Here is a 144,179-nt window from a genome sequence, read left to right as displayed (position 1 = left end):
GGTTGCAAATTCAAAATAATTTTTTGTCTGCATCTACCTCTGAAAAAATATTTGGGCTTCTAGCTGTGTGTGGGACTTGTTCTATTAGTCCATCTATACTGACCTCCATAAGGTTGCAAACTGAATATAATTTTTTTCTGCATCTACCTCTGAAAAAATATTTGGCCTTCTAGCTGTGTGTGGGACTTGTTCTATTAGTCCATCTATACTGACCTCCATAAGGTTGCAAACTGAATATAATTTTTTTCTGCATCTACCTCTGAAAAAATATTTGGGCTTCTAGCTGTGTGTGGGACTTGTTCTATTAGTCCATCTATACTGACCTCCATAAGGTTGCAAATTCAAAATAATTTTTTGTCTGCATCTACCTCTGAAAAAATATTTGGCCTTCTAGCTGTGTGTGGGACTTGTTCTATTAGTCCATCTATACTGACCTCCATAAGGTTGCAAACTGAATATAATTTTTTTCTGCATCTACCTCTGAAAAAATATTTGGACTTCTAGCTGTGTGTGGGACTTGTTCTATTAGTCCATCTATACTGACCTCCATAAGGTTGCAAACTGAATATAATTTTTGTCTGCATCTACCTCTGAAAAAATATTTGGCCTTCTAGCTGTGTGTGGGACTTGTTCTATTAGTCCATCTATACTGACCTCCATAAGGTTGCAAACTGAATATAATTTTTTTCTGCATCTACCTCTGAAAAAATATTTGGCCTTCTAGCTGTGTGTGGGACTTGTTCTATTAGTCCATCTATACTGACCTCCATAAGGTTGCAAACTGAATATAATTTTTTTCTGCATCTACCTCTGAAAAAATATTTGGGCTTCTAGCTGTGTGTGGGACTTGTTCTATTAGTCCATCTATACTGACCTCCATAAGGTTGCAAACTGAATATAATTTTTTTCTGCATCTACCTCTGAAAAAATATTTGGCCTTCTAGCTGTGTGTGGGACTTGTTCTATTAGTCCATCTATACTGACCTCCATAAGGTTGCAAACTGAATTTAATTTTTTTCTGCATCTACCTCTGAAAAAATATTTGGCCTTCTAGCTGTGTGTGGGACTTGTTCTATTAGTCCATCTATACTGACCTCCATAAGGTTGCAAACTGAATATAATTTTTTTCTGCATCTACCTCTGAAAACATATTTGGCCTTCTAGCAGTGTGTGGGTCTCATTGTATTAGGCCATCTATACCAAGCTCCACCAGCTTTTCAATTAATAATAATTTTTCGCTGCATCTAGCCCTGAAAATAATTTTTCTTCCCAATAGTGGTAGCAATAGAAATATGGGGCGCGCTCCTGGCTTACAAAAATATACGCTTCATAACAAAAAACACCAGCTTAGCGCACTGCATTAATAAGATGGCATCATCGTCTCTCCCAGTGCTAGGCCTACTACCCAGGCTAGCATTCCTGTGCCTAAAACACAATGTATGGGTCCGCGCTAGCCACTATGCTGAGGGGTCTAAAGCTGCTGCTAACGCTTTATAACAATTCAATTGGCAGATTTTCACAGAGCTCTTCCACAATGCCCACCCATCGGGACAACAGTTGCCCACCTTCCCTATGGGATCTAGTGGCGAATAGTTGATGCCATTAATCAGAGCGTCAGTTGCCCCGTCGACGTGGCAAGCATACGGTAAGGCATGGGAAGAGTGGACACGACTAGTAGCAGGCAGACGGGTTGACCAATGTGAACAAGCCAGATCACAAGTCACCATAGAATTTCTCCACCAGCTAATGATGAGGGGCATATCAGAGGCGTCAGCGCAGCGGTGTCTGACCGGAGTAGCATTTCACTTCCAACTACTGAATTGGGGAGATGTGACAAAGATTCATCATCAGACAATCCATAAAAGGGTGGAAAAGGGGTCAGCCAAGTCAGGAGTGTAGACGTCCCGTCCCGTGTCACTAAAACTGATTTCTCACATCATATCCCTAACACCATTAACATGACACTCACAATTTGAAGCAACACTACTGTCTACTGCATTTGTGATCGCCTTCTTCGGGGCGCTATGCATAAGCGAATTAGTCCCTCAATCCAAAATTAGCACCAGTGGAGGCTTATTACACCAGGACGTAGTCATAGCCAATAATGCAATACGTCTACGCATACACAAATCGAAAATGGTTCCAGCGGGCAGGGGCACTTGGGTACTTCTACAACCCACAAACGGTACACTGAGTCGGGTAACAATAGTAAAACCATATCTAACCATCAGATCACAAAGTAATTTGTTCCTATCACACATTGATGGGACGCCATTAGCAAGATACCAGTTCCAAGCTATATTTAATAAATGCATAACATCGGCAGGGAACCACCCCAAAGATTACGGGACACACTCATTCCGCATAGGCGCGGCCACAGAAGCAGCAAGAGCAGGACTGTCAGAAACGGAAGTTCAGAGGATAGAGAGATGGTGATCCACGTGTTTGGCAAGATACATAAGACCGGACTTGTTATCCTAACGTGGTTTGTTTCTTTTACAGGTGACGCTAAGCCAACAGTGTGGGTGATAGGCCACTCGTATATATATTGGGCAGATTAAAGGGCGAAAGTCCGCCCAGGCGGGAGGAAATTAGAGTTTCATAACACATATTTCAACTGGAGAGGTATTAGAGGCCTGCTATGGCCACAGGTACTAATGGAGGTAATCAAAGTAGGGAGAGAGGCAAGATGTCTGGTCATCTTAGTTATACAGGCCGGGGGAAACAACCTAGGTCATCACAAGAGCGCATAAGTAATGGCAATAATGAAACTAGACACTGAGCGCTTCAGAGAATTTTTCACAAAACTAGCTATAGTATGGTCAGAGATTGTGCCGATAGCGGTATGGCAAGGTGCGCGAGACATCACGGCCATCGAACGGACAAGGCGGGTAATAAATATTCGGATGGCAAAATTTAGAAGAGACAGAGGCGGTGTAGTGGTACGACACCGACAACTGGAAGGAGATAAAGCAGGCCTCATACGGCCCGACGGTGTTCACTTAATGAATATTGGACTGGACATATTCCTGTCAGGACTCCAGGACGGAGTGGAACAAGCGTTAAGAGTGATGGGTGGGGGTCAGAGTCCTGCATACGAGTACGCAGGATCCTCCGTGGCCTGGAAATAGAAAGGACATGTTGGAGAGTTACACTTGTTGGCCAAGTTGCCGGAGTGGAGACCCAGGGCATGCTGCAACAAGCTGAATTATTTTAGAAATAAAATGTCTTTCTAATGGAATGAGTATAAAGAGTTAATAAAGCTGTGACCGATCCTCACCCATCCAGTTGTAAGAGTTACATTATTGTATTGTCAAGGAAAGGGGGGCGGAAGGGGGGCTGAGCGTCTGGGTTTGGTTGGGGGTCCCCACAGTCTGCCTAGGCTAGATGCATTTAAAAATTCTTATTAGATACACAGGCGGTGCAGCTTGCTTCGCAGCTGGGCTACTACGCCCAAAGTATTGCCTAGGCTAGATGCAGTTAAAAATTCTACGCTGACTAGCAGACACTGAAGATTTGGAGCAGACCTCTGAGTAAACAGCTCTTCAGACTCAATCATCTGTGTTACCCCAAGCCATAGTGTATGTAGTTTCTTACAGTTAAAAGGGGGGGGGGGAGCGACCCAACCCACCTGGAATTGACGATGCCAACGTCACGTAAGACACAGCAAGGGGACTCCAAAAAGAGTTTCCATTTTTTCCCAAAATTGTGGCACAGACACCACTTAACCCTAGAACGCATACCTAGGGCCTCGCAGTCCCGCCCTGTTAATTGTTTTCTATTTTCTGCAAGATTACTTTAGTTAGAATTTTGAAACTCTAGGTATTCTTCATGTATATACTTGTTTGTCATTTGAGTTTGAGTTATTCAATGTTATTTGCACAGGCCCCAGGTATATGAAAGTGTAGATTTTTATGGTCATGCGTTCTAGGGTTAAGTGGCATCAATTGCCCCACAGTTGCTTAAAACGGTTGGTGAGGTGATATTACCAAATCCTCAAGCTTTTAGCCTCCCAAGGATAACACAGGATTAGAAAAGTCCTTGCGAATCCATGATTTGTTCATCTTTATGAACGTGAGTCTGTCTACATTCTCAGTGGACAGCCGCGTGCGCTTATCTGTCAGCACACCATCAGCAGCGCTGAACACACGTTCAGAGAGAACACTGGCTGCAGGGCATGACAAGATCTCCAAGGCGTGAGTGGCGAGCTCCGGCCATTTTTCAGATTGGAATACCAAAATGAGCAAGGGTCCAGTGACACAGTCATGGCTTCGATGTTCACTTGGAGATACTCCTGCACCATCCTCTCTAGGCATTGACTATGTGTCAGACTTCTTGTCTCCTGTGGCCTTGCAAAGAATGGTCTAATAAAGTGGTGAAACGATTTCACAAAATTGCTGTTACCAGCAGATACTGTGTTACTGTTACGGTTTGAGTGATGAAGACTCGACAGTCCCGCGGTTGGCAAGTTAGAACTGTGAGATTCACTTCGTGCACCACTGGTGTTTTGTGGAAAAGCACATGTAAGATTCTGCAACAGCGTCTGCAGATACTCCTGCATGCGTCAATCCCTTTTTATGGCAGGAATTATTTCGGCAAATTTACTTTTGTACCGGGGATCTAAGAGTGTGGCAACCCAGTAGTCGAGATTACTTCGAATTCTGCAATCTGAGGGTCATGTTGCAGGTAGTGCAGCAAGAAGGCACTCATGTGTCTTGCGCATCCAGGAGGACCAAGTCCTTGTTGTGTTGGTAGCGAGGTAAGAATCATGCTTCTTTCCTCTGCCCTCTCCCCCCAACCTCGCACAACAGAAATGTGATCAAGGTCTCCCTCATCTGATGAGTCTTCCATGCCCATTGCCAGTTCATCCTCCACTTCTTCCTCGGCTCCTGCACCTTCCTCAACAGTTTGGCTGCTACCATGCGCCCTGTTTAATCCCTCTCCCCCACCCTCCCATGCCTGCCTCCTTGGTGCTGCCAACCGTCTGGACCTTGGAGATGTTATCCCTTCCGCATACGACTCCTCCTCTACTTCCTCCACCTCCTCTTGTCCGACCACCTGACTCTGAATTCTGTTTAATGTGTGCTCCAGCATGTAAATCACCGGAATAGTTATGCTGATAATGGCATCGTCGTCAGCACTAAACATCTTCGTCGCCATTTCAAACTGTGCAGAAAGGTGTGTGGCGCCCCTGAGGGTGCAGTCACCACAGAGTTACTGCATCTCACCCAGAGGTGTGGTATCTCACCCTCAGGTAAGGAAGGCGTATGGCTCGGGACCCTAACACCTGCATCCAACACATACCCGCAGTGGGGTTAGGGCGAGATTGCTCCTAAGGGAGAGCACAGTCCCAGGTCCCTAGCTGGTGGGAGGATCCTATGTAGTGGGTGCTTAGGGGAGCAGCTTAGGGGAGCACATGACAGGGAGAGTATAAATAGGAAGCCATCTTAGAAAGAGCAAGCCAGTCAGAGGAGGAAAAGTGACAGGAGCAGAGGCTCGGCATGAGCTCTGCTCCGGAGGCGGGCCTAGCCTGGGAGGCCCAGGACTGAAGGAGAGAAGAGAGGAGTGGGAGCAGGAAGGCTCCAGGAACCGAAGGGACCCTAGGGCTACGGGCTGTGCAGAAGGCCACCTGTACTCCCGCTGCTACCAGGAGGTAGAGGGGTCAGGCCAGATAAGGGGAACCGGTCCCTCAACTAGAGGAGAAACAGCAAGGCTCAACTAGAAACCAGAGGCTGCAGCATTTCATGTACTGCAGGCAAAAGTCCACACCAGTCTCACTAAGAAGGTAGCCACATAGGACCCAGGGGACGGAACACAAGTCGCCCGCCAAGGCCCGAGGATACCGGATAGAAGTGTCACTGGGTGTGAGGTGCAGGGAGAAGGCCAGAGAAAGGACACACAGAAGGGGGTCCTGCTAAGTACTCCGGAGCTATCTGGGGGTGGACTGAGCCCCTCACTGAGTACGCACAGCACGACGGGTGAGATAGCTCTGGTACCTGTAATCTGGACTGCAACAACTGTGAGTAAAGATCTTGGGACTGCATTACACGGACTCTGTGTTCATTACTGACTCCCTGCACTACAACCACCATCATCCACCCACACTGCCCTGAAGCTACACTCTTCCTGTGGTGAGTAATAATACCATTGCAGCAAAACCACCAGCTTCAGAGGACTGTTCCGCAGCGGCGGCCCCTTTGGCCGCACTCCACAGGTGGCGTAGTCGGACATTATAAAATCCATATATACAAATTACCGTTGGATTGACCGCCCTGGGTCACGGACCGGGTCACCGCCACAGTGACTACAACCCCCAGCGTCTACCGGCCCGGCTCCGGGTACCCCACGGCCCAGGGGGCGCGTCAACTTCATAGGTCCCTGATCTGAGACCACTCCTGCTGTGTGATTTGCCCCACCTCTGGATCTCGTTGGCCCAGGCTATACGTCAGAAACTATTGCACCGGGGCTTGTCGGTGCTGCCACAGTCGCTGCAGCATGTGCAGAGTTGAATTCCACCGTGTCGGCACATCGCATTTCAGCCGGTGAACTGGCAGGCCCAACTACTTCTGTAGAGATGTAAGTCGTTGAGCTGCGGGATGCGAACGGCGGAAGTGAGCACACAGCGACCGTGCCCTCTGCAGAAGGCCATCTAGTCCGGGATAGTGGGCTAAAAATTTATGGACAACCAGGTTCAACACGTGAGCCATACAAGGCACGTGTGTAACATTGCCCCGGCGAAGGGCCGCACCCAGGTTTGCAGCATTGTCGCACACGGCCTTCCCTGGTTGCAGGTCCAGTGGAGACAACAATTCATGAAACTGGGTCTCCAGAGCTGACCACAAGTCCTCAGCTGTGTGACTCACATTTCCCAGACATTTCAAAGTAAACACTGATGCCGTTGAGCCCTGCTGCCAGCATAGTAAGGAGGTGCGCAGTTAGAAAGCAGGTGGCATTACCAGACAGGCTTTGGGTGCAGGTGGAGGACCGAGAGGAGGTTGAGGAGGCAGAAGCAGTGGAGGAACTTCTAGATAAAGAGGATTGACGTACAACTCGCGGGGACGGCAAGACTTGGACAGCAGTCCCTTGTCCTGCTGTGACCATAGTTACCCAGTGCCCTGTCAGCGACATGTAACGCCCCTGTCCATGCCTACTCGTCCAAGTGTCTGTGGTGAAATGCACCCTGTCACACACAGAGTTTCTCAAAGAAGCGGTGATGTTGTGTGCGACATGCTGGTGGAGCGCAGGCACACCTTTCTTTGAGAAGTAGTGCCGACTGGGCACCTGGTACTGGGGCACTGCGACGGACATAAGGTCTCAAAAATCCACTGTGTCCTCCAGGCGGAAAGGCAGCATTTCTGTAGCCAACAGCTTGCAGATGGTGAAATTCAACCTCTTAGCTTTCTCATGGCTAGGAGGAAATGGTCTTTTACTTGTCCACATCTGAGGGACCGAGGGCTGGCTGTTGTGCTTTGACGGGGTTGAGTAGGGTGTCCCTGGAAAACTGCCGGTCTGTGAGGAAGATGCAGGCGGACATGTTAGGTTGCCTTGATCCAAAGGTGGTGCTCTCGATGTCAGAGAGCTCTCAACACCAGCAGGTGTTTCCACTTCCCAATGAACTGACGACCTGCCAATCACACTGGCTGTTGCAGGTAAAGAGGTGGCAGGTCTGCGTCCAAAAACATGTGTGACTGCTGTCCCCCCAGTCACAGAGGATGAAGAGGCCGCGGATGCACAAGATGTGGCAGACGGTGGTTGGCCCAGCCTGCTAGGCCGCATTGTAGCACAGTGAGCTTCCCACTGCAACTTATGCTTCATATCCATGTGACGGTACATGCATGAAGTACTCAAACTATGGATTTTTTGGCCTCTACTTAGATTTTGGTGACAAATATTACAGATAACACGAGTTGGGTCATCCTTATCGATCTGAATAAATGCCCAGGCTATGCAAGGCTTAGAGCCCATGCGACCTGAAGAGCCACTACGACTTGTGGTCAGAGGCGGAGTTGTGGTTGAGGATGCAGTTGTTGACGTGCTTCCAGTACTCCGTCTCTGTCCAGGAAGGCGCAACCTAACCTCGTCGTCAATAGCATCTGTGACGCCCCGCTGCGCTTGGTATCACAGATCCTAGAAGAGTGTATTGATGGAATCCTCCACAAGAGGCCCCCATAAACATTCACACATCTCCACCTTCCACCTCAGACCAGCAGAGGGAGCCCGTTAGGGATATAAATAGGGAAGGTGGAGCTAGGCAGTTCAGTTCCTCTGAAGAGTTCCTGCAGTAGAGAAGCCTAAGAGAGGTCAGTCTGCAGTGGAGCTCAGTCTAGTCTAGAGAACTCAGTTAATAGTTCAGCAGTGGAGCACGAGGCTCCTGCTAGCTAGATTCAGGGAGCCCAGATAGAGCTTAAGGTGTGCCAGCGTCATAAGATCGGTGAAGCGCGGCAAGCTGCCGTTAGTGTGTATAGCCTATTGAGGGCCCGAGTAGGCCGAAGGCGAGTGGCGAGTTAGTACATAAGGGGCAGAGGAGCTTAACCAGCTCACCCCGAAGCATCTACCGGACACCGGATCCGAGCTTACCGGGATCTCTATGACCCAGTAAGGCATAACCGGAATCCCTGGAGAACTACAAGTCCCAGGATCGCTAAGGTGCTGATACGTAACAGAGCCAGGAGACGCTTAGGCCCCGCATACTGGGAGCGTGAACTTCAAGAGAAGGCCCTACCACAAGGTCAGCCAGCGCAGGACAGAGAGAAAGTTAGGCCTAGCTCCAGGCAGGTCAGAAACTTACTGCGCAGAGGCAAGAAACAGGAGGCCCTACACCCGCTCATTGGGGAGGATCCTGATATGCACCCTTCACCCTACAGTGCTCCAGGATGTGCCTGAATTTCCTCCAGTAAAAGGTACTGAAGTGACTACCGTGTCCGTTTCCGTTCTTGCTCTGACCCAGCTGGGTCTCGCCTGTCCTGCATTCCCCCTGCATACGCTGCCCTGAGACCTAGCTCCACCTGTGGGGAGCTATACCATCGAGCTGCCTTATCACGGGCCTCAGTGGACTGCTGCAGCGCTGGTGCTTCTCACCAGATACCACAGGTGGTGTCACAAACTCTTATAAAATTAACAATTATCCACCCTTTTAAAGAGTGACCCCAGGGTACGGGCCAGGGAGCCGACCACCGCGACATCCCAAAGGCCAGGCAAAGGCCCGGGTGACCTCATCGACTGGCTGACTGTGGGTTGACAGTAAGTGGGATCTCCAACCTTGTCATCATCACCCTGTGTGTTATCACACCCGTCGTCCTCAAAGCCAACCTCTTCCTGCCCTGACCGAAAAGTCAAGTTGTCGCTCCAATCAGGTATTTGAGTCTCATCATCGTCTTAATCATTGTCTCCACCAACAGGAGTTACAGTTTGGGAACGAGGGTCTACATTATGCTCAGAACCTTCTTCATCTGGTCCTGGACCCGACTTATAAAGATTCTGGGCATCAGTGCAGATCATTTCCTCGTCTGGATTAACAGAAGCTCTGGAGCAGACCTCCGTTTCCCAGGCTATAGTATGAGTAAACAGCTGTGCAGACTCAACCATCTGTGTTACCCCATACTCAGACGGGCAGCTGGAGACTTGGGAGCTGTGAGGAAGCAAGTGCGATTGGGGTGACACCTCTGAGGACTGGAGTATTTGTGATGTTGAAGTTGAGGTGGAGGAGAGCCCACTTGAAGGAGCACTTGATATCCGCTGAAGCACCTGCTGTTTTTGTGCCTCATCTGGAATTTGTAGCGATGGGCGTGTCCGTAACAAAGGGATCGTATCACATTGTCCACGAAAAGAAGTCGACATGTTAGTTTGGCTGGAAGATGGTCTTTCTTCTGCAGATGTTACTCCCCCCCCACCGCGGGGGGCTCGACCCACCAGCGGACAGGCACCAGTATTAGGAGAGGGGGGCTGGCCGTCAGGGTCCACCGCGGCTCTGGCACAAACCCGGCGACACGGAGGTGGCACGGGCAGGAACGGACTGGCCGTGTCGGCTTCTCACTTTTTGGATTTTAGAAGGGCATGACATGCCTATATCTGTGTCTCCCCCTCCTTTTACTCCTCCACCTCTTTTCTTTTCACATGACTATATGTACTTGTCACTTTTCCATGTGTTAGTTATGTCTTCTGAGCAGTTTGTCAGCTTTTGGACACCTTTGAAGGTGTTTTCTATGTGTTTCTATGTGTTTTTTTTTGCCTGCCATTGGTTTTAACGGTGTTCGAAGGTGTTCGACGAACAGTTCGACGAACAGTTCGGCGAACACACGGGTGTTCGACGAACTGAACCGAACTCGAACACTACGGGGGTGGCTCAACACTAATAGTGACCAAATAATTCCACATACAAGGAAGAACTACCATCACACCGAGACCAGACCACATAGTGACTGAATAATACCACATACAGGAGAGAACTACCGCCACACTGTGACCAGACCACAAAGTGACTGAATAATACCACATACAGGGATAAATATTGACAAACCATGACCGGACCACATACAGGTGCATCTCACTAAATTAGAATATCATAAAAAAGTTAATTTATTTCAGTTCTTCAATTCAAAAAGTGAAACTCATATATTATATAGAGTCATTACAAACAGAGTGATCTATTTCAAGTGTTTATTTCTGTTTTGTGTTTTCATTGGCTGTAAGCCAATACATAAAGTCATTATCTCAGAAAATTTAAATAATTAACAAAAACACCTGCAAAGGCTTCCTATGAGTTTAAAAATGTCCCTTAGTCTGTTTCAGTAGGCTCCCCAATCATGGGGAAGACTGCACCTTGATAGATGTCCAGAAGGCAGTCATTGACACACTCCACAAGTTACCAGAGTTCCAATTTTCATTTGGAAATCAAGGTTCCAGAGTCTGAAGGAAGAGTGGACAGGCACACAATCCAAGCTGCTTGAGGTCCAGTGTGAAGTTTCCACAATCAGTGATGGTTTGGGGAGCCATGTCATCTGCTGGTGTAGGTCCACTGTGTTTTATCAAGACCAAAGTCAGCGCCGTCTCCCATGAAATTTTAGAGCACTTCATGCTTCCCTCTGCCGACAAGCTCTTTGGAGATGGAAATTTCATTCTCCAGCAGGACTTGGCTCCTGTCCACACTGCCAAGAGTGCCAATACCTGGTTTAAAAACAACAGTATCACTGTGCTTGATTGGCCAGCAAACTCGCCTAACCTTAACCCCATAGAGGATCTATGGGGTATTGTCAAGAGGAAGATGAGAGACATCAGACCCAACAATGCAGACGAGCTGAAGGCTGCTATTAAAGCAACCTGGGCTTCCATAACACCTCAGCAGTGCCACAGGCTGATCGCCTCCATGCCACGCCGCATTGATGCAGTAATTGATGCAAAAGGAGCCCCGACCAAGTATTGAGTGCATTTACTGAACATACATTTCAGTAGTAAGTCCAAAAAATCGACTAGCAGAAGGGCTTGTGTAATAGTAGGGAAGGACGCAGCCTTCCCTAGGCACTGAAGTAGTTAAGGAAAATGTTCCCTTAATTAATCCTCTCTGAACTGTGGTAGGCCAAGCTAAGGGGTTAGCTTCAGTGGTCCAGTCAGTAGAGTAGAGGGGGAACTTAGTGCCCGGATCAAGCCTTGAGTGATATAGAGCTTGTTCCTGGCATAATTCATTGTGGGCTGCAGTACCTGTAAACAGCCACAAGATGCCACTGTCCTGGGTGCAGATGTCAGGTTGAGTCTGCTAGCAGTGTTACAGACAGGGATGAGTTAATGATGTGTGATGGCAGCTCACAGAGGGTGGGCACATTAGGAAAATCTCTGTTTAGTTTCCAGAATCAGGAAGTGATTCTTCAGTAAGAGATAGGACAGTGACCTGTACGGGCAGCTTGAATATATTTGGCTGCTAGGGTAGACGGGAGCTCCATACCCTCAGACAGTGGGATCACCAGTGTGCAAGTCTCCCTACGCGAGAGCACGAGTCCTGTTAGCCGGCCGGAGAAACTCATCAAAGGTAGTGAGGACCCGGGGCACTTCTAGTCTGCAGGAAGCAGAGGAAAAGAAATAGGACTCCAGGCTAAGACGTGGGGAGAGAGATTGGATCCAGATCACTGTCAGTATTACAGAAGAGTCTCTTGGGCTGGAGATAGAGTCACAGAGATGCTTCATTTAAAGAGGGAACCAGGGCTGAAGATGTTGCCAGCGCCTGTGAGAGAGATGATAGCCTGTCGGGCCTTATCCATTATATCTGCCTGTAAATACTGTATATATTCCTCTTCCCCAAGTAAAGTTCAAGTTCTGGTTAAGAACCTCATGTTCTCTGAATTTATTGCTGCCCTGGTCCCAGAAGAGAAATGCCTGAAGACAGCCACGATCGGATGGCTTGAAGTAAGTGAAGAGCACCACATACACAGCCACACTGCGGAGGGAGGACACGTATTGTCTGTAGGGTGCCATAGCGAGTGGGGGCTACAGCTCGCCCACGACTACCTCGCTGGGGCACCTTACATTTGCAATTTTATTGCAAGCCCTTCTGCTGGTCTATTTTTTGAACTTACTTATGTTGGCTTATGGACCGTGCAGTAAAACAGGTGAGCTGAAATATTAACTTTTTCTTGCATACATTTCAGTAGGCCAACATTTCGGATTTTAAAAACATTTTTCAAGCTGGTGTTATAAAGTATTCTAATTTACTGAGATAATAACTTTTGTGTTTTCATTGGCTGTAAGCCATAACCATCAACATTAACAGAAATAAACACTTGAAATAGATCACTCTGTTTGTAATGACTCTATATAATATACGAGTTTCACTTTTTGTTGGAATTGTGTAAATTTATTTTTGCATTTTCATTGCACTTAGATTTTTCCCCCCCGTTTTCCAATACATTGTATGGTCAAATGATTGATGTAATTCACATAAAAAATTCATGTAAAAAAACAAGCCCTCATACGGCTATGTGGATGGAAAAAAATGATGGCTCTTGGATGAAAGGGACGAAAAAAACACACAAAAAATAAATGGTTGTATTGGGAAAGGGATTAAAAGGGATATCTAGCGAGATAAAAAAGCCTGCAGTCACTTTGTGTGTGAACACGGACTGAGGAGTGGTGACAATGTACAATGCGCACATGGCTACCATTCTCCGGCATTCCCAGCACCAGAGGGTGGACACGTGGCCACAATTTGTATACTTGTGTCATGTCCCCACTATGCAAATTGCCTCTTCAGAGAAAAAGAGGACTTGTACTCTATAGCGCCACCTATTGGAAGTAGCAATCCTACATGTCACAATCAACCCTTTAACGAATCGTGCAAAGTATGAGTTCTGATTTGGCTAGGTGAGAGGCTCTGGACTGAGGTCTAAGGGGTAGCGTTTCTCCTTATGGAGAGTGACACACCAGCTCTGGCACGTCAAGGTAAGATGTCCCCACTAGATTCTCTGTGGCTTTTCTCAATGCTCTTTTTATTGTTCTGCTCAGAAACCCCCCTTATTAAGAAGCTAGTTGCAAAGTTGTTCTTTTACAAACACTTTGTAATTTATCCATTAAAGAATTAAAGAATAACATTTTAACGGCTGACTAGAATCATCAGTGAGTCAGGTCTAAGGGGGCTGTGTCTATTCCTCTCCACTGTCTGCCAATATTATATTAGCATACAGGTGCAGGAAGCCATTATGGCAGCACTTAGGCTTTGTGCCCACGATGCAGAAATGCTGCATATTTTTTCCGCATCTCCCTGGCAGGAAAAACACATGCGTTTGTCAAGCGTTTTTGCATGCATTTCTGCATGTGGGTTATCAAGCGCTTTTCCAAGCGATTTTAGCATCACTTGGAAACTGCTTGACAACTTGGTCACACTATATAAATCCATGAAACCGGCATGGATTTATATAGTGTGACCAAGTTAATAGTTAAAAAAAAGAATAAGAATGGTAAAAAATAAAGATTATACTTACCTTCCGATGTCCCCCGGTATTTTCTCCGCTCCGTCTGGTCTCTTTTATGGATCGCGGTGGTATGAAGGACCTGCAGTGACATCATTGAGTCATGTGACAGGTCACGTGACGACGTCAGCGGTCGTGTGACCTGTCACATGACTAAATGACGTCATGGCAGGTCCTCACACCACCGCGACCCATACAATAGACCGGACGCATCGCTGAGGAGCCGGGGGCCATCGGAAGGTAAATATAATCTTTATTTTTTTATTTTAAATTCTATTTTTTACAGGTTCTATGGTACCTGGGTCTGGAGGAGAGTCTCCTCTTCTCCAGACCCGGGTACCGTCCGCACATTGAATCGCTTAATATCCGTGTGTGCAAATGTGCTGACACAGATATTAAGCCGTTTCAATGAAAGTCAATGGCGACAATTACTCTGTGTGTCCGTAAAATTAATGAACATGCTGCGTATTTTTCCGCAATGATAATGCGCAACAGAAATTTCCGCAGCATGTGCACAGCACAGGTGGATTATCATTGGGGACCATGGGGCACATATTACCAAGCGTTTTTTAAGCGTTTTCGGTGCGGAAATTCTGCGGCAAAAGCACTTGAAAAACGCATAGTGGGCACGCAGCCTTAGAGATGAGAGGACAGCCCCCCTCACACGTGTCCCTGTACAGTATCCGCCCCCCTGTAATACAGCCTGGAGCTGTGAGGGGGTCACCAGTACAGCGCAGATGAGCACCGTGGAGGACAAACAGAAGGGTTTCTCCTCACCATATCTGGACGCCGTCAGCAAGGAGCCGACAAACTGGTGAGGAGCGGAAAATGTGCGGGGATACGACTATTAGCTGGTTACACTGCAGCGCGGAGTAAAGACTTTTACTATAGTTGGTTCTGCTCTCCTACCAGTTGTGGGTGTATTAGAAAGGGTTTGTTATGGCGGTACTGAGACCTGCTCAGAAGTCTGTTATGTCGGTGATCAGAACTATGCGGGAGAAGGCCATTATGTTTGTGAATAGACCTGCTCAGGAGAAATCCGTTATGTCTGTATTAGACCTGCGCGGGAGAAAACCATTATGTCTGGATTAGACCTGCGCGGGAGAAAACCGTTATGTCTGTGATTAGAACAGCAGAGTGCCACTGCCGGGACTACATACACTGTGGTACTTTCGGCGGGAAAGCACAAGGCTCCGCCCACGCACAGAAAATGGCGCGAAGAGCAGACGCTGAGGCACCACTGCACCTCATAATTTATTATAGAAAGAAATGAGCTGCAAATCCGATATATTATGGAAATAGCTACAGTAAGTAGTAGCACAGAGCTAATGTTCAGTACTTTTATGCTTACTGGCTTAATTTATTGCAATTATACATATAAGGTGGAAATTAATGTGCAATTTACTAATAGTGCATGCTAAACTTAGTAAGATGATGTATTTGTTTAGCCCATTTGATGCTGTGTTATTAATAATCTAAGGAGTTATTGGAGCATTTTACTCTCCCCATTTCTAAAATCTCTATAATGTATTGTGTGTAGATAAAACATGTCAGCAGTCACCTGACAGGATTATGGTCATTAGTGTTTAGACATAGCATGTAACTCAGTCCCTTCCTGACCGGGTGATTATTTGTTTGCGCTTTCTGCTTTTTTCTTCTCTTCCAAGAGTCATATTTTTTAAAATTTTCCAAGTGGTGTGAAAAAAATACAACTCTGCCATTGTTTTTAAAATGTTGTTTTTAGAGCATTTAGTGTGATAAAAAATACCTGGAAACATGATTTGTATTTTTTATGCATTGGGATGTAAGGCATTTGATAAAGGCATGTTGTGTTAGATTGGCTGACATTGTAAGACTGGGGCTAGTTACACTGTGACTTTGGCAGAGACCCAGGTCAGACAGCCAGAGATCACTATGTGCCGTTACTACGGTACATCACAGCGTAATGCAGGTGAATGGGGTTGCATTGCAACGACTAGGATACCACAAGAAGCAAGTAACACAAAGGCTGACTTAGACTTCTACTTGTCGCTATGCAATGTACCAGTGGCAGTAAGCAATATTTGGGAGTGTGACCTACCATATCAGTCAAGATTTTGGGGTCACCTGTTCTTGAGACTCACAGATAATACTAATAAATTTTAAGTTTTATGTGTATCAATTAAAAATATCAAAGACAAAAGAATCCCTAAAAAAAAAAAAAAAACAGTATACAACTCAAACCGAATAATACAAGTGGATAAGGGGTGTGTGTGGGGGGGTGGTGGATACCCATCACTGGTCTATCCCTACCTGTCATCGGAGGTTGGCACCCTCTTGAACGCAAATGGCGCCCCCGTTCCTCGACGGCTCTCCCCAAAGGATCCTATTAGGCCCTGATCAGATGGAAGGTGATGGGAATTCCGTACAGAGGTGAGGGGGGAGAAGAAAATTAGCCAAACAGCTGATTCTGGACACCGCAACAAACTCCCCATTGTACCTACAGCGGACAGTTGTGAAAAATATCCAAGAAAGTCTTCATGATATCCTGAGAACACTTTTAACTCTTGTCCTACAATAGTCCTACAGCTCACAGCACATATTTGTTGTGCGTGTAGTAAATACCCATAAATGGACCACAAGAAAGCCGGGTGGGGGCTATTGGTTTTTACTGCCATTTGGGGATACCTGCACCATTATTTGGACATTTTATCCAGGGGATGCCAGGACTGGCCTTGCGGGGTATCTGTTATGTTCTGCTACCAGAGCTAAGGAAAGAGAGGAGATCTGTCCCTACGATAGAACTCAGCTTAATCCCTACGATGTAACAGGGGACCTGATCCTGCGATCAGACCTGCTAAAGTCCTAAGCTAGTCTGTACGGAGACCTATAGATGTGGGGAAGGAATCCCTACAAGTACTAAGGACTGGGAGGAATATGGGACACCTCCTAACAGAAATAGTAGCAGACAGACGAACAAACAAAATATATAGAACATAGAGGTCAGTAGACCAAGCAAACTAACAGAGCAAGACACAGAGCACAGGCTAGCTAGAAAGTAGATATACAATGAAGTCCAGCAAAGCCAGAAGGGCGGAGCAGGCTTAAATAGGCCAACAAGGTCATGTGACCAGCAAAGGAAAAAAAAACTAAGAGCAAGGTTCTAACAGTACCCCCCCTTCTAAGAGGATCCTCCGGATCCCCTAGGACCAGGCTTATCAGGAAATCTCCTGTGAAACGCTCTGATAAGTCTGGACGCGGAAACATCATCCGACCTCACCCAAGAGTTATCCTCGGGTCCGAAACCTTTCCAGGCCACAAGATACTGCAAACTACCTCTATACAGTCTAGAGTTAAGGATGCGAGAAATTTCATATTCCCCGTCCTCCACCACCGGAGGAACAGAGGCAGAGGCGTCACAATCCGATACAACAGCTTTTTTCAACAGAGAGACATGAAATACCGGATTAATTCTCCAGGAGGTAGGAACCTCCAACCTAACAGCAGATTGGTTGACAAGCTGAAGCACCTTAAAGGGCCCTACAAACTTGGGACCCAATTTCTTAGAAGGAATCCTCAACCGCAGATTCCTAGAGGACAACCAAACCATGTCACCAACAGCGAACAAAACCTCCTGTCGTTTCCTATCAAAGTAGTCCTTAGATTTTCTGTTGGCCTCCTGAAGATTACCACGCACATCCGTCCAAACTCTCTCCAAATCACCGGAAAAATTCTCCTCCTCAGGCACGGCAGATCCCAACTTGGAGAACGACCCAAACGACGGATGTCTCCCAGAACAACAAAAAAAAGGCGAACAACCAGCAGGAGAAGATGTATGATTGTTCAGAGCAAATTCAGCAAGTGGCAGAAACTCAGACCACCCCTCTTGATTGTCTGTCACAAAACAACACAAGAACTGCTCAACATCCTGGTTTTTCCTTTCTGTCTGGCCATTAGATTCAGGATGATATCCGGACGAGAACGATAAATGAACTCCCAACCTGTCACAAAAGGCACGCCAAAAACGAGCCACGAACTGAGGACCCCTATCAGAAACAATGTCAGTAGGAACGCCATGAAGTCTGACAATTTCCTTGACAAAGGCCTTAGCGAGAGTTTTAGCGCAGGGCAGTTTGACAAAGGGAACCAAGTGACACATCTTGCTAAAACGGTCCACGACCACCCAGATGACAGTAAAACCCTCAGAGGGGGGAAGGTCAGTTATAAAGTCCATAGCCAAATGTGTCCAAGGAGCACTGGGAACCTCCAAAGGACAAAGCAACCCCGCAGCAGGAGTATGTGAGGACTTAGATCTAGCACATATAGTACATTGACGCACCCACTTAATGACTTCCTTCTGCCATCCAGGCCACCAAAAACTGCGACCCACCAGTCTCTTGGTCTCAGAGATTCCGGGATGACCTGCCAACCGAGATTCGTGACACTCAACAAACAAATCTCTCCTAAAGGTCCCAGGCACAAACAACCTCCCATGAGGAGTGTTAGAAGGGGCATTCTCCTGTGCTTTAAGAATCTCATTTTCCAAAACGGAGTCCAAAGCAGCTATCACAACACCTTCTTGTAAAATGTTCTCCTCTTTCTCAGCACCGACTATGGGAGAAAAACTGCGAGACAAGGCATCCGCCTTAACATTCTTAGTACCAGGGATGTAAGTAACGGAGAAATTAAACCGCGAGAAAAACAGTGCCCACCTAGCCTGACGGGCATTCAGGCGCTTGGCAGCATCAAGATATATCAGATTTTTATGATCCGTAAGAACCTGAACGGGAAATTCCGCACCTTCCAAGAAGTGGCGCCAGTGTTCAAATGCGAGTTTAATAGCCAATAATTCCCGATTACCAATATCGTAATTCAGTTCAGTCTCCGAAAATTTTTTTGAAAAAAAGGCACAGGGATGTAATCCATCCCCGTTATACTGAGACAATACTGCGCCAATCCCCACAGAGGAAGCATCAACCTCAACCAAAAACGGCCTAGTAACATCAGGCTGCATAAGGATGGGAGCAGAGGTGAACCTCTCCTTGAGATACACAAAAGCTTCAATGGCCTCAGAAGACCACTGAACCGCATCAGCACCTTTCCTGGTGAGATCAGTCAGAGGTTTGACAATACTAGAAAATTTTTTTATGAATTTTCTGTAGTAATTGGCGAAACCCAAAAACCTCTGTATCGATTTCAAACCAATAGGCCTAGGCCATTCCTGCACAGCCTGAACCTTAACCGGATCCATCTCAAAACCTTTGCTGGAGATAATGTAGCCCAAAAAACTAATTCTCTGTACAGCGAACTCACATTTCTCCAGCTTAGCAAAAAGCGAATTGTCCATTAATAACTGTAATACCTCACGCACGCTCCGCCAATGAGACTCCAGATCCGGCGAATAAATCAAAATGTCATCCAAATACACAACCACATTTTTGCCGATCAAAGGTCTAAGGATGTCATTAATCAGATTCTGAAAAAATGCAGGAGCATTAATAAGACCAAAAGGCATAAGCAGATTCTCAAAATGACCCACAGGAGTGTTAAAAGCAGTCTTCCATTCGTCACCCTCCTTCATGCGCAACAGATTGTATGCCCCCTTAAGGTCAATTTTAGAGAACCACTTGGCCCCCATTAACTGGTTAAACAGATCAGGAATCAATGGCAGTGGGTAAGGATTGCGTACAGTAATTTTGTTAATCTCACGAAAATCCAGACAAGGACGTAAACCGCCGTCCTTTTTTTTAACAAAAAAAAATCCAACCGCCACAGGAGACTTAGAGGGCCTAATGTGACCGGCGGCCAAACTTGTCTGTATGTATTCCTCCAAAGCCTTCCTCTCAGGAATAGTAAGGTTAAATAAACGACTTTTAGGAAGAGTCGCTCCAGGGACAAATTCAATAGAACAATCATAGTCTTTATGGGGAGGCAAAACCTGCGATTCCTTCTCAGAAAAAACTCTCCAAAAATCCTGAATAGGAACAGGCAATTCTCCCCTATCCAAAGCTGCAATACGCCCGTTACAACACTTGTCATAACATTTATGGCTCCAGGATTTAATTTCACTGGTAGACCAATCCAGTACAGGATTGTGAAATTTTAACCAGGGCAATCCCAATATTACTGGAGAAGGCAAGTTATTCAAAACTACCAAATCCAATTTCTCATGGTGAACACCATTAATAGTGAGAGGAAATTCACAGACCTTGAGAGTAATATTCTTCAAAGGGGAACCATCCACAGAAACCACAGCAATGGGGGATGATAAAGGTTCAGGTTTTAAATTGAGTCTTTCCACGAATCCCCCATCAATTACATTCAGAGTAGACCCGCAATCAACAAATACCCGAAATTCCATTAATTTTTTCTGAGCAATCGTGGAAGCAGCTAAAAATATACCCTTGGAATTTAAACAGGCAATACGGGCGTGACTGACCATTTTTTTTTCTTTCTTCATACGAAGCTCACAGCCTTTAATCAAATGACCAGATTTTCCGCAATAGAAACACAAGCCTTCAGAAAATCGACGGTCTTTTTCTTGAGAGCGAGGTGTCACCGATCCAATCTCCATCGGTTCACCACTGTTAGTACACACATTCTCATAACCAGAAACTGACATAGCAGAGGATTTGCTCTCATTAACCCTTGCACGCAGTCTTCTATCCACCCGTATAGCTAATTGCATAGCCTGTTGCAAATCTTCAGGTGTAGGATAAGCAATTAGCAGGTCTTTAACCCTTTCACTGAGCCCAGCAAGAAATAGACTTTTCAGAGCAGAATCGTTCCACCCTGTTTGAGTAGACCAACGACGGAAATGAGTACAATATTTTTCCACATTACCTGATCCTTGTTTTAAACGTCTCAACTCAGTCTCAGCTGATGCGACACGGTCAGGATCATCATATAATAGTCCCAAAGCAGAAAAAAAACTATCCACTGATCTGAAGCATGTATCACTAGGTTGCAAAGAAAAGGCCCACTCCTGAGGCTCTTTGCGCAAAAGTGACATTATGAACCCTACGCGCTGGGATTCATCCCCAGAGGACTTAGGTCTCAAACGAAAATACAATAAGCAAGCATTTTTAAATGAAAAAAATTCTCGGTGTTCACCAAAAAATAAATCCGGCAAACATACCTTAGGCTCCAAGAAATGTGCTCCAGGACAGTTACTCACGTGCTGACGGAGCTCGGCCACCTCCAGAGAGAGTCCCTGCAGGCGATGAACCAAATCCTGAACCGACACCATGATGGAACAGAAAAATCTTTCCTTAGAGAATTTGCAGGCTGGACTTACTGTTATGTTCTGCTACCAGAGCTAAGGAAAGAGAGGAGATCTGTCCCTACGATAGAACTCAGCTTAATCCCTACGATGTAACAGGGGACCTGATCCTGTGATCAGACCTGCTAAAGTCCTAAGCTAGTCTGTACGGAGACCTATAGATGTGGGGAAGGAATCCCTACAAGTACTAAGGACTGGGAGGAATATGGGACACCTCCTAACAGAAATAGTAGCAGACAGACGAACAAACAAAATATATAGAACATAGAGGTCAGTAGACCAAGCAAACTAACAGAGCAAGACACAGAGCACAGGCTAGCTAGAAAGTAGATATACAATGAAGTCCAGCAAAGCCAGAAGGGCGGAGCAGGCTTAAATAGGCCAACAAGGTCATGTGACCAGCAAAGGAAAAAAAAACTAAGAGCAAGGTTCTAACAGTATCGGTGAAATGCCTGGTGGGCCTCAGAGAGAGGAGGAGGAAAAGAAGAAAAACATTTTTTAGGGACATGGTCCCTTCAATAACACGAGAGGTAGGGGCACGCGCACACACGCAGACCTGACCCACCGCTATAACCATGGCCGGCGTCACCACCCAGTGCACCCAGGCAAGTGCTAGAGCCTCGGGGGAAGAGACACCGGCACTCTATAGGCCCATGAGTCGGGGGATGGAGTGCCCCCTCCTCCGGGAGGTAAAGCCCCCCCACCCCCTCATCCTCAAATACACACCTCTTTGTTCCCCTCAGCTCCAGTGACTCAGTGTCTTCTGACTCTGACCCCTGGAGGCATCTCCATCCAACACTTAGACTAAAGAGGGCACTTGTTATTCCCCATGTAGGCTATTTTTACACACTGAACTATTTAAAAAAATAAAAAAATATGGTGATGGAAAGGAAATGTTTGAGAGCTAACTTTTTATTTTATTGCCAACTGAGCCGAGTGAAAATTTTGATTTTTGCAGAATAAAATGACATTTTTAGTGATACCATTTTCTTTATAGACAACTTTTTGATCATATTTTATTTCACTTATTGTGCATTAGTATGACGCAAAACCAACATTTTTGTGTTTATTTTTTTATGGTATTAACTTTAGGAGTTAAATAATTTGTCAATTTAATGATATGTGCACATTGAATTTTCATATTCACTTTTGTTGAAAAACGACTTGTTGTTCATATGTTCAGCATCATGACGGGGCCAAACATTTAAGTGCACCTTCCCACCTGTTTTCTCTCTATCTCCACCCCTCCACCCCTGTTTGATTGAAAGCTCTGGCTTTATAGAGCCAGAGAAGCACAAGGTGAAAAACATGTAGGTGGTAAGATGCATTTAAATGGACTCTTTCAGCTCAGAATGACTGCTAAAAACAATTACAGGGACTCGGTATATCATGACGGGCCAATCATTTACATACACCTTCCCACCTGCTTGGTTTCCATCTATCTCCTTCCTTGCTCCTACCTAGAGTGAACAGCCTGGGAGATGTGGCTTGCGAGCTGACAGATGAGCAGGAGATGAATATAAGTTTTTATTTTGTTTTTGCAATTATTATAGAGAGATATCCCAGAGTATAATAAGGGGCATTTGATTTGCAACGAATAAATTTGCTGTTGATCAAATTTCCAAGGAAAAATTACGTGATTTAGCAAATTAAAATTTTTCAGGGAAAATTTAAAATAGCAACTCATAAAATGTAAATGCATTGTGATTTAGAAAAAAGTAAGTAGCATGCTAAGCTGACACATTGACATTTTATGGGTTGGGGAGAATTGGTGGCACATAAGTATTTTCTTTAAATTAGTGGATTTGATAAGGAGTGAAATTTTTATGATGGCTTTGAGGCTGTTTTATAAACTCTACGTTTCCAATATTTTATGGTAAAGTGTTTAGAAGGGATTGACACTTTCTTAGATTGCACTCTCTTGTTGAATAATGTTTAAGGGAATTTGATCAGATAAAAGCGGACATTTTGGTATAGCTATAACATATGAAAAAGAAAATAGGGTATTGTAGAAACCACTTATAGTTCAGTATAATAAGCAAGAAAGTGGTGAGAAAAGTTAAAATATAACTTTTATTATTACAGCTAAAATAACTCAGAGACTTAATAAAAAGGTCAGAAGGACCATGAGTACAAGAACTATTTGCCAACCTGTCATTGGACATACACCTCACTAAATGTTAGGAGTGTTGAATGACACAGGTGAATATTAATAAACAACTAACCCACCGAATTCACTAACAGATGGGTGGTCAATAGAAATAAACCAACTGAGAGAAGCAACAAACTGAATATGACATATAATTGTTAATTTAGAGAGTCACTATAGCAAATGGAACAGTCTCACCACTTTGATGTCAATAACCTCTAGTGTTCTCATCAGCTCACAGACCAGGACTCCTTAGCATACTCAGCCTCCAGCCGTGCAAAAGACACATTCCCGATGCGTTTCCTCACATAAGTGGATCATCAGGGGAGTTAAATGTTGGTGTGTCAAAGTCTGTCGCCGGTTCTGGCATGTGGCACAGCTCATAGACAGAGTATAACATTTTTATATTAAGCCGCGATCCTGTGCGGCCGATACGCCACTTCCGGTTGCGGCCCCATTACTTCCGACGCATGGACCGCATCAACTGGCAGTGACACGCAAATGTCACTTCTGGTATGCGCGTACTACAGCGTTAACAGATCGGACAGGACGCTTACTACAGTCGTGATGGCAAGCTAAACCAAACGGTCAACGCTATGGTGAAAGGGAGTGGGCAGGGTTCCCACTACAGCCCTTTGTGGTCACCAAGGCTGAAGATAGAAAGGCTGGATGTGATGACATATATCCCATTAACATCACACAGCACCCTAATAGTGGATGACATTGAAAATCTGTCACGGGGTCACGAAAAGTCAGTGGGATGGAGGCAAATGGTGCACAAAAACAGACGCACAGACCTCCCAAAATGAAGGATGGGTAGAGAGTTATGAAAAAGGAGAGATGGATGAGAGGACTTAAGGGGCAGGAAATGAGGTACAGGGAGAACGACTATCGGGACCGCAGGTCATGACAGGAAAGAGAAAGGAGATCTAAACAGACCCTGTCGAGGCCCTAAGCATGATGATCCCTACCTAACAGTGGAGGTTGGCACCCTAAATAACCTGTGCAAGTTGGCGCCCCCACTCTGCGGCGGCTGTCCCTACACTTCTCTCCCTATGTTGTCCCTATGGCTAAAGAAAAGACCTATAGGACAGTTGTCAATTCAGGCCATGAGGAGTAACAGTCTGTAACTTAAAGATCCATTTGGTTTCTCTCTGTAGGATCATTTTATCCCAATCGCCTCCCCTGGGAGGGGGAGGAATTTTATCGATGCCCATAAATCTCATGGCTTCCGGATGATCTGGATGCAGGGTATTGACATGCCTTGCTATGGGGGTATCTCTCTTTAGAATAATATCTCGCTGGTGCTCCCCCACCCTTCTCCTAAGTTCCCTTTTGGTTTTTCCTACATATTCAGCACCACAGAAGCACGTGGCTTTGCATATTATCCCTTTAGACCTACAGTTGATGAAATGTTTTATTACGAAGGTCTCACCCGTAATATTGCTTTTAAATTTCTTGCCCTGGGTCATGAGTTTACAGGCCACACACCTGCTACATCTGTAACTGCCCTTTATGGACCCTGATAACCAGCTGTCTTCATGATGACTCGTGTAGTGGCTATGGACAAGCCTGTACCTCAAGGATCTACCTCTTTTGTAAGTGATTTGGGGCGCAAAGCTCACAAGTGTGCCTATGTCCTCATCCATCTGAAGGATTGACCAGTGCTTCAAAAGTGTCCTGCGGACCTAGTCCGCTCTATTGGAGAAAGTGGTAACAAGCCTGCATATATTATCATCCTTTTTGGGTTTGGTAGATGGGTTCAATAAAGAAATGGGGTCCTCCACTATCGTCTCCCTGTACACTCTTGACACCACCTTGCCCGGGTAACCCCTCTCATGAAAGCGTCTGCGTAGGTCAACGGCCTGCTCTTCAAAAGAAATGTCATCCTAGCAGTTCCTATGAACGCGCATGAGCTGCCCTTTAGGGATTCCCCTCTTGAGGGGGATCACGTGGTTACTCTCCCACCTCAGCAGGGAGTTCGTGCAGTCGCTTTTCTAAATGTTTTGGTACTTATCAAACGATCTTTCTCCTTTTGGATTAGGATATCCAAGAACGGAAGTCTGTCCTCATCTATCTCAGAGGTGAAACGGAGATTCAGATTATTGTGATTAAGTCTAGCAACAAAATCTTCAAAATGTCTCTTGTCCCCTTTCCACAACACTAAAACATCGTCAATGTAACAAATCCAAAGGAGCACGCGATCACTTCCCTCCACCGGTACGTCCCCAAAGACCACGGTTTCCTCCCACCAGCCCAGGTACAGATTAGCGTACGATGGGGCGCAGGGACTCCCCATTGCGGTCCCCCTGAGCTAGTGGACGTACTTCCTGTCAAGCAAAAAAACATTTCTTGACAGACAAAAGCGGAGTGCCTCCAGGATGAACCTATTGTGCTCGTGATATTGTCTGCCCCTCCCGTTGCCTGAACCGTTCAGCTAGATCCAAGGCCCGCCTTTCAAAGTTTGAATTTGTAGAGCAAATCCCCCTCATTCTGAGGAATTGTCCCACTGGGACGGCCCTGATAGTTGATGAATCATGTGCAGATGTAGCATGAATCAGAGAATTCACTGAGGTAGGTTTTGCAAATAAGTCAGTCTGGATACAATGTTCTGAATCCACCTAAAATGTGATATCCAGAAACTTGATCCGCTTAGGGGGCCTTGGATCTGACAGAACGGTTCAGGCAACGCGGTTACAGTAATCGCTCCATTGGCCGTGGCTATGTGAGGGCACGTAATACTCCTCGGGACCATCTGATCCATCCCCCTCCCAGACATACACACCTATTACCTGAGAGGATCCGCTACATCTCTACATTTAACAGTGAGTGGGGGATGATGCGGCGGATCCTCTCACGGCATTGGAACATTTTGGGTGCGGAGTCTTCCCTTCGGAAATTTATTGGAGAATCTCCATGTATGATACCACGGCGGTCGAACACTTTAGGGGATTTGTTGGTATCCAGTCACTATGTCCCTCCGATAGCAAATCCATTGGGATCCCGCGGCCCCAGGATGGGCACCTTTCCTTGTGGACATTGTGCCGCCTGCATCAATGTCCTACGCAGCACGTCATTCACGAACTCTGACGGCTCCCGTCATTTTGAGATTTGTCACTATGTCTCTTGCAGCACCACACATGTGGTGTATTACGCCACATGTGGGTGCGGATTGATATATGTTGGATTAACTTCTAGGGAGCTTCGTGTCAGAGTTGGTGAACATGTGAGGGACATTGATGCAGCTCGGTCGGTCGTTGATTCCCGGGAGCTTTAGACGCTGCCTCGACACTTCAAGGCCGTTCACAATTCTGATTCACAGTCATTGAAAGTTCAAGGCATTGATGTGGTACATCTGGGCTCTCGGGGTGGCAATGCCAAACGTCTCTTAGCCCAAAAAGAGGCGAGGTGGATCATCACTTTAGATACCCTGGCGCCGCGGGGTCTTAATGAAAATTTGGGGTTCGTTCCTTTTCTTTGATGAGATTCGTCCCTATTCTGCGCCTTTCTGCCTCTATTAGTTGTAATGAGGTGATGCCCTACCATTTGCCACTCTATTTTATGGATTCTAGTGAATTGAATTCTATATGCTCTCCTGCGAACCTGTGCTGTAAAATATATATACTTCTACCACAAGAGGGTTTTTTCGTGTCTTTTTATTTATTTTAATTGTGTTTGTTAGTAATTATGGTGTTTTTTTCTTTTATGTAGTGATCTCTCTTCAAGGACCCTACTTCTGTCTCTACCGTCTTGATTTGACATCTTTGAATTTCCTGTTCTGCTCTAGCAACATTATAGGATGAATGATTCATCAGGTCATTATTGTTTACTTAGTGGGTTTTTTTGTTATTTATTATGGTGTATTTTTTTCTCATACTTAATGTGTTTTTGATTTTTTGAGCTTTTGTGCTTTTTTTATTTTTAATTTTTTATTTTTGTTTTATTTCTCCTCATCTTTGTTTATAAATATTGATCATTATTATTATTATTAGTTTTCTGTCTATCCCTTTGTTGTTTTCTCTTATGTTCTCGTCTCCCTTTTTTTACTCTTTCCCTTTCTTTTCCGTTCTCTATTAAAAGTTTCAGGACGACTGACCTGTCATTTGTTGGTATTTGTGTGGGTTGGGATGGGGATGTGCGCATGCGTTGGGCTGCTCCCGCCCCGCGTCCCCGCATCTCCTGTCTCTATGGTGTCGGCGCTCCCCGGAACTAGTCCATCGACACTTCCGGGTTGCGCCCGCATCATGATGGGCGGTGTGGGTTCATGCTTGGGCGGGGACCACCCCGACGCATGCGCCGCTACTCCCCATCCCGATCGCGGCCATCTTGAATGTGTCACGTGATTGTACACGTGACATATCGGATTGGGAGGGAAATATAAAAAGGTCCTGGTACATGCACCATTAGACGCCTCTTGAAAAAGCTCACGCGAAACGTGCGTCGAGGCCTCCTTGTACTTCTGGCACCCACCCTCTTGTGGTCCCTGCACCATCTGTGACACTATATTTTGGGGTAAGCGACTATTGTTCTATGAATGCTATGTACGCTGGAAGCTAATATTGAACATTTGACTGTGTTGATATTATTGTTAGAACCTTGCTCTTAGGTTTTTTTTCCTTTGCTGGTCACATGACCTTGTTGGCCTATTTAAGCCTGCTCCGCCCTTCTGGCTTTGTCTGGACTTCATTGTATATCTACTTTCTAGCTAGCCTGTGCTCTGTGTCTTGCTCTGTTAGTTTGCTTGGTCTACTGACCTCTATGTTCTATATATTTTGTTTGTTCGTCTGTCTGCTACTATTTCTGTTAGGAGGTGTCCCATATTCCTCCCAGTCCTTAGTACTTGTAGGGATTCCTTCCCCACATCTATAGGTCTCCGTACAGACTAGCTTAGGACTTTAGCAGGTCTGATCGCAGGATCAGGTCCCCTGTTACATCGTAGGGATTTAGCTGAGTTCTATCGTAGGGACAGATCTCCTCTCTTTCCTTAGCTCTGGTAGCAGAACATAACAATTATCCCAATTTAATCAGTGTCACATTCATTTAAACATCTTACCCCTTACTATTCTTATGTATCCTTATATTTCACTCCTCTCTTATTGCTTGATTTGATGTTAGGATGATCTAGGTACGTTCATATGTTGCCCTAGGTGATTGGTATATGTCTTCACATTTTTTGGACTGGAGACCTAATGGGGTTTTGATCCGCATGTCTGCACTTTATACTATGTATTTATCTATATGACATTTTAATTATCTATAAATAAAGTTCTTTTTATGCCAGCACACTCGTTTCTCCTCTAGTTTTGTATAACTATAATATATGTAGCTTCTTTGAATTTGTCACAAATCATTGTCTTGTTATTGGAGCTTGTTTTGAAAAATAATTATTTTTTGTTTGGGGATGAGTTATTCTTACAACGGTGAGGTACCGCAATGGGTGCCAAAATAGTGCTTGCTTATGCTCATATTGTCATGTTCATACTGCAAGAGAACCTTTTCTATGCGTCGCTCCACTTTCAGCATGCGCGGAGATGGTCGAGATACATAGATGATGTCTTCCTCTTGTGGACTGGTACACAAAATGAACTATTTGATTTTCATGTGTTTTTTGAATCAAGTGGATCCAACAATAAAATTCACCCTTGTTAGTTCTATTACCTGCATTCAATTTTTAGACGTCCTGGTGAAGCAGGAGAATGGTTTGGGGGACTAAACACATTGTTGTATGTTAAATCTACAGATAAAAATGATCTTTAACATTTTAGTAGTCAACACCCTAGGAGTATGATTAGATCATTACCTTATAGCTAATTGAGGGTGAAAAGAATAGTCAGTGAAGATAATAAATCCTTAAACTTACTCAATACTTTGGCAGAGAAGTTTATAAAAAAAGAGGTTACCTTAAAAAAAACTTCTAGATCAGCTGAAGGATAAGGCCCACAATTTAGAGAAAACAACAATTCTGACAAATACACGCAAGAATAGGAAAGAATTAAACAGGATTACTTTAGTATCCATGCATTGTGAAGAGAGCAGGAAGATTGCTGATATTGTCAAAAAAAGACTGGAAGATGTTACATAATTGTTTACCTAAGGTCTTGGAGTTTAAAAATCGTACGTAGTTTTCATATAGGCAAAATAAAAGTATAGGGGACTGCCTAGTATGTGCAAAGATTGGTTCATTGAAAAAAATTACTCAAATAACTTTAGAAGGTGTCCAAAGAAAGGGTTGTTGTTAGTGATCAGTGAGCCTCCTCGCCACTACTCGGCACTCGCCCAAGCATCACTGTGCTCGACATGCTCGGCACTGGGCAAGTATTTCCAGGTTGCCCTGGCGGGAGCTCGAGACCCCGCTCTGCATTTTGGCGCTTTTTTAGAGAGCTAATGAACATGCAGGAATTGTCTGCCATGCACTGTAATTCCGTAGCCATTTTGGTTGTAGTATTACTGTGATTGCCTGGCCACATAGCGTCATGGAGTCTATATAAGACCTGGTGCCGCTATGCTCGTCACAGTCCGGAAACATGCTGTGGAATACCTATACTAATAAAAAGTAAATCTCTCCCTGACTCAGCAGCAGCCTATTTATATATACATCTGAACTAACAGTTCTTCTGAGGACTAATCCAGCTGCATATATTCAGTGGTGATAGCAGGAGTTAGGCAGGCAGGGTTTGTGGCAATGCATACAGCACAAGAGGGTCCATTGAACATACTGTCTGTTGCTGCTTACAGATATCCATAGACATAGCCCAAGATATCAGGGGCCAGTGCTCATTTTTATTTTACCTTAATCCTGATTATTTGCTTAAAAAGCAATCCAGAGTACACCATTTTAGTGCTCCATTTGCAGAATACAAATAGCACTGCAGAATACAGCCAGATCTTTTCCATCAGACGTCATCCTATATTACAGCAATAAAAATCCACAAATTTGTAGTGAACGTGGAAAATATTGTTCTCCATTTAGACTTTTGCATCAGCGTGTCAGTGAAGCTATTCACATGTGGTCGCTGGGAAGAATCATAAACTACAGGGCCGTGGGTGTCCGATAAACGTATCACATATAACTGCGCTACAAATCCAGCCATTTGTAATGAACGTGGAAAATGTTATCCTCCATTTAAAATGGGCAAGGCACATGGCTAGGGATGGGGAAGTGGACGTACTGGTGATGGTGCATGCAGAGGCCGAGGCCGTGGGCAAGCTGAATTTGTGCCACAACAAACACCCACATTTTGTCGCTCAACCTTCCTGTCCCAATTGCTAGGGGACTGCAGCACACCACTATTGAACCCAGAGCAGTGTCAAAAGGTTGTTGGTTGGATAGCAGATAATGCTTCTAGTCACTTTGCCACCACCACTGTTGTCTTCCACACGGTGAAGTCTCAGTAGCCGTGAGTCTGGACCGCATATTCCTCACCATGCATCCTCCTTCCTCCCACCATGCTGTGTGCCAGGAGACAACTGATCCCCACAATTGGACACTCTAAAGAGCTCTCACTTTTCCATTTATAGATTCAGGCCTCTAACCTGGCCAGCTTCAAGCGGGGCAAGAGGAGAAAAGCATGTAGCGATGCCCAAATATTTGAGCAGCCACGGTCACAGGAAGGAAATGGTGGGAAAGTGCAATCACTGTCGCAAGAGGTGGATGATGATGATGAGATACAATTGCCAGAAAGTCAGGAGGAGGACCAGGGTGCCGAAGTGGAAGAAGAGGTGGTGGATGATATAGTAACTGATCCTACCGGGCAGGGGACAAAGCGAGGACAGCAGCACACAGGGGGAGGAAGGCGTAGCTCCACAACAGGCAGGAACAATCAGTGTGGTGGCCACAGACACAAGGCGGGCAAGCATTCCCCGTAATACCAACACAATGGAAGTTGCCAGTACAACTGTTAGGTCTTCCCAAGTCTGGTTGTTTTTTAAAGACTCTGCAGATAACCCCAAAAAGGCCATTTGCAACATCTGCCAGGCCAGCATCAGCAGGAATAGCAAAACTATCAACCTGACCACCACCAGCATGACCAGGCACATGACAGCAAAGCACCCGAATAGATGGGCCGAACGCCAGAGTCCAGAAGCAGTGTCTGCGGGTGACACTACTGCTTCTTCCACTGTTGTCCGTGCACGCCAATCCCTTTTCCGTGGCGCATGCGAAGATGCATCCCGCCCTGCACCTGTCATTGTACACTCTCAACTAACTCCATCAGCAACCAGGTCCACGTCCTTCTCCCAGGGCAGCGTTCAGTTGTCCCTACCCCAGTCCTTAGAACGCATAAGCGCCAATACACAGCCACTGCCCCACAGGCCATACTACTAAACTCAAACATTTCGCGAATGCTTACACTCGAAATGTTGCCTTTTAGGCTCATGGAGATGGAAGCTTTCCGCAACCTGACGGTGGTGGCTGTCCCTCGTTACTCGGTCCCCAGTCGCCACTATTTCTCCCGGTGTGCTGTTCCCGTATTACACAAGCACGTGTCCCACAACATTAGTCGTGCCCTCAAAAACGCAGTTCCTGGGAAAGTCCACCTAACCACGGACACGTGGACAAGTGCTTGTGGGCAGGGATGGTACATCTCGCTGATGGCACACTGGGTTAACATAGTGGAAGCCGGGACCCAGTCGGACCTTTGGACGGAACACGTCCTCCCGAGGATTGTGTTCCCTGGGTCAGTCAGGGTTGCCCCCACATTCTACAGCTCCAGCACCTCCTCCTCTTCAGCCTCCTTCTCCAAAATGACCACATCAGTCACAAGCTGGAACCACTGCAGCACTGCCTTGGCCCAGCGGCAACAGGCTGTGCTGAAGCCAGGCATGTTCGTGTGTGACAATGGCCGGAACCGGGTGGCTGCTCTGAAGCGAGGTGAGCTCGCACACGTACCATGCCTGGCTCATGTGCTTAACCTCATTTTAGTAAGTCAACTACAGCTTCCGCCACCCTTGTCCCCGCTGAGGTCACCACACGTTGGAACTCGACGTTGCAGATGTTGGGTAGGATTTGTGAGCAGCAGAGGGCAGTTGTTGACTTCCACCATCAACACGGCTGTCTGTATTCAGGTCAGCCTCCACACAAGACCTCAGGAGTGGGCATGGATGTCAGACATCTGTGCCATCCTTCAAAACTTTGAGGACTCCACCAAGATGGTGAGCGGCGATGACACCATAATTAGCGTCACCATCCCACTTCTCTGTCTTCTGAAATGCTCTCTGCTCACAATTAAGAAGGAGGCATTGTAGGCGGAGCACGATGAGATGGAGCAAGGAACCATACAGGGTGATTCGATACAGCCAAGCTTCATCTCATCCCAACGTGGATTCGGTGACAATGAGAAAGAGGAGGAGGAGGAACAGGAGCTAGTTTCCTGCGCTATAGACAGTACTACCTGCACAACTGTCATACCGTCTGTTCAGCGTGGATGGCCGGAGGAGGAGAGCATGGTCAGTTGTTCTCTTGGTGAGGACATGGAATTCTTGCCTGTTAGCAGCCTGGCACACATGGTTGAGTTTTTGCTACACTGCCTTTCCCGTGTCCCTCGCATTCTCCAAATTTTAGGTGACAGTCATTACTGATTGGTGACACTTTTAGACCCATGCTACAAGGAGAACTTTCTATCTTTTTTTCCCGCCATGGACAGGTCTGCTAAAATGGGGCAGTACCAAAACACCCTTGTTGCGGAATTGTTAAAAAAATTCCCATCTGAAAACGCTGGAGGCAGAGGTCACAGCTTGTTGGACAACTAAGGAGTACAGGCGAGAGAGACACATCCAATCCAGCAGAGGCAGGGGAACCCCTGCAAAGTTCTGGGACAGTTTTCTCAGACCCTACCAGCGCACAAGCCTTCCCTCACAAGGAGGGAAATGTTTGGGAAGATGCTGAAGGAGTACCTTTTCGACCCTACCAACATCCTCCGTGATTCCTCTGTGCCTTAGAATTATTGGGTATCCAAGATGGACACGTGGCATGAACTGTCTCTCTACGCCTTGGAGGTCCTGGCCTGCCCTGCTGCTAGCGTTGTCAGAGCGGGAAATTTTAACGGATAGGCGCATCCGCCTGACAACTGAAAATGCTGACAGGCTGACTCTTATAAAAATGAACAAGGGCTGCATTGGGCCAGACTTCTCAACACCACTGAATGATAGAAGCATAACAAACTTAAACAGAGTGTATTTTTTGTGAGGTCTAACTCTATTCCCATGCACCCCTGTCTTCACACCCTGACATGGGTATATGCTTCCTGATTTTGTCTATTTGCGTTTGTCCTCCTCCTCATCCTCATCCTCCACCACCGTATCTACGTTTCTTGCAAGGGGCATTGGAGTCCTCCAATTTTTTGGCAGCCGTTGCATTCACTGCATAGGCAATAACAGTACGGGAGACCCACTTCCTAATAATGGGAACATTTTTTTCATGAAACCCTCCTCTACGTCTCTTGCAAGGGGCATTGTCTCTTCTAAGGGACACAGACAAGAATGTGGATAGTGCAGTTAAGATACTGGATATACATGTAGTTCCCCAATATAGGTATTTTTCCCTTATACGTATATGTATGACCATACTGCATGTATGCACTTAGTTATGTAATGTGGACTATCTCCTTCAATGCCCCTGTTACTTATGGTAATTGGAGAAACAACATGGGATTTTAAAACCAGGATTTACCATCACCGATACACGATAAGGAAAAAAAGACTAGCTCTCCCGGTCCTAAAACACTTTGTGGAGATGGGACACAGAAAAACCATTGAGATTCAAAATACTAGATATTATCTCTCCACAGAGAAGGGGCGGTGACAGAATTTGCCATTTAAAGCGCAGGGAATTTGAATGGATCCATAAACTGAACACACTCGAATTTGACTCATCCAATCACTTTCTGATTTAATTTTTGTCAAAAATTGGTTTTGCTTAATTTTTGTCATGATTCGCTAGCCAATGGTATATGTCGTATTTTGTGGATTATAAGACGCAGCCCAAATTTTAGGGAGAAAAATAAGCAACAATTTTTTGTTATAAAATAGGGATGCATCTTATACTCTGCTTTTATGGTAGCTTACCTGGGGGGGGGGCAGAAGTGGAACGGGGTCCCAGATGGCAGGAAACTGGCGGCGGCAGGAGTGGGGTGATGATGTGTGTCCCAGGCTGGAAAGTGGTGTTCGGCGGAGATAACAGAGGGGCGATGCTGCGGGCACCAAGCTGGTAGGAGGTGGTGTTTGTCAGTGCGGGGGCTCTGCCAACATTTTGTGAAAGCCCTGAGCCCCTGCACTTTCCATGCATTTTAATGTGATAGACTTTGGGAAAATGGCTGCCGGAGGAGCAATTGAGATCTTGGGAGAAGGAATCTCGGTGCTAGGATCTGAATCTGCACATGCGCCATGTCCGATGGCCATATTCCAGAAGTCTACTGCATTGAAAAGCATGGAAACTGGGGGGCTCCGGGCTTTCACAAAATCTCAATAGAGCCCCTGCACCGTTGAACACCCCCTCCTATAAGCCTGGGACCCGCAGCATCGCCACACTCCTGCTTCCGCTGCCACCAGAAGCTTCCTGCAGATGCGATCCTGGGACCCCGCTCCAACGCAGCCGGTAAGCTACATTCGGATAATAAGGATTTGGGGGAAAATGTGAGTCTTATAATCTGAAAAATATGGTAAATGATGGTGCACTTTTTTTAATTGTAATAATAATAATAATTTTTATTTCTATAGTACCAAAATATTCCGCAGCACTCTACATTTTAGAGGGGACTTGTACAGACAATGAAAGACATTACAGAATAACAATAATCACATAAATCAACAGATACCAAGAGGACAGACGGCCCTGCTTGCAAGCTTACAATCTATGAGGAAATAGGGAAGACACGAAAGGTGGATGGTAAAAATTGCTTGTATTGTACTTTCAGCCATCAAAGTAATAAGAAGAGTAATCACATAATGCTAAATTTACCAGTCACCAACCAGTAATTGAACAAGTACAGACACAGTAGTCTAAGTGATGGGAAGTGTGAACAGAAGATACGAGGAACCTGATTTGAAATACTGAGGCCCTATACATCAATACATATGCATTTTCCTTTTGAGACAGAAATACTATAGGTCACAGTGTGAATGAAATCTTAATTAAAAAAAAACAAACCTGAAAGGGTTATAGCAGAGAACACTTGATCCAGGAGGCTCTGACTATTGTTTCATTCGGTATATGAACTCTTTCTACAGGTGGGGGTAATTTCAGCAACTTGGTATGTATTATTTTGATGAAACATGCTTGAGTGACCTTTCCTTTATATCCTTGGTGCTTATGTAATGCACTGGATATGGTGGATGATCAAATTAAGTGGACATAATTGGATAATCTTTATATCTTCCTTCAGCATGGCCTATTTAAATATATAATCTGTTACTAAAATGCTTATACCCTCATAACTGCTGCATAGGGTTTAGTTCCAATCCTGAAACAGTTTCTATGTATTTTTTCTCAAATATTTGCCCTTTTCCAAGATAGTGCCAGCAATCCTTGGGTGCTCAGTGTGCTTGTCTAATGCAGGTGTCTGGATTAGTGTTGAGCGAACATGCTCGGATAACGTGTTATATTAGCCAAGCATGCCGAAAATACTCAGATGTTTGCCTCCCTACGTCTGCATGTTTTCCGGCGGTAGGCAGATTCAACACTTGTAGGTATTGGCTAACATTCCAAAAACGGAATGAGGCCTGCAAAAAAAAAATGAACCTCCACCATATTTGACTGTAGGTACTACAGATGTTTTGGGGTTGTTTTGCTACGTCTAGCACTGGATGCCTTGACTGTGTGCAAAGCATCATGAAATCTAAAGATTTTTTTTTATTTATTTTTATTTTTTTGGGGTAGAGTTGGAAGGGACCCTCCTGGGTCATCTGGCTCAAAGCAGGATTCACTAAATCATCTCAGACAGATGTCTGTCCAGCCTCTGTTTGAAGACATCCATTGAAGGAGAACTCACCACCTCTCGTGGCAGCCTGTTCCACTCATTGATCACCCTGTCAAAAAGTTTTTTCTAATATCTAATCTGTGTCTCCTCTCATTCAGTTTCATCCCATTGCTTCTAGTCTTTCCTTATGCAAATGAGAATAAAGATGATCCTTCTACAATGTGACAGCCCTTGACATATTTGTAGACAGCTATTAAGTCTCCTCTCAGTCTTCTTTTTTGCAAGCTAAACATTCCCAAATCCTGTAACCGTTCCTCATAGGACATGGTTTGCAGACCGGTCACCATTCTGGTCGCTCTTCTCTGAACTTGCTCCAGTTTGTCAATGTCTTTTTTAAAATGTGGTGCCCAAAACTGGACACAGTATTCCAGATGAGGTCTGACCAAAGAGGAGTAAAGCTCGATAATCACTTCACGTGATCTAGACTGTATGCTTCTGTTAATAAATCCCAGAATTGTATTTGCCTTTTTTGCTGCTACATCACACTGTTGACTCATGTTCAGTCTATCATCTATTAGTATACCTAAGTCTTTTTCACATGTGCTGTTGCTTAGCTGTATTCCTCCCATTCTGTATATGCTTTTTTCATTTTTATTGCCCAGATGCCGTACTTTGCATTTTTCCCTGTTAAAAACCATTCTGTTAGTTGCTGCCCACTGCTCCAGTTTATTTAGGTCTTTTTGAAGCCTCTCTCTCTCTCTTCTCTAGTGTTAGCTATCCCTCCTAGCTTTGTGTCATCAGCAAATTTAATTAGTTTACCCTCAATTCCTTCATCTAAATCATTGATAAAGATGTTGAACAATACAGGTCCCAAGACAGAGCCCTGTGGTACCCCACTTGAGACATTCATCCAACTGGATGTGAAGCCGTTTGCGACCACTCTTTGAGTCCGATCACTAAGCCAGTTATGAATCCACCTAACAGTTGCCTTGTCCATTCCATACTTGGTCATTTTTTCAATAAGGATGGTGTGAGATACTTTATCAAATGCTTTGCTGAAGTCAAGATATACTATATCTACAGCATTTCCCTGATCCACCCTATGACAGTGATTCTGTCATAGAAGGAAATTAAGTTAGTCTGACATGACTTGTTAGTTACAAACCCATGCTGACTCTGGTTAATCACTTCATTCTTATCCATGTACTTACATACATGTTGTTTAATAATTTGTTCAAAGATCTTTCCTGGTATAGAAGTCAGACTCACCGGCCTATAGTTCCCTGGGTCCACCTTCTTCCCCTTTTTGAAGATAGGAACAACATTTGCTCTTCTTCAGTCTTCTAGGACTTCTCCTGTTCTCCAAGAATTTTCAAAGATTATGGAGAGTGGTTCTAAAATTCCTTCTACGATCTCCTTCAGTGCTCTGCGGTGTAATTCATCTGGACCTGGAGACTTGAACTCATTTATGTTAACTAAATATTCCCTCACAATCTCTCTGTTTACAGATAAAGGAATTGAAGAATCCAGGTTAATAGGACAGTGAAGATCAGTTGATGTTACATTTTCTTTCTGAGAGAAAACTGATGCAAAATAGGAATTAAAAAGTTCTGCCATCTCAACACCCTTTCTTACCATTTCACCATTTTCATCCTGTAAAAATCCTATAGCATCTTTGACTTTTCTTTTACTTTTGACATACCCCCAAAATCCTTTTTTATTGCTTTTGACATCTCTTGCAAGCCTTAATTCATTGTCAGCTTTAGCTGACCTGATACGTGCCCTGCAGATTCTGCAGACTGCATTATAATCTTCTTTAGATATGCCTCCCTCTTTCCATTTGATAAACATTTCTTTCTTTCTTTTTAGCATGTGTTTAAGTTCTGTGTTCATCCATCTGTTAGAACCTTGCTGTTAGGTTTTTTTTCCTTTGCTGGTCACATGACCTTGTTGGCCTATTTAATCCTGCTCCGCCCTTCTGGCTTTGCTGGACTTCATTGTATATCTACTTTCTAGCTAGCCTGTGCTCTGTATCTAACTCTGTTAGTTTGCTTGGTCTACGGACCTCTATGTTCTATCTATTTTGTTTGTTCGTCTGTCTGCTACTATTTCTGTTAGGAGGTGTCCCATATTCCTCCCAGTCCTTAGTACTTGTAGGGATTCCCTCCTCACATCTATAGGTCTCCATACAGACTAGATTAGGACTTTAGCAGGTCTGATCGCAGGATCAGGTTCCCTGTTACATCGTAGGGATTCAGCTGAGTCTTATAGTAGGGACAGATCTCCTCTCTTTCCTTAGCTTTGGTAGCAGAACATAACAGTAAGTCCAGCCTGCAAATTCTCTAAGGAAAGATTTTTTTTTTTTTTTTGTTCCATCATGGTGTCGGTTCAGGATTTGGCTAAACACCTGCAGGGACTCTCTCTGGAAGTGGCCGAGCTCCATCAGCACGTGAGTAACTGTCCTGGAGCATATTTCTTGGAGCCTAAGGTATGTTTGCCGGATTTATTTTTTGGTGAACATCGAGAATTTTTTTCATTTAAAAATGCTTGCTTATTGTATTTTCGTTTGAGACCCAAGTCCTCTGGGGATGAATCCCAGCGCGTAGGGTTCATAATGTCACTTTTGCGCAAAGAGCCTCAGGAGTGGGCCTTTTCTTTGCAACCTAGTGATACATGCTTCAGATCAGTGGATAGTTTTTTTTCTGCTTTAGGACTATTATATGATGATCCTGACCGTGTGGCATCAGCTGAGACTGAGTTGAGACGTTTAAAACAAGGATCAGGTAATGTCGAAAAATATTGTACTCATTTTCGTCGTTGGTCCACTCAAACAGGGTGGAACGATTCTGCTCTGAAAAGTCTATTTCTTGCTGGGCTCAGTGAAAGGGTTAAAGACCTGCTAATTGCTTATCCTACACCTGAGGATTTGCAACAGGCTATGCAATTAGCTATACGGGTGGATAGAAGACTGCGTGCTAGGGTTAATGAGAGCAAATCCTCTGCTATGTCAGTTTCTGGTTATGATAATGTGTGTACTAACAGTGGTGAACCGATGGAGATTGGATCGGTGGCACCTCGCTCTCAAGAAAAAGACCGTCGTTTTTCAGAAGGCTTGTGTTTCTATTGCGGAAAATCTGGTCATTTGATTAAAGGCTGTGAGCTTCGTATGAAGAAAAAAAAAAAAATGGTCAGTCACGCCCGTATTGCCTGTTTAAATTCCAAGGGTATATTTTTAGCTGCTTCCACGATTGCTCAGGAAAAATTAATGGAATTTCGGGTGTTTGTTGATTGCGGGTCTACACTGAATGTAATTGATGGGGGATTCGTGGAAAAACTCAATTTAAAACCTGAACCTTTATCATCCCCCATTGCTGTGGTTTCTGTGGATGGCTCCCCTTTGAAGAATATTACTCTCAAGGTCAGTGAATTTCCTCTCACTATTAATGGTGTTCACCATGAGAAATTGGATTTGGTAGTGTTGAATAACTTGCCTTCTCCAGTAATATTGGGTTTGCCCTGGTTAAAATTTCACAATCCTGTACTGGATTGGTCTACCAGTGAAATTAAATCCTGGAGCCATAAATGTTATGACAAGTGTTGTAACGGGCGTATTGCAGCTTTGGATAGGGGAGAATTGCCTGTTCCTATTCAGGATTTTTGGAGAGTTTTTTCCGAGAAGGAATCGCAGGTTTTGCCTCCCCATAGAGACTATGATTGTTCTATTGAATTTGTCCCTGGAGCGACTCTTCCTAAAAGTCGTTTATTTAACCTTACCATTCCTGAGAGGAAGGCTTTGGAGGAATACATACAGACAAGTTTGGCCGCCGGTCACATTAGGCCCTCTAAGTCTCCTGTGGCGGTTGGATTTTTTTTTGTAAAAAAAAAGGACGGCGGTTTACGTCCTTGTCTGGATTTTCGTGAGATTAACAAAATTACGGTACGCAATCCTTACCCACTGCCATTGATTCCTGATCTGTTTAACCAGTTATTGGGGGCCAAGTGGTTCTCTAAAATTGACCTTAAGGGGGCATACAATCTGTTGCGCATGAAGGAGGGTGATGAATGGAAGACTGCTTTTAACACTCCTGTGGGTCATTTTGAGAATCTGGTTATGCCTTTTGGTCTTACTAATGCTCCTGCATTTTTTCAGAATCTGATTAATGACATCCTTAGACCTTTGATCGGTAAAAATGTGGTTGTGTATTTGGATGACATTTTGATTTATTCGCCAGATCTGGAGTCTCATTGGCGGAGCGTGCGTGAGGTATTACAGTTATTAATGGACAATTCGCTTTTTGCTAAGCTGGAGAAATGTGAGTTCGCTGTACAGAGAATTAGTTTTTTGGGCTACATTATCTCCAGCAAAGGTTTTGAGATGGATCCGGTTAAGGTTCAGGCTGTGCAGGAATGGCCTAGGCCTATTGGTTTGAAATCGATACAGAGGTTTTTGGGTTTCGCCAATTACTACAGAAAATTCATAAAAATTTTTTCTAGTATTGTCAAACCTCTGACTGATCTCACCAGGAAAGGTGCTGATGCGGTTCAGTGGTCTTCTGAGGCCATTGAAGCTTTTGTGTATCTCAAGGAGAGGTTCACCTCTGCTCCCATCCTTATGCAGCCTGATGTTACTAGGCCGTTTTTGGTTGAGGTTGATGCTTCCTCTGTGGGGGTTGGCGCAGTATTGTCTCAGGATAACGGGGATGGATTACATCCCTGTGCCTTTTTTTCAAAAAAATTTTCGGAGACTGAACTGAATTACGATATTGGTAATCGGGAATTATTGGCTATTAAACTCGCATTTGAACACTGGCGCCACTTCTTGGAAGGTGCGGAATTTCCCGTTCAGGTTCTTACGGATCATAAAAATCTGATATATCTTGATGCTGCCAAGCGCCTGAATGCCCGTCAGGCTAGGTGGGCACTGTTTTTCTCGCGGTTTAATTTCTCCGTTACTTACATCCCTGGTACTAAGAATGTTAAGGCGGATGCCTTGTCTCGCAGTTTTTCTCCCATAGTCTGTGCTGAGAAAGAGGAAAACATTTTACAAGAAGGTGTTGTGATAGCTGCTTTAGACTCCGTTTTGGAAGATGAGATTCTTAAAGCACAGGAGAATGCCCCATCTAACACTCCTCATGGGAGGTTGTTTGTGCCTGGGACCTTTAGGAGAGATTTGTTTGTTGAGTGTCACGAATCTCGGTTGGCAGGTCATCCCGGAATCTCTGAGACCAAGAGACTGGTGGGTCGCAGTTTTTGGTGGCCTGGATGGCAGAAGGAAGTCATTAAGTGGGTGCGCCAATGTACTATATGTGCTAGATCTAAGTCCTCACATACTCCTGCTGCGGGGTTGCTTTGTCCTTTGGAGGTCCCCAGTGCTCCTTGGACACATTTGGCTATGGACTTTATAACTGACCTTCCCTCCTCTGAGGGTTTTACTGTCATCTGGGTGGTCGTGGACCGTTTTAGCAAGATGTGTCACTTGGTTCCCTTCGTCAAACTGCCCTGCGCTAAAACTCTCGCTGGGGCCTTTGTCAAGGAAATTGTCAGACTTCATGGCGTTCCTACTGACATTGTTTCTGATAGGGGTCCTCAGTTCGTGGCTCGTTTTTGGCGTGCCTTTTGTGACAGGTTGGGAATTCATTTGTCGTTTTCGTCCGGATATCATCCTGAATCTAATGGCCAGACAGAAAGGAAAAACCAGGATGTTGAGCAGTTCTTGCGTTGTTTTGTGGCAGACAATCAAGAGGGGTGGTCTGAGTTTCTGCCACTTGCCGAATTTGCTCTGAACAATCATACATCTTCTTCTGCTGGTTGTTCGCCTTTTTTTTGTTGTTCTGGGAGACATCCGTCGTTTGGGTCGTTCTCCAAGTTGGGATCTGCCGTGCCTGAGGAGGAGAATTTTTCCGGTGATTTGGAAAGAGTTTGGACGGATGTGCGTGGTAATCTTCAGGAGGCCAACAGAAAATCTAAAGACTACTTTGATAGGAAACGACAGGAGGTTTTGTTCGCTGTTGGTGACATGGTTTGGTTGTCCTCTAGGAATCTGCGGTTGAGGATTCCTTCTAAGAAATTGGGTCCCAAGTTTGTAGGGCCCTTTAAGGTGCTTCAGGTTGTCAACCAATCTGCTGTTAGGTTGGAGGTTCCTACCTCCTGGAGAATTAATCCGGTCTTTCATGTCTCTCTGTTAAAAAAAGCTGTTGTGTCGGATGGTGACGCCTCTGCCTCTGTTCCTCCGGTGGTGGAGGACGGGGAATATGAAATTTCTCGCATCCTTGACTCTAGACGGTATAGAGGTAGTTTGCAGTATCTTGTGGCCTGGAAAGGTTTCGGACCCGAGGATAACTCTTGGGTGAGGTCAGATGATGTTTCCGCGTCCAGACTTATCAGAGCGTTTCACAGGAGATTTCCTGATAAGCCTGGTCCTAGGGGATCCGGAGGATCCTCTTAGAAGGGGGGGTACTGTTAGAACCTTGCTGTTAGGTTTTTTTTCCTTTGCTGGTCACATGACCTTGTTGGCCTATTTAATCCTGCTCCGCCCTTCTGGCTTTGCTGGACTTCATTGTATATCTACTTTCTAGCTAGCCTGTGCTCTGTATCTAACTCTGTTAGTTTGCTTGGTCTACGGACCTCTATGTTCTATCTATTTTGTTTGTTCGTCTGTCTGCTACTATTTCTGTTAGGAGGTGTCCCATATTCCTCCCAGTCCTTAGTACTTGTAGGGATTCCCTCCTCACATCTATAGGTCTCCGTACAGACTAGATTAGGACTTTAGCAGGTCTGATCGCAGGATCAGGTTCCCTGTTACATCGTAGGGATTCAGCTGAGTCTTATAGTAGGGACAGATCTCCTCTCTTTCCTTAGCTTTGGTAGCAGAACATAACACCATCCTGGTTTCCTTAAATGCTTCTCATTCTTCCTACTTTTCGGGATTGTTAATGATTGTGCTTTGAGAATATCATTTTTAAAAATTTCCCATCCTTCCTGGACATTTTTGTCCTTAAGGACATCCAGCCATTGGATCCCTCCTATTCTCTTTCTGAGTTGCTTAAGATCAGCCTTTCTGAAATCTAACCTTGAAGTTTGAGTCTTCACATGTCTTCCTCCTCTAGTTATCCAAAATTCCATAATAGCATGATCGCTGCCTCCTAGGGTCCCAGCCACTTTTACCTCCTCAACCATTTCCTCCTTGTTTATAAGGATTAGATCCAAAGTAGCAGATCCCCTTGTTTTCTCCCCTACCTTTTGGAAGATAAAGTTGTCAGCAAGAGAGGATAAGAATTTGCTTGACCTGTTAGTTTTACTTGAGAGAGATTCCCAACAAATGTCTGGATAGTTGAAATCTCCCATGACTACTACGTCATATTTTTTTGAGAACTTAGTCATTTGATACATAAAGAGTTCATCCATATCTTCAGTTTGCCTAGGTGACCTGTAGTAAATGCCTACAATGGTGTCCTTTCCGTTGTTCTCTCCTTCTATTCTTACCCAAACAGTTTCCACAGAACTCCCAGTCTCTGAAGCTTCAATCTCTCTGCAGATATACGCTTTTCTAACATACAAAGCGACACCTCCTCCTCGTTTATCAAGTCTGTTTCTTGCAAATAAGTTGTATCTATTTAGCCTTGTATTCCAATCATGTGTATCGTCCCACCAAGTTTCAGTGATTCCAATGACATCATATTTCTTTTCCTGCGTTAGTAGTTCCAATTCTCCTTGTTTGTTGCCCATGCTTTGTGCATTTGTATAAAAACATTTTAGTTTGTGATTGTTCTCTCTTTCTCCCATATTTTTATTATTTAGATTTTTTTGTCTTTGTTCTTCCTTTCCACTTCCAATAGCACAGATCTCAACAGTATTTGTCAGCTATATAGCTTTTTCTGGCCTTTTGCTTCCCTTCCCACATTGTTCTAGTTTAAAGCTCTCCTGATGAGTGTAGCAAGGCGACTTCCAAATACATGTTTTCCAGTCTTCGTAAGCGGCACCCCATCTCTAGCAAGTAGTCCATCATATAGGTAATTCATTCCGTGATCCAGAAATCCAAATCCTTGTTGACGGCACCATCGACGTAGCCAGTTGTTCACCTGTAGAATCTTAATTCCACCTCATTGTTCCATGGCCATCCACTGGGAGGATGTATGAGAAGACCACCTGCGCTCCCAATTCTTTCACTTTCTTGCCTAAGTTTTCAAAGTCACTGCAGATGATTTCCAGGTCCTTTCTTGCGGTGTCATTTGTCCCCACATGTATTAGCAGGAATGGGTAGTGATCTGTAGGTCTTAAGAGAAATGTGTTGTCTTCCAGGTGCAAAAATTAAAGATGTGTCTGACAGGATATCAAGACTCTTGAGGTTATGTCTGGTCTGCAGATAGTGGCCTCTGTTCCTCTCAACAGGGAATCCCCCATGACCACCACTCTCCGTTTTTTCTTCATAACATTTTTCTTTCTCCATTCAGGAGGATTGCAAGGTTATTCATTGTGGGCAAAGTCTTATCTTGCTGTATTTCTTCGTGGTTCTCCTGCGTGAGAGCCTGGTACTGGTTCCTGAGCAGTATGGGTGCTGATTGCCTCTCGATCCTCCTGCTTCTCTGGGTCACATGCTTCCATTCCTCTGTTTCGTGAGGTGCAGTTCAAATTTCTTCTCTTTCTGTATCATGAAGAGATAATTCTGCTCTGTCTAAGAACTCTTCACCTTCCTTAATGATTTTCAAAGTAGTTAACCTCTCTTCTAGATTTCGCAACTTTTCCTCAAACAGGGGCACAAGCTTGCATTTCTGGCATGTGAAGTTTGGCTTTTCCACTGGCAAGTCTGTGAACATGTAGCACGATATGCAGCTCACCAAATGGCTCCTGGACTCTTCCATGTTCTTATTGTTAATGTGTTATGAAAACAGTGAAAAACGCTCCAAAATTTGCGCGCCGGTAGGTGCGCGGTTTACCTATGTCCTCAGTGGGAATATGCAAATTATCTCCTCAGGACGCCTCCACTGGTTTACCGATGTCCTCCTTTCAGCTCCAACGGCCAAAATCCAGTGTTCTTTGAGCTCGCGGAGACTCTTCACTTATCCCAAAATGCAGTGGGAATATGCAAATTATCTCCTCTGGACGCCTCCCCTAGTTTTCGATTGCCAAAGGATTTTGGGTCACAATGTAGTGTCCAGTGTCAGAAAGCTGGGTTTGTGTCCCTAGGTCATGGGTCTCCCAGCAGGACAATGACCCCAAACATACTTCAAGAAGCACCAAGAAATGAATGGAAACAAAGGGCTGGAAAATTCTGAAATGGCCAGTAATGAGTCCGGACCTAAATGGTATGCTTAGATTAAAGTCTTCCTGAAATATGACGTACCAGTACATCATATTTTGCAGTGACTTACGACGTACAGTTATGTCACGCCGATTATGCGGGTACAGAAGCTGTGCCTGCGCATTCACAGCCACGAGCTCAGCTTAAGGGATAGCCAAGCTCCAGTTGTCATAGCCAGGGCCGGTGCTAGTTTTGTGCACCTCTGAAAAGAAAAACACCACTGAACAGGCGCCAGACGGAGTCCAGACTAAGTCGGCTGCCTCAATACAGTAAATGGATCCCTTGGGGGTTTCATCTGAATCATGTCATTACATCAAGGTTTCCACCTAAATGTCCTAAAGTGCTCAGTGTAGAGCCCAAGATAAATGTGATCCAAAAGTTTGTCCCTTTCAGCTCGATTCACAAAACAAGAAAAAAAAAACACTAGTCCCCACTTAGGTCAGTCATCTGAAAATATAAGGAGGGCTTCCACGTTACTGGTAGTACAAAGGCTCTGGAAAAGCAAAATGGCTCCTTGTCCCTCAAAAGAAATACAGCGAATTCTGTGCTCCCAAATCCAATTGCCCCCCTCCCTTCTGAGCCCCAGTGTGCCTAAACTATGTTTAGTGTTCATAGGTTTGTCAGTACTGCAGCGATGGGAGCCCGCCTAATTTATGGGGTGCGTGTCTCCAGAAGCACAATCTAGGCACAATGTATGGGCACTACAACATACTGGCCACAACAATGTAGGGGCACTACAATACTGATTTGCAATTTTCACTCGGCAACATCCACTGCTTCTTGTTTCTGGAAAACAACCATGGAGTCAAAATCATCACTACACCTGTAGATAAATTCCCAGAGGGGAAACTTTTCCAAAAAAGAGGTCATTTGTGGGGGGTTTATGCTGTTCTAGCACGTAGTGAACTCCATATACAGAGACCTTAACTATTCTAGGATAATTTGTTCTCCAGGAGACAAATAGCGCTCCTTCCCTCCAGAGTCTCGCCTTGTGGCTAAGCAGCACTGTACAGCCACGTTCAACAGAAATTGTGTGACACATTTTTACCACAGAAAGTGTTTTTGCCCCAGATTTTACATTTTCACACTGTGAAATGGGTAAAAATGCACCAAAATTTAATTATGTTTTCCCCACCGCCCAATGGTATAAAATTCTGTGACACCTATTGAGCAAATATGATCACTATACTTTTAGATGAATTCATTAAGATATGTAGTTTGTAAAATGGGGTCACTTATGAGGGGCTCTGATGTTCTTGCACTTCAGAGGCTCTGCCAATGTGACATTGCACCCTCAAACCATACCAGTAAAATCTGAACTCCAATATGGCGCTTCTTCTCTTTTGAGCCTTCCACTGTGCCCGAAAAGTAATTCCTAATTAAATGTAGGGTATTGGCACACTCAGACCTCAAAGTTTATTGTGCAATTTCTCCTATTTTTTTCCCATTAGCCCTAAGAAAAATTAAAAACTTAGGGCTAAAACAATTTATTAGTGATTGTGAAGACACGGGGTCTTCCGTGGGTGTAATACTACTCAGACGACACAGGGTGAGGATAAAACAGTGTGGCAATACTTTTTTGAACCACTAAACTCACAATAAACACATAGAAAAGTCCCAGCAAATACCCAAGATAGTACAACATTACACAGTCTCACCCTTCCGCTGACCCGTCTAGGATAGAATAGCTGCGACTTTGGGACTCCCAGGGCCAACTTTCTCTACCAGTGGCCCCCCACTTTTGATGGGCCCCCACAGAGAGAAGGTAGCGGAAAGCTTAGGAAGCAGACAATCCATCGAGGTACAAGGCCAGGAGACCAGAGGGTCCCATCCTGGCCTCTCCAAGAGTTTCCATGGGGCCAGATGACCAGCTGGTCCCAATCTGACTTCTCTGAATTTCTTCATGGGTTCCAGATGCCGGAGGGTCTCACCTGGCAAACCCAAACAACATATCCATGGGGCAAAGTGACTTCATCGCCCCAACCTGGTCTCCCCAAATGTATCCATAGGCTCTCTGATGATCAATAAAGCAGATCCGTATCTTTCCAGTCATGGCCATATACTCTTAGGTAGAATAGAAATTTGTGACTCTTTGGATAAAGCCATGCTACCAAGCTGATGGTCTGCAGAGAGTCTGATCTTTGATTCTCCTTGTAAAGTCTCTTTCAATTCTGTTTCAAATCTCTCTGATACAGATGCACGTGTTCCTTAAATAGTTCACATTTGTTCTTTCAAATACACATCCACAGGGCAAGGGTTAGGGAGAGTATTATTCTACACGGCTCAGGTCTCATTGTTTGAGCATTTAATCAATTTACATAGTTGATATAGCAGGAGGCTTTTGTAAATAAACATCTAGCTGGCTTTAGTACAATATGAAATTAGCATAGTAGCAAACATCATTGTTCACAGACCAATAGAAGACAACATTCAGGGTTATACAAATACTGGTCTGTCCTTCTTGACCCACCAAAGAAACACAAGTTCTAAAGTGAACACAAACACAATAGTGCATTTCTCTTGACTTAACAAATCTAGACCTCTGATTAAGATAAGAAGCTGTTTCATCACAGTGATAACATAATTGTTATTTTCTTCACCGCCAATGGCATAAAATTCTGTGACACATCTGAGGTGGTAATATGATCACTGCACCCCTAGATAAATTCATCAAGGAGTGTAGTTTGTAAAATGGTGTCACTTATGGTGGGGTCTGCTTTCTGGCGTTTCTGGGGCTCTGCCAATATGACATGGCACTTGTAAACCATTCCAGCAAAATATGAACTCCAATGTGAAGCTACTGCCCTTCTGAGTTTTGCACTGTGCATTAAAAGTACTTTTCGACAACATGTGATATTGGTGTACTTAGGTGAAATTGCATTACAAATTGTACCATTCATTTTCTCCATTCATTTTCTCCTATTAGCCCCTTTGAAAATAAAAACTCTGCACCAAAGCAACATTTTAGTGGAAAAAATGAAAAATTACCATTTACTCAGCCCAAGCTTATACAATTCTCTGAATCAATGATATGGAAAAATAAAAAAGTCACTCATCCCATAAAATAGATCCTTTATTACAAACGCATTAAAAATTGGTTGAACAGCGACTTGTTCAAGCATTAGTGTTATGTGAAATGGCTGTCATCCTCCACAGTGCTACCCGTATCCCTCTGCAACCAGTTTTTAATGAGTTTGTAATAAATTATCTATTTTATGGGATGGTGAGTGCCACTTTTTTCCATCTTATTGAAGACACTTAAATTGTGTTCTTTTTTGAAGTTGAGCACCATGATATCCCATTGGTCTTATGGCGCGTCCTAGTTATCTGAGAGTGAGGTTTGTGGATGGTGCCAAATCGTTCATGTGTTACAATTCTGTGAATTACCCGAGGGTTAAAAATGCTCACTACACCCCTAGATGAATTCATTGAGGGTATAGTTTCCAAAATCGGTCACTTGTGTGTTTTTTTTTTTTTTTTGCTGTTTTGGCATGTCAGGGGCTCTTCAAATGCAACATGGCATCCACAATCTATTGCAGCCAAAAGTGTGCTGCAGAATTCAAATAATGGTCCTTCCCTTCCAAGCCTGCCGTGTGTCCAAGCAGTAATTTCCAACCACAAAAGGGGTATTGTCGTACTCAGAAGAAATTATACAACAAACTGTGGAGTACATTTTCTCCTGTCATTCTTGTGAAAATGAAAATTTTGGCGCTACAGTAACATTTTTGTGGGAAAAAAATAGATTTTTACTTTTCATATCTCAAAGCTGTAAAATTTTGTTAACCATCTGTGAGTTTAATATGCTTACTACACCCCTTCTTGAATTCCTTGAGGGGTGTAGGTCAAAATGAGGTCACTTGTGGGGGTTTCTACTATTTTGGCACATCTGGAGCACTGCAAATCCGACATGGCATCACTATTCCAGACAAAATTGTACTCCAAAATCCAAATAGAGCTCTTTCTCTTCTGAGCCCTACTGTGCGACCTTAACGATAGTTTCTAAACACATCTGGAATATCATGGTGTTCAGGAGAAATTGCACAACAAATCGTATGGTTCTTTTTCTATTGTTAGCCTTGCAAAAATGAAAAATTTGGGGTTAAAGCAACATTTTTGTGAAAAATAACAAATTTTTCATTTATTGATTCCACTTTGTTTTAATTCCTGTGAAGCACCTGAAGAGTTAAACTTCCTAAATGTGATTTTGAATACCTTGAAGGGTGCAGTTTTTAAAATGGGGTAACTTTTTCAGGGGCATATATGTCAAAAAACTTCCATGTCGATTCGAATGTGAAGTGATTCCCAATAATGATAATTACACTAACTGGTCACTTGATTTTCCGCAACCCATAATAGCACCATGAGAGATGGTCTACCTCCAAGGACAGCAATCCTGTGGATACAAAAGGTGGAACCTACCACCACCATTCCTCGGTGGTTCACAAGAAAGAGGTTGCCTTTAGTGTGTTTAGTTTTTGCTTTTTTTTAATTTTTTTATGTCTTTGCTGCACCCTTCATTAATAAAATACAGAAGAAAAGGAAAGGAATGTACGAATGCTGTCATGGGCTCCGGAAAAAACTAAATTACCGGTTAGTGTAATTACACTGGTATACAATGATTTTGGTGGCAACAATGTCTGAACGGTTTTATATTAAGATTACGGTGCTGATTAAGAATATGACTTCGATTTTGCTATATTATTTCAGAAACTAGAGCCATTTAATAATTACAGTAGAATTCTGCCTTTAAAAAGTCACTCTGATAGCATTGTTAGTCTACAAATTGAAATACAAAATAATTATATGGGATATTTCATTACCTAAGACACTATTGAAGAGTCAAAAGACAGACCAAAAGCTATTGCATTTCTTATCACACACAAGTCACATTGGGTGAATGCATTATTTTCATGTATTAACTAACTCAAAAACTAGAACCAATTCAGCAAAAGTAATGGGATTTTTGAATTCAGCACCTACCCTGAATACACACAAAAAACATTGGCACCTGAAAATTTTTTTTTGCAGAACTGTGTTATTTTTCCTTTCACCCATGACAGCACCATGAGATTTTAGCAAGTAATTGTCTCTCAGGGTGGGACCACCGCCTGCAACACTTTACGCCCAAAAGACAGCTCAGAAAAAGACAAGAAATAAAGAGCAAGTGCGGAAGCCTTGGCCTTCTCTGCTCAAGACTTGGAAATGGCTCTAGTGGAGTGAGCTATAAAACCTCCTGAGACTGGAGTAGATAGATTCGTAGTCACCCACAATAGTCTGTTTAATCCGTAGCTAAGGTCCTCTTACTAGCTTTCCCTTTATTTCATCCTCCAAACTGAACAAAAAAGCAATTACTCAAAAGAAGATATAACCTGGAGATATCTAATAACACATCTCACATTTAGCATTTAAACTCTCCATTTTTTTCTGAATTAGGATCACAAAAGGAGGGAAGTACTATTTCTTGAGACCTATGAAATGTAGTTGGGACTTTAGGATGTAAGGACAGGTTTGGTTTCATCACAATCTGGTTTTCTAGAATAATCACGTACGGATGAAAAAGTTCCCCAATATGCCTAGCAAATGCAATTGTGATAAATAAAACAGCATTTTAGTTTCAGGGTTTTAAGGAAAGTTCATGAATTGGCTCAAAAGGTGGCTTAGTGAGCACATTCAATACCAGATTTAAATCCCAGGGGAGAATTCTAGGTGTAGAGACTGGAAGTGACCTGGAGACATCTTTAAAAAACCCATGGATGGTAAGCAATTTTGTGTTGAAAAAAACAAAAACTGCTATGGGCAGAGACCTGTACTTTTATGGAGTAACTCACAATTCTCCCCAGGTACTGAGTCCCTTTTGACTTTGCACATGGATTGCAGCGGAAAGATTTTAGTTACTTACCGGTAAAAGGATTTTACAGAGCCCATGACAGCACCACCTGAGAGAGGGTAGCCACCCACCAAGCACAGGAAATCTACGGAATAAAAAGGCGGTACCTCTCCTCCGCATCAGTTTTGTTTCAGAGCATGAGAGGACCTCGGGGAAATACATTAGTACACAACTTCCACCAATAAACATTTCTTGCTAAACACCCATCTATAGTGCACATCATAAGTGATAAAAGGGAGGGAATATAAGGGTGCTGTCGTGGGTTCTGTAAAATCCCGTTACCGGTAAGGAACTAAGATTTTTTTTTCCCTTCTCCCATGACAGCACCACCTGAGAGATTTCGATAGAACAGACACCTGAGGGAGGGATCACCGCTTGTAACATCTTTCTCCCAAAGGACAGATCATCAGATGAAGATAGATCTAGCCGGTTATGGTTATAGGAAGTAGAAGGAGATGACTATGTTGCTGCCTTACATACACTGCTCAAAAAAATAAAGGGGAACACTTAAACAACAGAATATAAACTTCTGTGAACTTCAAAATCAAACTTCTGTGAAATCAAACTGTCCACTTAGGAAGCAACACTGATTGACAATCAATTTCACATGCTGTTGTGCAAATGGAATAGACAATAGATGGAAATTATTGGCAATTATCAAGACCCACTCAATAAAGGAGTGGTTCTGCAGGTGGGCACCACAGACCACATCTCAGTACCAATGCTTTCTGGCTGATGTTTTGGTCACTTCTGAATGTTGGTTGTGCTTTCACACTCGTGGTAGCATGAGAGGGACTCTACAACCCACAGACGTTGCTCAGGTAGTGCAGCTCATCCAGCATGGCACATCAATGCGAGCTGAAGCATGAAGGTTTGCTGTGTCTGTCAGTGTAGTGTCCTGAAGCTGGAGGCACTACCAGGAGACAGGCCAGTACACCAGGAGACGTGGAGGGGCCGTAGGAGGGCAACAACCCAGCAGCAGGACCGCTACCTCCGCCTTTGTGCAAGGAGAAACAGGAGGAGCACTGCCAGAGCCCTGCAAAATGACCTCCAGCAGGCCACAAATGTGCATGTCTCTGCACAAACGGTTAGAAACCAACTCCATGAGGGTGGTATGAGGGCCCGACGTCCACAGATGGGGGTTGCGCTCACAGCCCAAGACCGTGCAGGACGGTTGGCATTTGCCACAGAGCACCAGGATTGGCAAAGTTGCCACTGGCGCCTGTGTTCTTCACACATGAAAGCAGGTTCACACTGAGCACAGGTGACAGACGTGACAGAGTCTGGAGACACCGTGGAGAGCGATCTGCTGCCTGCAACATTCTTCAGCATGAACGGTTTGGCAGTGGGTCAGTAATGGTGTGGGGTGGCAATTCTTTGGAGGGCCGCACAGCCCTCCGTGTGTTCGCCAGAGGTAGCCTGACTGCCATTAGGTACCAAGATGAGATTCTCAGACCCCTTTTGAGACCATATGCTGGTGCGGTTGGACCTGGGTTCCTCCTAATGCAGTACAATGCCAGATCTCATGTGGCTGGAGTGTGGCAGCAGTTCCTGCAAGATGTAGGCATTGAAGATATGGACTGGCCCGCCCGTTCCCCAGACCTGAATGCGATTGAGCACATCTGGGACATCATGTCTCGCTCCATCCACCACAGACTGTCCAGGAGTTAGCGGATGCTTTAGTTCAGGTCTGGGAGGAGATCCCACAGGAGACCATCCGCAACCTCATCAGGAGCATGCCCGGGCATTGTAGAGAGGTCATACAGGCACGTGGAGGCCACACACAATACTGAGCCTCATTTTGACTTGTTTTAAGGACATTACATCAAAGTTGGATCAGCCTGTAGTGTGTTTTTCCACTTTAATTTTGGGGGCGACTCCAAATCCAGGCTTCATTGGTAAATAAATTTGATTTCCATTTATGATTTTTGTGTGATTTTGTTGTCAACACATTCAACTTTGTACAGAACAAAGTATTCAAAGAGAATATTTTGTTCATTCAGATCCAGGATGTGTTATTTGAGTGTTCCCTTTATTTTTTGAGCAGTGTATGTTGTCAATGGAGATCTCTGCCTTCTCGGCCCAGGCAGTGGCTACATGCCTGGAGGAATGGGCCTTCAGGTTCTCTGGAATTGGCACATTACTGGAGGAATATGCTAAGCTAATGGCTTCCCTGATCCATCTAGCTATAGTTCCCTTTGTAACTTTAAGCCCCTTCCTATCTCTTTGTAAAGAAGCAAATAAGGCACCACTTTTCCTCCAAATATTGAACCAAAACCCGCTTAACATCTAGAGCAGTGTTTCTCAACTCCAGTCCTCAGGACCCCCCCAACCGATCTGGTTTTCAGGATCTCATTAGTATTGCACAGGTGATGGAATTATTATCAAGGCACCAAAATATGCCACAGGTTCTCTCACCTGTTCAATACTATTTTGGTGCCTTGATAGTATTGCACAGGTGATGGAATTATTAAGGAGATCCTGAAAACCTGATCTGTTGGGGGGTCCTGAGGACTGGAGTTGAGAAACACTGATCTAGAGTATGAAGCCTCCGTTCCTCTAAATTTTTTGGGTTAGGATAAAATGAGGGGGGAATAATCTCCTGTGTACTGTGGAATCTGGAGGCCAACTTTGGAAGATAGGGATACATTAAGACCAGACCCGGCCTATCTATAGTGATCTGTGTAAAATGATGGTTTACTGACAGTGTGTGTAAGTCACTAACCATACGGACTGATGTTAGCGCCATCAGAATGACTTTTCAAAGTGAGAATATTTTCAGTTACACTCTCCAAGGGCTCAAAGGGAGACTTAGTTAGAGCCTCCAGGACCAGGTTTAGATCCCAGGGAGGCATTCTCGGGGTAGCAATAGGTCTGGATCTATCGCATGCCTTTATGAACCTAATGACCCATCTATCTGCTGCCAAATCATAGTTATATAGTGCTCCCATAGCGGATACTTGCACCTTAAGGGTGCTGGTAGCCAACCCTATCTCTAAGCCCCTATGAAGAAATTCCAGGATAGCAGAAATAGGAATTTTACCCTTAGCTGACTGCCCTGAGGTAGATGGGAATTTTGCCCAGGTCCTACCATAGATCTTAGTAGTCACCACCTTCCTGCTTCCTTCTAAGCAGAGTAGGGACTAGACCTGGGGAAAATCCTTCCTGGATTAGTAACGACCTTTCAAACTCCAGGCCGTCAAATGCAGGCCCAACCTCTGAGGATGGAAGACTGGGCGCCGCTTGAGGAGATCCGAAATGACTGGAAGGACCCATGGGTCTGATTGGGACATCCTCCTTATCCAGGTGAACATTGGCCTCTTGGGCCAAAATGGGGCGATTAGTATGACTCTTACCTGTTCTAGGATCTTCCTCAAAATCGTCGAAATCAACATTAGTGAGGGAAACGCATAAGTTAGGCCAAAGTTCCAGGGAATTTGTATTGTGTCCACTGCATAGGGTCTTTCCCTTGGATTTAAAGAGCAGAAGACCATGCCTTGCAGTTCCGTTTGAGAAAAGGTCTATTTGTGGTCGACCCCATCGATCCACAATTTGCTGGAATACTGTTGGATTCCGCTCCCACTCACCCTGTTTCAGTACATTCCGACTCTGGAAATGGTCTTTCATTTTCTTCGCCTTTTATATGGAGAGCCGAGAGCGTAAATTGATGCTGTTCCGCGAACTGTAGAATCTGTTCGGTTAGTAACATAAGAGGTTGGGATCTTGTGCCCCCCTTGATGATTGACATAGGCGACTTTCGTCCGGTTGTCCGACATATTTCGGATATGTTGTCCTCATAGTTGGGAACTGAACTTTACCACTGCATTCTTTACCACCAACAGCTCCATGTTGGAGGAGAGACCCTTCTCGCTGTCCGACCAGGCTCCTTGTATTGTACGATCTATCGGATGTGCTCACCAGCCATCTGCGCTTACATCTGTCGTGATTAAGTCCCTGATCTGGTACGACCAAGGCACTCCTTGTGACAGGTTCTCTGGATTCAGCCACCATCTGATTGAGTTGATGACTGAACTGGAGAGTGTAATCTTCCCATCCAAGTGTCCCTTGACCTGTTTCTCTGCTGCTAGGATCTCTTGCTGTAGATGCCTGGAGTGTATCTGAGCCCACTGCACTGCTGGGATACATGATGTCATTGTACCTAAAAAAGACATTGCCTTCCTTAGGGTCATGGATGGATTCCTGACCACTTCTGAGACTACGGTGGTAATTTTTACTTTCTTGTCCTCCGGCAGTAGACAAGTCTGTCCCTCTGAGTTCAAGATAAGTCCTAAAAAAGACTGAACCTTCTGAGACTCCAGCTTTGACTTCTTTAGATTTAGCATCCATCCAAGACTGACTAAACTGGCTCTCACTTTTGTCAACGCAAGCTCGCAATGTTCTCTTGAACGGTCTACTACCAAAGTAAGGGACAATAAGAGTATCCTGCTCTCTCAAATGTGCTGTGACCTCCAGAATGATTTTCGCAAAAACCCTCGGAGCCATGGAGATGCCGAAGGGCAGAGCTGGGAACTGAAAATGCCTTACATGCCTTTTGATATACACAGCTACTCTCAGATACTGCTGGTATTCTGTATGGATTTTGACGTGGTAGCAGGTGTCCTTCAGGTCGAGGACACTCATATAACACCCCGGGAACAATACCTTTATATCTCATCTTATGGATTCCATCTTGAAGGGTCTGTAGATTAGAAAGTTGTTTAGGCCCTTCAAGTTGATTATGGTTCTGAAGGAGGCGTCTGGCTTCTTTATCAGAAACAGGGGGGAGTAGAATCCCTTCCTCTGTTCGATTAATGATGTCTCTATCAGAACCCTCTTTTCCACTAGGCTGAGTACCTCTTGCTCCAAGGTCATTTGCTCTCTGGGACTCCTTGGGGCCGATATCCTGAAGGTCTGTAGGGGAATGGCTTTAAATTCCAGTTTTAGTCCATTCTTTATTATCCCTAATATCCAAGCACTGGATGTAATGTAATTTTTTCCTAGGCAGTCAGGAAGTGGGACAGTCTTCCTCCTACCTGGGAAGGCCCGTCACTTAGGGGTTTTTCTATTCTTGGAGGAAGGACCCCTAAACATGAAGCCTCCACTTCTTGGCTTCTTGTCTTTCCATCTGCTCTGGTCTCTGGAAAATTTACCCCTACTATACTTCCTTTTACGAAAGGACGTCTTGTACTGAGGGACAGACACCCTAGGAAACCCATGTTTTTTTATTTGCGGCTTTGTCCAGTATGTCGTCCAGAGCCTTGCGGAGAAGAAACTCCCCTTCACACGGGACTGAACAGAGTTTTATGTTGGACTGCACATCCCCTGGCCAGCCCTTGAGCCACAGAGCCCTGTGGGCTGCGCTGGACAAATTTACTGATCTGGCAGCCAGCCTTACTGAATCTGCCAATGCGTCTGCGAGGAAGGCAGCCGCCCCCTGAATTAGGGGAGGACCTGCCAGGATCTTTTTCTCTTGGAACATCCACTTTAATCTGGTCTTTTAGCTGTTGCAACCAGACCATCATTGACCTGGCAGTGCAAGTGGCTGTGACTGCCGGTTTCAATGCTCCCGCTGAGGACTCCTAGGTCTGCTTTAAGAAGGTCTCTGCTTTCTTATCAAGAGGATCTTTGAGAGCTCTTAAATCCTCAAACGGTGGGTGGATTTTTTAGAGGATTTTGATTCTGCCATGTCGATTTTTGGGGTTTTATCCCAGCTGGCTGCATCCTCCTCTTCAAATGGGTATCTTCTTTTCGAAGATGATGGCAACTGCCCTTTCCTATCAGGCTTTTTCCACTCCCTGTCAATAAGAGTTTTCCTCTCATTGACCAGAAATGTGCACCTCTTCTTCTGATCCAGACCTCCAAACATGATGTCCTGAACAGTCCTAGGGTTCTTGGTATCTGCTATGCCCATCTTTGTTCTCATGACTTTGATCAGTTTATCCGTGTTTTCTGCTGGAAAACATGGTTTACCCCCTGCATCACTATCTGAGGAAGATGATGAAGATGACGAAGAGGTAGGAAAAGAAATAGACTCCCCCCTGTCGTGGGACACTACCGATTCTTCAGAGTCTTCTTTTACCTAACATCTTCAGGGAGTCCCTAACCTTTGTCTGGATTATGGATTTTAAATCCATGACAAAACTAGGTGTTTCCTCTGCTATAGTTTTATGGATACAACCTGGGCAAAGCTTCTTAGTGTACGTGCTGGTAAGGTTAACCCAGCACAGTGCACACTCCTTATTGTTATTCTTGGAGGCAGGCCTTTTGCACTTTTCCTAACAGAAAGGATATATAGAAAAAAGGGACCCATTTACTATGGTGACTTTCATGGAGATCACTCACCACTCTGCCATTCAGTCTAGGGTACCGGAGATGGCGGCTGGATCTGTTCACATGATCGCTCCTATATGGAGGTGGTGGACTCTCGACCTGCCCTGCTCCTCTGGCTGGTCTTGCTGGCGCTAGTCCGACTGCCACACTGCGGCCCTGGTGACGGCGCTGTTGTTGCTGTTCAGGTGGCAGCTGCTGCTCTTGGTTCATGGTGGAGAAGATTGCAGACACCGCCATCTTGCAAACCTCTCCCTCTTAAATACCTGAGGGATGTCATCCACCTCATATCTGGCCCTGCCCCCGGCATTCCGGGCAGATACGGCTGTTTATTAGATGATGATTTTTTTTCTTTTTTACAACGCCTACTGATGCGCTCAGGCCACAGGGTGCGCCACTTTCTGACCTGCGCGTGCAGTGTCCCGGTTTTCCAGCGCGTTACGTCACCAGGGCGCGCCGGAAACTCGTCGACACACGCCCTGCATGTGCGCAGCCTGGAAGTCTTGCTCACCGTCGCGCTCAGCCACGGGACAGACTGCAGCAACCTGTGCATGCGCAGCCCCGGCAGCAGGTCCCAGTGCACTCCATCGGAGGACACCCGCCCGGAGCAGCGCAGGCCCAGCTGAAACACCGGTGCACTACACAGGCCAGACAGACCCCCCCCCCAATGCGCGCAGTCCGGGATACTTGCAGGTTGGGGACATGCCCACCTGCGCACCTTTTAGCCGCCGACCTCCAAGCCGCAGTAGAACCCCGACCAGGGAAATGCCCGGTCCCGGACACCCTCAGCCAGGTAAGCAGAAGGTTCCACCTTCAGAGGACAGGAAACCAAAACTGATGTGGAGTTGAGGTACCGCCTTTTAATTCAGTAGGTTTCCTGTCCTTGGTGGGTGGATATCCTCTCTCAGGTGGTGCTGTCATGGGCTAAGGGGAAATTACTAGATTCTAAAACTTATTTAATGTAAACTGCATTATTCCATTCCCAGTGCTTCAAGAGAAATCTAACCTTCCCCCTAGAAAAATATACTGATATTTCCAGCTCAAACATTTTATTTCCACACTACTAAGGAACTCCACCCCAACTTACACGTTCACACCATTCGAACAAAGATGCTTTCATAAAGCACATAAATTATGTCATATATGCATACATGCAGTTTAACTTACACCTCCCGCTGGGATCTGAATATTGGAACCACACTAACAGACTCATTTGGTCCACCTCTACTGGTGGAATATTAAATACCTTGATGCTGGAAAACTAATCACAAGGTATTTACAGGATGGTATCTGACCCCCACTAGGGTGGCCAAAGCAGTCCCCAACTATTCACAATTGTTTTAGAGGATGTAAATCCATTGGTGACATGTGTCACATACCGTGGTTATGCCCGATAGTTAGCAGGCTTTGGATCAGTATATACTTCCTCATTCTTTCAGTCACTGTTTTAGGCTGTGTGCCCACGATGCATTTTTTAAGTGTTTCCGCAGTGGCAATTCCGCTGCAGAAACGCTTAAAAACGCTTGGTAGAAGGCCTGCCATGTTCCCCAATGATAATCCGCATGTGCTTCGCATATGCTGCGGAAATTTCCGCTGCGGGTTATCATTGCGGAAAAATGCAGCACTACCAATTATTTTGCGGAAGCGCTGCCTTTTCGCCGCCATTGACTTGCATTGGAACGCTTGGATTCCGCATCACTGCATCTGTACCTGCGGAATCCATGCGTTTCAATGTGCGGATGGTACCCGAGTCTGGAGGAGGGGAGACTCTATTCCGGACCCGGGTACCATAAAACCTGTAAAAATAGAAACCGAATTACCTGTAAGTCTAATTCTAATAACCCTCTATGACAGCACCAAAGGAGGATGTCACCCCACCTTAATAGGGACAGGAAACACAAAGAGGTCAAATAGCCCCTCCCTCATCCTCCCTCCAGTGTTTTTATAAAGGACCACACAAGTATTGATGCTTCAAATTATATTTATTCTTATTCAAATTAAATGATTGGGTAACCAAGCCTGGGAGGGAATTACCAGTGCTGTCGTGGAGGGTTATAAGACTTACCGGTAATTCGGTTTCTAATTCTATTTTCTCCAATAACCCCCCACGACAGCACCAATGGAGGAGTACCAAAGACTCATGCTCAGGGAGGGACAATGGCCTGAAGCACTTTCCGCCCAAAGGCCAAGTCCTTAATGGACATTAAATTAAGTTTATAATGTTTGGTGAAGGTATGGACCGAGGACCATGTAGCTTCTCTACATATCTGCTCAAAGGAAGCGTTAGCCTTCTCTGCCCAGGAGACATACATGGCTCTAGTAGAGTGTGCTTTCAGCTTTTCTGGTGGTGAGATATCCTGGATCTGATATGACTCCACAATTGCCTTCTTGATCCAAGTAGCGATGGTAACTTTTGAGACTTTCTTTCCTCTGTTTTGACCAGATGGCTGAATGAAGAGGTTCTGATCTTTCCTCCAGGCCTCTGTCTTTTGAAGGTAGTGAAGAACGACCAGTCTTACGTCCAAAGAATGGAATTCTTCTTTTATTTTTTGGGTTCTGAGAGAAGGAGGGCAGAATTATCTCCTGTGATCTATGAAAGTCTGAGACCACTTTTGGTAAGAAAGATGGGTCCAGTTGTAGAATAATCCTATCATCCAGGATTCTCAAATACGGGTCATTCACCGAGAAGGCCTGGATTTCTCCCACTCTCCTGGCAGTCGTAATTGCTACTAGAAAAGTTGTTTTCCAGGCTAACTTATCCAGCTCTATTGAGGCCAAAGGTTCAAAAGGTGGTAGTGTCAGATCTTTAAGCACGATATTAAGATCTCAGGAGGGAACGTGGTTGATTATTCTGGGACGCAGACGAGTAGCTGGTGTCATGAACCTTTTTACCCATCGATGTTTGGCTAGGCTTTGGTCAAAATAGGCACTCAGTGCTGCGATCTGTACCTTGAGGGTGCTAGGCCTAATTCCTTTTTCCAGCCCCTCCTGTAGAAAATCCAAGATCTGGGTCATGTCAGGATGCAGAAGATATGGCATATTTGGTTTATACCATATTAGGAAGGTCTTCCATATCTTGTTGTATATGGAGTTTGTTATCTGTTTCCTACTTCTTTGTAGGGTATGAATTACTCGGTCTGAGAGTCCTTTGGCTTTTATGATTGTGAACTCTGAAGCCAGGCCGCTAGATGAAGGTTCTCTGGATCTGGATGGAGTATTGGACCCTGATGGAGAAGTTTTTGATTGCTGGTAGAATGAGAGGGCCTTCTATGCTTAGACTGTTTGGCCCAAAAGGAGCTGGTTCTGTGCACTAAAGTGAGGCTATCAAGATTACCTTGACCTCCTTGGTCCTTACTTTGTGTAAGGTCCTGGGTAGCAATGGAATTGGGGGAAAAGCATAAGCTAGATGGAAACAACATGGGTGAGCGAATGCATCTATCCCCAGGTATACGTCGTCCGGATCTAGGGAGAAGTATTTTTCTGCCTTGGTGTTTTGGCGTCTTGCAAAAAGGTCCACCTCCGGATGACCCAATTGCCTGGTCAGCATGTGGAAAATGTCGGAGTTCAGTTCCCATTCCCCAGGATGGATATTCCTTCTGCTCAGAAAATCGGCCTGGATGTTGTCTGAGCATTTTATGTGCAGACCTGATAAGGAACGAAGATGTCTTTCCGCCCAGAAGAATATTCTTGCCGAGATACTTTTTAGATCCTCGTACCTTGTACTCCCTTGATGGGACAGGTGAGCTACGGTAGTCATGTTGTCTGAATAGACTTTTACGTGTTTGCCCGCAATGATTGGAGCCGATGTTTTGAGTGCCTCCTCCACTGCCTTTAATTCGCGGAAGTTGGAGGATCTCCTGATCTCTTCTGTCCAGACCCCCCTGGAAGGGGGTTTGGGCGACAACGGCTCCCCATCCCGTCTTGTTGGCATCTACCGTGACTGTTATCAGAGGGGACTGAGACCATGGAACCCCTGTTCTTAGGTTTCTTGGGCTGAGCCACCATGACAGGGATGTTTTCACATAATGAGGGATCGGGATCTTCTTGTTGAGGGAGTCTGGGGATCCGTCCCACTGCGTGAGAATATGGGTTTGCAATACCCTGGTGTCAGCTTGAGCCCAGGCTACTGATTGGATGCAGGCTGTCATGGAGCCGAGGGCTGACATGGCAAATCTTAGGGACATCTTGTTCAGGGTCTTCAGCTTCGATATCTTGGATCTAAAAAGTATCTGCTTGTCCTTTGGTAAGGAGGTTTGTCTGGCGGAGTCTAATAGAACACCCAGGAACGTTTTTTCTGTGGCAGGGACCAGGTCTGATTTTTGATGATTTATCAACCACCCTAGAGTGGTCAGGATTTGGATTGTTCTTTGCAGATCTTCCTGGAGTGATGCCACCGAGGGACTCACTAGCAAGAAGTCGTCGAGGTAGGGAATGATGCAGATTTTCTCCTTTCTTATAGAAGCCACTACCTTGAAATAATTTTGGTAAATATTCTTGGTGCTGAGGATATTCTGAACGGCAATACGTTGAATTGAAAATGTAACGTTTGATCCTCTTGAACCACCACAAAGCTTAGAAATTTCCGGTATATTGGATGTATAGGGACGTGGTAGTATGCGTCCTGTAAGTCGATGGTTGCCATTACATATCCTTGTCCTATCAAGGGAACTGCTGATCTGATGGACTCCATTTTGAATCTTCGGTAGATGATGATGTAGTTTAAGGGTTTCAGATTGTTATGGATCTGGGTGGTGGAACCTCTGTGCTGCGGTGCAATAAAGGACCAGAGGGGCGTAACTAGATATCAACTCGGACAGACCAAGGTTGTACGGCAGCTCAATCGACTCCGTGACCAGGGAGGGACCGAGCAGAGGGACCAGGTGCTACTCTAGGACCGACCTTGTATGACAGCAGGTGACTCCCACGGGTCAGAAGGCAGGGACTGACCGGTACAGCAGATGAGCACGGCAGGCAGGCTGACGGGTGATCCGGGCAGACGGACTGGCAGACACGGCAGGTAATGGACAGGAGCCTCCAGGTAGGCCAGCTGGTAGGCACGGCAGGTAATGGACAGGAGCCTCCAGGTAAGCAGGCTGGTAGGCACGGCAGGTAATGGACAGGAGCCTCCAGGTAAGCAGGCGGGCAGAGCCCATAGACAGGCTGGCGGGCTGGACTTGTAGTCAGGCTGGCGGGCTGGACTTGTAGTCAGGCTGGCGGGCTGGACTTGTAGTCAGGCTGGCGGGCTGGACTGGTAGGCAGGCTGGCCTGGCGGGCTTTTAGGCAGGCTGGCCTGGCGGGCTGGACTGGTAGGCAGGCTGGCCTGGCGGGCTGGTAGGCAGGCTGGCCTGGCGGGCTGGACTGGTAGGCAGGCTGGCGGGCTGGACTTGTAGTCAGGCTGGCGGGCTGGACTGGTAGGCAGGCTGGCCTGGCGGGCTTTTAGGCAGGCTGGCCTGGCGGGCTGGACTGGTAGGCAGGCTGGCCTGGCGGGCTGGTAGGCAGGCTGGCCTGGCGGGCTGGACTGGTAGGCAGGCTGGCCTGGTGGGCTGGACTGGTAGGCGGGCTAGACTGGTAGGCAGGCTGGCCTGGCGGGCTGGACTGGTAGGCGGGCTGGACTGGTAGTCAGGCTGGCAGGCTGGACTTGTAGTCAGGCTGGCCTGGCGGGCTGGACTGGTAGGCAGGCTGGCCTGGCAGACTGGACTGGTAGGCAGGCTGGCGGGCTGGACTGGTAGGCAGGCTGGCCTGGCGGGCTGGACTGGTAGGCAGGCTAGCAGCGGGACCTGAGGGCTGAAGCAGAGTATAACACACAAAGCTACAACCTTGCACTGGCACCTGCATTTTGTAGGAGGCGCCTTTTAATTGAGAGGTTCTCCGGCAATTGGGCGGGGACTCCTTAGGACGGCGTGCCCTAAGCACAGTGCCCGGGGAACTGCGCGTGCCGGCAGCAACAGAGGCAGGAGCGCCGGAGGACCCCGGGCAGGAAGCGCGGCGATGAGTGGGACGGCGTCTCTGCCTGTCAGGGGGCAGAGACGTTGATACTACAGTACCCCCCCCCTTTACGCCCCCTCTTTTTTAGGCCTGAAAGAAATTTTTTAAGGAGAAGTGGGGTGTGGATGTTCTCCCTGGGTTCCCAAGTTCTCTCTTCTGGGCCAAACCCCTTCCAATCCACCAGAAAAAAAGTTTTTGCTCTTACCCTCTTGGTGGCCAGAATGTTCTCTACCTCATAGACGTCCTCAGCGGAGACCGGAGCTGGGGAGGTACCTGGATTGTCGGAAAAAGAATTAAGCACAACTGGTTTGAGGAGAGATACGTGGAAGGAGTTGGGAATCCGTAAGGTGGCCAGGAGTTTTAACTTGTAAGCTACTGGGTTGATTCGCTGGAGGAATTCAAATGGGCCGATGAACCGTGGACCCAACTTATAGGAGGGTATTTTGAGACGAACATGTTTGGAGGAGAGCCAAACCTTGGCTCCCAGACGGAATTGAGGCGGATCCAGACATATATTATCAGCATGTTTCTTCATCCGCTCGGAGGATTGAAGAAGTTCGGACCTAGTGTCCTCCCAAATGGTAGAAAATTCGTAGACCAGAGACTCCGTGGCAGGGTTGTCCACAGCAGCGGAAACGGGAAACGGGATCCGGGGATGTTGACCGTAGACCAAAAGAACGGGGACTTGGAAGAAGATTCGCTCTCATGGTTGTTGTAGGAGAGCTCTGCCCATGGCAGGAGCTCCACCCAATCAGTATGGTGAACGTTGACGAAGTGCCAGAGGTAGCTGGTAAGGATCCGATTGATACGTTCCACTTGGCCATTGGACTGCAGATGGTAAGCAGAGGAGAAATCCAGGATGACACCCAGCAGTTTACAAGTAGCTCTCCAGAAGCGCGAGGTGAACTGGACCCCTCGATCAGACACTATGTGGAGGGGTAGGCCGTGGAGACGAAAGATGTGATAAATGAAATCCTTAGCCAGCACAGATGTAGACAGGAGACCAGGCAGAGGGATGAAGTGAGCCATTTTAGAAAAGCGGTCTGCGACCACCCAAATGACCGTACAACCGGCAGAAACAGGGAGATCAGTAATAAAGTCCATAGCAATGTGTTGCCACAGGGCAGTTGGTACGGGGAGAGGCAGGAGACGGCCGGCTGGAAGATGTCTGGGAACTTTATTGCGAGCACAGGACAAACAGGCCGTGACGAAGTCTACCACATCCTGGCGCAGGGTAGGCCACCAGTAATGCCGGGTAATGAGCAGGAAGGTCTTCTTCTGGCCAGCATGGCAGGCTAGTTTGGATGAATGACCCCAGAGAAGAACCTTCTTACGATCCAGAACCGCTACAAACGTCTTACCGGGTGGGAGACGAGAAAGGTCCAAGGGGGCCACATTCATCACTTTGGAGGGATCGATGATATGCATAGGCTCCTCCTCTTGATCGGACGACAGGAAGGATCGGGACAAGGCGTCGGCTTTAACGTTCTTGTCCGCCGGGCGGTAATGTAGGGTAAAGTTGAAGTGGGCAAAGTACAAAGACCACCGGGCCTGATGCGAATTGAGTCTTTGGGCATTCTGTAGATAAGCCAGGTTTTTGTGGTTAGTATAGATGACCACCGGGTGCAGAGTCCCCTCGAGCAGGTAATGCCACTCCTCCAGCGCCAATTTGATGGCTAGCAGTTCTCGGTCTCCTATGGAGTAGCTGCGCTCAGTCGAGAAGAGCTTGGAGAAGAAGCCGCAGGTTACCATTCTCCCAGATGGAGATTTCTGGGTGAGCACCGCTCCGGCTCCGGAAGAGGAAGCATCCACTTCCAGAAAGAACTGTTTGTTGCTATCTGGATGGTGCAGCACAGGGGCAGAAGAGAAGGCTTGTTTTAAGGAAAGGAAGGCCTCCTCCGCTTCGGATGGCCATTCCTTAGGATTTGCTCCCTTTCGAGTGAGCGCAGAGATGGGAGCAGTCCGGGAAGAGAAATGTGGAATGAAGAGACTGTAATAGTTTGCGAAGCCCAGGAATCGCTGTATCGCCTTCAACCCCTCTGGACGGGGCCACTTTAAGATGGCAGAGACCTTCTTGGGGTCCATCCGTAGACCAGTCTTAGAGATAATATAGCCCAGGAACGGGAAGGAGGTCTGCTCGAAGAGGCACTTCTCAAATTTCGCATAAAGGTGATTCTGTCTGAGCCTAAGCAAGACCTGATGAACATCCCTCCGGTGTGTGAGAAGATCCGGAGAGAAGACCAAGATGTCGTCCAGGTACACCACCACACAAGAATATAAGAGGTCACGGAAGATGTCGTTAACTAATTCTTGGAAGACGGCGGGGGCATTACAGAGGCCGAAGGGCATCACACGGTATTTATAGTGACCGTCCCGGGTATTGAATGCCGTCTTCCATTCGTCTCCTTGGCGGATCCGGACCAAGTTATACGCCCCACGAAGATCAAGCTTGGTGAAGATCTTCACGCCTTTAAGGCGGTCGAACAGCTCAGAGATGAGCGGCAGGGGGGATTTGTTTTTTATAGTGATTTGGTTGAGACCTCTATAAATCGATACAAGGGCGTAGTGAACCGTCTTTCTTTTTTATGAAGAAAAATCCGTCTCCAGCCGGGGAGGAAGATTTCCGGATGAATCCCCTAGCCAGATTTTTTTCAATGTACTCAGACATGACCCGGGTTTCGGCCAACGACAACGGGTAAATACGCCCACGGGGTGGAGTGGCACTGGGTATCAGGTCGATAGGGCAGTCATATGACCTATGAGGTGGCAGTGTCTCAGCTTCCTTCTTGTCGAAGACATCAGCAGAGGACCAGTAATGTGCCGGTAGACCGGGTAAATTAGTCGGAGTAGTCATGTCAGACTAACTTAATTTCCTTCTATGACAGAATCACTGACTGGGTGGATCAGGGAAATGCTGTAGATATAGTATATCTTGACTTCAGCAAAGCATTTGACAAAGTATCTCACACCATCCTTATTGAAAAAATGACCAAGTATGCAATGGACCAGGCAACTGTTAGGTGGATTCATAACTGGCTTAGTGATCGGACTCAAAGGGTGGTTGTAAATGGCTTCACATCCAGCTGGATGAATGTCTCAAGTGGGGTACCACAGGGCTCCGTCCTGGGACCTGTATTGTTCAACATCTTTATCAATGATTTAGATGAAGGAATTGAGGGTAAACTGATTAAATTTGCTGATGACACAAAGCTAGGAGGGATAGCTAATACTAGAGAAGAGAGAGAGAGGATTCAAAAAGACCTAAATAAACTGGAGCAGTGGGCAGCAACCAACAGAATGGTTTTTAACAGGGAAAAATGCAAAGTACTACATCTGGGCAATAAAAATGAAAAAAGCATATACAGAATGGGAGGAATAGAGCTAAGCAACAGTACATGTGAAAAAGACTTAGGTATACTAATAGATCATAGACTGAACATGAGTCAACAGTGTGATGCAGCAGCAAAAAAGGCAAATACAATTCTGGGATGTATTAACAGAAGCATACAGTCTAGATCACGTGAAGTCATTATCGGTCTTTACTCCTCTTTGGTCAGACCTCATCTGGAATACTGTGTACAGTTTTGGGCACCACATTTTAAAAAAGACATAGACAAACTGGAGCAAGTTCAGAGAAGAGCGACCAGAATGGTGACTGGTCTGCAAAACCATGTCCTATGAGGAACGGTTGCAGGATTTGGGAATGTTTAGCTTGCAAAAAAGAAGACTGAGAGGAGACTTAATAGCTGTCTACAAATATGTCAAGGGCTGTCACATTGTAGAAGGATCATCTTTATTCTCATTTGCACAAGGAAAGACTAGAAGCAATGGGATGAAACTAAATGGGAGGAGACACAGATTAGATATTAGAAAAAACTTTTTGACAGTTAGGGTGATTAATGAGTGGAACAGGCTGCCACGAGAGGTGGTGAGTTCCCCTTCAATGGACGTCTTCAAACAGAGGCTGGACAGACATCTGTCTGAGATGATCTAGTGAATCCTGCTTTGAGCAGGGGGTTGGACCAGATGACCCAGGAGGTCCCTTCCAACTCTACCATTCTATGATTCTATGATTCTATGAGGTCGAGCCGGGCGAACCGGAACCAGGCAGGTCTTATGGCAATCCTGCCCCCAAAGGAGCACCTCACCGGATAGCCAGTTCAGAACGGGTTCATGTCTCTGTAGCCAGGGTAGACATAGCAAAAGAGGGTGAGAGAGTCCGGAAAGAACATGGAAGGAGATCCTCTCTGAGTGCAGCATTCCCACCTGCAGGGTTACGGGCTCTGTGACGAGCAAGATGGTCACCAGAAGGAATCTTCCATCCACGGAAGCGACTGCCAATGGTTCAGCCAGAGATTTGGTAGGAATCTGGTATTTCTGTAAAAGGGACTGGGAAATGAGATTCCCAGCGGCTCCGGAGTCCAGATGGGCGGTCTCAAAGAAACGGATCTCTCCACAGGAGATAGAGATGGACAAAGTCAAGAACGGAGAGGATTTACTCTTGTCCAGGACGACCTCTCCGAGCGGTCCTAGACACTGGAGTTTCCCGGCTTCACCGGCCAGGAACGGATCAGGTGCTCCTTACTACCACAGTAGAAACCGCTCCCCTCGGCTCGGCGTGTTTCTTGGTGAGACTTGACCATCTTGGTCTGGTCGATCTGCATAGGTTCGGGCGAGCATGCCTGGGGAGTTGCTGATTGGGAAGCCGGTTTCTGGAAAACAGGAGCAAGACGAGGAAGTCTTCTCTCCTGGGTAGTCTCCTTAGCACATTCTAGGAAACGGATGTCAATCCAGGTTGCTAGTGACACCAGGTCATCCAGGGTGGTAGGAATGTCCCGGCCGGCTAACTCGTCCTTAATCTGACCGGAAAGGCCCTCCCAGAAGGTGGACACCAGGGCCTCGCTGTCCCAGGCAAGCTCAGAAGCGAGGGTACGGAACCGTATGGCATACTGTGCCACGGTGAGACTCCCTTGGCGGAGACGGAGCAATGAGGAGGCAGTAGAAATCCTTCGACCGAGTTCATCGAAGACCTTCCGGAAGGCAGTGAGGAAAGCTGGAAGATCGGACACCAGGGAATCCCCCCTCTCCCATAGAGGGTTAAGCCATGCTAATGCTTCCCCGGTGAAGTGAGACATGACAAACGCCACCTTGGCCCGGTCGGAAGGAAACGGATGTGGCAGAAGTTCAAAGTGCAGCGTGCACTGGTTCAGAAAGCCCCGATATAGGACGGGGTCACCTCCAAAAAGAGGAGGCGCAGAAAGCCGGGGTCCTAGGCTGGATGCCGTGGTATTGGTAGGCAGCAGCGCTGCCGGAGTGGGTGTCGCTCGACTTGCGGCGGACACAGGTGGAACAGACTGCATGTCCAGGCCAGAGTTGACAGACCGCAGGTAGGTCAGGATGGTTTCCTGTTGGGATCTCTGACGAGAAATCTCCTGGTACAGGTCAGCAAGCGAAGGGGCCTGGGAGCCACCGGGTTCCATGGCCCGTGCAAACTGTTACGGATCCGGGTGGTGGAAGCTCTGTGCTGCGGTGCAAGGAGGGACCAGAGGGGCATAACTAGGTATCAACTCGGACCCACCAAGGTCGTACGGCAGCTCAATAGACTCCGTGACCAGGGAGGGACCGAGCAGAAGGACCAGGTGCTACTCTGGGACCGACCTTGTATGAGAGCAGGTGACTCCCACGGGTCAGAAGGCAGGGACTGACCGGTACAGCAGATGAGCACGGCAGGCAGGCTTACGGGTGATCCGGGCAGACGTAGCGCAGCGGTGAGTGGGACAGCGTCTCAGCCTGTCAGGGGGCAGAAACGCCGATACTACACAGATTATTATTCCGTAAGTGCCGTTTGGTTTTCTTAGACAAACAGGCCACTATTCACGCCTGTTTATGATTTCTGTTTTTGGGACCGGTGAAATAGCCCCCAATGTTAACAGGTTTCTTAGGCCGGACATCAAAGCGGTTTTTAATCTCATGGAGGATAGGCGGCTTATTCTCACTTTCTTTGGTGGCTATGAGGAGAATTCGATCTTCACCCCCTCTTGAATTGTTTTTAAGACCCATTGACTGGAGCAAATCTTTTGCCATTGGGGAAGGTAACATGATTCGTCCCCCTACTACTCTGGCGTCACCACTTCTGTTGTCGCTGTCCTTTTGGGAAATTTTTTTTCCTATCTTTCCCCCCTTTGGGGTAGCTCCATCAACCAGACTTCCCTTTCCCCTTGTACTGGGGATTCTGCTCCCGAGGGGGGCGAAATATATTTTTTCTTTGTGTGCAGAGGATGTCCCTAAGTGGACTGGAAGTGACCTAAGGGACCCTGTTTCGGCATCCCACATCACTTTCCGGGTGTTTTCAGGCTACTGCGTTCCAGGGTGGAACGCACACAGGAAGTGATGTCATCAGCGGTCCGCATCACTTCCGGGATCCAGTGCGCATCTCTCCACTATGGAGACCGCCGGAGGCCGCCTTGAGAGGGGGAAGGAGCTGGGCTGGAGAGCTCGAGGAAGCCTCCAGCCCGAAACCCACCGGACCTTACCCACAGGCGCGGACTCGGTGGGGATGGGGGTGCCGAGTCCCAGAGGAGATGGGAGCAGCATAAGGAGAGGAAGAGGAAAACTGCCCGGCTTAAAGGTATGCTAGGTGTCTGCTGCCAGCACAGAGCACCCTGGATGACCTCTTCATCCCAATAGGGACAGGAAAAAACATTGGAGGATGAGGGAGGGGCTATATGACCTGTGTGTTTCCTGTCCCTATTAGGGTGGGGTGACATCCTCCTTTGGTGCTGTCGTGGGGGGTTATTGGAGAAAAAAAAAGAATAAAATAAAAAATAAATATTATATTTACCTTCTGATGGCCCCCGGTGTGCTGGTCTTCGCTTGCCGGCAGATCGCGGTGGACTGAAGGACCTACACTGACGTCATTTAGTCATGTGACGGCAGGTCCTTCAGTGTAACGCGAGCTGCCGGCAAGCCAGGACGGATCGAATAAAGACTCCGGGGGCCATCAGAGGGTAAGTATAGATTTATTTTTTTATATTTTAACATTCTTTACGGTCACACTATATAAATCCATGGTGTTTGCATGGATTTATATAGTGTCACCAAGTTGTCAAGCACTTTCCAAGTGATGCTAAAATCGCTTGGAAAGCGCTTGTCAACCCGCATTCGGAAATGCATGTGAAGAACGCTTCACTTCCACTTGTCCCTGACAGGAAAAAAGCATGTACAATCCGCATGCGTTTTTTCTGCCAGGGAGATGCAGAAACGCTCAGGAAAAAATCTGTGGCATTACTGCACCATGGGCACATAGCCTAAGAAACATATCCCTCACATCCCCAACCACTCCCAAGCCCTTATCTCGTTTATATTTCTGGTGACTAAGCAAACCATAGCCCCTGACCCTTATATATGTGGAATCCCAGTACTTCCTGAAGAAAGGGCACATACTATTACAGGGCAACATTTTACTGATGCCCAACAAAAAGGAGAAAAACAAAACAAAAACAATGCAGTCTGTTTTAAGAGACAGATAAGAAAATATACAACATATCAGTGTGACACGTGCCCGAACAAACCAGAACTTTGTATGAAAGAATGTTTCAAAGTTCAGCACACGTCTTCAATATTACCTGAACCTCTTTATGGCATCTGAAAACCCATTTCCGCAAGATCTGTGCTTGAAAAAGCAGTCTCTCTGTTCTGAACTCTGCAGTGTGCCATGCCCGGGAAAACTTGACTAAAAATGCATAAGACTGATTTCTTTGGTAGCACACACTGCGCAGCATATATTTGGCACTAAAATTATTGAAACTTTGCCTTTTTTTTTTTTTCTCTGTACCATTCCACTTTGCATCAAATTATGCAAAGCACCCACGGGGTCAAAACTCACTATACCCCTAGATAAGTACATTGAGAGGTGTAGTTTACAGAATGAGGTCAACTTCTAGGTTGTTTTTTTACTCAACTGGTAGCACAAGATTTCAACAAAAGACGTGGAGCGTGAAATCCATTTGTGCACAATCTATGATCCAAACAAAAACTGGTCCTTCCTAATTCCTGCTGTATGCCAAAGCAGCAGATCACAACATGTGAGGTAGCGCCATTCTCTGAAGAAACTGCTTACCAATTTGGGGTGATTTTACATTACTTGTGAGAATTATAAAATATAACAAAATATTGTTAATGTAAAAAAATTCATTTTAAAAAGGTCCAAATGTAAAAACAATCTACAAAAGCACCTAATCCTAAAAATGCTCACCGCTTCTCTGTCCGGATTGTGCTCAGTGTTGGTTTGCGCCTGGCTGCACTATGTATGGTTTCCATTGGATTTTAGTAACTTCAGAATTGTAATACTGATGGCCTAAAATGTTCCCTTCCTTCCTATAACTTGATGTTTTATTGGACGTTATACTTATATTCTGGGATATATTGATGCTGATATTGTCCTGGTTATTATTATTATTTTTTTATTTTTTTTGAAATTGAAAATTATTTAACCTTTCAATAAAAATTGAATTTTGAAAAATGCTCGCAGCATCACTTGGTGAAGTCTTTCAGGGGACTTACAGAGAAAAACTATATATTGAAAGTGACACCCATTCTGTGTTTTGGAGACACTCCTGGTTTTGGCATACAAATCCTGATCAAATACTGGATCCAAAAATACTGATGTGTGAATGAGGCCCACATTATGTTCCTTCATTTCTAAGGCCTGTTTTGAGCTGGCTACATATTGGATATTTTTAAATATGGTAAAATCAGGGTAATAAACATTGAGTTTTGGTTCTCAGTTATTACCTGCTGTGTTCTAAGAAAACAAGGATTAAGATTGAATAAAATATTAAAGGTTTAAGTTTCATATCTGGGTGCATTTATTCCAACAGAAGGGTAAAACTTTCTAAATGCTGTGAATACTTTGAGGGGTGTAATTTTTAATTTGGGGAAATTCTAATAAAAAGGACATTCAAAGCTAGTTTGAAGCTGAATTGGCAATAAAAATTAAGTTTTGGAAACTTCCTTGAGAATGTGAAATATTGCTTCTAAACTTATTAACTTCCTAACAAAAGATAATTTCTGAAAAACTTTTGAATTTATTTGTATAAAAATAAAACATAACCTAGAAAAATAAAGAACAATGTGATACAAAAAAAAAATCTGAGCATGACATACATGAAGGCATTTCAAAGTTGTTACCTTATTATGTGACACATCAGAATACAAAAATTGGGTTTTGATTTATCTTTAAAGATGGGCTGCATCAATAAGGAGTTAAAACTAATCTCCAGTCACTATTTCAGGGGGAATGTTTTATCAGAAAAATACCTATTTTTAACCTCTTAAGGATAGGGGAGATTTTTTTGTTCTTTTCTTCCACAAAAGTAAACTTTATTTTTCTGTGTACATAGCCTTAGTAAGGCTCGCATTTTGCAGGATAAGCTGTAGCTTTGAATAATGCCATTCATTTTACTAAATGTTCTGAAAATTGGTAAAAAAAAAAAAAATCCCTGTGGGGCGACATGAACACATATACATATTACAGCATTCACATTTGTATATGTGTATATATTTCAGTGTTGAAAAAGTTTTGGGGATTTTGGGGTGTAGTATGGCGACCGAAAAACACCAATTCTGGAGATAAGTTTTCTTTTTTTTCACAATCTGTGATAAATATATTTGATTATAATTATTCGGACTCACCAATTATTTCCTTACTCACCAATACTAAATATGTTAACTTTTAGATTTTACCATTTATGTTTGAGGAGGAGAAGGGTAATTAAACATTTCATTTATGAAAAGATTTTTTTTATACCTATTTTGTTAAACATGAAGTTTTTTTATATCTTGAACACATGCAAGACAGCATGGATGGAAACGCCACAAGCCACCATAGAAACCCAATGGCACCTCGCAATCTTGTTGTGCAGGAGGGTAATGGGCTTCGGAGTAATGGCTACCATGTTGGGGGCCTTATAAATGCCACTGTTGAGCCTGCTCCATACATCACGGGTGCTGACTGTGTCAAGCTTATCTCCCAAGTACGCTTTATGCAGTGGTGGAAGAAGTCCATGTATATGGAGGGGTTTGTCAAGTGGTAAAAATAAAGTTTTAAGTAAAAAGAGGATTTTCCATTTCAGACTGATGACACATCACTTGGATATGCGATCACTGTGATTAGTGAGGCATGTGATTATTGGCCATAAAGGGTTCATCTATTCAGATCATCATTGTAGCAGCAAAGATGGTGAGATCTGCCAGGTCAAAGGACTTTCCCAGAAAAATAAATAAATATACAGTACAGACCAAAAGTTTGGACACACCTTCTCATTTAAAGATTTTTCTGTATTTTCATGACTTTGAAAATTGTACATTCACACTGAAGGCATCAAAACTATGAATTAACGCATGTGGAATTATATTCTTAACAAAAAAGTGTGAAACAACTGTAAATATGTCTTATATTCTGGGTTCTTCAAAGTAGCCACCTTTTGCTTTGATGACTGCTTTGCACACTCTTGGCATTCTCTTGATGAGCTTCAAGAGGTAGTCACCGGAAATGTTTTTCACTTCACAGGTGTGCCCTGTCAATTTTAATAAGTGGGATTTCTTGCCTTATAAATGGAGTTGGGACCATCAGTTGTGTTGTGCAGAAGTCAGGTGGATACACAGCTGATAGTCCTACTGAATAGACTGTTAGAATTTGTATTATGGCAAGAAAAAAGCAGCTAAGTAAAGAAAAACGAGTGGCCATCATTACTTTAAGAAATGAAGGTCAGTAAGTCCGAAAAATTGGGAAAACTTTGAAAGTGTCCCCAAGTGCAGTTGCAAAAACCATCAAACGCTACAAAGAAACTGGCTCACATGAGGACCGCCCCAGGAAAGGAAGACTGAGAGTCACCTCTGCTTCTGAGGACAAGTTTATCCGAGTCACCAGCCTCAGAAATCGCAGGTTAACAGCAGCTCAGATTAGAGACCAGGTCAATGCCACACAGAGTTCTAGCAGCAGACAACTCTACAACAACTGTTAAGAGGAGACTTTGTGCAGCAGGCCTTCATGGTAAAATAGCTGCTAGGAAACCACTGCTAAGGACAGGAAACAAGCAGAAAAGACTTGTTTGGCTAAAGAACACAAGGAATGGACATTAGACCCGTGGAAATCTGTGCTTTCGTCTGAGGAGTCCAAATTTGAGATCTTTGGTTCCAACCACCATGTCTTTGTGCGACGCAGAAAAGGTGAATGGATGGACTCTACATGCCTGGTTCCCACCGTGAAGCATTGAGGAGGAGGTGTGATTGTGTGGGGGTGCTTTGCTGGTGACACTGTTGGGGATTTATTCAAAATTGAAGGCATACTGAACCAGCATGCCTACCACAGCATCTTGCAGCAGCATACTATTCCATCCGGTTTGCGTTTAGTTGGACCATCACTTATTTTAAACAGGACAATGACCACAAACACACCTCCAGGCTGTGTAAGGGCTATTTGATAAAGAAGGAGAGTGATGGGGTCCTACGCCAGATGACCTGGCCTCCACAGTCACCAGACCTGAACCCAATCGAGATGGTTTGGGGTGAGCTGGTCCGCAGAGTGAAGGCAAAAGGGCCAACAAGTGCTAAGCATCTCTGGGAACTCCTTCAAGATTGTTGGAAGACCATTTCCGGTGACTACCTCTTGAAGCTCATCAAGAGAATGCCAAGAGTGTGCAAAGCAGTCATCAAAGCAAAAGGTGGCTACTTTGACGAACATAGAATATAAGCATTATTTTCAGTTGTTTCACACTTTTTTGTTAAGTATATAATTCCACATGTGTTAATTCATAGTTTTGATGCCTTCAGTGTGAATGTACAATTTTCATAGTCATGAAAATACAGAAAAATCTTTAAATGAGAAGGTGTGTCCATACTGTATATATTGGCTCAAACAGCCTTAAAATACCAAAATAAACCATGGAGTATATCTTATACAATAACTTGGGGATAAACCATGCTAATTTTCATATGGGTTTTATTTTTTTGATTTGGCAGTCAATCTATAAAGAAAATGTAAATACAGTAAAAAAAAAGTCATGATTTGAAAATGTACAAGAAACTTTATTTAAGAAGCAGCGGGTATTGTGTAGATGGGAAATGGAGGTCAATAAAGCGAATTAGCATTTATTGTAAAAGAAAATGCAATGAAATGAAATGCACTAAAGAAAGCAAAACATAGCACACTCCAACGTATCCAGCTTCAGGACTGGGGGCAATTTGATTATTTAATTCCAGGAGCACCTAACAAATTGTTATCTGCAATAACCTTGGATTTACGCATGAAGAGTTTCCTGAGGGAACATGAGTTATGAATAGTCTGTAAACCATCATTATATTGCAACAAGTGGTCTGGAATCAGAATAACAATCTTTAAGGGGTTGTCTTAGAAATGACATTTATATTCAAAATTCCATGAAAGTGACGGCAGAGAGCAGCATAGGCATGAGTGCCCCTCCTCCTATCACTGCGAGGAGAGGGAAATTCTGCCAGAGATGCGGGTTACATGGTGGGACCCACATTCTAAACAACCAGATTTCATTTAAGGGGTTATGCCACAAGCAATATTAAAAAAGGAAGCAATAATGATATTCTAAGTTATTTCTACTGTTGAACGTTGCAGCCATGTTTATATTTACCAGCTACAATACCATCAGTCTGTTCTGGGAGAAATGCAGAATAATCATTTTATAGTGGAACAAAGTATTATTCGATACTTTTTCGCCTGGACAATAAGCCTGGGGCTCAGACTCCTAGGGATCAGGGTTGCAAGCGAGTTATGTGACCGTAGTTAAGCGTGATAAAATAGGAAAATATAGCGATTTAAAGTGTTTTTTTCCCCTACATAACATTCGACAGGTCTAGTTAGTGAATGCCAGAATTTTTTTCTTTTTTAAGAAGGTTCCTGGGATAATTGCTTTGATTAAGTATGAAATCTGAGTGTTTATACATATATTAGTTTATAAGGCTACCATAATGTTAATGCCATGTTACCCATAAGCAATGAAGTTTAGACAACAGGTTGGGTCTTACTTATTTTTAAGATGGTCATGCTCAATACATTTGTTGGGAAATGTATGCTTGGAAGTGTTATTAAAGAGATGTATGGGATCTTGTTTTAAATTGGGCTCATGTTAAAATATTAAAATACTAAGAGAAACATTACTTGTTTATTCCCCCCCCCCAATGCTGTTGCTCCAGTATTCATCGGCAAGTTCAGCATAAATGACGTCCATCATCCACTACGACCATTACAGCCAATCACTCGATTCAGCAGGGTCATACATGTGCCAAACATTACTGCTTAAGCCATGACTGGCTGCAGTGGTCAGATGAGTGATGTACGGAACATCTCTGCAGGACTAAGGAGGACCAACTAGACTAGTGGTGATTGAATATGAGAATAATGGTTACTTTATTTTGTTTTTGTTTTTAAATATATTTTCTTTTATTAGCCTTCATTTAAAAAATGCCAGACAACCCCTTTAAGTTCTCCCTCAGTGCAGCTTTCTCATTAACAGAATATATAAACTATAGCATTGCTGGTAACAGCACAAATAAATGTCTGAGAACGGCTATGATTCATTTATGTATGCATTTAATAGAAAGGCAAATTCCATCCTATATTGAGTTATGATTGTTTTTTTCCAGGGTTTAGGATGGGATAGAACATTTTCTCTGATTCATGCCATTACCAAATTATCAGCCACATGTTGTCACTATAAGCCCCACTGGCCAATCCTTGTTCTGATGAAACTGCAGGGAAAAGTGAGCGTCTCTGGCAGTAGTTGGGGAAACACAGCCTTTCACTATGATCCTATGTGACTCGCCCCTCGGGATAATAAAGTACCTGCAGACCTGTGTAAAACCACAGATCCTTGTGCCACATTAGGAGCCCTCTGCTCTGCTACAAGTATACATGCCGGATTAGAAAGATTACGTTTTTCCCTCCCATCCTACTTTATTTTTTGGATGGAGTTACACTTTATAAACAAAGGTTTCATATCTTTCTCATTTAAAAACACTGGATATTAAAATCTTTCTAATGAAAATAGTCAAAGTTTGTCAATTTTATCACGCCTGAATACTTTCTGAATTGTTATATGGCTACGCAACATCATTTCAAGCATAAAAAAAATAAATCTGAATTTGGTGAGTTCCAGGTTGTATTTCTAAAATGTTGAAAATCTATTTTGGATTTGTAAACTCTTCTCCTCATGGAACATGCATTTCTGAACTTAAACCTTTAGGACACTTAGTGGTGATTAGAATGTGTAGCATGTGTCTTTATTCTGAAGACTTCAATGTGAAGATGAGAGGCTATTTGATTGCAGATGCTTACACTGTAACGGATCAAATCAACCATCGAAAGAACCTGAAAGAGATAAATACGAATGCATTACTACTATGTTTCATCTAGGACCAGTATTACCACTGTTTAATACCTAAAATGTTCCTTTCTAAATATCTATTTTTTGCATCCTAATCACATTTGTAATCTGCTTCATTATAAAATGCACTACACTTCTTTCTAAGGAGCTAAACTCTGAATGTGTTTTGATGTCATCAGGGGTTGGGGGCTCCAACATCAATTACCCAGTCTGGAACGGAACATCAGGGGCAGTGCTGCTTACCAGTTTCTTTCATCACTGCACTATGAAGATATTTTGAATCCATGGCACTATTAAGAGTAGTGTGAGAAGTAACCAATGTGCTGGCACTCTGTGAAATAAGACATCAGGGATGGTGATAGAAGCAGTGTAAGTGACACCACCGCTGCCCCCTGATGAGGATTTGTTTGAAGGCGGTGAAAAAAAGCTGTAGGGTGGCCCTGGTGTCACTCACCCTGCTTTATCATCATCCCATAACAGCGTCTCATTTCAGAGTAAGAAGCTGCGGTTGGTAGGGACATAAGCAGAGTGTTGGCGCCTCGGTCACTTTTCTCATAACCTCCATATAAGTCATGAGTTCAGAACGGTGAACATCTTCAGAGGACAGAGATGAAAAACAAAGGCAAATAATTCCTTGATGACATCCTGTTCTGGCCAGGATGATAGAAGCTGTGGTGAAGTGAGTTCATCCCTAGCATCCTGATGACATCTCATTTAAATCCAGGAAGAATAGTAAACACATTTAGGGATTAGCAGGCTAGGGAGAAGTGTAGGGTATTTTATAATAAAGCAAATTACAATTTTAGGTATCAGACTACACCTTTAATGTAGATATGTGATGAGCTGTACTTTTTCAACAGTTGGAGAGCAATAAGTTGGGGAAACACAGACGGTGACATTTTGACTGGTTAATACCTTAGCACAATCTGGATGCGAATACACACTGCATTGAATTAAAACAAGCAGTTGTTGTCAGCTCCATTTGCAATATACAGTACAGACCAAAAGTTTGGACACACTTTCTCATTTAAAGAAATTTCTGTATTTACATGACTATGAAAATTGTACATTCACACTGAAGGCATCAAAACTATGAATTAACACATGTGGAATTATATACTTAACAAAAAAGTGTGAAACAACTGAAAATGTGTCTTATATTCTAGGTTCTTCAAAGTAGCCACCTTTTGCTTTGATGACTGCTTTGCACACTCTTGGCATTCTCTTGATGAGCTTCAAGAGGTAGTCACCGGAAATGGTTTTCACTTCACAGGTGTGCCCTGTCAGGTTTAATAAGTGGGATTTCTTGCCTTATAAATGGGGTTGGGACCATCAGTTGTGTTGTGCAGAAGTCTGGTGGATACACAGCTGATAGCTGCTTTTTTCTTGCCATAATACAAATTCTAAGTAAAGAAAAACGAGTGGCCATCATTACTTTAAGAAATGAAGGTCAGTCAGTGCGAAAAATTGGGCAAACTTTGAAAGTGTCCCCAAGTGCAGTTGCAAAAACCATCAAGCGCTACAAAGAAACTGTCTCACATGAGGACCGCCCAAGGAAAGGAAGACCAAGAGTCACCTCTGTTTCTTAGGATAAGCTTATCCGAGTCACCAGCTTCAGAAATCGCAGGTTAACAGCAGCTCAGATTAGAGACCAGGTCAATGCCACACAGAGTTCTAGCAGCAGACACATCTCTTCAACAACTGTTAAGAGAAGACTTTGTGCAGCAGGCCTTCATGGTAAAATAGCTGCTAGGAAACCACTGCTAAGGACAGGCAACAAGTAGAAGAGACTTGTTTGAGCTAAAGAACACAAGGAATGGACATTAAACCAGTGGAAATCTGTGCTTTGGTCTCATGAGTCCAAATTTGAGATCTTTGGTTCCAATCATTGTGTCTTTATGAGACGCAGAAAAGGTGAACGGGTGAACTCTATATGCCTGGTTCCCACCGTGAAGCATGGAAGAGGAGGTGTGATGGTGTGGGGGTGCTTTGCTGGTGACACTGTTGGGATTTATTCAAAATTGAAGGCACACTGAACCAGCATGGCTACCACAGCATCTTACAGCGGCATGCTATTCCATCCGGTTTGCGTTTAGTTGGACCATCATTTATTTTTCAACAGGACAATGACCCCAAACACACCTCCAGGCTGTGTAAGGGCTATTTGACCAAGAAGGAGAGTGATGGGGTGCTACGCCAGATGACCTGGCCTCCACAGTCACCAGACCTGAACCCAATCGAGATGGTTTGGGGTGAGGTGAGCTGGACCGCAGAGTGAAGGCAAAAGGGCCAACAAGTGCTAAGCATGTCTGGGAACTCCTTCAAGTTTGTTGGAAGACCATTTCCAGTGACTACCTCTTGAAGCTCATCAAGAGAATGCCAAGAGTGTGCAAAGCAGTCATCAAAGCAAAAGGTGGCTACTTTGAAGAACCTAGAATATAAGACATATTTTCAGTTGTTTCACACTTTTTTGTTAAGTATATAATTCCACATGTGTTAATGCCTTCAGTGTGAATGTACAATTTTCATAGTCAAGAAAATACAGAAAAATCTTTAAATGAGAAGGTGTGTCCAAACTTTTGGCCTGTACTGTATACTGCTGAAGGTGCTGGAGTCTTTCATATGTTTTATTGCTTAGCACTTACTTCAGCACCATTTGTCAAATACCTTAAAGTATTGAACTGCGGTCAGGTATTGTGTTAACCCTTCAAGTGGTTTTCAGGAATTAACGCAAAGTGGAATGAAAACACCAAGGTTACTTGCCGGTAGCCGGTTTTTCCTGAGCCCATGACAGCACACCTTGAGAGGATCCGCCCCACCAAGGACAGGAAACCGTCTGAAATAAAAGGGCGGTACCTCTCCCTCGCTTCAGTTGTTTACAGAGCATTGAGAGGACCTCCCTAAACAGGTTAGGCACATAACCAACACCACAATATACATATACACACCACCCCAAACAGTGCACACCAGGGTGTGAGAAACATAGAAAAAATAAGGGGGGGAAACTACGGGTGCTGTCATGGGCTCAGGAAAAACCGGCTACCGGTAAGTAACCTTGGTGTTTTCCCCTCCCCCATGACAGCACACCTTGAGAGAATTTTGGAGAATTTATGAGCACCCTAGGGAGGGACCACCGCCTGAAGTACCCTTCTCCCAAAGGTGAGATCAGAAGAGGATAGATCCAACCGATAGTGCTTAAAGAAGGTGGATGGTGTAGACCAAGTAGCAGCCCTACATATTTGCTCGATCGAGACGTCTGCTCTCTCTGCCCAGGAGGTTGCAACGGCTCTGGTGGAATGAGCCCTCACATTGTCCGGGGCTGGAACCACTGTGGACGTATAGGCTAAGCAAATGGCCTCCCTGAGCCACCTAGAGATGGTACCCTTGGACACCCCGTGACCTTTCCTACACCCTTGAAAGGCCAGGAACAGAGAACCGTCTTTCCTCCACAGACTAGTCATGTGAATGTACTGTAGCAGGGACCTCCTAACATCTAGGCTATGGAACCTGACTTCCCCTGGGTTCTTGGGATTGCTGCAGAACGAGGGTAGCACAATCTCCTGACTACGGTGAAATCTAGATACCACCTTGGGAAGGTATGCTGGATCTGGCCGCAAGGTGACCCTATCCTCAAAGATTTGTGTGTAAGGAGGATTAACCGAAAGGGCCTGCAGATCACCCACCCTACGGGCTGACGTTAAGGCCACTAGGAGGATGGTCTTAAGTGTGAGAATTTTTGGAGAAACTTTGTGTAGAGGTTCAAATGGTTCACTAGTAAGAGCATTCAAGACTAAGGGCAGGTCCCAAGGAGGAACACCCAAGGATCTAACCGGTCCTGCTCTGGCACAGGACTTGATAAACCTCGAGATCCACCTATTCCCAGCCAGATTACAATTGTAGAGTGCTCCCAAAGCTGAAACTTGAACCTTAAGGGTCCCTGTAGTTAGACCCAGGTCCCGCCCCTTTTGCAGAAATTCCAGGATCCCTCTGATCGGAGGTTTGCTCGATAGCGGGATATCTATAAACTCTAGGAATTTACCCCAAACCCTGCTATAAATCTTAGTTGTAATTGGTTTTCTGCTCCCCAATAAAGTAGAAACTAAGCCTGGTGAAAACTCCTTGCTACTCAATAGCGACCTCTCAAATTCCATGCCGAAAGATGGAACCCCCTGGCCTGGGCATGGAATACTGGTCCCTGCATGAGAAGGTCCGGCCTCTCTGGTAGAATCCAGGGATCTGACACCGACATTAGCCGAAGCAGAGAGAACCAAGGCCTCTTGGGCCAAAAAGGGGCTATCAAAATCACCCTGGCGCCTTCCTCCCGGATCTTCCTTACCACTACTGGAATCATCACTAATGGCGGAAAGGCATAGGCCTTCCTGAACCCCCAAGGAATCTGGAGGGCATCTACGGCATGGGGATTTTCTGCCGGATTTAGGGAGCAAAATCTCTGCACCTTTCTGTTTGCCCTTGTGGCGAACAGGTCTATGTCTGGCTGCCCCCATAACTGGACAATCTGATGGAAGACCTCCGGGTTCAACCCCCACTCCCCCTGTCTTAGGGTATGGCGGCTTAGAAAATCTGCTTTCACGTTTTCTATCCCCTTTATGTGAAGGGCGCTGAGGGATAGGAGGTTTCGCTCTGCTAGACCAAGGATCCTGTCTGCCACCACCATCAGAGGGCGTGACCTTGTCCCTCCTTGGTGATTCACATAGGCTACTGCTGTCCGGTTGTCGGACCTGACCTGGACATGGTGATTTTGGATGTGAGGGAGGAAGCCCCTGAGGGATCTTTCTACGGCCCAAAGCTCCTTTAAGTTTGAGGATGCTCCCCCCTCGTGGTAAGCCCAGTGACCCTGTATTGCGAGTTCTGCCAGATGACCCCCCCCATCCGAAACTGCTTGCGCCGGTCGTAATTACCCGATCTACTGGTCTGGACCATTGAACGCCTGCGGTTAGATTTCCCCTGACTGTCCACCACGAAAGGGAATCTACTACTTGTGGGGAGAGAGAGAGCCTGCCTTCTAAATGCCCGTTGCAGGACCTCTGTGCTGACAGGACCTCCCACTGAAGCCGCCTCATATGCCCCCGGGCCCACATTACTGCTGGGAGACAGGCCGTCATAGAACCCAGGAGGGACATTGCCTCTCTCAGAGACATCTCTGGAGCTTGAATGGCCTTCGAGACTAATGCAATCAACCTGCAGATTTTGTCCTCTGGGAGGAAGCAGGTTTGGCGACGAGAGTCTAGGATTAGACCCAGAAAGGTCTGAGTCCTGGAGGGGGTTAGTCTTGATTTTTGGAAATTTACTAACCACCCCAGCTGATGCAACACTTCCGTGACCACTAGGAGCTGACTGGAGCAGTGGGCTTCTGTTTTCCCCATTATCAAGAAGTCGTCTAAATATGGCACGATCACTACATTCTTGATCCGTAGGAAGGCTGTCACTTCTGCTATTAGTTTCGTAAATATTCTCGGGGCAATGGAGAGGCCAAAGGGTAGGGCAGCAAACTGAAAATGCCTCAGCTTCCCCTGAATAAACAGGGCTACTCTCAGATACTTCGGATACTCCGGATGGATTGGGACGTGATAATATGCGTCCTTCAAGTCTATTACAGCCATAAAGCAGTTGCGATGTAAGAGCTTCACTGCCGAGCTTACTGACTCCATCTTGAAAGTCTGGTTTTCTACTACTTGGTTCAGACTCCTGAGGTTGATGATGGTCCTTAAGGACCCGTTTGGTTTTTTTTATCATGAATAGTGGGGAATAGAACCCCCTCCCTCTCTGTGTTGCTGGTACTTCGAGAAGGACCTGCTTTCCTACTAACTCTAACACTTCTGTTTCCAGGGCTAATTGTTCTTCCTGGACCTTTCGTAGGGGGGTAACCACAAAGGTCCGCCAGGGGGTCTGGCTGAACCGGATCTTCAGGCCCCCACTGATAATTTTCAGAATCCAGGGGTTTGCTGTTATCGCATCCCAAGCTGGAAGAAAGTGGGAAAGCCTTCCACCAACTTCCAGCCTGGCGTCATTGGGAGGATCTCTTCGAACTCGAGGATGGTCCTCCAAACATGTAGCCCGATTCTTTTTTGGACTTGGCTTCCCATTTCTTTTGGTCTCCCGGAGGACGACCCCGGTTAAATTTTCTCCTCCGAAAACTAAATCTTCTTGGTTCCCCCGAAAATCCCGGGAACCCTTTGGTTTTATCGCCTGCTTTTTCCAACAGGTCTTCTAACTTTTGGCCAAACAGGAGTCTACCATCACATGGGAGGGAGCACAGTTTCTGTTTCGAAGGTAGGTCGCCTGGGCAACCTTTGAGCCACAAGGCCCGCCTGGCTGCGTTGGATAGTCCCGCTGCCCTAGCTGACAGTCTGACCGAGTCAGCTGAAGAGTCGGCCAGGAAGGCCGATGCTGTTTGTATTAGAGGTAGCTCTGCAAGTATTGCCTGTCTGGAGATCTTTTTATCTTTAAGCTGGTCTTCCAGCTGTTGGAGCCACACCATCAAGGACCTCGCCACACAGGTGCTAGCCACCGCTGGTTTTAGGCCACCTGCCGCCGCCTCCCACGTGTGGCGCAGGAAGGAGTCAGCTCTTTTATCCAGGGCATCTTTTAGGACGCCAGAGTCCTCCAAGGGCAGGGAAGATCTTTTCGATGACCTTGCCAAAGTCCCGTCCACCTTGGGGATCTTATCCCAAGGTTCCGCATCCTTCTCTTCGAAGGGGTACCTTCTATTGAAGAAGGAGGGTAAAGCCCCTGATCTCTCAGGTCTCCTCCACTCCCGGTCAATGAGGCCCTGAATCTTACTGTTAACCGGAAATGAGCGTCTCTTCTTCTCTCCCAAGCCCGCAAACATGATGTCCTCCTGGGATTTAGATGCTCTCTCTTCCTCCAGACCCATGGTTGATCTTACTGCCCTAACCAGTCTGTCTGTATTCTCAATGGGGAAGCAGGGTCTACCGCCCCCCGATGAGGAAGAGGACGATGAATCCCACTGCTCCTCGGACTGGGAGGAATCAGAGACGGGGGAAACCTCTCTACGGGGCCTTTTCTTCCCTCTAAGGAACCCTTTCAGGGACCCCTGAACTTCTGCATGTACTATGGACTTTAAATCTGCAGCAAAATGCCGGGAATTCTCAGCTATGGTTTTGGTCACACAGCCCTGGCAAAGTGGTTTCTGCCACTCTACTGAGAGAGAAGCTTGGCAAAGGGCACACATTCTATGCTTTTCCTTGGCACTACTCTTCTTAGGCTCCTAAAAAAAGGAAGCACATAAGAGACTTCCCGTTATTAACCAGTGACATTCACGAAGCTCACTCACCCTCGGAGGTCACAAACGGGTACCGGATTCAGATGCTGTCGCGGAACCGATGATTCCATTCTGGATGGTCCCGAGGCACTCAAAGCCTTACTCCTGCGGCTGCCACTACGATTACTCGAGCGGCTGTCTGTATATGATGCATCCCTCGGCTTTTTCTGTTGCTGAGGTGGGGGGGGTAAGCTGCTGCTGCTCCTGGCTATCTGGATCAGCCATGTCTCCGAAGCGCACCACGCTTCCAGGATAGCTCCCCCCCCTTAAATATAGGGCCATCCAGCCTCCTCCGGTCTGTGGGCCCTCCCCCTTCCTCAAGCCGGAGCTCAGTTGAAAAAAAAAAAAAAAAACCGGCCTGGGACGCTCCGATGGGCGCTGCCATCTTGGATCGGCGCCGCCTCCTGACGTCACCCAGCGCGCCGCTCCCAGCGTGCCCTGCGCCGTGACGTCAGGCGCGTCACACCCGGAAGCGTTCCACACTGCAGGGGGAGGACGGCGCCGCGGTCTCCGGGAGGACAGAGCCTGCCTCACCGCGTGCGCCCCGCTCGGCGCAGAGACCCCAGGGGAAGCTGCGGACGGCGCTTCTGGGATACTGAACCCGGTGCACAGGCCAGTGCCCGCTCTTCCACACCGGGACAGCCCCAGGTAAGTCTTCTTTCTTCCAGACAGGTTCCCCATCAAGGACAGGAAACCAACTGAAGCGAGGGAGAGGTACCGCCCTTTTATTTCAGACGGTTTCCTGTTCTTGGTGGGGCGGATCCTCTCAAGGTGTGCTGTCATGGGGGAGGGGAAAAATAATATAGTTAACAGCCTTTTTTTTTTTCTTTAAACCAGTCATGGAATGGTATTTTCTAATATCTCAGGTCAGTAAAAAGGCATATTGGTGGTCATTAAGGTGTTAAGATCTGAAGAACCTAGTCTAAACAAGCAAACAAAAGATAGTGCTGAAGCAGTAATGGAAGCTTACCAGTGCAATCCACAGTACTAAATATTCATCAATGAAACTGTTAAAATACTGATTGAAAAATAAAAGGGCAGGTCCAATAAAAGCTGTATCTTGCAAATGCATTTCACTTTTCGTCATATGAGCAACCTATCACAAAAACAAAAACATTGCAATTAATTCTGCAATATAACAATACTTCTACTTCCAACCTATCCATTCTAATAGATATCTACCAATACCAGAAACTATTAAATGGGCTGTCCAAGAAAAAAAAAACATTGATGACCTATCCATCAATATCAGACCAACAGGAGTGCAACACCCTACGCTGCCCCTCACCCTATAATAACCCCCACAGTGCTCCTCTCCATAATATCCAACCCACACTGAGCCTCTCCATAACATCCCCCTCCCCTCCCAGTGCCTTTCACCATAAATATCCCCCCCCACTCCATAATATATCTCCCCCCACCCCAAGCCTGAGCCTCTCCATAATATCCCATTTTCCCTTAAAACTAATACTTTTCATAATATTCCACCTACGCTGCACCTCTGCATAGAGTCCCTGCACCCACTGCCCCTCATTACACTATGGCCCATTTCACAATTTCTTCCCCACTACAATGTGCCTTGGCAGTAACCCCAATCCTCCCTGTGGCCTCATCTAAAATGCCAGCAGTGTGCTGACCTCAACATGCCACCACACGTCGGGGCTGTGGCTGACAGGCACTCTTCTGCCCCACAAAAATACATTTGAAAGTAGGAAGGAAGGAGTGGAGTCTCCTGGACAGCTCTGTGGGCCTTGTGTAGACAAAGGAAGTCTGTCATCCACACAGTGGAGAATTTCTGGTCACTACAAGATCACATCAGTTATCAAATTGCTCCAAGCTGCTGTCCGATGCCCCCACCAGCCAAAGTCTATCCTCCTAGTTCCTCTGCAGGACATATACATGCTCCATTACAACAGCACAAATAAGGGCAGAGCTGTCAACACACCTACTTCATCCACAGAAAATAAAAACAAAACTCTTACCACTAACTTATTTGTTACTTTGGCAGAAACACATCCAAATGAAAGAATATAAAGGCATGGGTGCTTTTCAAACAGCTGTACAGCAGATTTCTTGTATATCATAGTAGCCAGAACAATCACGCTTCCAATATGTAACATTGGAGATAACACACTGGTCCCCTAAAATAGAAGCGAGAAAAAAACAAGTTAGATGGCGATGCTGCATACAAATCTTCAAAGGCTAAGCACTGCAATGTTTATTGCATCATTTTAAATGGGGTTATCTGGTGAAAAGATATCACCTATCCACTAAATAGGTGATAACATAATAGATTATGGGGGTCCGACTGCTGGGACCTGAAACTATTAGAGTGGGGCACTTAGAGAATGGAGCAGCAGTGGGCATATCTGACCAATGCGCCAATTATTCTCTATTGGGCTACAAGAAAAAGCCGAGCACACAACTCTGCGGGAATGAATAGAGTGGCGCACTGCATTGCAAGCGTATGTACAAATGTATTTTTCAGATGGGTGAACCCGCTAAGTGTTTCAAAATGAAAACACTAAGCGGGAGGGGGGGGGGGTTAGGTAGTTTCAGGAGCGCTTTTTCGATATTTGACTGCCAGCTTTTTGCTATTGTTTTTGTGGAGTGTTTTTTTTTTTTAGACGTTTTTCTCAACTCCATTCAACAAGTGACTCTTGCTGATTTTTGTGGCTCACAGCGACAGGACATCCACCAATCTACATGATCATATGCGTAGGTGATAACTTATCTTCACCTGACAACCCCTTTAAAAAGGTGAAATAGTCTTCAGAAGACCACCTATTTTAATAAAGTTTTATAATTTTTTTCCATATCACAATGAAAGTTAAAAATCTTGCAAATTTCACACTGCCTACTGGGGCTTTTTAGACTATTTTCCTATTTCAGGAAATCCACATGTACATTAGCCACAATGAACAGGCCAACTCCATCTTTTGTATTGGAGCATGTAGGGAGCATCTGCAGAAGAAATCAGGTAGTAGGGTTAGCTGTGACATTGCTTCTTGTGATTGGGAGGTTGTGTGTTATCACCTGTGTATAGAGGGGTTACCTGTTCTTGTAATCCTGCTTCTGATAATAAGGAGCCTGCTGAAACTGCTCTATGAGGTACACAAAGTCAGGGATTCTGTAAGTCTATAGTCATGTACAAGAGTAACTAGTTATACCAAACCAGTGATCGTTTTTCATATGTAGCTTGAAACACAGTCATTAATTGAAACGAACAGTAATGTAGGAGACTTAACATTGGCTATGCAGCCAACAAACTCTGCTACAAAAGGTGAGGCTGTAGAAGACCGTTTCAAGTCACAGGTCACACACCAATGCAGAACTGAGCACAGCTAAATAGACAATGTACTTAACAACAGTAAGGTCTCTCCCAGGCAAAGAATGCAAAAGCAGACTGGGGTAACAAGATGTGCAGAAATGGGAAACGTTGAGGACTATAGGCGCAGTAGTTTCCCAAGACAACTCAGCACACCTGTACAATGTTTTGGGAGGAAAGAGGTAACAATTAGTGTCGAGCGAGTATGCTCGGGCCGAGCTCCGAGTATTTACAGCTGCTCGGTGATATGGATAAATCGCTCCCATGTGCATAATTTGCAACTGTTTGACAGCTTTATTACATGTGAGGAATGTGTAAGAAATAGACATTCCTCCCATGTAATAAAACTGTCAAACAGTCGCAAATCATGCACACGGGAGCGATTCAACCATATCACCGAGCAGCTATAAATACTCGGAGCTCGGCCTGAGCGTACTCAGCGAAAGGGTTAATAGAACATACTCGCTCAACACTAGTACCAATATAAACAGAAAGCTGTCAATCAGTGGTGTGGGTGGGATTGTATATTCAGAGAACTGGTAGATCTGCAGCAAATAAAACCGTGATTTTAAAAAAAGCTTCATCAGACAGCTCAGTAAGTGCTGGGAGCAGGGTCTCTGACCCTACATCATGTTTCTCTCACATGGGATAGCCACAACCTGGTGAGAGATTCCCTTTAAAACCTATAACTCCTGTAGCATTGATTTCTATAGAATACAAAAACTCTTCCATGGCAATGGGCAAATATGCATATACTTGAATATCCTGGTAATCAGTCACCCCCTGCAACACCCTTTAGTAATAAATCAGGAGCAGATACAAAAAGGGCAATTTTACTAGGTCCTCTATGCCATTACCGTGGACTAGGGAAACTGGAATTCCAATCTGCTATCAAGTAGACTCTGGGAGGGCATTTCCAGTGTATCAGATACAGAATGGACCCAGGAGCAGTAGCTGGAGAGCCTTCATTTTGTCTTTGCTGCTCCTCTTCCAGCTCCATTGACACACACCTTCAGTAGGCCATTCAGTCACAGATGCCTGAGATGTAGTGCAGGGAAACCACTACAGAAGGATCACGGCCTTGCTGGGCTTGGAAATTTTATGTAAAGGTAGCTTTGGAAACAATCAGCAGAATGCAGGAGATCATCCGGAGTTTTAACAGGCAACACAGGAGAAGCAACTTCTAACATCTTCGGTCAGGTCACACTTAAAGGGGTATTCCCATCTCCAAGATCCTATCCCAATAAGTAGTAGATGTAATAATAATAATAATAATAATAATAATAATAATAATATTAGCAAATACCTCCAATTAGAAATGTAGTATAGTTCTTCTGATTCGCTAGGTCTGTTTTCTCATGTGCAGGCATTGCAGGACCTCAGGTATCCATGATTATGACCACTACCAACTAGATAACTGTCACTATATCCATGGTCGTAACCATGGATACGTAAGGTCTTGCAATGTCCGCACATGAAGAAAGACATATCAGTAAAACTATACTACATTTCTAATTTGGAGGTATTTGCTATTATTATTACACTTACTACATATTGGGATAGGGTCTTGGAGATGGAAATACCCCTTTAACCATTGCCAAGTTTAGAATACACATCTATTTATTTTACTCCCTTATATAGCGCTATCAATTCCACAGCGCTTCACAGACCATATTGGCACGGTCAAACTCCTTACAGATGTTGTCCTTGGTCTATGAACTATGTTGCGGGTACGTGCACGCAAAATATTTCCACTGCAAACTTCCTGTTATAGAAATTGGCCAGTTCAGTGAAATCTGCTGGAACAACTGCAGTTTAAAGTGTGCAGAGCTGACAATTTATGTGCGGGTATCATCCATATAGTGTGCTTGAGCATTTAATAATCTCAAACAGTGCGGCTTCTCTAGGATGCATGGTGGCTGCACCTTGGTGTGGGCTTTTGAGGTTGGCGAGCTGGCTTAGCTGGACTCTTGGGGTCAGTTTTGGTGTTGTGTGAAGTTTGTGCAGCGGGATCTGGTGGGGGATATGCAATATGAATAATTTATGGAAACCTTATGTCATGTTCCTCTTTAGTTTGCATTTGCATGAGAGATCATACTGTTTCTACAGATGACATTCCTGGTAATAATTTGCAATGATCCATTAAAAACTTTGAATGTAAAATTTCACAGTTTGTACTTACAGCTATGGTTGATCCATTTTTTCCTACTCCACCTGTGAAGATAACTCGAAAATAATTGATTGAGGAAAATATGGTGCCAGCAACAGTGCAGAATGCAGGAACAAGTTTGGTTTGTACATTCAGTACAGGGATCTTTGAGACAAAAAAAGCAGAATAAGCAACATGGGACTTATCAGTAAGTAGAATTTTGAACATCTATAAGCATTATGGCACCATATGTAGTACCCACACAACGACACGGCATAAATATTCCCTACTTAGTGTTATTGCTGAAGCTTTTCTAGCAGAGCGCCTCCTCAGAAGTTATGTAGATACATGTGCAGAATACAGGCTGTTGCATATTGTACCATTAATCTAGAAATACAAAGTAATGGGAGCTGTGAGTGCTGAAATTGGAAACTCCACACAATGTACTAGCAAATTTCAGGTTACGCAGTCCTTAAAAGGGGTTGTTAAGTCATCATTATTTTAACAAATTTTGGGTCCATCTCACAATCCTTTTATTTCTCTGTAAAAACAAATTCTCTTCTGGAATAATTTAAAATATGGCTTTAATGTCTAGATCTATGGCTGTTACGTAGTAGTTATGGCACCCCCTGTTGCTCTCCAATTGCCTGAACATCCTCCTCCAGTCCTGGAGGTCACACAGCCTAGATGCTCTTGTACATGGGGGAGCGAAATCTGCTGATGTACAAAAAAGGTAAGAACTGGCTTCTTCTCACCCAACAATGGACACGTTAGACATTCTGAAAAGGAGTAAAAAAAACAAAAAGATAGGGGATACCATAATACACATGCAACAGCAATAGCTGGCGAGCATAGCTTCTACATTTTCCATATGAAACGTTTTAACTGTTCTTTAATTTCAGTGCGTTGTACTAATGGAAAACATGGACTAATAGTCTCTGTTGCAATTTTGAACTATGAGGCCCATAAGGTAAATATTGCATGATAAGAGAATCACTTTCCTATAATAAATGAGGAACATCTTAAAGGGAATTATCTCAACATCATCCTATTTGAATGCCAGTTCGGACCGGCAGCATCGTTGATCATGAACCTGAATGGCTCCTCCAATGTTTCAAGCAGAGGCACTAACACCTATGCATTGGAGCAGCGCAGTGGCACCAACACTGGCCAACAGTGTGCTCCAGCCAGCTTCTGAGTAGCGCATACAAGCTCTATTGAAAAAGCTTGTAAGCACAGCACATTTTCAGCCACTGATCTTGATGACAGCGTATTTTGAACAACCAGTGAACTGCCAACTTAATTGTTAAAAGAATTTTGCAATTCAATCCAAATTGATGAGAATGACCCTTTAAAAGTTTAGAGGCGCAATACCAACAATAGGAATTAAAATAAACATTAGCTTCACTAATGCAAATCAATAAATGGATTTAAAAATGGTTTGTTAAAAATGATACATTTCACTACTAGCCAAACATACTTGTACACTTCTTGTAATACCATTATTATTTTGATCTGTTAAAATAATGGATTTAATCAGTCTTTTGCAAGAATTTTTCATAATTAAGGATGGTTCTTCTGTATGCCCACTATGTTGGGATTGTAAATCTACCTGGAATATGATTAAGACCTGTCAATTGTCCGGTCAAGCTGCCAGTAATTTTTTTTTTCTTAAAGTTGCCTGTTTGAAAGGGTTTTCCAGGATCAAAATGTTTTTGAATAAAGAATATAAGAATAAAGACAGGAGTTTCATTTTAATGATTGATGTGACATGTTCATTAACAATAACAGTTATTGCAATTATAAAGGGGCCTGAGTGGAATACTGAGTAAATGCCTAACAAACCTTTGAGTGAAGGCCAAATGAGAAAAAGGCATTTCAAAAGGGAGTTGTGTGGCAACTATAATGCCCATGCACTCCAGGCAGTCGTAGTATTATTGCAACCCTACAGAGAATTAAAACGGGACAACAGCCACATGGTCATGTATAAAAATATGAAAAATGCCCACTAATATTAAAAGCTGGCTTAACATGAAATGTCAGAGATGAGCATTGAGGTGTGTGTGTGTGTGTGTGTGTGTGTGTGTGTGTGTGTGTGTGTGTGTGTGTGTGTGTGTGTGTGTGTGTGTGTGTGTAAATATAAAATATTACACACCGTGCTCAAAAAGTAAATAAAATAAAGGGAACACTTAAACAACACAATGTAACTCCAAGTCAATAACGGTTCTGTGAAATCTACCTGTCCAGTTATGAAGCGACACTGATTGTGAATCAATTTCTCCTGCTGTTGTGCAAATGGAACAGACAACTGGTAGAAATGATAGGCAATTAGCAAGATACCCCCTATAAAGGAGCGGTTCTGAAGGTGGTGACCACAGACCATTTCTCTGTTCTCATCCTTTTTGGCTGTTTTGGTCACTTTTGCATTTAGTCATTGCCCTCACCTCTAGAGGTACAGTAGCATGAGGGGGTGTCTACAGTACAACCCACAGAAGTTGCTCAGGTAGTGCAGCTCATCCAGTATGGCAAATCAATGAGAGCTGTGGCAAGATGGGTAGCTGTGTCTGTCAGCACAGTGTCCAGAGAATGGAGCAGATACTCTACCAGGAGACAGGCCAGAACACCAGGAGACATTGAGTGGGCCATAGGACCGATACCTCCTCCTTTGTGTGCCACTAACATCCATGTGTCTGCTCAAACTCTCAGAAAGACTCCATGAAGGTGATATGAGAGCCATTCACCAACACCACGTTGCACCACAGACTGCTCAGGAGTTGACTGATGCTCTAATTCAGGTCTGGGAGGAGATCCCACAGGAGACGATCTGCCGCCTCATCAGGAGCATGCCCAGGCGTTGTAGGGAGGTCATACAGGCACGTGGAGGCCACACACTACTGAGCATTTCCTTGTCTTGAGGCATTTCCACGGAAGTTGGATCAGCCTGTACTTTGATTGTCCACTTTGATTCTGCGTATCATTCCAAATTCAGACCTCCATGGGATATTAAAAGTGATTAATGTAAATCAAAATTATGTTTTATTGTGCTCAACTCATTCAATTAAGTAATGAATAAAGATTTGCAACTGGAATATTTTCATTCAGTGATATCTAGGATGTGGTATTTTAGTGTTCCCTTTATTTCTGGAGCTGTGTGTGTGTGTATAATTTATTGATGTTTAATACAGATAGCAGGGCACAATAATAGGCAATGCACTGGGTCCAATAACACAATATTGTAGCATTTATGTTAAACACTTATGCAATGCATTAATCCAGCTTTTCTTTTTAAGAATATTTAATTATTCTTTTTTAGAAACTATTTTTAATAATTGTGACTAACATTTGAAGTGTTTTAAAAAATCATATGGATGTTGTCCCACTTGATTATGAAAATGGTTGTAAAGCAGCGTTTCCCAAATCCAGTAGTCACGACCCCCCTACAGATCATGTTTCAGTATTTCCCTAGTATTGCACAGGTGATTAAATTATTATCAAGGCATTAGAAACTGCCAGAGGTTGTCACCCGCACAACACTAAGGAAATCCTAAAAACATGATCTCTTTGGGGCAGTGAGGGCTACATTTTGGGAAATACCAGATTTAGTGTAGTGGATACAGCTGTAGTATTATTAGTGCATGTGCTCACTATCACAGGTCTGGCTATGTTCACACCCTATTATTGCAAAACTGTTGCAGCAGTGTGCCAAGTTTTTTTGTTCTGATAAAAGCTGCCAATCAGTGGTGGGTGCGGGGTTACACAGATTAGCCTGACTATCGTGCATGCGAGACCTAGTCAAGCAGTGAATCTACTGCTGAAAGAACACCGACTGTATTGAAGCATTACTACACAGCCAAGTAAGGGATACATCCATGGAATCAGGGTCTCTTGCCCTATATTGTGCTGCTCTCAAATTAAATAGCAAAAACCTGCTGACAGATTCTCTTTAAAGTATAAATCATTTTGCAGTTACCTGTAAAAACCTATGCCTGAAGGGTATGGCAAAAACATGGTGAACATTACATAAAACACCTTCATGAAAATTATTACATTGCATTTATTTTTTTTTTCTTCAAGTCTCCTCCCACCCCAGTTTTTTAACCCTGTGCTTAGTTTGTGGCTTATACCTGCTACTGTAACAGCTTGGTGCAGATACATATAACACTTGTTACATGACTGACTTAAGTCATCCCAGTCCTGAATGGTTCTGTCTAGTAAGCCTTATTTCTTGTTTTCACAGCCCTTGTAACTTATGAGCCTTCTATTGCAGCAGCAGAATACATTATACAGTAAGGTGTTCTAAGTAGTATATTTATTGTTAGAGGTAAGAGAATATATACAATGAGGCACTGACTGCACTAACAGGTCAGGGGCAATATAATATGCCAGTACGCAACTGCAAACACTCCTTGTCCCCAAAGTCTAAAACATAAAAATAGAGACGTTCGCCAGCATCTATATACGAACAGGAGGGCCATTCATTTGTGCGCCATGATAGAAAATACCCCAAGTATTGGCTAACATGGAGGCCTCTCAAGTGTGTCTGCGCAGGCAGATGTGGGTGGAATTTCTATTGCAGTGCCCGCATAACTGACTTTTTTGCATGGATGCTGCTGAACTTTTTATTTTTCTACTATAAACACAGAATACACCCATTAAATACATATGCGGATTCCTTGCATGTACATGAATGTCCCCCTTGCATTTGCATTCAATGACTTCATTGGGGAAGCTCTGTTTGCCTGAAGAATAGGGCAGTCTAGTTTGTTTTTTTTAAACATGAAAAGTGTATTTTGAATTGTATGGTTATAGATATCAGGGCATTAGAATCTCTTGCAATTAGGTAAATACAGTGTGTAATGGGTAGTGGGTAATGTAATGGTGTAATTATTTTTGTTTAGGGCAAAATGCAGAAGCACTGTTTGAAGAATTCATTACAACCTTACAGCTTTCATAAGAATTAAGGCTATGTTCGCACATTGTGTTTTTTAGGGTTTTTTTCTGCAGCAAGAGCTGATCTCGCCAGGAGGTTTGCTCAAGATTTTTTGCTTTGCTTGTTTTTTTTGCTGTGTTTTTTTCACTGTCCTTTTGTTTCTTTATGCATGTACATAAAGTTCAGTGAAAAACTGAAGTGAAGAACAAAAAAACGCTGAAAAAAACCTGACACCTGTGTTTCTGGTGCGTTTTTCAGCATTTTCTCACCACCCATTACTTCCAATGGGTGAAAAACAGTGAAAGGAGTGACATGCTCTATTCTGCAAAAAAAACATGAAAAGCACAAAATACTTATCAAATGGTACTGTAAAACGCAACTGAAAATTTGCATTAAAAAACGCTGAAAAACGCAATGTGTGAACATAGCCTATGGAAGTATGTACTATGTAGCAGCCCAGTGCCCCTGATTGTTTATCAGCAAGTGTGATCACCTCTATAAAAGTTAGAGGCTGTGGCAGGCTAAGGTTCTGGAGCTTTTATGAATGTATGAACACAGTGCCAAGAAATAAAAACATAAGCAATGATCTTTAAGAAATTGTTGCTGCCTTTCAATCTGAAAAGAAAGATTTTGTACAGTAAGAAGGAATAATCAGTCCGTTGGCAATCTTACCAGTAGTGAACTTCCAGCATAATTAACTCCAAGGTCCGACTATGCAATGCTCAGAGACATTGCAAAGACCTAAGAGCTACAGAATAGACTCTAAAGCAGTGGTCTCAAACGTGCACGCGTGTGTGTATGTGTATGTGTGTGTATGTGTGTGTATATTATATATATATATATATATATATATATATATATATATATATATATATATATATATATATATATATATATATATATATATATATATATATATATATACATACACAGTACAGACCAAAAGTTTGGACACACCTCATTTAAAGATTTTTCTGTATTTTCCTGACTATGAAAATTGTACATCCACACTGAAAGCATCAAAACTATGAATTAACACATGTGGAATTGTATACTTAACAAAAAAGTTTGAAACCACTGAAAATATGTCTTATATTCTAGGTTCTTCAAAGTAGCCACCTTTTGCTTTGATGACTGCTTTGCACACTCTTGGCATTCTCTTGATGAGCTTCAAGAGGTAGTCACCGGAAATGGTTCTCACTTCACAGGTGTGCCCTGTCAGGTTCAATAAGTGGGATTTCTTGCCTTATAAATGGGGTTGGGACCATCAGTTGTGTTGTGCAGTAGTCTGGTATATACTCAGCTGATAGTCCTACTGAATAGACTGTTAGAATTTGTATTATGGAAAGAAAAAAGCAGCTAAGTAAAGAAAAACGAGTGGCCATCCTTACTTTAAGAAATGAAGGTCAGTCAGTCCGAAAAATTGGGAAAACTTTGAAAGTGTCCCCAAGTGCAGTTGCAAAAACCATCAAGCGCTACAAAGAAACTGGCTCACATGAGGACCGCCCCAGGAAAGGAAGATCAAGAGTCACCTCTGCTTCTGAGGATAAGTTTAACCGAGTCACCAGCCTCAGAAATCGCAGGTTAACAGTAGCTCAGATTAGAGACCAGGTCAATGCCACACAGAGTTCTAGCAGCAGACACATCTCTACAACAACTGTTAAGAGAAGACTTTGTGCAGCAGACCTTCATGGTAAAATAGCTGCTAGGAAACCACTGCTAAGGACAGGCAAGAAGCAGAAGAGACTTGTTTGGGCTAAAGAACACAAGGAATGGACATTAGACCAGTGGAAATCTGTGCTTTGGTCTGAGGAGTCCAAATTTGAGATCTTTGGTTCCAACCACCGTATCTTTGTGCGACGCAGAAAAGGTAAACGGATGGACTCTACATGCCTGGTTCCCACCGTGAAGCATGGTGGTGGAGGTGTGATGGTGTGGGGGTGCTTTTCTGGTGACACTGTTGGGGATTTATTCTAAATTGAAGGCTTACTGAACCAGCACGGCTACCACAGCATCTTGCAGCGGCATGCTATTCCATCCGGTTTGCGTTTAGTTGGACCATCATTTATTTTTCAACAGGACAATGACCCCAAACACACCTCCAGGCTGTGTAAGGGCTATTTGACCAAGAGGGAGAGTGATGGGGTGCTACGCCAGATGGCCTGGCCTCCACAGTCACCAAACCTGAACCCAATCGAGATGGTTTGGGGTGAGCTGGACCGCAGAGTGAAGGCAAAAGGGCCAACAAGTGCTAAGCTTCTCTGGGAACTCCTTCAAGATTTTTGGAATACCATTTCCGGTGAATACATCTTGAAGCTCATCAAGAGAATGCCAAGAGTGTGCAAAGCAGTCATCCAAGAAAAAGGTGGCTACTTTGAAGAATCTAGAATATAAGACATATTTTCAGTTGTTTCACACTTTTTTGTTAAGTATATAATTCCACATTTGTTAATTCATAGTTTTGATGCCTTCAGTGTGAATGTACAATTTTCATAGTCATGAAAATACAGAAAAATCTTTAAAAGAGAAGGTGTGTCCAAACTTTTGGTCTGTACTGTATATATATATATATATATATATATATATATATATATATATATATATATATATATATATATATATACACACACACACACACACACACACTGTATATACATACACATCTATATGCATTTTTTTAGTGGCAAAATATTTTTCATGCTTTAATTTTTTTTTTAATTTTTACAATTTTGTTTCCTCCAATTGGCCACATGCAGTAATATTGTTTTACAATTAGCACCATGTAGTAATTCTGGCAAACATCTTGGAGTAATGTCCCCCTATTGTAGATATGTCCCCATCCAGGTCCCCCTATTGTAGTTATGTCCCCATCCAGGTCCCCCTATTGTAGAATTGTCCTCTGTGCTGTTCTTCACACACACATAAAAGAGAAAAAAAAAAAAATCTTCTTACCTGTCCTCCGTTCCCTCGGCGTCGTTTGTGCGCATGCCGCCCGCAGGCACAGACCCCTTGACGATCCCGACCTGGTCCAGGAGGAGCCGCCGACAGCAGCGCTGCATTGCTGCGCAGAGACAGTGTCCCAGCACAGCATTACCAATGCCATCCACCGGACAATCAGAGGCCAGCAGCTGACTTCTAAGCATAGCAGTGACGCCATAAGCCGCTGCGCCGGCATGCATGTCAGCTGCTGGCCTCTGATTGGCTGTGCTGGGAAACTGTCTTTGCGCAGCATTGCAGCGCTGCCGTCGGCGGCTCCTCCTGGACAAGGTCGGCATCATCAAGGGGTCTGTGCCTGCGGGTCACATAAAGCAGCCTCAGGGGCCGCATGCAGCCCACGTGTTTGAAACCTCTGCTCTAAAGGCTTCAGTTAACATGTATACTGTCCTGGACTTGTTTGGAAGAGTCATCAGAAGAAATTTTTCTTCTTTTTAAAAGGACATTGGCCGTCTAGCTAATGTTTGTCAAACTGCACCAGAACAGCAAGACTTCTGGAACAATGTCAATTGGACAGACGAGGTCAAAGAGATGATGGCAATATGGAGGATGCAGCGGTCAAGTGACTGCCAGTAATTGCAGTGCCAACATCGCAGGAGTATGGGAGGCAAGTCATTTTTTAAATAATTATTATTGTGGGGCACTTAAGCAGTTAAGAAGGGGTTATCCGATGTACAACCCCTTTAAAATTGTAGTACAAGTTTAGAAAAACATTTGTTTATCCAAAATAATGCCACAGTTGTGAGTTGTACCAACGGTACTTTGGCTGGAATCAGCCACCACTTCACTCAAAGGGTCTCGGTTGCTACATGGGGAGAGGAGCGTAGATGGATTGTTGGCGACAGTTTGTGCACCGGAAAGTGGTGACGTGTTTCTGTTATACTTTTCCTCTGACTACAAATTTTGGCTTACACATACTGATGTAAAATACTGACCAAATACTGAACATGTGAACGTTGCCTAACTCTACCACTGGAATCCATGTAATAGGTGGATACTGGGGAAGACTAGAATTTATTTGGTTGGTGTATGTGTGGGGCAGATGGTGGCAGAGACAAAAAAATTTCTCAAATAGTGGTGAGGGATGGGTCCACTGTGCACCGTTCTGTCTCTTCCAATCCATCCTCCTCAACAGCATCTGTACCGCAACAGATCTGGGACTGGCAGTCTGGCCAATACCCTATAGTTCTGCAGAGACCCACCAGTAAGAAGGTGGTAAACTAGTGGAGGGATGAAAACTGTCACATAGTGACCACAGCCAATGAGACTCCACCTTCCAGCATCCCATAAGATCTAGCTGTAGTGATCCAGTGTCTTCTAAATTGAGCAGACATTGCTTCCAGAGCCGACAAATACCTCCAGAGAGGCCTGCATGAGATCCACTGGGGAGCTAGAAGGTGTGAGTAAACATCATTATTTTAAAACCATCTATGCCTTATAATAAATAAATATTATCATTAATATATTATGTCAGATAACCCCCTTCATTCAAATTAGCACCTATTTTTATTCAACTTACTATTAAGGTTTCTGTTTTGAAGAGAAGGACATGAGAGAAGGCAAGTATAACCTAGACTAGAGACTCTGGGTTGAGAACCGTGGCCTTAGAATACGTGTACAAGTATGTTTGGTACCAAGTACATGTCTGATTTGGTAAATTACAATTAAATTTACAATTCATTATATCAGCAAATTACCATTGATTGCCACAAATCTGGTCCACCGATCACAGCCAATAAGTGCATGATAATAATGAAGATCTGCACTTCAGTCACATCAATGCTGATTACATGCAAGAAGTCAAAAAGACAAAGCAAATGATTATAACATGATTCATTCTAGTTGATTTTTGCTTAAACAGTTATTGCTGCTATAAAAACTGAGAAAGTTTAAAAGGAATCTGCCACCCCCCGGGCGATATCAGACCTCTACTATGGGCACTATGGCACGCCAAGCCTATGCACAACGGAGTTTATAAAAACACTTTTCTCTGCAATCAGACCTCTACTATAGGCCATACAGGTAAGTATAGATTTACTTTTCTATAACCTGTATGGCCATAGTAGAGGTCTGATATCTCCCAGGGGGTGACAGATTCCCTTTAATCGAATGTTAAAGTGACCTTGGAATCCCATAGAAGATGCTATAGGAGTGGGAAGGTCACAACTGCGGTCATATGATGCCAGAGCGAACTGCAGTTGGAGACGGCAGAAGATTGTGACCATTACGTACTGTAGTACACGTGCCACACACATTCTGATTGCTAACAAAGGGAACAATAAAAAACACTGGAGTGGTCCTCTTAAATTATCCTACCATGTCGCTGCTGTAGAAGAATTACAACTGCTTTGCATAATTTTCTATTAATTCCTGTGGAATAAAATGTGCATATATATATATATATATATATATATATATATATATATATATAGCCATGGCCACTAACAAATGTAATTGTGAAATGTCACAGGCCTCCGCAATTAGTCAATTTCTTCCTATGTACCTTGTATGCTCTATATTTGCACCTTATGTAGACAAAAATCTGCAGGGAATAATAGGTTTTGGAATTGTACAGACTTTACAGCAGCAAAATGGTACATTACTATATATGTGTATTACTTCTTTAGTGGTTAATAGAATAATGAATTATTATTCTCAACTTGTGATTAACTGTATAATATGTCTGTGCGTTTCCTTCATTCCGGTAGTAAGAATTTTTGTCATATCTCTTGAAAAAAATGGTTATTCCTATGCTTACTGATTTTAGCACAATTAAAAAATTGACTGCAAGTACAATTGTAATGCTATTGATTCCGTATTAAAAAAATCAAAGAAATATGGATGAAAAAAAATAGTAAACAACATTTATATTTTTGACTGGATACGCCTGTTTTAAAAAAATCAAAAAAAATCAAAATAGAAATGCTCATTTTAAAAATTCCGTTTGTAACGTTGCATCCATTTTTACTAAAAAGGTGCCAATGAATACCACTAGTTTTCTGCACGGGCCAATAAAGTGGAAACATTAATGTATAACATGATGGATGACCAGTAGTGTTGAGCGAGTATGTTCTGTTAACCCTTTCACTGAGTATGCTCGGCCGAGCTCCGAGTATTTACAGCTGCTCGGTGATATGGATAAATCGCTCCAGTGTGCATGATTTGCGGCTGTTTGACAGCTTTATTACATGTGAGGAATGTGTAAGAAATTGACAGCTTTATTACATGTGAGGAATGTCTAACAGTTGCAAATCATGCACACGGGAGCGATTCAACCATATCACCGAGCAGCTGTAAATACTCAGAGCTCGGCCCGAGCATACTCGGAACAGAACATACTCACTCCACACTAATGACCAGCCTTACCCCAGAGCTGGTTGTTGTGATGCCATTTTCCTAGTGATTTTAGTAAACCGTAAGCAAATGGTTGCCAGCTGTAAGAAAAATTGCATTTGACATTGTTTTACCTCTTTACGTGTTAGTTTTCAACATTTGCTTAGCATATTTTGTCATGGATAGTCGAATTTTGCCATAAAAAAAAAAAAAAAAAAATTATGTACTGTATGTTTTTAGGTTAAAACATGGCAAAGACAAAGCCACATTTATCACCAGATGTCAGAAAGCTTATTAAGAGAGTAAAGTCTGGCAAAAGCCAAAAAGAGGTAGCTGAGGAATTCAACTGTTCTCAGAGAAGTGTCAAATGTATTAAAGAAAGAAAATGAAGGTTATGGAACAGCTGACAAACCTAGAAGTGGACGACCACGGAAAAAGTCCTCCACAGTTGATCACATTATTAAGAAAAGGTCAATATCTGATGTCCAAAAAAGTGCTGTACAGGTTTTGCAAGAAATGAACGAAGAATATGGGGTCAAAGTGAGTTGTCAAACTGTGGTGCAAAGGCGAAGAGCAGTAGGGTTGAATACACAAGCTCCAGTCAAGAAGCCTTTCATCTCTGTAAAGAACCGGAAGATGCGAGTTGAGTTTGCCAAAGAACACAGCCATATTGGTTGCCCAATTGGAAAACATAATGGATGCAAGGTACCAGAACACCTACAGTGAAACATGGTGGTGGCAATGTCATGGTTTGGGGCTGCTTTTCTGCATCTGCCATTGACCCTCTGCAAAGAATTGATGGAAGTATGAATGCTACCATGTACAAGGATATACTGGAGAATGTAATGCTGCCACATGGTAAAACAAAAGTAAGCAAGGGATGGAAATTCCAGCAAGACATGATCCTAAGCACACATCCAATTTAGTAAAAAATTGGTTAGCACAGAAAATGTTCGCTTGTTGCAAAGGCTAAGCAAATCACCTGATTTACAGCCTATAGAGCACCTTTGGGATGAGTTATGGTGACTGTTTGAGGCCCGTACCCATAGCAAAGACTGTTTGCAGATTTGCAAATGGAATGGAGCAAGATTCTTCATGATGTATTGAGCACCCTTGTAGCTTTAATTCTCAGTCTGTGTGGTGCAGGCATTGGAAACAATGAATTACTATCTTGTTGTGATCTATACATACATACATACAAACATACAAAATGGGAACATTATAAATGCTTTTTTTAAAGCCTTTAACTGAATAACTTTATACAGGGCTTGTTAGGCAGGGAATTTATGCATAGAAAAGGTGAATGCTGGGTTGGAGGGCATAGAGGACCTGACAGGTTTCCTTTAATAAAGTAAAACAAACCAGATAAAGGGTGCTCCTTTTGAGATAAAAAGGCAAATGGATCCATTAAGTGCGGATAAAACAAGAAGTATTTGAAAAATACTTATTAAACACTATGCGTTATAGCTGCATCCAGCTTTCCTCAGATCATCTTCCTCATGCACCTGAGAAAGGCTGAATGTAGCAGTAAAGTGTAGTATTTAATAAAAATAATTTTTCACATAATACTTGTTTTATCTGCACTTATCGCATCTATTTGTCTTTTGATCTTGATGGGAGCGCCCTTTATCTGGTTTGTTTCACTAAATGGCATTGCGTAGCAAACTATCAAGATGGCAGCTCCCTTTGCAATTGCGGACCAATGATGTCCCAGATGTGCTCGTTGGGAGACTTTGTGGCACGTTTAGGAAACACTGGCTGCTCACAGTACCAATATGCGGCCTGATGTTTTTGTTGAAAAAGGTCTTCAGGGATACTCACCTTCCCTCATAAAGGCCTCTTTATGGTGTTGTCCACAGTGTCTACACCAATCTACATTTATCACTGCATAAAAGACAAAAACAGGACTCATTGCTGAAGAGGATAGACCTCTATTCCAGCCTCCATTTCAGTCTCTCTTCACTATGATAGTCTTTGAGAGCGGATGTATTAGGTCAAAGGGAATACCTGTGGTTGGACACCTAGCTCATAGCCCAAAGTTACGCAAACACCTTCTGATGGTTTGTGTAGACACGGTTTGACGTCTTTGGCTCGTAGTTTTTTTGACGTCCCATACCAAGCCTTTCATTAAATCTGACTAGACCATGTGGGTAAGAGCACAAAGAGGCCTCCACAAGGGCAGGTCACACTAGTCCTACTCCTGGAATTATGGTGTGGGGTGACTAAGTATGGTAGCTGGACCCCTCTAGTCTTCATTTCAGGTACACTCACAGCTTAGCGATACATTGATTTAGTAGTGGAACCAGTGGTATGGCCATTTCTGTCTCCGGGGCCATTTTGCAACACTGGCTGCATATTACTAGTGCTACTGTGAGCAGCCTGCGTGTGGCCAAAATGTGCTACCATGGTCTGCAGCATCTCTTTACTAGTCTCACATCAAGGACATTTGGGATGTCCTTGGTAAGCAATTGCACAGATCTGCCAGCGCAGATCCTGATGTGTGCCCAAATGCATTCAGCATGGCAGAACATTCCTCAGATGACCATTAACTTCAGTGATAGCATGCCAAGGCAGGCAAGTGTTTATTTCTGTGTGTGGTGCTCATACTTCATACTCAAATTTAGATGAACATGTCTATTGATCCTGTGATTTACATAACTCTACAATTTGTTTTTTCTTGGTGTTGCAATTTCAAATGTTGAGAAGGATATATTATACAAGGGCATATCGATATACAGTTAGCCTAGCCTAGAAAAGAAAAAGTTTGATTTGGAAGTTTGTTTTAACGTTTTGTCACATTAATGATTTTTTGAGTTTTGGAAAGATAAATCAGATGGTGCAAAATCAGGAGAATATGGCACGTTATCAATAATTTCAAAGCAAATTTCAATGAGTTTTTGCAGGACAATATGAGACCTGTGGGTGGCGTATTTCTCTGTAAAAACAATACATTGTTGGAAAGATTTTTGGTGGAGTTACAACCTTCACCTACCATGGTTAACTTTTCTTAATTCCAATATCAAAATGAATTTTTTTTTTTGTGCTATAGCTAAGTATGTGCCAAAGTTAACATACCCATTATGGCTGGGTTATAACAATTGTTGTAACTTCAACAACAAGAAAAACAGGAAAGTAATGAGCGATTTTAGAGCAATGTTCCAAGAACTTTTTTTTTTTCTTTTTTTACTTTATTGGGCTAGCAAATGTGAATACTTGAAAAAAAACAAAGAAAAACAGCAATAACTAAGGTCTACTCTTCCACCGCTGCTTTAGTCCTGGCTCTCCACTGCTGCCAGGCTGTGGCCACTATGTCACACCTTCAGCAAATGTGACCACTGCAGTCAATCATTGGGCTCAGTATTATATACAACATTCACTCTGTACATAATACTATTACTCCTGAGATGTTTCTTAAGTTTGAGGTAATTAACTCTGCCAAATGTGGGAGGAAGTCTGAAAAACCAGTGCACATTTGAGAGACATCTATAAGCCTAAATATAGTGTGGGGCAAATATGTCCCCCTTCACCCTCTAATATGCTCCTATTCTTTAAAGGGGTTGTCTCAAAACATATAAAACTACAGGATAGGTGATAAATGGATGACCTGTAGGGGTCCGACCTATTGGATCCCCACCTATCACAAGAACTGATGTGTTTAAGTCTCCTGTATGTATGAAGTGTTACTAAGTATGTGTGACCACTACTCCACTGACTTCCTATAGCAGTTCTAGCTATTACAGCAGATGTCACATATGCTCTAATATGCTTCATTCACACAGATGACTTTGGAATTACGTTCACACATTTATGATCTATCTTGTGGTTAGATGATTACTTAGGTGTGTAACCTCTACGATACTGTAATCATGAATATTTCCAAACAATTAGTCCATGAATAAGCTGTAATAAATTACAATACAAGCCTACATTATTGTACATGATATTAAGTAACTTACATGCCAAACCGCAGCATTCCAGAAACATATGTTTGCCAATGAGCACAGTAGAACATGAACATGCCTGCAAAGCAGCAGAAGAACATCCAGTCTGGGTGTGTACCAAGCTGTACTGCAATACATGTTCCCAAAACCACGAATACTGTTAAAAAGAATAAACACATGTATTAACACATGCAAACATACAGCTATTCATAGTGTTATAGGACCAGTCAAAATCTGGAATTTAATGTGGTAACAAAATGGTACACAAAATGAGCTACTGATTTTGTTTTATTTTTCCAGAGTAACAGTGATTTGAAGTCAACGTGCAGGAGAATGTCTGCGTTTGCCTCTAGCTCGTCCCTCTGCCCCCCCTCCCCATTAATAAAACTTTATGACCATCAACTATCATCTCATCCCTTAATGTAAATCAGTCTTCACTGAATACAGATTTCATTTGTGGATTGAGGGTGAATGATCAGTCGAGGAGAAAGAACCAGATAAGATATACTAAAACGCTCTTATCTTCATGTGTACTATTACTAAAAAAATATAAAAAGGACAGTTACTCAGAGAAACAAAGAATAAATCTCCATACATGAAACAATAGTAAACCATAAAAGTAGTAGTGATACAGAAAGTAACCAATCACCTCTCAACATCTAAAGATATAGATAATTTATATGTGCCACAAGAGGTGAAGACCAACACACACACAAAGCGACCCTTAGAGTGCATTTAATCTGACTAATAATCAGGAGAAAGCTTATTTACCAATAATCAGGCACTGTAAACAGGCTGCCATTCACCTGACGAACAAAACACTAGTCAGGTGAAATGTCTTTAAAAGTCATCGTTCTCGAAACACATCATTCTAACTTTAATTTAGACAGGGTATCTGCTGCAGAAAACAATAGTATTCTATGCGCACACAACGATCATATTATCTACCATTCTGCGACTATGTAAGTGACGTTGAGTGGCCTAAAACAGGCAGCTGGATAGCCTAAACTGGCTATTGCAGGTTGTATAAATGGAGGTGGTCAACCAGTGTAAATACAGCAATAGATTCAATGCAATGCCAAATGAGCTGAGTGCAAAATGTACCTTCCTCCCTATGCAATAGATTCAATGCAATGTCAAATGTGCTGAGTGCAAAACGTACCTTACTCCCTATCGTAGATGAAAAAGAAATTAAGTAATATATGCAAGTATAAGCAGGGGTGTAAAGATCGAGAATGGGCCCGTGAATGGGGGGGTGGGGGGGCTCGACAGATGCACTTCTAGTTGAAAACTAATCGCGGAGCAGAGAGCCACTCCACATGTAAGCAGCTGCAAAGCAAAGCGGCATCACTTTCCAGGTAGGATCTGTGACACGATGCCGCTGCGTTCTGTAGCTGCAGGCAAGTGTGGGGCAGAGAGTCAGCCAGAAGTAAAAGGAAGAGGACAGAGCCGCTCAGTGTGGAAGTGGGGAGAGATTTGGTTGTTTAATTTGAAACAAAAAAAAAAAAAGTCCGAGGAGCACTATAGGGGCACGATTTCTACACGGGGGGCAACAGAGGGTGGGCAAGCAGTATTAAAAGTTAAGGGTCCAAAAAGGGAGAAACTTGTCATCTGAGTCATGGTGCCCAAACCACGGGCATCATGAAGTAGCGTGTGGCGGCACAATTACACTCAATTATATTTTTCTCTGAAATGCTGCAGCGTTTCAGAGAAGATATCATTTAAAATACTGCAGGGCACCATAGACAGAGGAGACTAAGTGATAAGGGAAAGACTTAGAGAGGCGCTGAGAGAAGCTAGACAGGCTAGTCTCATGACCGGCTATCGTCCCCAGCCAAACCTTTAAAGTATAGTTTCTCTGAGAAAAACAGAATTTGTCTTCAATAGTGTAATCAGGCTCTGATTCATGCTGCCCATAGTTTGAGGATAGGTTCCCTTTAATGTATGGGGGCCACATAGGCATCTTGTTCATATATGGGGGCCACATAAAGGAATACTACGACTATGAGGAACGTTACACTTGTATGAGGTCACAGTACTTGGTCAATACTACCGTATGGGAGCCACTGTGGGGGCAATAATACTACATTTGGCACAAAGCAGGGCTGTGGAATCGGAGTCTGAGTCGATTTTGGTGGAGTCGGAGTGGGTATAAAGTGGACAGACTCCTAAAATATATACTAAATTGGGTACAGTAGTTCAATGCAGTATGTGCTGTAAATATCTTCAGAATTATTTGGGAAAGTTATGAAATGTCCTATATCTGTTATACTGTATATCTGTATAAATGTCTGTTCTATTCCTGATCTAAGGATCTGAGCTTTTAGTTGAGATGAATCTGTGCTGCACTTTATGTACATGCTCAGTAGTGAGATGAATCTGTGCTGCACTTTATGTACATGCTCAGTAGTGAGATGAATCTGTGCTGCACTTTATGTACATGCTCAGTAGTGAGATGAATCTGTGCTGCACTTTATGTACATGCTCAGTAGTGAGGCCGGGCTGTGGAGCCTGCAGGGTGGATAAAAATCAATGTTTTTTTTAAAAAAAATCAAAAAAAAATAAAATCGGATTTTTTTGATTTAAATCGGATTTTTTTCAATAAACTGCTTTTTGAGGAAAATATTTTACCATCCAAAGGTTCTTCCATCATGAGATAAAGCTGAGTTGTTTAACTCAGTAGAATAAAGGCTGTATATGTGTAACATTCACAATGCCATGCTCTTCCAGAGGTTTCTGTAGGATTAGTGGGCAGTTTCTCTCCTATATTATCACAGACGCTCGCTTTACTTACGCAGTTCTCAAAACTGAATTGGACTCCGCAGAGGTCCCAGCCTCTTCTTCACAGCAAAAATGTTACAACATGAACAGAGTTGAGAAAAAGACCTTAATCCTATTGTTCTACAAACCTATGAATACAGAATCAACCCCTTCAGTGCCAAGTCCAAGAAGTTAGACAATATGTTTCTGATTGTTTGGAGTGGAATAGATCTGCACAACACAAGAAGAATGTGAATCTAAGTGTGAGGAGGAGGAAGGGCAAGCAGACAAGAAAATGAAAGTGAAACTTTGAGCACAATACTGCAGCATAGCCACAGACAGACAAGTCTGGATCTGTTTGTGTGTACGATCTGAGGTTTATTACATTATTTCCTTATAATGGCAGCAGGCCGTAAAAGAGACCCAGTTTGGGAATATTTTAATGAAGCTCCTTCGCCTATCGGTAAGGCAGGCATGCGTGCAAAATGCAAACGATGCAACAAAGAGATGCAAGGCCTGGTGGCGCGAATGAGGCAACATCATGAGAAGTGCGGTGATGAAGATGACCAAAGAAACACTTCTGAACAGGCCGGATCTGTTGGTAAACATTTTATTGAATCCTATTTCTAAAGACTGAACTGTCTTGTGTGAGAAAAATTATATTTCTTATTATTACTGCATGTTACTGTCATTTGGTACAGTTATGAAGAAAAACAAATATTCCTTTTGGGGCAGGGGCAGTGATGAGTTGTGTACAATAAGCAGAAATTGTATAAACAATAAAATAACAGCATTGACTTTTTTTGTTTAGGGGAATTCATGGATTCTGGAAACTATCCACCTCCAAGATCACCATCATCCTGTTCTACAGTTTCAGAGTTATCCATCCAGGATAGTGCTTCATTAGCAGCAGTATCATCATCAGACACCCACAGCCACATATCACCATCACCCAAAAGGAAGAAAAAACCTTTACCTCCTGGAACCACCATAGATAGGTTTGTGATAAGAACTAGCAGATTAGAAAAAGAGTTGATTGATGAAAAAATTGCCCAGTTTATTTACGCAACGAACTCTTCTTTCCGTCTGACTGAGAACCCACATTTCACTAATATGGTTCAGTCACTGAGACCAGGATACAGTCCACCCAGCAGAGCTGATGTTGCAGGGAAACTGCTGGATCAAGTGTATGACAGAGAAATGGAGCAATGTGCAACAGCTCTGGAGGGTAAAATTGTTAACCTAAGTATTTATGGGTGGAGTAATGTCCACAATGATCCTATTGTATGTGCTTGTATAACAACAGAAGAAGGTAAAGTCTTCCTTGCACAAACAACTGATACGTCAGGAAATGCACACACAGCAGAATACTTACAAGAAGTGGCAGTAAAAGCTATAACAACATGTGAACAAAAATTCAAATGTCTAGTACGCAGTTTGGTCACTGACAATGCTGCAAACGTATCCAAGATGAGAAGAAATTTAGAAGAGCAGGGAGGGAATACAAAGCGGCTAATAACATATGGTTGCAGTGCTCATTTGCTGCAACTCTTAGCCAAAGACTTAAGTGTTCCAGAAATAAAGGCTAATGTTGTTGAAATTGCTAAATACTTCCGTAATAATCATTTTGCTGCAGCAGCTCTGAAAAGGATGGGTGGAACCAAGCTAACCCTCCCACAAGATGTTAGATGGAACTCTGTGGTGGACTGTTTTGAGCAGTATATCAAAAACTGGCCTATTCTGATGACACTTTGTGAAGAAAATCGAGATAAAATAGATGGCACTGTCACGGCCAAAATCCTCAACATTGGGCTTAAGAGAAATGTTGAACATATGCTGAGCTTCCTGAAACCCATCTCTCAAGCTTTAAACAAAATACAGAAAAATAGCTGTTTTATTGCGGATGCTGTTGAAATTTGGAAGGAACTGAGTGAACACTTAAAAACAGAACTACACATGGACAGAATTAAATTACAAGCAGTAAACAAACGAATGGGACAAGCACTGACTCCAGCTCATTTTTTGGCAAATATTGTCAATATCCAATATCAGGGTCAAAACCTAAGTGCTGAGGAAGAGGAGTTAGCTATGACATGGGTATCCAGCAATCATCCATCTTTAATGCCAACTATAATAAACTTCAGAGCTAAGGGGGAACCATTCAAGAAATATATGTTTGCTGAAGATATTTTAAGGAAGGTCACACCAGTAAACTGGTGGAAGTCACTTAAGCGCTTGGATTTAGAGACTGTTCAAGTAATGATTTCACTTTTAACAGCAGTAGCTTCTTCTGCAGGCGTTGAAAGAATATTCTCTTCCTTTGGACTCATTCATTCTAAATTGAGAAATCGGTTGGGACCCAATAAAGCAGGAAAGCTTGTTTTTCTTTTCCAGATTATGAATAGGAACAAAGAAGAAGATGATGATGAAGATGACGACGAGTGAGCTACAGAGGACAGCAGGGACAGTAGTATTTAAGTTTTTCATGTGTCGGCTGGGCTGACAGTCTAAGTTTCTTAAAATATATATATTTTGTTTAGCCAAATTAGTTAACAAACATGGATGTTTGTTTAAGCAAATAACTTATGCTGTAATGTTGTTATTGTTTCAGTTGAATAAATCTATTTAAATTGTTATTAAGGTCAGGATTATTTTTCTCCATCCTAAGTACAACAGAACAGTGGTGTCCAAATATGAATGATTAACCCATTAAACTGGGGAGAAAAAAGTAATATAAAAAGTGATTCTAAAAATCTTCATCTACTTGCATGTTAAAGTAAAGTAGCAAGAACTAGTTTAGGTAGAAACTTTGATTTAAATCACTGATTTAAATCAAGCCTTACTGACTAGTGATTTAAATCGTGATTTAAATCAGTTAGATTTAAATCAAATCCACCCTGGGAGCCTGGAGTCAGGGAAATTGAGGAGTCGAAGGTTTGGCTTCCCGACGACAAAGCCCTGGCACAAAGCAGACAACAAGCATTACTACTGTATGAAGAGACACAAAGGGGAACTTTGTTGAGTAATAGTATGGGGATAATATTTATTTAGTAACAATATGGACTTAGAGGTGTTACTTCAAAAAACATGGTGAAAAGTTTGTCAGATTTGTATATTGAACTTGTATTCACTTATGGGAAGCTAACCAGATTATCAACGCAAATGTGTTCATGCATCTGAGCAACATGCCAGTGATAGGGGGCCCATACAATGAGTAAAAGTATCTGGAATACTACCTCTTATTCTCCTCCAGTTGTTTAACCCGTCTAACTTACACATGGCATTCCACTTTCTGTGCATGCTCTTGTATTAACTTAATTTTTTGGCCTGATGTGCAATATACCAATGAAGAACAGATCTTCCTCTACTATGGTTACTAAGAACCAACATACAAAGATTGGGATCTGCTGGAAGATAAATTCTACTTAAAGGCCAACGTCTCCCTCAATAATTACCTACAGTAGGAAACTGCAAAGCATGTGCATAAAGTGCACTTCATTAAGCCAACTCATAGGACAATTGGCATCTGATTGTACTCCTATTCTACATAAAAGTCTTGGGTATGGATTCAAAAAGACTAGCATTTTATATGAGAGTCTTTATGTAGTCTGTGATGGATAAAGATGTATTCTACTAAGAGGCATGTGCCTCAATGAATTTGGCACATCTTTCAGCTGCCATGCCCCAGTATAAGATATATACACTGCTCAAAAAAATAAAGGGAACACTCAAACAACACATCCTAGATCTGAATGAATGAAATATTCTCAATGTACAGAACAAAGTATTCAAAGGTGAATGTGCTGACAACAAAACCACACAAAAATCATCAATGGAAATCAAATTTATTAACCAATGGAGGCCTGGATTTGGAGTCACCCCCAAAATTAAAGTGGAAAAACACATTACAGGCTGATCCAACTTTGATGTAATGTCCTTAAAACAAGTCAAAATGAGGCTCAGTATTGTGTGTGGCCTCCACGTGCCTGTGTGACCTCCCTACAGTGCATGGGCATGCTCCTGATGAGGTTGCGGATGGTCTCCTGTGGGATCTCCTCCCAGACCTGGACTAAAGCATCCACCAACTCCTGGACAGTCTGTGGTGCAAGGTGACGTTGGTGGATGGAGCGAGACATGATGTCCCAGATGTGCTCAAATCGGATTCAGGTCTGGGGAACGGGCGGCCAGTCCATAGCTTCAATGCCTTCATCTTGCAGGAACTGCTGACACACTCCAGCCACATGAGGTCTGGCATTGTCCCGCATTAGGAGGAACCCAGGGCCAACAGCACCAGCATATGATCTCACAAGGGGTCTGAGGATCTCATCTCGGTACCTAATGGCAGTCAGGCTACCTCTGGCGAGCACATGGAGGGCTGTGCGGCCCTCCAAAGAAATGCCACACCACACCATTACTGACCCACTGCCAAACCGGTCATGCTGAAGGATGTTGCAGGCAGCAGATCGCTCTCCACGGCGTCTCCAGACTGTCAAGTCTGTCACATGTGCTCAGTGTGAACCTGCTTTCATCTGTGAAGAGCAAAGGGCGCCAGTGGCAACTTTGCCAATCCTGGTGTTCTGTGGCAAATGCCAAGTGTCCTGCACGGTGTTGGGCTGTGAGCACAACCCCCATCTGTGGACGTCGGGCCCTCATACCACCCTCATGAAGTCTGTTTCTAACCGTTTGTGCAGAAACATGCACATTTCTGGCCTGCAGGGGGTCATTTTGCAGGGCTCTGGCAGTGCGCCTCCTGTTCCTCCTTGCACAAGTAGGAGGTAGCGGTCCTGCTGCTGGTTTGTTGCCCTCCTATGGCCCCCCCTTCCCATCTCCTGGTGTACTGGCCTGTCTCCTGGTAGCATCTCCAGCCTCTGGACACTACACTGACAGACAAAGCACACCTTCTTGCCACAGCTCGCGCTGATGTGCCATCCTGGATGAGCTGCACTACCTGAGCAACTTCTGTGGGTTGTAGAGTCCGTCTCATGTGTGAAAGCACAATCAACATTCAAAAGTGACCAAAACATCAGCCAGAAAGCATTGGTACTGAGATATGGTCTGTGGTTCCCACCTGCAGAACCACTCCTTTATTGAGGGTGTCTTGATAATTGCCAATAATTTCCATGTATTGTCTATTCCATTTGCACAACAGCATGTGAAATTGATTGTCAATCAGTGTTGCTTCCTAAGTGGACAGTTTGATTTCACAGAAGTTTGATTTACTTGGCGTTATATTCTGTTTAAGTGTTCCCTTTATTTTTTTGAGCAGTGTACTTAAGTCATGGACTGGAGTAAAATTCTGTCATAATTTCCATCACTTTTGTGGCATAAATTATGATGATGATAAACGTTGTCTGAGCTCAGTCACACCCCGGAAATGCTTTGCCCAATGTACAAAAAGCTGTCACATGTGGCCAGGACTGGAGTAAAATTGTCAGAAGTACCTACAGTGGGGAGAATAAGTATTTGATAAACTGCCTATTTTGCATGCTTTCCCACCTACAAAGAATGGAGAGGTCTGTGATTATTATCGTAGCTACACTTCAACTGTGAGAATCTAAAAATAGAAAAATCACATTGTATGATTTTTACATAATTAAATTGCATTTTGTTGCATGAAATAAGTATTTCATACAGTAGAAAAACAGAACTTAAAAGGCTTCTGTACAAAATATTACCAATTACAGAGGTCAGATGTTTCCTGCAGTTCTTGACCAAGTTTGCACACACTGCAGCAGGGATTTGACCCTCTCCTCCATACAGATCTTCTCCAGATCGTTCAGGTTTTGGAGCTGTTGCTGGGCAACATTGAGTTTCAGCTCCCTCCAAAGATTTACTATTGGGTTCAGGTCTGGAGACTGGATAGGCCACTGCAGGAGCTTGAAATGCTTCTTAATAAATGCTTCTTACGGAGCCACTCCTTCGTTGCCCTGTCTGTGTGTTTCGGGTCATTGTCATGCTGAAAGAACCAACCATGACCCATGTTCAATGCTCTGACTGAGGGAAGGATGCTTTTGGCCAAAATCTTGCTATGGCCCCATCCATCCTCCCTTCAATACGGTGCAGTTCCCATTGCAGAAAAGCACCCCAAAAATATATTTCCCCACCATGCTTCACGGTTGGGATGTGTTCTTGGGTTTGTACTCATCCTACTTCTTCCTCCAAACACGATGAGTGGAGCTGATACCAAAAAGTTGTATTTTGGTCTCATCTGACCACAAGACCTTTTCCCATGCCTCCTCTGGATCATCCAGATGGTCATTGGTGAACTTCAAATGGGCCTGGACATGTGCTGGTATGAACAGGGGGACCTTGCGTACCCAGCAGGATTTTAATCCATGCGTAGTGTGTTACTAACAGTAATGTTTGAGATTGTGGTCCCAGCTCTCTTCAGGTCATTGACCAAGTCTTTCCATGTAGTTCTGGGCTGATTCCTGACCTTTCTCAGAATCATCCTTACCCCACAAGGATAGATCTTGCATGGAGACCCAGACTGAAGAAGATTGACAGTCATCTTGTGTTTCCATTTTTTAATAATTGTGCCAACAGTTGCTGCCTTCTTAACAAGCCACTTGCCCATTATCCTGTAGCCCATTCCAGCCTTGTGCAGGTCTACAATTTTATCCCGGGTGTCCTTAGACAGCTCTTTGTTCTTGGCCATGGTGGAGAGGTTGGAGCGTGATTGATTGTTTGGACAGGTGTCTTTTATACAGGTAACGAGTTCAAACAGGTGCAATTAATACAGGTAATGAGTACAGAATAGGAGGGGGTTCTTGAAGGAAAGCTAATAGATCTGTGCGAGCCAGAATTCTTGTTGGTTGGTAGGTCCACAGTGCCTCCATCTGCCTCTCATATTTCAGAGATATACTTGGAATCCCAGTGTAACTGTTCAATGCAGAATAAATGTGAGCCAAGACATACTGCGATCTTTGGGAAGCCGAATAAACAAATCAACAGCAGGTGAAGAATTGGTTTCATTTATTTTGTATGCCATTCGTCGTGTGGTGTAAGTGATTAGAGGACTTTATTTTTCAGGTCGCTGAGATTACAGCTATACCAGATTATATATAATATATAGTTTATGTTTGGATGCTGTCACACACTAAGGCCATGTGCACACATTGAAGATTTGGTGCGTTTTTGCCATGCAGATTTCCTAGCAAAACTTGAGACAATCCTAATGCCAGCAAAGTGAATGAGAAACCTGAAGTGTCATTCACATGTTGCTTATTTTTGCCTTGCAGATTTGGTGCAGAAAATAATCAGCAGCATGTCAATTCTCCGCACATTTTTGCCTTCCATGTTTCACCATGGACTTCAGTCAAAAACTTCCCAATATGATCATTTTTGCAGCTGCATTTTTCCTGCCAAGAAATGCAAAAATGGTGAAGAAATTCTACTGAATGTGCACACATACCCTAAAAGCCGCTTTTTTTTTGTTTTTTTTGCAAAAACAAGTTTTTGCATAGCCTTATCTTGAGAGCTATAAATGAGTGTCATGTGAGGGCTTGCTTATTTGCAGGACAATTTGACATTTTTATTGGTCCCATTTTCGGGCACAACATTTTTTTGATCGCTTACTATTCCGATTTTTGGCAGGTATGACAACAATCAGGCTCTCACGATGAAGTCTCGGGGCGCTGATCGGAAGGGAGAGGGAGCCGCCTTCCTCTCCTAGCCTCCAAAATGCTGCGATCGCTATTGATAGCAGCATTTAGGAAGCTAAATGGCCCGGGGAACTGTGGGCACTGCTCCTGAATGGGACAGCAGGGGCTCGGCTATCATGTAAGCCGAGCTACCAGTGTAAATAGAGTGGGCACAGCTCCTGTGCTGCAAGAAGTACCCATATGTCAAAGGACAGGAACCCCTACCTGACCATGATATATAGGTATGTCAAAAAGGTCGTGAAGGAGATAAAAGGTGACTGTCAGCACAGAATGACTGTTCAATAGAAGTACAGGCAATTGGTGTATCATAGCGCAACCAAACATTTAAGTGCACCTTCCTAACTGTTTTCCATCTATCGCTTCCCTTCAGATGGAGATTGAGGGAAAACAAGCAGCTAGGAAGGTGTATTTCAACGTTTGGCCCCTGCTGTGGAGCACAGAGAACCTGTACTAGGCTTAAGCAGTCATTTTGTACTGACAGAGCCCCTATAATATAATTACTATTCCGTCCCATCTTGCAGGAGTAAGAAAGCTGCACCCCATTAGTGGTCACTGTAATGTAATGTAAAATGGGGCATTTAATAATGGGTTTTCCAGCAATGGACAAGCCCTTAAAGGGGAATTCTCAAGTTATTAAATTGCTTTACTTCATTAGATAGCACCAAAACAGAAAAAGCAAGTTAATTGCCTGCTTGTTTATTCGTTCTCTCTCCCCCCAAACTCTAAAATGGTGGGAGTGCACATAATCTGGAAAAATACAGACAATTTTATTATTCATTTTTTGCTATTTTGAAGTATTCCCTGCCATTTACCTGTAATGGAAGCACCGACACATAATAGTACAGGTTTTTTTTTGTTTTTTTTTTATAATGTGCTCCTCACCATTGGAAAGGAGTGGTAGATTACATTTTCATACACAGCAGGTAAAAAACAAACACTTGGCTTTTGTAGGGTGCAAGGGAGCTAGGTCAATATGTACACCGGGAGCTTTCCCAACATACATGCCAAGAAGTGACTGTGCCTTACAGCCCTGACTTGTCAGGCTGCCAGAAAAGACTTCAGTCATGCTTCACAAGAAACAATGGAAATATTCCATCAGTCATACGTCATGAAGGGATTTTGTTTTCCAACTAATATAATGTATTTCTTATAGTTCTTGACTAAGTTACATGAAACAATTAAGTAGTATGGATTATACATTATATTTACACGTTATTAAACTGATAAAAGGTTGCCTGCGGATTTCAACCTGTAAGTCTCTATGGCTGTTAGGAGACCACAGTGGTCAGCCTGACCTAATAGCAGAAAATGGGCCACAGGTGCGGGTGACTACCGTCACTGGAATTCCCTAAAGGTCTTGGTTACAGAGAGAGGCCTTACCTATATTTAGCCATGTCTTGCATTATGACTCGGCAGCAGGGCAGGCTCCGTAGGCATGGGATACACAATCCCTTCCAATACTGCCTTGATCTAGAATAGGTGATGATCTGCCGTACCTGTGAGACCACTAAGCCGTGTAAAGAGTTGCGATGTCCTGCTCTTTACAATATGTATAACCAGGCACAGCTGACTGGTGGTGGCAAACCTCACGAGTTGTGTAGAGAATGCTGTAAATCATGGTCCACATTACAATGTAGAAAGCAAATGTAAAATGATCAGTATTCCCATAAACAATAGCAGAATAGAAGTAAAAATACCTGTAGAAAGAGAGTCACATCCATGATCAAAGAGCTCTCCAAGGGGTGTGCTGCTGTTGGTTCTTCTCGCCTGCTTCCCATCAATGGCATCCAGAGACTGGTAAATAAACAACCCAACAGCACAACATAGGTACGTCCACGTTGGGGCCTTGTGGGGAAGTTAGAGAGTTACAATTAACTTTCAGACATGACCAATTTCATTAGATCCAAGAAAATTCTTAATCTGGTAGGTGTGAAATAAAGTTTCCAAGTTTGGCATTGCTGCTTTAACCCATTAAGGAGCTGGTGATTATTTTTTCCTCTCCTACATCCAATAGCCATAATATTTTTAATTTTTCCGTCAATATATCTTTAGGAGGGCATGTTTTCTTGCAGGTTTGCCTCACCATTTTCTAAGATGCACACTGGCGTGAAAGAACCCATACAGTTTCTCTTTTGAAGTGTATATACTACATACTCAAATGGCTTATCCCTTTTCTTGCTCTAAGGGCCTAGAAATTTGGCACCACTGGGAACAGTTAACTATTTTTTGACAATTTCAAACCGAGCTGCCTAATAATTAAACCCACATACTACAATTACAAAACAGGCTTCTGAAACTTAGCACTTTAATTTTATGGGCACTTTTATGTAAATGATGTGTTGCAAAAAATAAAAATAAATAAATAATAATAATACATCAGAGGACGAAAAGTCTAATCCAAGCAGGACCCTTTACAACAGAGAGTTTAAAAGAAACTTATAAATTAACTTATGAAAAGTAAAAGAAAAAAAAAAATCACATAATATTCAGCAAAATCAGGTGCAATAAGTCCAGTGAGAACAGAGAATTAGGGGAGATTTACTAAAATCAAACTGAAATGAGATTTGGGCAAACATGCCATATGTTTGATTTTCAAAGCTATGTCAAAATGGTTCTAAAAGGCCTAATTTCCTATAAATCTCCGCCTGAACGGGCTAATTGACAGCTCCTCCTCCCTGCTGCAAAGGTCTCACCCTGCTCAGTACTACAGCTGTCAGTCAGGCTGGGAGGGTGAAGAATGAATAGATTTGGGCTCATGAGACATTTGATTTCCACAGCTGGAGTCATAACATGCTCATCTTCAGGTCTAAGAGATCTAGCTCAATATTTACAGCTTGTGTTATTAAGTCTGCTGGCAGATCCACTTTTCGGTTATTGTTCCTTCTCACTAAACATTTTTAGAAAGTGTCTAGAATAAGGGATGTGGCTAAAGGCACTGGGGAAATTTACCATATAATTTAGATTTTTTCTCATGAAAAAAAAAAATGGCCTAAATATAAGGCAACTAAAGGTCCCCTGTAAGTTAGACTAACGTCGGTCGAACCAGTCAAGATAATCTAATCCGCATGGGGGGGGCACTGGCACACTGGTGGTCGGGAGAGATATTGATTGCAAATGTCTGAATTCAGACTGCCAATTGCATTGTTCTCTCTGAGATAAGCAGCCACCCGACGTGTTAGTCAGCAGCTTACTTATAGAGAACACAGTAGCGTCCCATGTGTGGGAGAGTCGGCCGAGATAGCTGTTGCCGAGCAATCGGCCGAAGCATCGTTTGGCCAACCTCCACACAAATAGTTAATAAATATTGTGATATGAAAAAAGTGACAAATAGTTCTTGATCATAGCTTCCTTTTAAATGGTTCAATTTGGTTGTAAAAAAACAACTTATTGATAAAAATCCTCTGTTCAAAACAGAGGTATTTTTAATTCTAGTGTGTACCGCTTGTTGTCTAGGTTACCGGCCACCCTGCAGTTTCAGAAAGGCTGGTAACCTAGGCAAGGAGAGAGTGCCTTTTGCAGGCTCTATGTTTGGAAACAGCAGGTTTCTGTCCCCCTGTTCTTCTCCCATGCTGCAGGGTCTAAGCTGCCTTGGCCAGCAGCACAGACATGTGCTCAGTTTGGAGATGGGTGTGACCATGCAGCCGGTCTGAACTGTCAGCCCTCAGCAGCGCACCGCCCCTGACAAAAAGGAAGCTGGGAGCCAGTGGAGCACTGCGCTCCTGAAGAAACATTAGAACACTCCTTTCACTTTACCCAGGATTAATGAATCTGACAGATTGTGGTGACTGAATACACCTGCATTCCTGGCTGAGCATCATACTATGGCCGTTCAGGTTTGCAACCCATGTAAGTCAACAATTCTCATTCAGTCACTCACAAGAAACAAATCTTGAAATTAGTGAATAAAAAAATAAAAAAGGGAAGAGGAAGCAACAAACCCTGCATGACAGTTCTATGGCTTAAAACTGTCCGAATTTATTAAACTTTCATTTTGCAGCTAATTTTTGTTTTTTGACTCCATCCCAGTCAGCCTTCTTACAAAGCAGATGGGCTTGATGTGAAAGGAGATGCTCATGGTTTCAGTAAATCCTGCACCTCAGAAAATATAGGCGCACAATGTGTAATAAGCCCAAGAAATGTCTATTGGGCATACTTTTAATGAAAGGGGCCTTCTCTCTGCTGGTCAGGCTGGGTGGACTTGCCCCCTTCATTCTAAGGGTAACATCAGAGTAGTGTGTATGAGAAACCATAAATGGACCAATTATACCATTGTGCTAGGGCATATGAGCGATTTTCTACACACACTAATGATACATGTAGAAAAAGATTGCAGCATGCAATATTATAGTCATTTTATGAACCTGCAACCATCCACAAAGCAGACAGGCACACAGAGCCAAAGGCTTGCATTTTGCAGTTTTTCAAACAGTTGTCTGAACCTGACCTTACTCACATCAAGCTTGGTCATTGTCCTTCGAGTGCATTTCAAGCCTGTCTTTTAAAGACTAATAATTTTTTCAATGATTTGATAATTAATACTTTTGAATTATCACATCTACAGGGCAAACATGAATGATGCAGCTAGAATGAATGAGAATTCAACCAGCATCGCCTCCTCCTACTCGACTAGGAGCCTCTAACCTATGTGACTTTAGGCAATGCTGCAATCAGTCAAGCAGGAGGAAGTGGTGCTGGTCGAAGAATAGAGGTGGAGTGACAGAGGCTTCAGCTCTACAAACAGTCCTTAAAGAGAACCTATCAGCACAATTTTGTAAGACATGGCTGTAATGGTGCTGTAATACTGATTAAAGTGATACTTTTGGTGAAGAAATCCACTTTGTTATTGTTTTTCTTTAATCAAAATGTGAAGTTTTCTCCTAATTAGATTTCGGTGCACAGAGGCCAGACTGTACACGGGGTCTTCTCATCCCTGACATTCTCCAGCGCCTCCACATGGTCTGTGACTGACAGGTCAGTGCTGAGATTTCAAACGGGAGGCAGGTCAGTCACAGACCGGAGGCATGCAGAGGGGCTGGAGAATCACAGACAAAGAGAAGACCCCATGTACAGTCAGAAAAACTGCAAACTGATTCAATAAGAAAGCGGATTTCTACACCAAAAGGTACTAATTTAATGTGTATTAGCGCTATTACAGGAATATCTCTAGTTTACAATACAAAATCACACCTCAGGGTCTCTTTAAGCCTCTTCTGCATATTAATTTAACCACGGATTTCTCAGGAATAGAGCAACGGACTGGCCAATTAAATATATTGCTGGACTAGTCTTTGAAAGAGCTACAGGCACATAGTTTGGGACAGATTCCCTTTAAAACATTTGCTTAGGATAGGGAATAACTTAAACTTGAGAACATCCTTTTAAAAAACAAAACTAAAAAAGCAATTTTTAATGTTGTACAAAATTTATAAACCAATCGAATCATTTTGTAGAAAAGGGCCACAGAAAAAAATGAAACAACACAGAACAACTTAAAAAAATCCCGCAAATGATGAATCAGGCCCTTAGTGGTTTTAAGGCAGCTTAAAACACCCATTGTCAGAGCGTCACCATATGCATTTACAGAAGGAGGGGATATTATCAGAACATCATTTCTACAGTGGACTGATCTCTTATTGCTCCTAATGCAGTCAATCATCGTATTACCACCCATACTGAACACATCTTCCTGGGACCGTGCACCTAAGTGAAGTGTGCACTGCAACTATGAGGGAAAGAATGGGAACTGGACCACTCTGTACTCAATCTTCTAAACCAGAGTTAAGGGGTAACCATATTTTCAAGTTTTCTGAATAAGTTGTCGTGTGTAGGAATAACACTATCTGGCTATTCTATGACTTGTATCCTGCATTTTCAGTCCCCCTCCATCCTTTGCAGGCTCACCAATTTGCAATCCACTCTGTGCAGGTGGAAAGAGACTGGCTGCTATGATCTCTGCCATACACAACACAGCACACAAAGAGGGATTCCTGCTCTTCATTTAATATTTGAGCATATAAAAGACAGAGTACAATGGACGAGATTATACAGTAATACTGAGCTGTCCTGATGGGAATCAGCTCTGGGGTGAAGAAAAAGAATTGTAGACTCCCCATGATGGTTCCATGTCTGCCCTCCCTGCATAGAATATAATAGGCTGTGTTACATGGCGCCACAATGGGCTTGGGCTTACAGCCTGATTTTAAGCCATTTTTTTTCAGAGTGGCAAGGGGGTGGGGAATAATTGTTTTACTAGTGGGGAACTAGTGAATTTCTCTGATAAGATATATTACAAAGATTGTTGAAATCACACTTTCCTTTTTAACCCCCTGTGACAACAGCTGTACGTCCTGAATTACTTTAACAGCACTAATGTGATTGATACTTCGTGTCCGGGTTGATCCAGTAGCACTAACAATAGTCAAAAGACGGTTGTCAGCGCTGTTTAACCAGCCCATACACAGCATCCATTGCCAGACTTGGACACAGGGTGGGAAGCGTGCTGCCAACCGACCAGAAATTCCAGGACAGTCTGTAAAAGTAGGGCACTTTTTTGCCCAGTCTGTAAAAAAAAATATCAATGGCATCCGTGATTTTTTGAGACTGAAGAAATAGATTAATTTTACTGTAAATTATCAGTTTTTGGTGAATTCTGGGCTGGAGACAAACATCACTTATTTAAAATGATTTCTTAAAAGGTTTTCCAATGCATCTATGAAAAATATTGTCTGTCAGTGATTTTTTTGATAAGCTGTACAGAAAAAAAAAAATAAAAAAAATTATCATTCAGGTTGGTCACTATGGGTGACAGTGTACTATTTGTTGTTTCATATGTCTGCAATCGTTTAGGCACCACTTTTAGACAGTGACAAATCCCTTTAAATCCTTCCTGCCATGTGATGCAATAGTATATGTCGGGTGCTGGCGTATGCAGCGGACTTAGCTGCTGAGCCTTCACCAACCCTGAGAAAGGCCGGCAAAGCTCAAATTGATGCCGTTTACCCATTAAAATGCCGCTGTCAATAGTGTAGTGCAATACCGTGTTTGGGCAGATAGGTTATCATGGCAGCTGGGGGCCTGCTGCAAGCCTCCATAGCTGGTATCTCAATCCTCCTAAGAGTACTGCTATATGGTAGTGTTGCAGTATTTATATAAACTATTTAACAGGTTCAAATCACTTAAGGCAGCGGTGGGGAACCTTACGGCTGCAGGCAGTTTACGGCCCTCGATGACTTTTTATTTGGCCCCCGGGCAGATTCCTGAGGACTGCAGTGCTTGGGACGGCAGCTGTATTTTGATGGCCACCGGCTAATTAATTTCTTCTTGCTCTGTAAGTACGCGCACGCAGTGTTCGCTACTGAATGCTGAGGCGCGTCCAATGAAATATTACGTCCTGACACCATTGCCAGTACGTACTTTGTGGGTGGATTTAGTGCACAATTAGCATGGACCCCGATGGATGGTATAAATATCCAAATGGCCCTGGGCAGAAAAAAGGTTCCCCACCCCTGACTTAAGGGTTTGAAGTATAAAAAAAAAAAAAAGGCACTGTCCGCAAAATTTTTGTTTTTCTAAATAGTACAAAAAATATGATAATTAAAAATGACTTTGAAACATTTCCTGTACTTCACTTTCATAAAGTCTCCATTAGTCTACAAGTCATACAGAAAGCCTGGTGCTACTTGCCAAGCCCGTCCATTCCATTAGTTTCCCAAACTTCAACAGATGGTCAAATCTTTATTGAATGCAATGGTGAAAGCAGCTGCCCAGCATCAAGGATCACAGGATCTACCCAAAATAGGACTTCTGTACTTATCACACATTTATGCCACATACGAAATCACATGTCTGCGATGGAATAACCTCTTCAATATGCCGTACAATACATTTAAGTTCTAGACGCATTTTCAATAATACATCTTCACATGCATTTTGGAGGATGAAAACAAGTTCTATTTTACCTGCTCAGTTGCCGTTGGACAGTAACATACTAACACTACTGTTGTCAATATATTGATGAAAAGTCCTATTATGGTGATAAGATTTGGTGCAATCCATGAAGGGACCTGACCGACCAGCCATTCCCAAAAACCTTGCATTAATGGCTCCAAAAGTGACTTCCCGCAGCTCTTATACCGATGTTCTTCCAACCTCTTTAACTGGTGTCGGGACAGAGGTGGTGTTGGCAATTCCACTAGCTTACTTAAGACACATGCTGTTCTGGAGACCTGCTCACAGTGTGAAGGAAGTTCTGAGTGGATTTCTCCACATCTTTTTCTTGATGATCTTTGCCCACTCATGGAGTTCACACTTCAAACCAAAATCCAAAGAAATCTGGAGTGAAGACAAAAAAAAAAAAAAAAAAAAAAAAAGTGTGACATCAAATTCATAAATTTGTATTAAACAAAAAAAGGTAAGTGAATTCATTATGGGCAATATGGAGGCAGGTAATCAAGCTGAAACATCCAGTTAATCGTCCAGTTTTATTCAAGTGATTAAACTATTTCTACAGCATTAAAGGGAATCTGTCACCCCCTGGGCGATATCAGACCTCTACTATGGGCATACAGGGTATAGAAAAGTAAATCTATACTAACCTGTATGGCCCATAGTAGAGGTCTGAATGCAGAGAAAAGCCTTAGTTACTTACCGGTAACGGGATTTTTCGGAGCCCATGACAGCACCACGTGAGAGAGAGGATCCGCCCATCAAGGACAGGAAACCTACAGGTTAAAAAGGGCGGCCCTCTCTTTCCGCCTCAGTTTAGTTAACAGAGCATGAGAGTACCGCCAAGGTTAGTTATAACAAAACAATCACATTAAGTACATTACTTTTCATCAATTTCCCACAAGGGTGCACAAAAAGAAATCAAATCTACAGGAGTGCACAACACCAGTGAAGGGAGGGAATATACGGGTGCTGTCATGGGCTCCGAAAAATCCCGTTACCGGTAAGTAACTAAGGCTTTATTCGGTCGTCCATGACAGCACCACGTGAGAGAATTACAGAGACGAAGGAAATTAGGGAGGGACCACAGCTTGAAGCACCCTTCTCCCGAAAGTGAGATCTGCAGAGCCACCCAGATCCAATCTATAGTGCCTATAGAAAGTAGAGGGAGAAGACCAAGTGGCAGCCTTACAAATCTCCTCAATGGAAAGCCCTGTCTTCTCCGCCCAGGAGGTTGACAGCGCTCTGGTAGAATGTGCCCTCAATCCCTCCGGTATCTCTTTATCCCCTGAGGAGTATGCGAGGGAAATGGACTCCTTGATCCATCTAGCGATTGTAGCCTTTGAGGCCTTACAACCCTTCCTAGCCCGCTGATAGCAAATAAATAGGGACTTATCCTTTCTAAAGCCACGTGATACTTCTAAGTACCTTAGTACGCACCTCCTAACGTCTAAAGTGTGAAGTCTCTCCTCTTTTTGATTTTTGGGCGGAAAGCAAAAAGTTGGGAGAACTATTTCCTGGGTTCTATGGAATCGAGTGGCCACTTTAGGAAGAAGGACTGGATCAGGTTTTAATATAATCCTATCGTCCAGAATTTGCGTGAATGGAGGGCATATTGAAAGGGCCTGTAGGTCACTGACTCTCCTGGCTGAAGTTAGGGCTACTAACAGGACCGTCTTTAGGAAAATAATTTTGGGGGAGACTAAATCTAGTGGCTCAAAAGGAGGACTGGTCAAGGCATCTAAGACATAATTCAAATCCCAGGGAGACATCTTTGCTTTGGTAATGGGTCTACACCTAAAGGAAGCTTTTATAAAACGGCCTATCCAATAGTTATCTGCAATATTGGAAGAAAATAAAGCTCCCAACGCCGACACCTGTACTTTCAAGGTACTGGTAGTGAGACCTAATTCTAAGCCTCGCTGCAGAAATTCCAGAATTTTGCCAATAGGTGGCCCCTCCTCCACCTTAACTTCTGCAAAGGACAGAAACTTCCTCCAGGTCCTGACATAAATACGGGTGGTAACAGGTTTTCTGCTAGCCAGGAGAGTATTCACTACATTTGCGGGGAATCCTTTGTTGGTCAATAACACCCTCTCAAATTCCACGCCGTCAAATGTAGACTCGGGGTTGGAGGATGGGAAAGTGGCCCTTGAGTGAGGAGGTCCGGAATCTCCGGAAGAACCCAGGGATCTGATATGGACATCTTCCGGAGACAAGGGAACCACGGTCTTTTGGGCCAAAAGGGACATACGAGTATCACTCTGGCCCGGTCTGCCCTGATCTTTTTTATCACCGCTGGGAGCAGGATCATGGGAGGGAAGGCATATGCCAGAGGAAACCTCCAGGGAACCATAAAGGCGTCCACTGCCAGGGGTCCTTCTCTGGGGTCTAAGGAACAAAAATTTTCCACTTTCCGATTGGCTCTTGTTGCGAATAAGTCCACAGACGGAAGGCCCCACATCTCTACGATTCTGGAGAATATTTGTGTATTTAGGGACCACTCTCCTTCTTTTACAGAAGTACGGCTGAGGAAATCCGCTGTGATGTTCTCCTTGCCTTTTAGATGAGTAGCCGAAAGAGAGAGACAGTGATCTTCGGCTTTCAGCAGAAGTGCGTTCGCTACCCTCATCAAGTTTCTTGAGCGGGTTCCCCCTTGGTGGTTTATGTAAGCTACCGTGACTTGATTGTCCAAGAGTACACGGACATGCTGGTCCTGAAAATATATAAGGAACTCGTTGAACGCATGCTGCACCGCCAGAAGCTTCTTAACATTTGATGACAACTGTTGCTCACTGCTTGACCAGGTTCCCTGCACTAATTTCCCATCAAAGTGAGCTCCCCAACCTGTAGCACTTGCATCAGTGGACAAGACTGCAGTTGGACTACATTCCCAGGGAACCCCTTTAGCAAGATTGTCTTGTCGTAACCAACAACGAAGGGACCATATGGCACGAGGACCTAGCGTAAACTTACGGTCTAGATGCCCCTCTAAAGCTGCGTTATTGTACAACACATCCCACTGAAAGGCTCTTGAATGCAATTGTGACCAACGAACCGCAGGAAAAGTGGAGGTGAAGGTTCCCAATAGTGACATGGCCTTACGGAGTGACATAGAAGGTTTACGTATACATTGTTCTACCAACTCCCGGATTCTATCAATTTTCTCTTCTGGAAGACAACATAGCTGTTTCCTGGAATCTAATATGACCCCCAGATATTGTTGTACCTTGAGTGGAGATAGTCTAGACTTTTCTAAATTTAGAAACCACCCCAAACTCTTCAAGACCGACATGGTCTCCTGCAGGTGGGTCTCGCATTGAACCAACGAATTCCCCACTATCAGGAGATCATCCAGGTAAGGGATAATTAGAATGTCCCTTTCTCTTATATGGGCCATAACTTCCGCCATTACTTTAGTAAAAACCCGTGGGGCTATAGCTAAACCGAAGGGGAGTGCAGTGTATTGGAAGTGTTCAACCACCCCGTCTATTTCAATGGCCAGCCTCAAGTATTTCTGGTAATCACTATGAATTGGGATATGGTAATACGCATCTTTGAGATCGAGCACTACCATATAGCAGTGGGGAAAAAGTAACTTTATTACGGATTTTAAAGACTCCATTTTAAAGGTGTGTATTTTAAGGAAATTATTCAGGGATTTCAGATTTATAATTGTCCTGAAACTTCCATCTGGTTTCGGAATCAAGAAGAGCGGGGAGTAGAAACCAAGACCCTTTTCAGCTTCCGGAACCTCAATCAGGACGTGCTTTCTTATTAGGGTTTGTACTTCCGAAACGAGGGCAGCCTGGCGTTCTGGGGAAGAACTGGAGGGAATAACCATGAATCTTTTGTGAGGCAATGCTTTAAATTGAAATTTAAGACCATACTTAATCAGGCTCAAAATCCAATTACTATGAGAAATCTGTTCCCAAGCTGGGACAAAAAATAACAATCTCCCTCCCACCTGGGCTGATTGTGTATCCCCTGGCTTCTGCTCAATTTTTGGAGACGGACCAAAGAGTAGACCTCTACCATCAGACTTGTCTTGCTCCCTGAAATATCTCTTCCGGAAAAATTTCCTCTTCCGGAACGATCTCTTAAAGGAGGGTAGAGGAACTGATGGAAACCCCTTCTTAGGGTCCCCCGCTTTCTCCAATAAGTCGTCCATGGTCTGACCAAAGAGGTATTCCCCTTCACACGGGATTGTACACAGTCTGGACTTAGTCTGTAAATCCCCTGGCCAGTTTTTAATCCACAAGGCTCGCCTAGCCGCATTTGACAGTGCTGCTGACTTTGCTGCGCCAAAAAATTCAAACGAGCCCCGCCCCTTCCGGAAGTCGCGTCAGAAGGTCGCGCCCGTCATGTGCGCCGCCGGCGCGACCTGGATCTCCTGCAAGCGGTAGCGGGGGGGGGGGGGGGAGCCCGCTAGCGGCCCCACACCTGGCGGACATCTACCTCCCGTGAGGCGATGTCGCAACGCTCATGGAGGCACCCCCATGAGCCCTGCCGTGGCATCTCCAGAGGACCGGGACGGACCGGCTCCAACCACCTGCTGTGGCCCTCTCTGGGACAGGAGTCCATCTTCTGCAGGTAAGCCTGCAAGGTCCCCCATCATGGACAGGAAACCTAAACTGAGGCGGAAAGAGGGCCGCCCTTTTTAACCTGTAGGTTTCCTGTCCTTGATGGGCGGATCCTCTCTCTTACGTGGTGCTGTCATGGACGACCGAATAATGTAGTTTTATCCTCTTGGTTTTTCACAGGCTTGGCGTCCCCTAGACGCCAAGCTATCCCTCCCCGCCCATCTGCTTATTATTCCACCAAGCCTATGTCCATGTTTACCATATTTCCCCCCTCAGCTCACATCACAGGTCCCTGTGACGTGCGCTTTTTTCCCTCACCTCCTGGCGCAAGTGCAAAGTGCGGCTCACAGGGTGCGTGCTTTGTTTCCTCCCAGGCCAAACACGCCTGGGAGGTAAAGCACGCACCCTGTGAGCCGCACTTGCGCCAGGGGGTGAAGGAAAAAAGCGCATGTCACAGGGACCTGTGAGGTGCGGGGAGAATATGGTAAACATGGACATAGGCAGGAACTTGGTGGAATAATAAGCAGATAGGCGGGGATAGCTTTGCGTCCGGGGGACATTTTTCTTTCCGGTCATGCCACTTTGCATAAGTTCCTGAAAAGCACCTGAAGAGTTAATAAACTACCTGACAGCAGTTTTCAATATGTTGACTGATGCAGTTTTTAAAATGGTTTCACTTTTGGGGATTTTACCATTTTTTGTATGGCCCCCAAAGTCACTTCAAAACTAAATAGGTCACAAAAATATTTTTTTGGTTAATTTCCTTAAGAAAAAAAAAATATATATATAATTACTGCTACAATTTTAAAGCTTTGAACATCCTAAGAAAACAAAACCGATGGTGCTGATGTAAAGCAGTCATGAGATTAACTATTGTATGTGGTATAACAATCTGGAAATCACATTTTTAAAAATGCTAATTTTCAAAAAACTTTAATTTATTTTACTCACTTATATAGCGCCACTAATTCCACAGCGCTTTACAGATATTATGGGCGCTGTCCCCATTGGGGCTCACAATCTAGATTCCCTATCAGTATGTCTTTAGAGTGTGGGAGGAAACCAGAGAACCCGGAGGAAACCCACACAAACACAGGGAGAACATACAAACTCCTTGAAGATGTTGACTTATTAAATGGTCCGAGCAAGTAGTACACTTCTGTTTTTCTTTTAATTTTTAATAAAAACATGATGGAAAACTTCAAGGAAAAACAAACACAAGTGGAAACTTACCTTATCTTTCATGACATACTTTAGAGCAGTTTAAACTTATCCACCAGAAGAAAAAAAAAAAAAAACACATGTCTAACACACAGGCTGAAATGTCTTATCTAAAGGTAACCATACACGCAGCTCTCCAAACATACAGAGAAGGAAGCACTACACGCCAGGCATGTGTCGTAGTGTACTTGTGGCCTGAACAATGTCTTAAGGGCTAAATAGCAAGGTCCGATAACGGAAATGAAGAATGTGAAAAGCTCTACAGTAAAAAGCAGGCACTAATAATCTAGAGCTGGAGAATGGGAACAAGGACTCTAAAGTAGACAATTCTTGTAGTCTACTTTAGTGGTTATTACCTTTATTTTAAGGACGGCTTTAAAAAGGACAGACACAGAAATCTACCCCTACACAAATCAAGATCAAAAGAGAAGGAGCGCACACAGGAATTTTTCCAATTAGGACCTTTTACTGCATTTTATCCCCTTTCAACACGAGATGTCCAGGCAGAATGACAAACCCAAACACTAAAGATATTGGTTACATGATAGAAAGGGACAAAAATGATTTCAGTTCTTTACAATAAGTGAATTTGTTGGTACAAGGGCTTCTTTATTTGCAGGACAAATTGTAGTTTTGAGCAACATCATTCACTTTACAATATATGGTAATATATTACAAAAAGGAAAATAACAAGCTTACAGTGAAATTGAAAAAAAAAATATTTCAACATTGTTCAGTACATTGTGTGGTAAAAATGACTGAGTAACTTATTTAGGCAAGAATAACTAATAGCTTGTTTTACGCGGAGTGAGCTGTATTTTTTATTTTTACCTTCTGAGATAAATATGAAGTTTTGATGAGTTTTTATTCCATTTTTCAAGGCAGGGTGAGAGAAGAAAAAAAAAAATCCCAATATTTTAAGATGACTTCCCCATGGGATAGATAATTTTAGACATTCCAAAACATAGAATGCAGTAGTGCATATTATGGATATTTTTCGAATAAATGACAGAAGTGAGGTACCGCGGGAAGATTAAAACACAAATACATACATACGTATGTCAACATAAAACTATATGGACTCATTTCAATATTACTGTTTTCAATTGACATTTGATGCGTTTTGAACTATTCACTATAAGGCCTCTTTCACACGTCAGTGTGTCCGGTACGTGTGGTGACCGTTTTCACACGTACTGGAGACACTGACACACGCAGACCCATTCTAATCTATGGTCTGCGCACATGTCAGTGCGTTTCCACAGATCGTGTGCTCCAGACGCTGACATGTCCGCTTTTTATGCGGATGCACGGTCCTCAAAACGTCCCACATGGATGCCATCCGTGTGATACGTACCAGAGCCTTGAAATCAACTCTATAGGTAGCGCTGATACCAAGCGCCAGGTGCTGAACGCTGCCCTCATCATGGTTCCCTGTTGGCGCTGCAATCAGCACCAGCAGGGACAATGATGAGGGTAGTAGTAGTCTGCTTCTGCAGTGTCCTTGTGTAAAAATAAGAACAAAATAATAAAATCCGTTACTCACCTGTCCTAAGTGTCCCCTGCCCACTGGCTCCAAGTAGCCGGGGACAAGTGAGCCGCTTAGAGGAGCTGGGGCCCTGAACTGAGCAGAGCTCTGGAGCGGCTCATTTCTCCCCGGTGTCAGCGGGCAGAGGATTACAGCGGGGGACATCTCCGTGATTTCTGATGTCACAGCTGTAGAATTGACCCGGATCATCGTGGGACATGTGGCGTTACGTGGACTGCGTCGTTGACGGGGGACAGGTGAGGGATACGGTTGTTTGTTAATTTACATTTCTCCAGGACATCGAGGGCTTCACAGAGGTGTGCAATTAAAAAAAAAAAAAATTATAAACAGTGTGATTTCTATTTCATTAAAATACTTTATTCTGGCCGTGTTTTTATTGAAAAAGCAGCGACCATTTTACTACGCGGTTAGTCTTATAGACGCCCTCAATTACTAACCTGGGCTTCACGTCAGCCAATACAAGGCTGACGTGAACCCCAACCCCATTACCCCCACTACCACTGCTACAGGGCAGTGGGAACAGCGAGGCCAAGCGCCAGATTTGGCGCATCTTATGGATGCGCCATTTCTGGGACTGCTGAGGGGTGATATTAATAGCAGTGGAAGGGGATAGTATCCATGGCTATTAATATCAGCTCACAGCTGTCTAGTTTAGCCTTAGCTAGTTAGATTTTATGGGGGGACCCCACGTCAATTTTTTTCTGGGGTCCCCCTGTAATCTAGCCAGTAAAGGCTAAACAAACACCTGTGGGCTGATATTAATAGCCAGGGAACATTGTTGGCTAATGGCCCCTTCCGAGGCTACTAATATCAGCCCCCAACGGTCAGCTTTCCCTCTGGTGGTTATAAAAATGATGTGGGAGCCCATGGCTTTTTTTTATTTTTTATTTGGCTCTGTGCCCATAATTCAGACGTAGCACAGCTTTGGATGCAAATTTTTGCTGCGTCCAAAACGTTGCATTCTATTGAACACAGATAAATCCACATGTGTTCACTGAACCATGCGTATTTACCGCATTCAATACATTCTAGTGGTCAAATTTCTGTTGCGGAGACTAGCGACTCCGCCAGAGAAATTGACATGCTGCGGTCCTGAAAGACATGGGATTTCTAGAGATCCCATCCACTATAACGCAACATCTGGACACTGCGGGTTTGAAGCTGTATAAACGTGCTGTGTCAAACCTGCAGCGGCTCTTGATCGTGGCCACGTACCCAAACTCACCCGCAGTGTATCAATTTCTGTAGTGGACACGCCAGTTTCCGCTGCAGATTTTGACCGATTGAAGTGTCATTATATGCGGTGGATTCACATGTACTGACAACAAAAGTGCGGCATTAGAACACCGCGTTTTGGACGCAACATAAATACGTTGGGTCCAAAGTGTTGCTGAGTGCTAATCGGGTGGGACGTAGCGGCTAAAAAACAGCTGTGAGCTCACATCAGTTGCATAAATTACATGAATAGAAATTCTAATGAAGATTGGGTGAATGGGACTAGCTGACACCAGCTTTTTTGTTTGGTGATGTCAAGGTGTCAATCACACCTTTTCATGACCAAACAAAATAAACATACCATACAGACACAGTGTAAACACTTTATTTGAAATACAACAGACACATTCTTTAATCACTTAAATGAACCAATATACTCACCCTAGTTATTATGGTAATCCAAGGGCTTAAGCAATTTCCCACCAAATAACTTTATTTAGCTCCAAAAAGCATGCATTAATGCTCAAAAACGCATGCGTTTTTTTCTGCCAGGGAGAGGCAAAAACGCTCAGGAAATTTCTGCTTCAAATCCTGAACATGTGCACATACCCTAAAACAAGATTCAGATTTTTGTTTTGTTTTAGTTATATATATATATATATATATATATATATATATATATATATATATATATATATATATATATATATATATATATATATATATATATATATAAAACTCATGATTACCAGGAATTGCATCTGTTTTCACCATTTCATCCCACTTACAATCAATTTACTCTTTCCCAGCATATTATAAATTGAAATAATGGTGTCAATAAAACTACAACTAGTCTTTCAAAAAACAAACCCTTTTATGGCTATATTGAAAAAAATAAATAAAAAGGTCATGGCTTTTGAAAGAAGAGGAAGAAAAATTGAAAAAAATGCCCAGTCATGAAAGTTAAAGGGGCAGTCCACTATGTTTTTAGTACAAATGTACATCACGATTATGGTGCGTGTGCATGGAGTAGGCTAAGGAGCTGTGCCAGCTCCATACAGAGCAGACAATAGCTTTAATATATAGCAGTCATCTGCCTATAAGTATTTAAATGCCTCTGCCAGTCAATGACAGCAGCATTTAAAGGGGCTGTCCACTTGGACAACCCCTTCTCAATCCTTATGTTTTCCCCCAATAAAATAAGAAAACTTATACTCACCTCCGGTGCCAGCATCATTCAAGTGGCATCTACACTGGCTCTCCCGGGGATAGTGTCATATTGTTATGTCACGTGATACCTGTGGCCAATCAGGGCAGGCTTCACCCCCCATTTGGAATTATTTTTTGTTTTTCAATAGATGACATAGTAAAATAAATGCTGTCATTTTCAACTACAACTTGTCCCACAAAGAACAAGCTGTCATATGGCTATAATGACATATTATATATATATATATATATATATATATATATATATATATATATATATATATATATATATATATATATATATATATATATATATATATATATATATATATATATATATATACACATACACTCTTGGAAGAAGGGAAGGAAAAAATGAGACTATCAAAATAGTCCTGTCCCAAAGGGGGTTAAAGTGAGCCCATGATCTGATTGATGCTGCCTGAATCGCAGCCACTTAGGTTTTGCTTTTGACATGCGGTGTTCTTTTAAAGAAAACATACTAAGAATAGACGGCTGTGGACTACGCATCTCAACTATTCCGAGCCAGATCCCCAGCGTCTTCTCCCTGCCCCCATCCCTTGCTGACAGATGTCTACCTATGCACACTCACAGAGAGACCAGTCAATCAAGGGGAGTAATAGTGCAGGCAAACTTCTATTCATGCGGCCCGCGGCTCTAGCAGCCTGAAGTAGACGACAGGTTCCCTTTAAAAAGAAAATGAAACTAGAGATTGTGTCACCCCTTTCCAAATAAACACCACAAGGTACTTAGTTGTTCTTCACAGCTAAGAGAATGGATGATGGGCCACTAGCCATTAAACTCTGAACCAAGCCTAATCTATTAAAGAGCAACCTAACCTTTGACAAATTTATTTTCATAATTTTTTTGTCCTTAATTGCAAGCAGATTGGTAATGGTCTGGGTCCTAAGCCACCCACCGATTGATCCAACCTCCTCCCCATGAAGGACACAGGTCAGAAGGCAGCAAATCAACAAACTGTGCGGGCTACAACATCTCTATCACTTGTTTGTGACTGCTATTGTAGGTAAAGGGTCCAGGTGCTGAGCACAAAACGAAAAGTAATCCAGATGCTGAATGGGAGTTGATGAATCAAAAAGATGAAAAAAATAAATAAATCTATTAAAACCACAACGCTTTTTGGCTGTCAACAGTCTTCCTCAGGTGTCTGCTGGAGTCCTCCTCATTGCTTTGTGAGCTTTATCCAAGATATGAAAGGTCCAGAAATTGCCCCGTGCTACAGAGGTTTTCTAAGAACGTAAAACAAATAAGCATAGAGATGATAAATCCCCGGCGGCTCCAGCACCGATGCTCAGGTGGTCTATAGCAGTCTTGGCACTAAGCAATGGGGAAAACTCCAACAGACAGGCTGTTCGCAGCCAAAACGCATTGTAGGTTTATTAAGTTTTTGTTCATCTTTTTGATTCATCAACGGGATTTTTTTCCATTTTGTTTGGGAGCACCGAGCACCTAGACCCTTTCATTCTCTCTCCAGCACACCGGGTGGGCTGCACCATCTCTTCTCCAGCATAGATATATGGAGTGAGGTCTGACCTGCACTTCACCACTACTACACACACAAAGTGATACTTTTTCTCCCTATTTGCAACTACTAGTTGTGCAAATGTTTTAAACCTGTAACTTGGCTGAAAATAAAAATAAAAAAAGTCAAACTGCAGATAGCTTGCATGGGGGAGAGAGGGGAAAAAGTCACACTAAGGTTTCTTCCAGTTTTCTGCACCAACTTAGGCTTCAGAGAGTAAATGTGTTAAGCTCTAAGATTCTAGATAGAGAGTGGTATTAAAATGGAAGATATTGAGAATGTTCTTGTGCATTATCAGTAGTTCCAGTCAGAGGTTGCCCAGAATGGCCACTGCATCCTCCACAGTAAACTGCAGGGGAGGGCAAATAAGCCAGAGCCAGTGTGATCAGACAACCACCTCCTAGTCCTCATGTGGAACAGGGAAAATCTACTAGAGGGAGACAGAGGCTGCCACAGGCCATCCTTTCCAACAATAGTCATAACTGTATGGTTATAGTGCCACCTTACCTGCCAGTGTGTCCACCATCTGTACCCTGTACTGGTGAACTCATTTGCTATTCCCCTCCTCACTTGTCAGAGAAGAGATTGAGCAGACCATGAGAACCTCAGCTTCACTAATGGAGCAACTGGCATGTGCAGAGTCATTGCTTATCCTAGAAGTGTGCACTTCAGCTAAAGCACGTGTCAGGACATGAGCTAGAACAGATCCATCTATACTATCAGGCCATAAGCCCCCACGCCAGCCATGAGGACGAGGGGCTGACTAGAGGTACGGTCAGTAAATGATGTGTTTAAAGACAAGCTCTCAGTGTCCCCTCCTTCTGAGAAATCAAACATCAAGAGAAGAGAGAGCAGACACAGTCCTGGCCTCCTATTAATGTTCAATACATCCGAAGGAGGAGACAGCGGAGCCGGCGCTGATTGGGCGCAGAACTCACATGACATAGCCTCACATGAGTCCCGGGAACCTGAATGCCGACAAGGCTGGAGCGACGTCGGTACAGGAGGAGTATAAGGGTATGTGCACACAATCGAACGCAGTATACTATATGCAGCGTGCAAAGCGCTGGACTCCGGTGAATCCACATGTGTTCACTGAACCATGCGGATTCACCGCAATCAATACATTACACTGATCTAATTTCTCTTGTGAAGACTAGCGACTCCGCAAGAGTAATTGACATGCTGTGGTCTGGAAAGACGTGCCTCATTGCAGTGTCAGCGGGTGATCCGCAGGAGCAGAGAGACTCATAGTGGGCATGGGATTTCTTGAAATCCCATCCACTGTGCTGTAACATCTGGCCACTGCAGTTTGCACGCAGAGCGAGTGAGCTGTGTCCAATCCACAGTGATTACCGATCGTGAGCACATACCCTAAGTGTTTTTATTTTAACCCAGCCAAACACGAGGAATCAGAAGGGGCTGTCCTAGCAGTGGACAACCCCTTTAATATATTTTAGGCTAAAAATCATTTTTGCAATTGGCTTTCACTAAAAATTATGGCAAGGTTTCACTTTTATGGGCTATTTCCTTTCCTGCACATTCAACGTGGTTTGTGGTCATAAGTCAGCAGAGAGGAGCCCTGAAAACAGCAGATAAAAAGGAGTTATGGATACAGTGGAGCAAAACAACAGCACCCTGATCAGTAGCCACATCGGTACTCGGCTGCAGCCGGACCAGAGTGATGTCAGCTTCCAGAATGTGCCAGCTTTCTCTTCTGATTGCACCCTGATCAGTGGCCACATCGGTACTCTGCTGCAGCCGGACCAGAGCGATGCCAGCTTCCAGTATGTGCCAGCTTTCTCTTCTGATTGCAGCCTGATCAGTGGCCACATCAGTACTCTGCTGCAGCGGGACCAGAGAGATGCCAGCTTCCAGTATGTGCCAGCTTTCTCTTCTGATTGCAGCCTGATCAGTGGCCACATCAGTACTCTGCTGCAGCGGGACCAGAGCGATGCCAGCTTCCGGTATGTGCCAGCTTTCTCTTCTGATTGCAGCCTGATCATGGTCACATCAGTACTCTGCTGCAGAGGGACCAGAGCGATGCCAGCTTTCTCTTCTGATTAGTAGGCTCCACATTACTGATGTGGCCGCTTAACGCAGATCCTGCAAATCGCTTTGCTCAACTCTACTTAAACGCGTTGGATAGAAAGTGCTGACTGGCAGATTCTCAGTTAACTCATTCTGCAGCCAGCAACAGATAATGCAACACAGCGGCTACAGGAGGTAAACTGTGAAACATTTTGCATGAAGCCAAAACCCCTAAAAGGAGTCTTAACTGTTTATAAAAATTAAAGTGCCAGAAGGTAATATTCTAAGAGTTGTAGTACACTCACCAGCTCTTACCCTCATGGCACCAGCACAGAGGTTTCCATCAGAGGAAGTGATGACATCTCATCTTATGCTCAACTGAGCACTGGGCTCAGTGATTGCCAGCAGCAGACAAATCTGCTCCAGACTGCAGGCAATCAGGCCTAGTGACCAGAGGAAGAACGTCATGGCTTCGGGTCTAAAAAGTGAATCCCAGAGCAGTCTTTGCTGGAGCCAATAGCCTGAGGATTGTACATTATTAAAGGGGCACTCCAATACTGGACACCCCCTGGTTAACTTCAGTGCCATATAATAAAAAAACAAAAACAATGGATACTCACCTCCCGCAGCCATTCCAGTGATGTCAGAGCCGATTCCCATTAAGTCATGTGACCACTGCAGCCAATCAGCAACCACTGGTCAGCTGCATCCCTCAGTATTTCACCACAGCCGATGACTGCACTGACGGAATACTGATGAGCAGCAATGATTGGCTGCAGTGGTTACATGACCTGCAGTGTATAGGGGCTCTGACATCACTACAGCAGCGCCTCTGCTGGAGGGGACTAGCCAGTGCTTTTAGTTTCTCTGGCGATTAGCCAAGGGGAGTCCAGCAGTAGAGAATCCCTTTAAGGTGGAACAACCGCTTTAATCTCCTCCTTTACTAATAGGAAGATGCACACATGTGAATGGAGCAGTATATAGCTAGAGAGCAGTAATGGTGCCAACCACTGCTGGCAGCCTATGTAATGCCCAGGTGACCACACACTACCATGTACACAGCTGCCCACATAACGTGGCATGGTCACCAGCCGGCAGCATAGGCGTGTGCCCTCACCGCTGCACTGTGCCAACACCGCCCAGCCGCTGTCACCAAACCTACCTTGGCTTCTGTGCCAACCAGGACAATGCTGAGTGCTGCTTTCCGCTACAGCGTACGTACGCCGGAAGCAGCGGGGCTGCACGGCCACTCCGGAACACGCTTTCCTGCAGCGCTCACTACCGCCCACCTCACACTTACAGCCAATTAGCTTCCTTCAAAAGAAGCACCAATCGCGTTCTGCTGCTAGTTACAACATCATGTCCTCAAATGAGACGAGCATTTGGATTGGTCAGTGGACTTCACGTTAGCGAATATAGCTTTTCGTCATATTACGCTGTTTACGGAGACAGCGTAACTTTGCGAGCTACACTTCATTAGTGGGATACGGAAACAGCGTAACACTACGAACTACACATTATTAGACGGCTACGGAAACAGCGTAACTTAGCGAGCTACCCTTCATTAGTGGGATACGGAAACAGCGTAACACTACGAACTACACATTATTAGACGGCTACGGAAACAGCGTAACTTTGCGAGCTACCCTTCATTAGTGGGATACAGAAACGGCGTAACACTGCAAGTGACACATCATTAGTAGGGTACGGAATCAGCGTATCTCTACGAGCTACACATCAATCATTAGTGGGTTACGGAAACAGCGTAACACTGCATTGTAGCTCACTGTGCTGCGCTAATTTCGTAGCTCCTTAGTACCTTCTATTGGAGTTAGTGGCAGCGCAGGAGGCCAGCACCTCACACCCCGGCCGGCACCTCTCATCCCGGCCGGCACCTCTCATCTTGCCAGCACCTCTCACCCAGGCCGGCACCTCTCATCCCTCTGGCACCTCTCACCCCGGCCGGCACCTCTCATCCCTCTGGCACCTCTCATCCCGGCCGGCACCTCTCATCCCGGCCACCTCTTGTCCTAGCTCAGAGCCAGTTGCTCAGCATACAAATAGAGGGGAAACACAGCAGCTCAGAACATAAATGTATTTGGAAAGTGACCTTTCATCTGGGAGGTGTTTGACCTAGATATACTTGATATTTGCATGTAGTAGAAGTGTCACTTAACTCAACTCCACCGCCTCCAATCGTCAGGACAATTACACGAGTGACGGGCACCGCGGCTGCTGCCACTACCGGGCCGGTTATTGGGGAGATCACAGTGAGCGTATGGTATATACACCTCCGATTCCAACGCAAGCAATATACAGTGACTTGGGAAAGTATTCACCCCCTTGGTATTTTTCTTGGTGTTTTGCTACCTCACAACCTGGAATGTCACTGTTTGTTTTTAGGGCTTGCATCAGTTCATGTAAAGAACACTGCAGCCTCCCCCTCCCTGCCCAGCGTCCAATGGGATGTCAGGCGGTGCGCACATGCACAGTCTGACTTCCGAGACGCCGGCCACGGAGCGCTATGCGCAGTGAGCGGCTTGGATGCACCTATTCACACAGGGAGTATATCGGATCCCTCCTCTTTTTAGCGCTGCATAGAGCGCATGTCTTTCACAAGGATGTGGTGTGGACAGAAGTTCATGCAGGCACATATAGAATGGCAGGGGCCTGTTTTTTTCACCCCACCCCCCTCTTCGTATATAATGGGCAGCACGGTAGCTCAGTGCCGCTCCCTTATACTCAATATAATACCCTACAGCTTCCCTATACAAAGTATGGTGGGCCCACAGCTACAATATACACAGAACCACCGTCAGTACATGAATGCAGCACCAGAACCACTATTGGTAAATGAATGCAGAGCCAGAACCAGTAGATTAATACAGCACTAGAACAACACTTTTCCTCCTCTGCATACTGCCCACAAGATACTGTGCCTTCCCAGTAACATCCCTCATATACAATAAAAGTCCCTATAAGTTTTGGTTGTATAAGGTGCTTACCTTTCCCACTTCGGCAACAGCGTGATGGTGGCAGCAGGGTAACGGCGGCAGCAGGGTGACGGCCACAGTAGGGTGGCAGTGGCAGAAAGGTAACCGCCTCAGCAGGGTGACAATCTCTGATCAGTTATGGATTGGTACATTTGTACTAGATCAGAACCAAGGTCAGTACATGAATCCATTACCAGATGCACTGACAGTACATGGATCCAACTTCTCCATACTGTGCCACCACTTCTCCATATTGTCCTAAAAAGCTCTCCCCTCTCCATACTGTGCCCTCAAGCTCCCATCTCTACATACCGTGCCCACACTTCTCCATATTGGCCCCAAAGCTTTCACCTATCCATACTGTCCCGCCACACTCCCATCTCTACATACTGTTCCCCCACTTCTCAATATTGTTCCCCATGCTCTAAGCTCTCCATACTGCCCCCCCACGCTCCCTTCTATAATTACTGTTGCACTTCTCCATACAATCCCCTCACACTCCCACTTCTACATATGGACCCACACATCTTCCAGTTCTCCATTCTGTACCTCCATTTCTCCATATTGTCCCCTATGCTCCCATCTCTCTATACTGTCACCCCACTTCTTCATATTTTACACCCACTTCTCTATACGGTGCACCCACGCTCCTATTTCTCCATACGGTCCCCCCACCTCTCTATAATGTCCCCCACTTTTCCATATAGTCCCCCCACACCTCCATATGTTCCCCACACTCCTCCATACAATCCCACCACACTCTCTCTTCTCCATATGGTCCTCAGATGCTCCCAGTTGTTCATCCTGTTGCCCCGTACCCATATTGTCTCCTACCCTCCCACTTCTTCATGGTGAACACCTATTTCTCCATACGGCCCCCTCCTCTCCATAAATACCCCCACTTACCGCGGACCGTGTCGGGTAAGCGTTGACCTCCGCTTCCCGCTATCCTATATGGTGCCTTCCTAGCAGGTTTGGCGGGGGGGGGGGGGGTCGCACCAATAAATGATCAAGACCTCCGGTTCTTGGCTGAGGGATGATTTACCTCCACCAACTTGGGAATCCGGTACCCTTCCACAGCCTGACCCTTTACCCGATATAACGGGGGTTTGCAACGGTTGCTGTCCGTTCTGCTCTCTTAGGGTCCCTTCTGCCTTCTTGTTTCTGGAGCCTTTCTACTCCTCTGTCTCTTCTCCTTCCTTCCTTCTCCTTCTCTTCTCCTCTCTGGCCCCGGCCTTCTCTCTAGGCCTGCCTCGTGGAGCTGAGCTCAGCCTGAGCCGTAGCTCCCTGTCAGCTCTCTCCTCCTTCACTCTGCTCTGCTTCTCTGAACTCCTAAGATGGCTCCCACCTTTTATCTGCTTCTCTGTGTCTGAGCTCAGGTGACCTGCACCCAATGAGCTCCTTCCTATGCTCCAGAAACGGTCCCCTCTGCTCCTACATCACTGGATTCTCTCCCCCCTCCCCACTCCAGCCAGGGACATGGTCAGTTGTGCCTGAAATTATATGGGAGCCCCGTCGAGCTGTCCCCCGGAAATGGGGTGAGTGTGTGTATGCAGCTAACTGAGTCCTGGTCCACACTCCATCCTTACCTGGGAGTGGAATATCACACCTCTGGTTGAGGTGCAATACCCCTGTGGCAACCGAACCCTCGGGGCGCCACATTCCCCCCTGGTAAACCACAGCACGTCCTCGGGCTGGAAAAGAGTAAAAACATTTGATTTACAAGACATGCAGAATTAAAGTTTTTTTTTTTTTTTTTTACGTTAGAAAATAGCCAACATTATTCAATTCCCTTTATGGGAAACATTTTCTCTTTTTCAACACTTTAACTCTTTTACCAGACACCATATAAAACATTTGCACTATCATGTAATTCCTTTTAGCAGCATATCAAACAATTCAGTATAGCAAAACTTTTTCAGGTAAAACATTTTTAAGCAAATTCTGATTCACTGGCCGCGGTGCAACTTGCGCCCAGGTGTGCATTCTTCCAATAAGGTGCAAAACTTTAGCACACTTTCAAACATGAGGGACTCGTCCGCAAACCCTCCACGTAGGCCCTGGGCGTGGCTGCAGGGCATAGGTGATCCGGTAGTTGGACCACGTCTTCGGCCACGCCAAACGAGTTTTTGTCCTGAGGTAGACGTTGCAGTACTTTTATAAAACCAATAGGGGGCGCTTTAAGAAGCGCAACTATTTACAGGGTTGGCCGCTCCCAGTCCTCGGCCGGATCAAACAGAGGGGAATGGCTGCTCTCAGTCCTCAGCCAGGTTGGGAAGAGGAATGGCTGCTCTCAGTCCTCAGCCAGTTTTAACTGACCTGATACCGGGTAACTCTATGCAACAGTTTCTTTACCCTGACGGGTAACTATATACATTTGTACGCTGCCGCTCCTTAGTAGTGGTGTCCTCCTTGCGCACCCTCCTCCTCCTCGCATTCCTCAGACCCATCTGGGTCCTCTGAATAGCCGGGTACAGGGTAGTGTTGCTCCTCTGTTACCCTCCAGATGTTAAGGGCATACCACCCCCGCAGCCCTCTGTGTCTGGTGTAGGACACCCGATCTCCCGGGAACAGATCCTGCCCCTGGTGACCTTCTGGCTGGTGGCTCTCTACGTCTCTCCGGGTAACAAACACATCCGTGTCCGTCGTCGGGTCTCTGATGAAACCCCACCTCTCCTCTTGCTGGAACTTCACCACGGTCCCTATGATTCTGGGACTGCGTGCGGTTTGGGGGTCTCGCCGGGCGCGCATTTTCTGTTCCGCGCTCCGGGCCTGCAGCTGCTCATGCATCTGGCGCCGCACCAACCTCTCCTTCTCCAACTGCGCCACCTGTCGGTGACAGAACTCCCACATGCGGGCTGCGGCCGCCCGCGTCTCCTGCGAGAACTCCATCAGGTCCTCCCCGGCCTGGTCCCACTCGTACTGGACCTCTTCGATCAGGAGCTGGGGGACATCAACGGGCTGTGGAGCAGGCAGAAGCGGACGAAGCAGGGCTCTGTCTTCTGCGGACAGGGCCACCCGGAGACAAGGGTGGACCCATCCCTCTGGTACAGGGACCGGCTCTCCATCGGGTCCGGCGAGCTGGCTGTACAGGTCAGTCCCAAGGGGTGGTGGCTTCGGGACCGGGGGCGCACGCGGTTGGGGGACGCCCGGGAAGGCCAGGCCTTGCGACCAGGACTGGAGCGGGCCGCTTCCGACCGCACCCGGGGTCAGGGGGCACGACGTGGGGCATGGTTCAGCGGCGGTGCTCGCGGCTTGAGGCCTACGTACCGGCGTCGGGAGCG

At 44.3% G+C, this 144,179-nt stretch overlaps 2 protein-coding genes across 2 annotated transcripts; one reads left to right on the top strand and one right to left on the bottom strand.

The window, feature by feature from the left end:
• Positions 1–75,754: 75,754 nt before the first annotated feature.
• LOC141221965 (choline/ethanolaminephosphotransferase 1) lies at positions 75,755–139,214 on the bottom strand. Its single transcript, XM_073666608.1, has 9 exons — positions 139,065–139,214; positions 124,545–124,917; positions 118,284–118,431; positions 106,178–106,319; positions 100,586–100,670; positions 90,998–91,129; positions 87,470–87,628; positions 86,458–86,583; positions 75,755–78,168 (listed from the first exon to the last, which is right to left on the bottom strand). The coding sequence occupies exons 2-9, from the start codon at positions 124,881–124,883 to the stop codon at positions 78,049–78,051; spliced, it is 1,251 nt and encodes a 416-aa protein (XP_073522709.1). The 5' UTR covers positions 124,884–124,917; positions 139,065–139,214; the 3' UTR covers positions 75,755–78,048.
• Positions 109,020–111,440, top strand: LOC141252899 (uncharacterized). The gene is made up of 2 exons (XM_073670662.1): positions 109,020–109,523; positions 109,734–111,440. The coding sequence occupies exons 1-2, from the start codon at positions 109,322–109,324 to the stop codon at positions 111,365–111,367; spliced, it is 1,836 nt and encodes a 611-aa protein (XP_073526763.1). The 5' UTR covers positions 109,020–109,321; the 3' UTR covers positions 111,368–111,440.
• Positions 139,215–144,179: the final 4,965 nt, after the last annotated feature.

Source organism: Phyllobates terribilis, unplaced genomic scaffold (assembly GCF_046119375.1).
Source record: "Phyllobates terribilis strain yellow unplaced genomic scaffold, ASM4611937v1 Scaffold_2__4_contigs__length_985480577, whole genome shotgun sequence".
In the NCBI taxonomy this organism is placed as follows: Eukaryota; Metazoa; Chordata; class Amphibia; order Anura; family Dendrobatidae; genus Phyllobates; species Phyllobates terribilis.
The sequence above is the reverse complement of the archived record's forward strand: the minus strand, read 5'-3'. Positions and strand labels throughout refer to the sequence as shown.

What these genes read in the sequence shown, in the direction of transcription:
- LOC141221965 (XM_073666608.1), bottom strand. Translation starts at nt 124,883, where the DNA reads ATGAGTGGGCAAAGATCATCAAGAAAAAGATGTGGAGAAATCCACTCA. An exon ending in AAAATGGATCAACCATAGCT is followed by an intron (nt 87,629 to 90,997) that starts GTAAGTACAAAC and finishes CTTCTATTTTAG; the next exon opens with GGGACCAGTGTGTTATCTCC. An exon ending in AAGTAACAAATAAGTTAGTG is followed by an intron (nt 86,584 to 87,469) that starts GTAAGAGTTTTG and finishes TTTTTGTGATAG; the next exon opens with GTTGCTCATATGACGAAAAG.
- LOC141252899 (XM_073670662.1), top strand. Translation starts at nt 109,322, where the DNA reads ATGGCAGCAGGCCGTAAAAGAGACCCAGTTTGGGAATATTTTAATGAA. An exon ending in TGAACAGGCCGGATCTGTTG is followed by an intron (nt 109,524 to 109,733) that starts GTAAACATTTTA and finishes TTTTTTGTTTAG; the next exon opens with GGGAATTCATGGATTCTGGA.